At 38.5% G+C, this 144179-nt stretch overlaps 2 protein-coding genes, 2 long non-coding RNA genes and 1 pseudogene across 5 annotated transcripts; 3 read left to right on the top strand and 2 right to left on the bottom strand.

Moving 5' to 3' along the window:
• Positions 1-65396: 65396 nt before the first annotated feature.
• Positions 65397-66075, bottom strand: LOC149228482 (mitochondrial import receptor subunit TOM7-1 pseudogene; annotated as a pseudogene).
• Positions 66076-81860: 15785 nt separating this feature from the next.
• Positions 81861-84550, top strand: LOC149228481 (uncharacterized). Of its 2 annotated transcripts, none has more exons than XM_089375690.1 (3): positions 81861-82325; positions 84304-84354; positions 84485-84550. In XM_089375690.1, exons 1-3 carry the CDS (start codon positions 81976-81978, stop codon positions 84504-84506), a joined length of 423 nt encoding a protein of 140 aa, XP_089231816.1. In that variant the 5' UTR covers positions 81861-81975; the 3' UTR covers positions 84507-84550. The 2 variants fall into 2 exon arrangements, with proteins under 2 accessions (XP_089231816.1, XP_089231815.1); XM_089375689.1 differs by having other exon boundaries at positions 84304-84372.
• Positions 84551-86187: 1637 nt separating this feature from the next.
• Positions 86188-87004, top strand: LOC149228480 (uncharacterized). The gene is made up of 2 exons (XR_016247210.1): positions 86188-86786; positions 86966-87004. It is a non-coding gene; the product is annotated as an uncharacterized LOC149228480 (long non-coding RNA).
• A 2667-nt stretch (positions 87005-89671) lies between these two features.
• On the top strand, positions 89672-90390 carry LOC149228479 (uncharacterized). The gene is made up of 2 exons (XR_016247209.1): positions 89672-89756; positions 89936-90390. It is a non-coding gene; the product is annotated as an uncharacterized LOC149228479 (long non-coding RNA).
• A 4629-nt stretch (positions 90391-95019) lies between these two features.
• On the bottom strand, positions 95020-95373 carry LOC149228478 (uncharacterized). Its single transcript, XM_089380791.1, has one exon. It carries the CDS (start codon positions 95371-95373, stop codon positions 95020-95022), a length of 354 nt encoding a protein of 117 aa, XP_089236917.1.
• Positions 95374-144179: the final 48806 nt, after the last annotated feature.

Genomic DNA, 144179 nt, shown 5'->3' with positions numbered 1-144179 from the left:
TTGTGTATTTATGACTAGAAGAATTCACACTTACTAAGCTTTGCATAAAGCTTGTGTTCTCTCATTAACTGTAGCACTATAGCTAAGTGTTTTTCATGCACTTATTTAGTCCTTGAATATACTAATATGTCATCAATGAAGACAATCACAATTTTTTCCAAGTAAGGACGCAACACATTGTTCATTAAACACATGAAAGTGGCAGGGGCATTAATAAGCCCAAAGGGTACCACCACAAATTCATAATGCCTGTATCTGGTCTGGAATGCAGTCTTATGAATATCTTCTTCCTTGATGCACACTTGATATCCCAACCTCAAACCAATCTTGGAGAATAATCTTGCTCCCCTAAACTAGTCAAATAAATCATCAATCTATGGCAATGAATATCGGTTCAGTGATGGTCACTTTATTTAATTTTTTGTAATCAATGCAAAGTCTGAGTGTACCATCATTTTTTTTCACAAAAAATACTGGAGCTCCCCGTGATGATACACTTAGCCTTATATAGCCCTTATCCAACATCTCTTTAAGCTTTAATTCTAACTCAACCAACTTAGGAGTACTCATCCTATATGGTGCCTTGGATGTTGGTTCTACTCCAGACATCAATTTGATATAGAAGTCCACCTCTATGTGAGAAGGTAATCCCATAACAACTACTGGAAACACATCTTCGTACTGCAGTAAGATAGGATATTTCTTCAACACCTAAATTTCCTCTTCTCCAATGTTGCCATTAGCTTTTTCATCACTGGAAATTTGCATAACAAACAACTGACAACCTTGTCTACAACCTTGTTTGGCTTGCATGGTTGTGATTAGCTTCACTGAGGTAGGATTTCACTTACCCTATAGTATTCTCTTTTCTCCATTCTCATCCAGGCACTCAATTGCCTTTTCAAAATTATTAACTTTGATGTGGTTCTTATACAACCAATCCATGCCCAACAACATGTTGTACACACCCAATGGTAGTAGATTCAATTATGTTGTAGTTAACATATCCTAGAGATCAAACACATGCTTTCACCCACTAGGTGATTCTTCTCTTTGTCCAAGTTTCCAATTGAACTAACCATGGCTCTGTGTGCAATTCTTTGGCTAATTGAAATTTTTCCATGAGCTCTGAGCTGAGGTAGCTATAGTTAGAACCAAGCTCAATAAAAATAGAAATAATTTGATTACACAACTTACCTTCGATATTAATTATGGATGCTTGGTGATCTTCCTATCAATTATCCACAACTACATAATTTGAGCCTTCTGTGCATTGTAATTTTGTGATCCTGCATTTTTTGCATGTGGGTAGTCCCTCTTTTAATGATTTTCCCCGCATGTCCAACAAAGCAACGACTCTTTAGTTTCAAGCTTGTGTTTCTCTCCTACAGGCTGGTGTGCATGACCTTTGTTAATTTGGTTGAACTCGACTTGCATTAGCTGCACCCACACTTTATTTCTTATATGCACTTTTCTTATGCCATTGAATTTTATCTTTCATGCCACTCTTTGTATTCCATTCACCTCTAAATTTTGGCATGTGTTTTGATTGTTCATAGCAGTGTTTTAATTTTTAATGGAATCATTCAATGTCTGAGGTTCCAAAATTTCAATTTGATCTCTGAATGCTATGGGTAGCCCACTGATAAATCTTTGGAGTTTTTTCCCTCTCCTATTTAATATATGGCACATATCTTAGCAATTCCATTAACATAGTGACATATTCTTCATTTGACCATTAGAGAAATTTTGACGTCTAAAATGGGCCTCCTAAGGAATATTATAAAATAATAGCGGAAATAATAAAATAAGAGTAGCTTACCTCATCAAGTTTTGGAGGGGAAAAAAACTACTTTTTCAACTCGCATTTTCAACTTATCTCCTTATGATTTTACTCAAATTTCAAGATACTATAGTAAGCTAGTTGTGACAAACAATCAATGTTAGCACATCAATATTAGTCAATCATCAAACCACTAGGTATCATTACACATATGTGAAGTGCACACTATACATGCATATTTTTTTTTTTGACTTTAACGGTTACTTGTTTTGAAAGGCGGCAAAATAGCTGCCGCGTACTTGTTACACTGAGTTCATTTGTTCCCCAATATTACTTATCACTCAGACTTTCTTATTACACAGGGAGAGTTTGCTCTTTGTTACAGCAGGTCCATAGAAAAAACTGGATCGCCCTTTGGGGAAGATATTTCGCAGAATCCCTGCTTGAAGGTTCTATGAACTGGCCTTTTGTCTGGACTGCCTTTTAATGATAAAGATACCATCAATTTGCTAGGGAAGAGATTGCTCTGTCCCTTTTGCTATTCTGTCAAGCGATTAGGTCCAATGCTTGCTCCTCGTCCTTCCATTAATCCACCGTCAAGCGATTAGGTCCAATGCTTGCTCCTCGTCCTTCCATTAATCCACCGTCAAGCGAAAAACCAACCGCCCTCTGGATGATCTAAAGCAGGAGTGTGCTTAAAAAATCTGCGCCTCTGTTTGGAGTTACGATATTGGGTTACTGCTACTGCAAATCCTTGGAGCTCAACCCCGCAGCATTGATCTCAGCTATCGAATACCTCCTACAGATTCTGAACGATACCTCCTATAGATTTGTTGTTTGTATTTACACCAGATTAGAGCACAGCCGCTCGTCGTCAGGGTAGAACCGAGAATTAGTTCATCAAACTCCACTGCTATAACTGGGAAATGCTGATACTTCCTTTCCTTCAAGCTCACAATATCCAAGTCGTTGTAGGAGAGAACATCTTTCTGTTTGGAGGTTCATGGTGAACCCTTCCTGTAAATAGACCAGCTTGGTTTGTTGTCTACTTATCTTCAGTAATTCATCCTCTGGCGTATGATTCTGTTGAGGACAGAGCTTACAGTGCTAATGCTGTGGACTGAGATTCCAGAGCATTAATCTTTTCTGAGCTGATTGCCTACCCATGGAGCCTGGTGCTAGTTAGGTCAAATGAGTCAGTAACAGTCGATCAGGGAACCAGTTCACGAATAACCTGTTTCAGAGCCAATGTTACTAGTTCATGAGCAGATCCCCATTGCATCAGAGTGAGCAGATTTCCTGATAGAGAAGTTGTTAAGAAGTTTAAGGGATGATGCAAAGAGATTCTTCAGAGTTGACTGAAAGGATTCTTTGGCTGCGGGCTGAGCCAAGATTGGCTTCCAAATCGGCTTGTGAATTCAGATGCCTCAGTATATGATAGAAGGAAATTTTCCGGAACTTGGCCAGCATGGATCTAATTTTCTTGAGAATGAGGACTAAATGGATCTGCAAAGGATTCGAGTGAGAGTTCATCGCTTGAATGATAAGCCTAGAGTCTCCGAAGACCGCCAGAGACTGAATGTTCCGTTTAAGAGCTAGAGACAACCCCTGCCACAAAGCCAGAGCCTCAGCTCTATTGTTTGATTCGAATCCCAGACCCCAATGATACCTGAACAATGTAGTGCCATCAGGATTTATCAGAATTCCACCCCCTCCCGCAGCTCCAGGGTTGCCTTTAGAGGCCCCGTCGAAGAATAGACAGTGGTCATCCAGAGCAGAACGCCACTTTAGAAACTCCTGTTCTTCCAGGCGAATTTCCCACATAGCATGGCAATGGGCCGGAGGAATTGGATTGGTTTGATTTTTTGGAACAATATCTTTCAGCCAAAGCTCCTCCTCACTGTCCAGATTCGCTTCATTCCTTAAGGCCGACATAGCATCCAAAGTCTCTCCCAGAATAGCTTTAATTTTGGATATAACGTTGTTTGTAGTGCAGGTTTCTCCTCTGAATAATCTGTTATTCCTTTCCAACCATAACTTCCAGCAGATGAATTTAGGGATCCACATCCATGTGGTCTTAAGCAGGTTTTTTTTTTGAGACAGAACGATGATAGCTTGGCCCACTCGTGAAATAGGTTTGGTATATTTCTTGGCAGCTCTACCTTGTCAGCCCTTGATCTCAGAACCCCCTTCCAAACTGCTTTGGCAAAAGGGCACAACAACAACAGGTGATCAGCTGTTTCTTCCTCTGACATACATAAAGGGCATCTGGATGGCCCTTCCATTCCTCGTTTTCTCAGGGTATCTCCTATGAGAATACTGTTGTGAGCTAGCGTCCAGTAGAAGAAGTCTATTTTTGGGAGCGAAGGGAAGCCCCAAATGAATTTCCATTGTGTTGGGTCAGGAGGGACATTAGGAACTGCAGTCAAATTTTTGTAACCTTCAGCAACCGAGAAAGAACCAGTATGGGAGCCCCACCCTCTTTTGTCCTTGGCTGTTGCTGACATGGGAGATTTTCCTTGGAGCTTGTCTAATAGTAATGAAGCTTCAGCTTGCAGACGATGTGGAACCTCTCCCAGATTCCAGCTGTCCCACCGTCTACCAGCGTCCTCCGTCCAGGTGGAAATGTCCCAAAGGGTTTCCATATTGTTGGATTGTAGCCATAATTTAATATTTGCAAGGCCTTCTATATGGTGCAGAGGCTGGTCTCCTAGAATCTGATCTTCCCAAATTCTGATTTTTTTCCCATTACCTGGGATCCAGTAGAGATTGGGACTGAAATGCTCCAGAGCAGCGTTACAAAGCTTGAAAATTGGGGAACCTTTGGTGGTTTTTGGCGGGTGGTCCAAACATCTCAGACGCTGGCCTTGAAAATATTTCTTCCACAGGACTTTCTTGCTCCAGCTTATTTTCCCAGCCACAATATTCCACAGGATTTTAGATCCTAGAGCAAGATTTTGTGCAGCCAAATCTCTCATTTGCAGACCTCCTTCCAGAATTGGCCTCTTAATGGTATCCCAATTGACTAAATGAAGTCTTCTTTCATTATTTTTCCCCCCTTCCCAAAGAAATCTTCTCAACATACCATCCATTTTACTGAGAAAGGTTTTGGGGGCAAGGAGAATGGAATGCTGAAAAAGTGGCATGCTTATTAGGACAGATTTTATAAGAATTATTTTCCCAGCAGTGTTCAGCCAGGAGGTTCCCCAGGCTTGAATTCTTAGCTTAAGCTTGTCTAAGAGGGGCATCCAGTGGGTAACTTTAGGAGTGGATTTGAAGATTGGGATCCCAAGGTATTTGAATGACTCCCAGGTCTGACAGACTTTCATCTCAAGGAGCCTAGCTATGTCAGCCAGATCTTTGACCGAGCAGTTCCAGCCATAGATTGTGCTTTTTGAATAGTTTATCTTGCTGCCGGAGGCCTCCTTATAAATGTCCAGTTCCTTTTTAAAAGATCTGGCCGAATTAATGCTCGCTCCACCTAGGAGCAGAGTATCGTCGGCAAATTGGGCATGGTTTATGTCTTTGACATTGTGCACCATTCTGAGGCCTGGCAGAGTTTGGACTTGCTGACAAAAGTCCAACTGGAAACTGAACACTGAGGCTTGTATAGAATAGAGAAGAGGGGACAACGGACAACCTTGTCTTAATCCCCTGGATGCTTTAAAAAATTCAGTAGAACGACCATTTACCAACGGTGCAATCCAAGGAGAGGCAATGCAGGCTTTCACCCAATTTATGAAGGTTATTGAGAAGCCCATTTTCGTCATAACAACAAACAGGAAGTCATGCCTCACCCTGTCAAAGGCATTTTCCAAATCGAGTTTTATTACCATTCCTTTCTCTTTTCTCTGGCCACTTGAATGAACTGCCTCTTGAACCAGCACAATATTATCTAGAATCTTTCTCCCTTTGATGAAGCCTCCTTGATTCTCCGGTATGATGTCCGACAGAATATTATTGAGACGTATGGATATTATTTTGGTAATCAACTTATAGCTAGTATTACACAGCGAAATGGGATGAAATCTACTGAAATCTGAAGCTCCTTTCTCTTTCGGTAGCAATGCAAGGAAGGCTGAATTGGTACTGCCTCCTAGCTTTGCGCAATATTGGGACTTCCTAACCATTCTCAGGAGGTCTTTATTGATAGTTGACCAGCAAGTCTGAAGGAACCTAGCAGTGAACCCATCAGGCCCTGGCGCCTTATCCGGTTCCATGAAATCCAAGGCTTTCTTGAGCTCATCCATGCTGATCGGAGCAGTCAACATATTATTGACAGAGTCTTGCACACAGGAGGGGATTAGATTATATGGATAGGCTTGATGATCTATAGGAGGGTCATCGGGCGCTGAATAAAGATCTTTGAAAAAAGAGAAGGCTGCTCTCTTGATGCCTTCAAAATCTTTAACCATTGCATCTTGGGAGCAGATTTCTGAAACATTTTTGAATTGCTTGCGAGCTTCGGCATGCTTGTGGAAAAAACTAGTATTTTTGTCCCCGGCCTGTAACCATAGGTTTCTGGATTTTTGTCTCCAATACTCCTCTTCGTCCCTACTAGCTTTATGGAGGGCTTTTTGCAACTCAACTTCTTTTTGGAGCAGACTTTGGGTAATAGCAGAAACCTCCATTGATGATTGGAGGGCAGCAAGGTTTTCTAAAGACTCTTTTCTCTTGGCAGCTGGCGTTTTCAGGGCTTTAGCCCACTCCTTGAGCCTTCTCTTAAGAGCCCGCAACTTTTCTTCCCACACAAAGAAAGGGGATCCCAGGATTTTCCGGTTCCAGACTTCAGAAACCACCTCATTGAAACCCTCTTGCTGAATCCACAAAGGGCTAAATCTAAAGGGAATGGGGCCAAGAAAACCATCCATGGAGAGCTCGAGACTAATGGGTTTGTGATCGGAGGTGCAGTTAGGAAGGATTTTGGATGAGGCCATTAGACCACTAGTAAGAAAGGAGGCTTGGACGAGGAATCTGTCCAAACGAGCAGCTATATGGCTGGGACCTAATCTTTTGTTAGACCAAGTGTATTTCCCAGCTGATGGTTTGATGTCCTCCAGATCCCAACCAACCATTATATCTTCTACCCATTCTCTAGCTGGATCTCTTACAGGAGAACCACCTTTTTTCTCTTCAGCTGCCAGAGTAACGTTCAGATCCCCTGCAATAATGATGTTTTCTGGATTGTGCAATATAAGAAAAGACTGGAGCGAGTCCCAACAAATTTTTTTCTCCGCTGGAGAGACCGGAGCATAAAGGTTGAATATACTTACTTGTTGACCAGAGTCTTTGTGGAGGAGCTGAGTGAAAATCCAGTGCTGGCAACTTTCTTCTTGAATCAAGTCATATTTGGAGCTGTCCCAGAAGGAGGCAATCCCACCAGAGGCGCCTCTAGCACTGACAGCTCTACCAGGGCCTTTGCGCCAGAATGTTTTGCTAGAATGGAGGAGGAGAGTGTCCTCCAGCTTTGTCTCCTGGATGAGAAGGATTTCAGGCACATGCAACCTCACAATGTCTTTCAAGGCATCTTCTTTCAGCCTGCTACCTAATCCTCTGCAATTCCAGGAGACGTATTTCATTATTTACTGGGTTGGGAGGGAGTGGCTCCTTTTGAAGCCTTGTTGTGCTTGCGCCCAGATCTGGTGTTCATCATTCCTTTGAGAGTTTTCTGGGAGCCTTGGAGAACATCCAAATAAGTTTTCTCCTCTCTCTGTTTCTTCTTGGATTTCCGGCCCCTGGTCGATTTGATTGGAGAAATTTGTGAGCTGTCTGATTCAGAGTCTCTTTCTTCTGATTCTTCCCCTGAGTCAGATGCAAGACTAATGTGCTCGTCGTTGCCTGCGTTTCCCCCTTGATCTACCTCTGTTAGGGGGACATTTGTTTCTTCTTCGGTTTCTTTCCCTTTCTTCGACTGTCCTTCAGTTTCTTCATGGTTCTCTGAGGCATCCACCTTCTCTCCTGAGGAGGGGCCTTCATTTGAGACTGGTTTGGACTTGTCATTGGTCTGGGGATTCCCCTTTGGTCCTGTTTTCTTCTGCTCGTTTGGCTTTGAGACTACCTTACCCTTTTTTATTTCCTTCCATCCTTCTTCTTCGACTTTGTCCCCTGATGGTGCTTTGGGGCAGTTTCGTTGAAAGTGACCGTGCTCATGGCAGATTCTGCACTTAAAAGGCAGTTGCTCGTAGTCCAGCTTCTGGAAGTGGTGCCAATCTCCAACTGTAAGTTTGATGGCTTCCGGCAGCCCAGCCTCCAAGTCTACTTCCACGCAGATTCTGGCGCAGGTGTATTGGCCCTTGTTATCAGCTTTGTCGATGAATCTGCCCAGTCCGTTTCCTATCTTTTGCAGGGATTGATAGCTCCAGCAGTGTATTGGCAAGTTGGGTAGCCGAACCCAAACAGGGACCTCCTTTGGGACATCGACTGAAGGGTCGAAGTCGGGGGTCCATTTATTCAAAAAGAGACCTTGATTTCCCATGAATTATGGGCCGTTTCTGAACACCAGATCTCGATCTTCCTTAGTAGTGAATTCGAAGATGAAAAACCCTCTTCCGACCGCGTAGCAGATCACATTGTTGGGCAGCAGCGGCCTCCAGTTTCGTTGGACCCATTCATCAGTCGATTTTGTTGTTGGACAACAGCCCATAAATTTCCCCACTAAACCTTTATCCGCCAAGGCAAGGGCGATTTTGATCGGTTGATCTTCCGGCAAAGCGATTTCTGGGATTTCATCAAGCTTTTTGATAAACTTCGGTACTTCGGGATGAGGTCGTTTTTTCCCCTTCTGCGATAGCAGGCTTCGAAAGGCTTCTGCTGATGATGATGGAGGGGTGGGAGAGGGCTCCGCACCCCCTGGTGCAGCCATGGTGGCGGGCAGTCTTGGCAGCGGACGCTGACCTAGCCGGACGCAGATCAGAGCGCGCACGCAGTCAGAGATAATTCCCAACGATACAACCTTGTTTATACATGCATATTTAATCAAGCTATATCAGTCAATATAAATTGTTAGCTCACACAATGACCAATCATAAACCAAAGTTTAATGCCTAAAATTTTGTTTTAACAAATTTCTAAAAATAATAATGAAACCACCTTGTAGGAACCTGACTAATACTTGTCCATGATAGAGCCCATCCATTGAACTTAGATGCTTTGATACCATCAGTAAACACACCCCTTTAACCTCGAGGATGCGTTCACTATACTTACCCAACTTCCCTAGTACAGTTAGAGAAATGGGATAATTAATTTTTTTTGGACTTCCTTTCGAATTCCCAAAACTCACTTTGGATGTTTTCATCGTGTTTTCCTAAACGAGACAATTCCAATGATATATTTTTTGTCCAATTTGGACTCTAAAAACTTAAATTATGATTTCTTAAAGTTTCATTAATTTAAAAGTGACATTTTCCTCTTTTTGGCCACGTGGCACCCATGTGTACATCACTCCATTGTTACTTGGTAGAGGCTCTCGGGATTCCAAGGACACACACCCTTGTGGATTGTTCCATATGATACTCCTACTTATAAATGTGCAAATATGGGTCTATTCATATATATTTGTATATATACATGATAATTAACTTCGACATGGTGTAACCAACCAACCATCTAACCCACAAATTACTCCATGAGCCAGCCCTTCATGCATATAGTATATCATATAATACATACATACAAATAAATAAATAAATAAATAAATATATATATATATATATATATATATATATATAGATAGAGAGAGAGAGAGAGAGAGAGAGAGAGACACACACACACACACACACACACCTAACATCACATCTTATGTGTATTATATTACATATATAATACATTACACCTTAGCCACAACATGTACATGGTTAACAGGGAACCACTTATTGTCCACAACCCATCTGATGGTCCTCATCACACAGTGAGATCAACGATCATCAACATTTGCAACACCCCCCCTCCGCTAACGTCACAGGGGGGTGAGGGGGGTGTCACAATCCATCACAACCATTGATTTCCTCGATCGATCCATGCCATCCGACAAACATATACCTCCACCCTCGGTTATGGTGCATGGTCACATGGGTATTACGACCCGCCCTTTAGGGCTTAGACCCCAACTTGACACATTCTCCACCTCCACCCTAATTGTTAATGTTATGCATTGTGTGCTATGGGTATAAGAGGAATACATGGTGTGAAAAGTATCTATGACATACTCCATGTGGTGCCCTCCAGTGATAACATATGTGATTTTCGAGTGAGACAACGTGAAACAACAACATAATCCGCCATTAAAATATTCAATTTTCCATATAATTTATATTTATGTAATGGCAAAGTCACTAAGTTCTCGCATGATGTAGAATGCATCATACCAACACTCTATCACAATTAGGGTGCGAAGAGACTAATTGTCTATGTTCATTTAGGATATAATGATACTTTATCATTTCAAATACATTTGAGCCACACACCTCAACGCCCTTCATATACAAGAGATATTAGCTTAATGCAGCAGGTCGATGGGTTATTCGTTGCTTTAGATTTCCTTGAGGGGGTTTCAAAATCATGAATGAAAAAACACTACTTGGTTCGTTATTCTTTGACAACCAGTGGTTATTAGTTGCACGGATATTTGCATCCTGCATATTAAGACTCATGATGACCAGAACATGACTAGTCTCCGTAGCATTGACCAACGAGGAGAGGAACAACAATGAATATTAAGAAATGAGGTCTAGTATTGGAATTCATTTCAAAGTAACATTACTGTGTCATGAAGCAACTGCATATTCACCTACACAATTTTTTTCATTAAACATAACACATACAATTACAGACTCAATGTTGTTATTTGGATCCAGTATGAAGATGGAACTTCCTTTAAGGACTTAGCTAAAATTAATGTGACTAATATATTATAGATACCAATAGTTGTCTCTAACTAGAATGACAATATGCACTTCATACCCACCTTTCTAAAATATAGAATCTATCAGGGTTAACAAACCCAAATTCTATAAAGACTAGAACACTAAGAACATGCATTATAGAGCACTAATTCATGGGGAAACATATCTCAACATGCATATAGAATAAATGCAATATCATGTCACATCTAGGGTTTTTTAAGGCATAAGATTAAGATATCAATGAATATGTAACAACCTCCTTAGAAATCATAGAGAAGCAAGGTGTTGTTTGGGCTTGAGCCTTGAGAAGGTGGAATGCAAACCCAAGAACTTGGGCATGCTTCACTGGATGACCTGGGAAGTCATCCATACAAAGTGAACAAACCAATATGGAAAGAGAGTGAGGAATCTCCATTATTCCTACTAAAAAATGTGCATAGTGATTGTAAAAGCTTGCAATCAAAACAAGATTACGTTACCGCAATTATAAAGCGATTTCCATGCATGTCACTATCAAAGGTAACCATTAAGCACACATTGTTAGAATATGATTTAAGTTGAGCACCATAATTGTAATGAACTCTTCAGGCATGAATTTATAACATCCTCCCAACACCTTTTAAGAACGAGGTCAACAACATAGTAGTTAATTGTGTAAGTAAACACATTACATATCATGTCTCATACAAAAATGGCACCATTTTAGATTAGAAATGTAAACATATTTCATTGTGAGTAAATAACATAAGAAACACTTATCTCAAAAGCTATTGGGAAATTGACTCTAGGATTACAACTCTCCACCCAACCATAGACAAGCTGCAACCAATTCTCACTTGTAGTTGTCACCCCCGAGTTAGATTCCAGAAACAGAGCAGTCCTTTGCTCAAGGATTAGACCCAATTTCTGATCAAAATAGGGATTCTATAGGTTCTCCCACCCCCATCTACCAACTAATATGTCATCAAGAAAATGCATAAGTAATCTAGAGACATGTTGTCTCCAACCTTTAAATTACAACATTGTGGTTCCACCCAACCTAGGGACTCCAAAACCCACAATAAAACCAAATTAAAACAAGGAAGTCTCTAGAGATCCTCTAGAAATTTCCAAGAACAATTCCTCCTCCCCATTGTTAGGGAACTCATAGAAAACCCATCTCCTCCCTCTGCCCAATAGTGAATCGAGAGACAATTTAATTCCTCACATGGGATTGATTTTCCTCTTAACTTCTTTCCAACCAAGAGTTATCTCTTTGCTACTCTATGTTTTTCCTTTCCATATCTACCTTTCTTTCAACCTTATACTTTTTTCTTTACTTCCCCCCTGTTCAAATTATCCTCTTCTTTTCTTCTTCCAACCATTTAAATGGTATATCCTCTATTTTCTGTTGCGCTATCCTCAACTGTTTGGATTGTCTCCCTTTAGACAATGACCTCTGCCACCAAAATCTTGTCAATCAATGAGAAAAGTGCCACTTGTCTGCATGTTCCCCAAGTTGTTAATTGCTGGTTAGTTTGTTGCAGAGGGTGGCCAACACACCTTACTAGATGACATCTTACCCATTCTCCTTTTTAATTTTTTTTCTCTGTTTCCTTGTCCACTGTTGCAAAGAACTACAACTAATAAGAAAATACAATGTTTCCCTTTTTTCACAACTATCAGCTTCATGTACCAACTCATATTTATGTTGTAAGGAAACCTTAAAAATGTACCTAGCAAGTAGTTCCTCCTCAGCCTCTGGAATCTGTGTCCCATTGCTCAGCCCATTTTTTTTTCTCAAAATATTTACAATGCATACATGAGTGTAAAATAATTGGGTTGTCATAGATATTACCTCCCATTTCCATTAAGGAATGGGTAAAAGATGTAATAATTCAGCTGAATGTTGATGGGAAGCTTTAACTTTTTTAAATTCCAAACATTTTGCTACACATTTTGTTATTTCTGATTTCATGTTAGGCCAATAGAAATCCTTTCTCAACATGGTTATTTTGATAGCTAGGATGTCCAATTGTATGCTTTTTACGCAGTTCATTGAGGACAAAGAATTTTATATTTGGGTCATTGGGTATACAAATTCTATCCCTATACACCAACAAATCCTCATCATTCACTGAAAAATCATTCTCTTCCTCATCATGTGAATTTGATTTATGATTTTTCTCTTTAATTTTAACAAATCCTTGATGAAAAACTACAATTGTTCTCACATTTTCATTTAAATTTGTTTGCCAACTACTTGCAAAAATAACACAAATATGGTTTAGTTTTCTATTAAGAGCATCTTTTGCTTCTTCTTTTTTTTCCCTTTAAAGTGTATTAGTTCAAAATCATACTCACTAAGGAATGCCAACCATCGAGCTTGTCTAGGATTTAAATTTGGTTGATAAAACATATTTGATATTGAAATTATTAGTTTTTAGCTAAAATTTCTTCCCTATAAGATAATGCCTTCACATTTTTAGGCATGGATAACAGCTACTAGATCTAGATCATGGGTACCATAATTCCCCTCATGATCTTTAAGCTTTTGAGACTCATAACTTACCACATGACCTTCTTGCATTAGAAATCCCCTCAAACCTTCTTTACAAGCATCAGTATAAACTATAAAGTCTTTGTTGGGATCAACTAGTTTCAAAATTGGAGTAGTAGTTAACAATTGTTTCAATTTTTCAAAGATGTCCTAACATTTCTCATTCCAATCAAATTTAGATCCCTTATTATGTAAAGAAGTGTTTGGGTAGGATAATTTGGAAAATCCCTCTATGAACCTTCTGTAATAACCCATGTTTCCAATTAAAGACCTGATATCAGATACATACTTAGGCACGGGTCATTCCACAATGGGATTTATATTTTCCGGATCCACATTAATCCATTGTCCAGACATAACACACCATAAATAATGAATATGTTTTTGATAAAAAGCACATTTTCTAAACTTAGCATACAATTCATTTTCTCTAAGTGTTTGGAGAGCCCTCTGCAAATTATGGTCATGTTTGTCCTTATTCTTTGAATAGACTAAGATGTCACTAATAAATACAATGACAAGTTTGTCAAAAAAGGGGCTAGCACACTATTCATCAGACACATAAATGTGGTTGGTGCAGTAGTGAGTTTGAATGGAAGTAAGATGAACTCATAATTCCCATACCATGTTTTAAAATCTATTTTATGAACATCTTCATCCTTAATCCTAATCTGATGATATCTAAATATTAAGTCAGTTTCTGAGAAGATGGTAGCTTCTTTGCCCTGATTAAACATGTCATCATTCATGGGCAAAGGATACTTGTTCTCGATTGTCATTTTATTGATTTTTGGTAATCTATACAAAGTCTAAGGGTTCCATCTTTCTTTTTAACAAATAAGATTGTTGCAACCCAAGGTGACACACTGAGTCTTACATATTTCTTATCTAATAACTCTTGTAGATGTATTTTTATTCCATTAATTCTATAATAGTCATTATGTATGTGTTGTGCTCTACAACAACCCCCCATTTCATACAAATTTTATTTTTTAAAACTATAATATGAAATGGGTCCCTTTTCATTTAAATTGGTATCAACTTATCATTATTCAAAAAGGTCCGAAACGAAATAAAACATTATAAAACCTTTTTTAAATCACTTAATCGGTCTTATAATAAAGAATGAGTAATCTTTTACTATTGCGATAAAGCGATCACAAGATCGCATATCGCAATGACAAAGGATGCATGACTTAAAAGACCCATTGATTTTCCCCAACGCGACAATGCACAAATGGCTATCGGATATCGGGAAGGCAAGTGATCATAACAAAAGGCCCCTCTTCGCTCCGATGCGATATCGCTATCGGCGATTGGGGATGTACCATGCATGCATCTAAATTCCTCATTCAAAACTCCAAATGCGAATTGGCGATATCGCTATCGGCGATCGGGGATTCCTAAAGGACACCAATATAACAACTTAAGCTTTCCCCCGATCACCGATTGCGATAAAGCTAAAGCGCATATTTCAAAAAAGGTTGATAAAGCCGAGATATATTATGGTTATTTAGTATTAAAGGCCTTTCTCTTTCCGATAGCGATTCACTTACGTTCAATCGCCAAAACATCAAAGCCACGCTTAAATGAATCATTCGGCCAATAAATGATATGATGAGCATTTAAAGGATTGACAGGTTTAAACGGCCATTTAATGAAACAGTAAGGCTAAAATCTCTTCAGAGATTGTATCCGCGGCCACCTTAAGTTAAATCCTCCATTATTCATTGATTAATATATCTCGTTCATCTTTGGTTTGCGCTACCAATTCTCCACATTATGTTCATTTTCTCTCCTATGCAGAGCTCTTTCGAAGCAGCAAATTCAAGCCAAATGGGGAAGAAATCTAAGAAAACCGCAACAGGTTCCGCTTCAGTAGCTACAGGACAACACATTGCCGATCCAGGAGCAAGCAAAAAGGGACTGATATCCGACACCACTTGTCTAGGACTCGGTAAAACTACTTGGCTAAGCATCTACAATCTGATTGAGGCCGAAGAGCCTGAGGTAACAACGGTGCAAGCCACAGCAGACACGACTCGGAAGTTTGATGCTACTCTAAAGGATTTAGCCAACTCTTACCTTCATCAGATAGCAGCCCGAGAACAAATTCTCCCATATACAGATGTGGTGAGATGGGAAATTGAAGAAATCCCAATCACAAATAGGACATTTTGCACCATGGACGGGAGAGTCTTCGGCTCGTTTCAACCTAATGATTTGAGGCAAATGTACCATTTGCCTGCACCGGAGAAGAAATACAACAAGGAATTCTTGGAGAAATTCAGAAATGAAAATGACATTGAATCAGAACCCATTCGGGATTGGAGGCAAAACCCAGCAAAACACAAGCATGAATCTTCGGGTAAGTACTCTGTCGATTCCTTGTGTTCTCCTTATTGTTATGCTGGGGTAATGATGTGTAGATTGTGGGGGTTACATGATTCCGCAAACTTCACTACAGAGATGGTGCCTTTGATGGAGGCAACATGCAATAGTGAAATAATGGATTGGGGAAATATACTGTTTGATAAGTTAGCAACCACAGTTCTTGAATTTAGAAACAAATCTCGCATTACTGAAAGATTCATTCCCCCATTTTACTATAGTGCCTACATCTTGGACACCTTGTGTTTTAATTCTGAATTTCCTGTGCTTGGGTGGAGATGGACTCCACAAGACCCCATGCCCATTCATATATACCACCAAAAGTTATGGAAAGCCCACTATAAACACCATTTATATCAAGTTTGAAATGGTTTTATGTTACCCATTCACTATGCCATTTTTGACAAACCTGCTCCTAAGATTTCCTACCAAGCGGAGATTGACTTGACATCCATAGGGAGATGGTTCGGAGAAGAAAAATTCACCTATGTAAGAGTTTTCGGTAGCCAGGCCAAGCCTCATGTCCTCCCTTTGTACATACCCGATAAACTGTTAGCCCGAGAGGTAGCATATCAGATTACATCCGAAGGAGTTACACAGACTCTAAGGAATAAAAAGAAGTAGGCATGGCCTTCTTTTCCTCTAAGATGTGGTGTTTACGCTCTGCATGACTATAAACATGCAGAGAAATAAGCAGATAAGATTAAGGAACTGAATCTCGCCACTCTTCCTAATAGGCGATTTGATCCAAACAAAGTCGCCTATAATGCACTTTAACAGGCAAAATTAACTAAATTTGACCATAAAGATGATGATTTTAACGACCTGTTCTCCTCAGCCGAGTCGCTATTCCAGGTTAAATCACTAGCCAGAATGAGATATAATGATGACGGGTTAGTTGAATTTAACAGACTTAGAGAACAGAGGTTGCAAACTCTGCCTCTAGATTTGTTAGTAACGACCCCGATGACACAATCAAGCGAGCCTGCGCAGCGACTCACAAATGAACCTCCTGCTACATCAAAAATTGCTGGAGAAATCCAAACAAAAGAGCAGGAGGAAGTGTAGAGAAGAGAGCAAGAGGAAACACAGAGGAAAGAGCAGGAGCAGAGCAGCACGGACGTGAATGTAGATGCCCAGATTGACCCGAAATTGCTCCAGGAATGGCAACAATTCGACTCAATCATAAGCAATCTTGAGAGCTCAAAGGAAGCCGATACATCAAAAGCGGCTGACACACAGGATACAACATCTAAAGAGGTTCCAAGTGGAACCAGCGGCCTACCCATTTCTACAGGAATAGAGATAATTCCTAAGGATCCTTCCGATCAGATTGTTTTGCAAGTGGAGGAGATACCTCCATTGGATGTCTTTTACAGCCCAAAGCACAGGGCTGTAGTAAAACGACAGCGGAAAAGGAGAAGGACTGATCAACCTTCCCTATTCCTTGAACAAACAGTGACAACCAATGTGGTCTGGAAAGAGGAGTTTGATCCTTCTGATGACCTTACTAAATTGTCCCAATATGTTGGAGCCTATTCGGCGGCCACCATGGACAAAGCATCAGAAGTGACTAATCTGTTAAGAGAAAAGGACCAAGCAATCACCTCGCTACAAGTACAGTTATCGGAGGCACAGCAGAAGGCAGAGCAACTTGAACAGCAGTTGTCTACACAGCAACAAATAAACAATCAATTGAATAAACAATTGTAGGAAGAAAAACAAAGAATTGATTCAACTGCCATTCAAAAGTAGAAGGAGATGTCGGAAGCACTCGCAAAATTGAAAGCAGTGCATGAACAGATGGGGAAATCTAAAGATGAGAAAATTGCTCAATTATCAGCCCAAATATAAAAGTCTAAGAATCTTCCACAGCCTGCTGAGTTCAGAGCCGAAGCATTACAGATTAACAAAGCATTAGTAACACAAATAAGGTTGTTATGTCAACAAATCGCTCAAGCAGAACCCTTATGTGACTTAACAGCATCAATAAGTGATAAATTGGTTGATGCTAGAATAGACTTGGAGCAGGCTGATGAGACCTTGACCAATTTTCTTGAGTGGCAAGACACTGATGAGGGACAGGCAGCTAATTTGCCAAAAATCTTAGAATCACATAAAGAGATCCTATTTATGGAATGGCAGTCCCAGTTAATGAAGACAGAGAGAGCAGTTTCGAGATGCAAGTTAACCAAAAGTAATTTTGTTGAATTGATTAATGATACTCTCTACTTATCTAACATAATCTCTCAATGTAGCCCAGGTAAATTGCTATCGGCTAAAACATTGGAGCAGTCATGTTATCAAGAGCTGGAGAAGAATGGGAGATTGATCGCAGGTATTAACAATTTGACTTGGGACACCTATTGGTTGTTCCTAGTCAAACCATACAGCCAGAGAGCCGCCCTCAAGTTCCTGACAGATGCAATCGGGTGTATCATTCCCGATATACAAGATGCCACCTATGCTGCCCAACTCAATTCTCATCTCAACCAACCTCCAGAAGTGGAACCTGTTAGCGCTTGAAATTTCACCTCAGGCTGAGAAAGGTAAACCTCAAGGCAACATCAAACCACTTAGCCTCGTAGCTAGCCCTACGGGGCTGGAGAGGGCTCTCTCCGGTCTATCTCGGTGAAATCTTCAATGGATGAGATGACCAATAGGGTAACACTGATTTTAGGCTAGTAAACTGATCAAAAAGGTAGATTTGGGGTTTTTAGGGTTTTTGGTGGCCAATTGAGGGGATGGCAATTTTGGGTGCGGGGATTGGACACAGTTTCTGCAGGGGGTTCTTTGGGGCGAGGTAGGAGACATTATTGATGCCTTTGATTGAGGTGGATGGTCAGGAATGACAGGTGAGGAGCTAAGGAGAGCAAACAATAACTTTGAATTCTCCTTAAATAGTAGAAAACATTGAAATTAAACAAACTTAAAAGCAGAGCATGACAGCCATGAATTCTTACTTTAACACTTCGTTTGCTTAATGTGCAGAAGGAAAAGAAAGGAAATGATTCACATAACACACTTACAAGTACATAGAGAAACACACCATCAATACATGTAACCACAAGAATCCCAAAAAGGACTGCAAAACCCTGGTCTTCCTTAGCCAAAAATTGCAGAGATACAGTGAATAATACAATGATAGCTTCTCCCTCAAGAGTCCAACCATGAAAATGAGCAAGAAAGTACATAATATAGATCATCTAACCTCTTTCCCTGCTTCCATGGGTCGAGCTCACTATCCTAGGAGCTGTTTCAACCACTTCTAAACTAAGCACTACAAACTAGGCAGTCAAAACAACTTGCCTCTATAAACTTGGAAACCAATTCATTCATTTAATATTTACCCTTTTCATGAATGAATCTTCTAGAAGTGTTACATAAGAGTAAAAGTGTCTTAAAAGTACAATAATTACATCAAAGAGAATCATAATTCCCCCCAAAAAGTCAAACTGGGTCAAACTGCGTTTTTCTGAGCTGTATAGTGCATTTTGGAAAAATCTGCCTGACGGGTCGCGCGCCTTTGGAGCCACTTTTGGGGCACTTGTAGGTGTCCAAATTGGGCAAGAGTAGGCTTGTTGGAAAGGTCTGTGAGTCTAATTTCCAACCCAACTGGAATTTTTGAATTTGGAGTTCATTTCCCTTGTCAAAAATCAAATCTCCCAAGACTGCTTTCTATAACTCAAAAAAGTGGCAGAAAGTCATTTTTTGCTAGTCTTTTGACTTTCTGGAGGCCCAAAACTTCACCAAATCTCAAGTCCATCCATGAGCATGTGTAACTTTGCATGAAAAATCTGGAAATGCTGAGTTTTTCCCAAATGGAGTTGCCATGATGAAGGGTCGCGCGGGGGGTGAGACCCGTTAATGAGCAAAAACTTGTAAATTGCCTGAAAAATCAAAATTGAACCAAAATTTTCAAAATTTCTTGGGATTTGTGCTGTGGCTGGGCTATTTAGTGCCTTGGTCCTTCAGTGAGGCCTCAACCAAGATATGGAGGGGATCAGGCCTCTTTCTCCCTTTTTGTGCCTTGGCCAACCGCCTTTGAAACATTTTCATCTTTGCCTTGCACACATGCATTCTTGCCCAGTAATGGTTCTTCATGTTCCTCAACAATTTCTTCTCTTGGTTGGCCTTAGCCAATAGCCTCTCCAAGTGTGCATTTACTCGGATGAGCATAGACTCTCGGTCAGCGGGCAATGGATCACCGGGTCTTCTCCGGTTCAAAATGCGGTCACTACGAATCCTCCACAGCTCATCAAGTGCTTGCTCATCTTCCAACTGTTTGTTGCACTACTCGAGGTATGTGAGGGTCCATTGTGCCCCCTCTAATCTCCTCTGCAAGGCATCATTTTCATCTCTGAGATGATGAATGATCTCCTTTGCCTCTTGGCTAGGAGAACTGACATCAAGATCAATAAGCTCTATAACCAGAACACCTGATGGTCCCTCATCAATCTTGGGTTGTTTGCCCCTCCTTGGTACCTGTGCTGGTGAAGAAAGCGAGGCCCCTTCCACCTGATGTGGAGATAACACTCGCTGAGCCGATGAAGAAGGCGAGACCCCTTCCACCTGGTGTGGAGATAATACTTGCCTGGCTACTGCAAATAAGGCCCTCTGGCCTCTCTGATAAGTAACCAAAGGTGAGGAGCTGACATGTCTAGTGACAGGGATGTCATGCTGCTGTGATGGTCCTCCCTCCTCATGAATAACCTCAGGGTGTGGCGGTGATGGTGCTGTGAAAATCTCAGGAGAGATGAAATCCTCCCATGAGATGCCCTGCTGAGCCAACTGATGTAATACCACTAGCTGAATCAAACCATAATGATAAAGGCTCCTGTACTGCTGTGCCGGGCTCTTCCTCTGCATCATGGACACCATCTTCTCAATGTTCTGATAGAAGAAAACAAGGATGTTCATCATCCTCACTCGGGTGAAGTGCATCAAGAGGCGAATATGGTATAAATATACCTGTGAAAATCTGCCCTCACAGGTAAAATAGTGCATGATGAGCCTCATCATGGGAGCATACTCGCTCCTGAGAAACCTGAATGGAAACACACCTGCCAAATGTCTCATGAATGGTGGCCGGACAAAAGGCTCAAAGTGAACACTATCCAGCACCTTGCGCTTATTCCATATCTCCCTGACATTTGGTATCCCTGTAGCCTGTGCAATCACCTCGGGTGTCAAAGTGAAGTCCACCTGGCAAGGTTGACATGTCCATCATGCAAGTGTAAAACAAAAAGGCGAGCCAACTCTCTGTGGTGTTGAATCCAAGAGATCCTCTCACAAAACTCATAGCAAGACATGTACTGGAAACATGAGACTGCCATAGGACAAGCTTGTAACTCTGTCAAAGAGGTGGGCTCCTCTTGCCTATGATGACTACCCTTACCACCCTTATGGGGCCTCCTCTGTACCTCAGTCTTGGAAACGGACGCTTGGTCATCACTCTGCTCATATGTTTCGGTTTCTGACATTGTTTAAGAAGCAGAGTGGACAAAATGTACTGCTGTTTCTGCCTTTAAAAGTGCTGATTTCTTTGTTGTTTCAAGGGGACAAGGAACATGACGGGAAAGTTAGGGAAGGGACATTTTTGAAAGGAAAATGGGAATACATGTATATAACAGGGAATTTAGGGAAAACATTGCAAAAAAAAAATCATTGCATATGCATCATCAAATTCATGTGTTTACATGGGCATATGGAGAGGTAGGGTTAGGGTTTGAGTTTTAGTGTTTAGGGAGAGGGGTAGGGTTTGTATTTCTTTTACAAATTAGTAGGGGAAATTACATGGAAATACAAGGAAAGTGAAAAGGGGAAAGAGGAAAATAATTACAAGGGAAAAACCATGAAACAGCAATAAACCCTAGCACACTTTTACAATGTAACATACAGCCATATGGAGGTCTTGCTCTTGCACAATTTGATCTTCAACAACAAATGCATAATGTCCCTCTAATATAATCAACAACCATTTCAAAGTTTGGAGGATCTACCTCAAGCAATTTGATGATTTGGAGGGTGCTTGAACGAATTTGCAGTTAGTTTGAAAGGGAGGTCGCTGACGGGTCGCGCACCTCACCCAACGGGTCGCGCGCGCCTGACGGGTCGCGCCCGTTATGAAATTACACTGCGGGATGAGCTCTGACAGGTCGCGCACCGTTGACGGGTCGCGCGCCTGTCTTGCTCCCCAATTTCGACCAATTTCACTCAAAACCGCTTGGATGCTCGCCCAATCTCTCTTGCAAGTGTCTTGGATGCATAATGAGGGTAAAAGGAGGGAGATTGGGCTTATATAAGCTTTATTTGAATAAATTTCATGCTCAAACCCACTTTCTAATGTTTCTTTTTGACACTTTATAAAACTGACTTTTTTGGTTTCCTTTGTCCTGAAATTGACTCATTTAGTGCTTTTGCTTGATTCTTTTGCAGGGAGATCATCTGAGGGATCTTGGCAAGGGAGCCAGGGTTACATGCTGTCCTTTGAAAACTTTTGAATTTTTACATTTTTTGCAAAATCATTTAAAAATGACCTTGGCTTTAAAAACAAATTTTTTAAATCCAAGGTGAAGATTAACTGTACAAAAGAGAAATTTGTGAAGAAACACCATTAAAACCATCCGTTTGGCTTGCTGAGCACTTACTGACCTTCAGAGACATGACCTTGTAAACCATTTTGACCAAAACCCTAGACCTAGGAATTTGACCTCAAGACAAGACAAGACAAGCTTGAAAGTGACTAAGGACTGAAATGACCTGATCCAACAATGCCAAGAGGGGGACAAAGACACCAGCTCCTCCATCAGGGTTATGGCATGCCTAATGGGATGCAAAAATTGACACTGATGAGACACCTATTTATGCAAATGCAAAGAGCTTTGATCGCTGATGGAGGGCGACAAGACTGACTCTAACATTGGCTCCAATGGGGATGGTAGCTCCCTGGAGGTACCAAGAACTTTAGACCTCTAGGAGAGCAGACCAGTGCTTTATCATCATTGGGCAATGGAGTCAACTTTTACACATGTGGACCAAATTTGGATAACTTTATTGACTTTGACAATTGACTGAAATTTAAACTAACTTTGACACAAACCGACTCACTTTATGCAGAAAATAAACTGACTGAAACAACTTGAAAAACTCACACCAACTAATCATCATCTTCAGAATTATAGCCTTCACCGCGGGCCCCAGACTAAAGATGGGAGATCAGTTCACACTTGCTGCAGAATAAAAGTAAAATGGTAATTACAATGAGAGTGATTAGAGCAGAAAATGCTCAAGCATGATACCTTTTGAGCAGTCGGCCATTCACCGACCCACCAAGACATTCATCACCGTTCATTTCTTTGAGAAGAAAAGCATTTGGACCACGGTATGCTGCAATTTTGTAGGGACCTTTCCACAAGTTGTCGAATTTTCCATGTTTCCCTTTGTCTTCATTTCGGGCATCCCATCTCAAAACAACATCATCTATCTGAAAATCATCTGATTTGGCCTTTTTGTCATAGATTTTCTTTATGCGCTCTTGCAACTTAAGGGAATTTTGATGAACCTCCTCTCGTGTCTGCTGTAAATGAATCATTTGACTAATCCACCGTTGCATAGGATCCTACTCACCACCAGCTTCTTGAAACAACTTGGCTACTGGAACACTAAGTGAAGTAGGAAACACTACATCTACTCCATAAACCAGTTCAAAAGGTGACATACCAATTGACTTCTTTTGACTTACCCGATCAGCCCATAATGCATTTACTAACTTTTTGTGCCAGCTCTTCTTATTTATTTCCAGCAATTTCTTTATGATGTTCACTAGAGATTTGTTTGAAGATTCAGCCAGCCCATTACCTTGCGGATGGTAGGCGGTCGAATGCCCCAAGCTGATGTTATATTTATAGCAAAAATCAACCATTTTCTTCGATTTGAATGCTGCTGCATTATCTGTAATCAACTTATGTGGACAGCCGAAACGTGACAATATGTTATTCTCAAGAAAAGAAATAATTACCGAATCTGTGGCCTGCCGGGTGGGAATGGCTTCAATCCACTTCGTGAAGTAATTTGTGGCGGTCAAGATCCATCGATGCTGCCCGGAAGATGCTGGGTGGATTTCACCAATAAAATCTAAGCCCCATTGTTGAAATGGTGCGCTGATTTCAATGGGCTTGAGAGGCAACGGCTGTAATTTCTGCTTTCCTTGAAAAATTTGACATTCGTGACAACTCTTAACTGCTTTATATACATCAGAAAATAAAGAAGGCCAATAAAAACCAGCTCTCAATATCTTATTAGCCGTGGTCTTCCAAAACAAGTGACCCCCACAGTCACCTTTATGGAAATCTTCTACTGTTGTCTTAGCTTCTTCTTCGACCAAACAGTTCAGCAATATGCCACCGGGGTCTTTCCAATAAAGTGCAGATTTGATAATACAAAATTTGGCAGCCTTTAGTTTCAATGTTCTAGCTTTGTTTCTAGGCATCCCAGGGGGTGAAGACAAATTTTGAAGCACATATACTATATCAGCATACCAAGGAGAGGACACAAAGATATCGGATACCTGTAGAGCTGAATTTTCTTCGTCTTCATCGGACAAGGCAGCAATCAAATTGATGTCTAGGACATGGAGATTCGTTTCAGCCATCAACTTAGCAAGACCTTGACCCTTGATCAACTTGGTAGGCTTAATTTCCACATCATATTCTAATAGTGCAGCAATCCACTTACCCCTTCTTCCTTCCGGTTCCGTTTGTACTAAAACATCCTTAACAGCTGCATTGGGAACATATGCCAAAATATGAGAATTTAGTATGTACACCCGGAAATCTTTCAAAGCTTTTATCAGCGCCAATGCTTGCTTCTCAATGATATTATAATTCAGCGCTCCATCCCTTATGATACGGCTGAAAAAGGCTATGGGCTTCTCGACTCCATCTCTCTTTTGCATCAACACGGCTGCCAACGTATGCTCAGAAGCAAATGAAAACAAAATAAAATCTTGGGTATAATCTGGGCTGATCAAAGTTGGAGCTGAAGACAAGATTACCTTTACCAAGTTAAAAGACTTCACCGCCTCTTCGGTCCATTTGAGCTCGCTGTCCTTTTTGAGCATGTTGGTTATCTCTCTAAGATGTTCGGCAAGATTGGGAATAAAGCGGCGCAGAAAATTCAATTTACCATTAAAAGACTGAATTTCTTTCTTGCTACGGGGCTGCTCTAATTGCTGAATTGCTTCCACCCGTGCAGGATCTATACGAATGCCATCTTTAGAAATAATATGACCCAACAGCTTGCCTTCGCTCATAGCAAAAAGACTCTTCTTCGGATTCAATGAGATACCATACTTTCTGCACTTTTGAAACACCTTAGTCAAATGAAACAAATGCTCATCATCAGATTTAGAAAACACGGTCAGATCATCAAGATAAACAACCAAAAAGACATCCTTCTCATTTGCAAAGGCCATGTCCATTGCCCACTGAAATGTGGCACCCGCGTTCTTCAATCCAAACGACATCTTGGCATAATGAAATGTACCCCACGGAGTAGTAAATGCTGTCTTGTCACGGTCATCTTCATGTACCAAAATCTGATTATACCCGGAATAACCATCAAGCAATGACATCCTAGACGCCCCCACTACCCGCTGCAATATATGGTCCATTTTGGGCAGCGGATAGTTGTCCTTTAGTGACACTTTGTTTAGATTTCTGAAGTCTATACACAAGCGAATTTCGCCGGTCTTCTTTCTCACGGGTACCAAGTTGGAAATCCAATTAGAAAACCGGATTGGCACTATGATTCCAGACTTATATAACCTATTGACTTCCTTCTCGATCAATGGCAACAACTTAGGATTAATTCTTCTCAACTTTTGTCGGAAAGGCTTTTGATTTGGCTTTATGGGAATGGTATGCTGAATGATACTTGTGTCATAAGTTTTCAAATCTGAATAGTCCCATGCAAAAACATTAGAAAACGAAGACAATAATCTGATATACTCTTTCTTTACCTTTGGCGGCAATGCTTTCGAGAGCTTCACCATCTTTGGATTTTCGGCTGTCCCAAGATTCACATCTTCAACACCTTCTTCCGTTGGCCTCAAAGTTGGTTTGCGGGCCACATCATCTTGATCGAACAATTCTTCCAAAGGAATTAATCCTTTAGGAATGTAATTGTCCTTGAGCTGCAACACATCCATCTGATTTACTCCTTCAGCTTCCGTGTCTATTGAGATGTCTTCGAATTTACCCTCAATTTGCAGAAAATCTTTGATTTCTTCGTCATCTTGGAAAACTTGCCAACACCTTTGATTATCTGGAACTGTAGGACGATGCTTCACATATATCTCAAATTTATTGCTGGAATTCATGGGTATTTTCAGATTACTTGCTGCCTTAGCCAATGCATCCGCAACACCATTTTGAATCCGGGGCACACATGTCAAAGTATGTTCTGAAAACAGTTTTAAGATATCTAGGACAACATTCTAACATGCTCGCATACGAGGATGTTTGGCCTGAAATTCACCTTTCACTTGCTTGATAACCAACTCGGAGTCGCCATATACCACTATCTTCTTTGCCTTTAACTTCCGAAGGATTTTCAGACCAGCAATAAGAGCCTCATATTCCGCCTCATTATTTGAACAATCAAATGCCAATTTATATGAACATACCCGTACCTTGCTTGGAACTTGGTTTTGAACTGAAAATGGGCTTCGAATCCACACACCTATACCAGCACCATCGCTGCCCACCGCACCATCAAAATCCATGGTCCAAAGACCATCTTCATCATCTTCTAAGTGCTGAAAATGTGATGTCGATGCATTCTCTGTTTGCTGCCCATTTATTTCAGCTGATGGCTTTATGACAACAGACCTTTCTTCACTTTCCTTTCTCAAAACTTCTCTGAAATTTTCTGAAATGTCTGGTATATCTTCTGCTTGAACTAACTGACTATCTATCTCATTAAAATTATCCGCAAACAAAACAAAAGATTCTAAATCTGTTTGTACATAATTTACAGGATGATTGACGGGCTTTTCCTTACTAGTGATCATGTATTTCATCTTTTGCTCCCTATATAACTTCCGCATCTGACCAAAAACTGGAATTGTAGCATAGGAAAAATCGAGCTGAAGTGTACCTTTGAGCTTGGCTCCCCATGACCTTGAAAGCAACATGCCAAATCGCGGAGGAATATCCGCCACCACCACGTCCATCAAAACATTCTTTGCTGGAATTTGATCTAGACTCACCACCAAGTCCTTGATCAAACCAATACATTTCACCCGGCTGGAATCAAACAAATATAAATCATGATACTTCCTTGTGATGTCAAGTCCCAGCTTCTCCATAATTGCTTTGGGCATCAAGTTATGTGACGCTCTCGAATCAAACATGGCATTATGTAGCACGTACTCATGTAGTCGCAAACTGATATAGAACGGAGTAACATCACTCTCGGGAGACTCACCATCTAAAGCAAGCCCAAAAATCAGCTCAGGCCGATCATCTTCTACATTCACCGTGTCTAGCATTGGATCGAAATTCAGCATCTTGGAAATCTGACCTCGGTAAGTGCTGTTCTTCATGATTTCCGTCAAGGGAATAGACAACTTTAACTTTGCAATCTCATTCTCCAAACTGAAAGCTGAAACCTTCTCACCTTCTTTGGCCGGATTATCTCGCTTTTCACCTCTATCTCTTGGTGCATTTGATGGCTGGTCTATTTTGCTTGCTGATAATGATTGGCCTGCTGGAGGATCGATTATTTCTTTCCCTTTTTTCTGCGGGACAACAGAACCATTCTTTGCCGAAGCTTCTGTTCTCTTCTGGATGGGATTTATGGGAACAACTCAGTTTCTCAATTGACTTTGCTGACCTTGCTGGGCTGATAAAGCATGCAAATACCCTCTTTGATACTCTTCAGATTCTTCTTCAAGTATTGCATCGTTTGACAAAATATAATGCTCATCTTGGGGAATGATGGAATTACTCACCAACTCATCTTCTTCTGTAATATAAGTGGGCATATCATCAGGAGTGAAGAAGTGATTTTCCTCTCCAACATTATCACCTTCATCCTCTGATTCTTGGCTAACAAAATTCTGCTGAAAAGGAGGTTTCATTTGCTGCTGAACTGCTGCCTCTTGTGCCTTTGTTTCACGCTGCTTGATCCTATATTGTTGCTGTTGTTGACCTCTGAAATTTGGATTACGAATCTGAGGCTCCGGCTTGTCAATATGAACATTTTCAAATGCCCTTTTAAGCTGTTCAAGTTCACGGAGAACCTGATTTGATGTGGATGCTTCCTCCTTGATTGTGACTCGCTTTTCAGCCTTCATTCTTGCTCTTTTGTCATTTAAGTTTGCCTCAACGCTGACAGCAATCTTCTGCATATCCTCCAAGGTAGGAGGATCTCTATCTCTCAATGAATAAGCCATCTCCGGATCAAAACCATCCGGGAACTTAAGAAGTGCTGATTTTCTAGATGGCCTCAAATCATCAGGAATAGCATTATAAACTGTATTGAATCTGATTATGTAATCTTGAACGGACTCACCCGGATTACGCTTGAGATTGTTGTATTCGGCATTAATCTGAAGCGGATCTTTTCTGATTTCCCATCGATCTAAAAACTGATTCTGAAGTGCTTCCAAGGTGGCAATGCTATTAGCTGTCAACCCTCTGAACCATTTTCTAACTTCTCCTGCAAATGTTTGCACGAACAACCGCATGGTAACATCTTCTTCATCTAACTCATATAGATCAAAGAAAGTGGTCATTTTGTCAATATGTTGTTGAGCAGTAATACTTTGTGGAGTGCCATCAAACATGGGAATTTTACTTTGATAATCAGCTGGCATATCATGAAGATTTGCAGGCAAAGCAAGTGGGGCAAACCGGGCAGCCATTGCTTTAGGAGGAGGAGTAGGATGAGTATGAGGAGGAGGAGCTGTGATAGCAGGGACTATAATAAGAGGAGCTGTAGTTTGTGGAGTTGGGGGAGTCGGAGGGGTAGGAGAAGTAGGAGGGGTATGGGGTGTAGAAGGAGAACCGACTGTGGATTCGGGATAGGTGATTATAGGCGAAACTGAAACATAAGGAGGATAAGATTCTTCGTGAGCTGTGATAGTGGATCCAATATGATCAGAGATATTCTCAACAAAATCAGCAAGGGTAGTAGCTTGAATATGCGTCTGGAGATGTCTCAAGATGAAATTTTCGACCAATTTGTTATGTTTCTCAAATTCAATAGCAGCTGCAAAATCAGGGTCAAGGACTAGAGAATCGAGCGCACTTTCAGACTTGGCTTTAAACAGAGACAACTCAAAACTTTCGTCAAAATCTAGATCTTCGAGATAATAAAAAATAGCTGGGCATGAATGAGATTTGAAAATGGGTCTAGGATCTGTAGCCAGCGTGTTTTTCTCAAAAAGACTAGGAAAGAAAAACCATTCAGCCTGTGAAAACTCTCAACCTATCATCAACGGCTCAGAGTTAACAATTATACTGGGATAAAGTGTCAATGAAGCGCTACGTTCACAAGCTCACAGAGATTGACTGAAGCAGCGTTTATCTACTAACGCTGATGTAAAACAAGAGCGTTTTCGAAGGCTACCTGGCATAACTTCAGGCTCCGTCTAAGACTTATGAAATAACACGACAATGAGCAAACGATTAATATGTTCTCCCCAGTATGGTCGCCAGTATGTTAGCGCTTGAAATTTCACCTCAGGCTGAGAAAGGTAAACCTCAAGGCAACATCAAACCACTTAGCCTCGTAGCTAGCCCTACGGGGCTGGAGAGGGCTCTCTCCGGTCTATCTCAGTGAAATCTTCAATGGATGAGATGACCAATAGGGTAACACTGATTTTAGGCTAGTAAACTGATCAAAAAGGTTGATTTGGGGTTTTTGGTGGCAAATTGAGGGGATGGCAATTTTGGGTGCGGGGATTGGACACAGTTTCTGCAGGGGGTTCTTTGGGGCGAGGTAGGAGACAGTATTGATGCCTTTGATTGAGGTGGATGGTCAGGAATGACAGGTGAGGAGCTAAGGAGAGCAAACAATAACTTTGAATTCTCCTTAAACAGTAGAAAACATTGAAATTAAACAAACTTAAAAGTAGAGCATGACAACCATGAATTCTTACTTTAACACTTCGTTTGCTTAATGTGCAGAAGGAAAAGAAAGGAAATGATTCACATAACACACTTACAAGTACATAGAGAAACACACCATCAATACATGTAACCACAAGAATCCCAAAAAGGACTGCAAAACCCTGGTCTTCCTTAACCAAAAATTGCAGAGATACAGTGAATAATACAATGATAGCTTCTCCCTCAAGAGTCCAACCATGAAAATGAGCAAGAAAGTACATAATATAGATCATCTAACCTCTTTCCCTGCCTCCATGGGTCGAGCTCACTATCCTAGGAGCTGTTTCAACCACTTCTAAACTAAGCACTACAAACTAGGCAGTCAAAACAACTTGCCTCTATAAACTTGGAAACCAATTCATTCATTTAATATTTACCCTTTTCATGAATGAATCTTCTAGAAGTGATACATAAGAGTAAAAGTGTCTTAAAAGTACAATAATTACATCAAAGAGAATCATAATTCCCCCCAAAAAGTCAAACTGGGTCAAACTGCGTTTTTCTGAGCTGTACAGTGCATTTTGGAAAAATCTGCTTGACGGGTCGCGCGCCCCTGCCTAACGGGTCGCGCGCCTTTGGAGCCACTTTTGGGGCACTTGCAGGTGTCGAAATTGGACAAGAGTAGGCTTGTTGGAAAGGTCTATGAGTCTACTTTCCAACCCAGCTGGAATTTTTGAATTTGGAGTTCATTTGCCCTGTCAAAATTCAAATCTCCCAAGACTGCTTTCTGTAACTCAAAAAAGTGGCAGAAAGTCATTTTTTGCTAGTTTTTTGACTTTCTGGAGGCCCAAAACTTCACCAAATATCAAGTCCATCCATGAGCATGTCTAACTTTGCATGAAAAATTTGGAAATGCTGAGTTTTTGCCAAATGGAGTTGCCATGATGAAGGGTCGCGCGGGGGGTGAGACCCGTTAATGAGCAAAAACCTGTAAATTGCCTGAAAAATCAAAATTGACCCAAAAATTTCAAAATTTCTTAGGATTTGTGCTGTGGCTGGGCTATTTAGTGCCTTGGTCCTTCAGTGAGGCCTCAGCCAAGATATGGAGGGGATCAGGCCTCTTTCTCCCTTTTTGTGCCTTGGCCAACCACCTTTGAAACATTTTCATCTTTGCCTTGCACACATGCATTCTTGCCCAGTAATGGTTCTTCATGTTCCTCAGCAATTTCTTCTCTTGGTTGGCCTTAGCCAACAGCCTCTCCAAGTGTGCATTTACCCGGATGAGCATAGACTCTTGGTTAGCGGGCAATGGATCACCGGGTCTTCTCCGGTTCAAAATGCGGTCACTACGAATCCTCCACAGCTCATAAAGTGCTTGCTCATCTTCCAACTGTTTGTTGCGCTGCTCGAGGTATGTGATGGTCCATTGTGCCCCCTCTAATCTCCTCTGCAAGGTATCATTTTCAGCTCTGAGATGCTGAATGATCTCCTTTGCCTCTTGGCTAGGAGAACTGACATCAAGATCAATAAGCTCTATATCCGGAACACCTGATGGTCCCTCATCAATCTTGGGCTGTTTGCCCCTCCCTGGTACCTGTGCTGGTGAAGAAAGCGAGGCCCCTTCCACCTGATGTGGAGATAACACTTGCTGAGCCGATGAAGAAGGCGAGACCCCTTCCACCTGATGTGGAGATAATACTCGCTTGGCTGCTGCAAATAAGGCCCTCTGGCCTCTCTGATAAGTAACCAAATGTGAGGAGCTGACATGTCTAGTGACAGGGATGTCATGCTGCTGTGATGGTCCTCCCTCCTCATGAATAACTTCAGGATGTGGTGGTGATGGTGCTGTGAAAAGCTCACGAGAGATGAAATCCTCCCATGAGATGCCCTGTTGAGCCAACTGATGTAATACCACTAGCTGAATCAAACCATAATGATAAAGGCTCCTGTACTGCTGTGCCGGGCTCTTCCTCTGCATCATGGACACCATCTTCTCAATGTTCTGATAGAAGAAAACAGGGATGTTCATCATCCTCACTCGGGTGAAGTGCATCAAGAGGCGAATATGGTATGAATATACCTGTGAAAATCTGCCCTCACAGGTAAAATAGTGTATGATGAGCCTCATCATGGGAGCATACTCGCTCCTGAGAAACCTGAATGGAAACACACCTGCCAAATGTCTCATGAATGGTGGCCGGACAAAAGGCTCAAAGTGAACACTATCCAGCACCTTGCGCTTATTCCATATCTCCCCGACATTTGGTATCCCTGTAGCCTGTGAAATCACCTCGGGTGTCAAAGTGAAGTCCACCTCGACAAGGTTGACATGTCCATCATGCAAGTGTAAAACAAAAAGGCGAGCCAACTCTCTGTGGTGCTGAATCCGAGAGATCCTCTCACAAAACTCATAGCAAGACATGTACTGGAAACATGAGACTGCCATAGGACAAGCTTGTAACTCTGTCAAAGAGGTGGGCTCCTCTCGCCTATGATGACCACCCTTACCACCCTTATGGGGCCTCCTCTATACCTCAATCTCGGAAACGGATGCTTGGTCATCACTCTGCTCATATGTTTCGGTTTCTGACATTGTTTAAGAAGCAGAGTGGACAAAATGTACTGCTGTTTCTGCCTTTAAAAGTGCTGATTTCTTTGTTGTTTCAAGGGGACAAGGAACATGAGGGGAAAGTTAGGGAAGGGACATTTTTGAAAGGAAAATGGGAATACATGTATATAACAGGGAATTTAGGGAAAACATTGCAAAAAAAAAAATCATTGCATATGCATCATCAAATTCATGTATTTACATGGGCATATGGAGAGGTAGGGTTAGGGTTTGAGTTTTAGTGTTTAGGGAGAGGGGTAGGGTTTGTATTTCTTTTACAAATTAGCAGGGGAAATTACATGGAAATACAAGGAAAGTGAAAAGGGGAAAGAGGAAAATAATTACAAGGGAAAAACCATGAAACAACAATAAACCCTAGCACACTTTTACAATGTAACATACAGCCATATGGAGGTCTTGTTCTTGCACAATTTGATCTTCAACAACAAATGCATAATGTCCCTCTAATATAATCAGCAACCATTTCAAAGTTTGGAGAACCTACCTCAAGCAATTTGATTATTTGGAGGGTGCTTGAATGAATTTGTAGTTAGTTTGAAAGGGAGGTCGCTGACAGGTCGCGCGCCTCACCCAACGGGTCGCGCGTGCCTGACGGGTCGCGCCCGTTATGAAATTACACTGCGGGATGAGCTCTGATGGGTCGCGCGCTGTTGACGGGTCACGCGCCGTTGACGGGTCACGCGCCTTGCCTGACGGGTCGCGCGCCTGTCCTGCTCCCCAATTTCGACCAGTTTCACTCAAAACCGCTTGGATGCTCGCCCAATCTCTCTTGCAAGTGTCTTGGATGCATAATGAGGGTAAAAGGAGGGAGATTGGGCTTATATAAGCTTTATTTGAATAAATTTCATGCTCAAACCCACTTTCTAATGTTTCTTTTTGACACTTTATAAAACTGACTTTTTTGGTTTCCTTTGTCCTGAAATTGACTCATTTAGTGCTTTTGCTTGATTCTTTTGCAGGGAGATCATCTGAGTGATCTTGGCAAGGGAGCCAGGGTTACATGCTATCCTTTGAAAACTTTTGAATTTTTACATTTTTTGCAAAATCATTTAAAAATGACCTTGGCTTTAAAAACAGAGTTTTTAAATCCAAGGTGAAGATTAACTGTACAAAAGAGAAATTTGCGAAGAAACACCATTAAAACCATCCCTTTGGCTTACTGAGCACTTACTGACCTTCAGAGACATGACCTTGTAAACCATTTTGACCAAAACCCTAGACCTAGGAATTTGACCTCAAGACAAGACAAGACAAGCTTGAAAGTGACTAAGGACTGAAATGACCTGATCCAGCAATGCCAAGAGGGGGACAAAGACACCAGCTCCTCCATCAGGGTTATGGCATGCCTAATGGGATGCAAAAATTGACACTGATGAGACACCTATTTATGCAAATGCAAAGAGCTTTGATCGCTGATGGAGGGCGACAAGACCGACTCTAACAGAACCAATGCTTGCAATATGCCAACTCAGGGCGAAAGGCAAACAGCCTAAGTGATGAATCATGCTGCCAACTGCCAGATTGCTATGAGGAAGATACTCCCGAATCAAGTTGTACCAATTAAGTAGGATTTTAATTTCATAGTTAGTTAGCTTTAGTCAAGTATTTATAGACCCTTTCAATGCATTGGAAAGGGTCGTAAGTTTTTGTATATGACTTAAACCTGAAGTTGCACTACTGTACTTCAGGCATATTCTTTTATAAAGACTGGACCAATTATTCCAATTTTGATAACGAAGCTTTTATGTGGATGTGCAATATTTCCTTTATTTAAAAGTATTTCTGCGTCGGAAGAAGGAATTCAAATAGCGATTGATATTGGGAATGATTTGCAGCTCATATGGTACTACTATCTATGTCTGAGTTCATTCTGTTTATGTGAATTTTTGTTTGATCGCTCTTGCTGTTATCGGATATATGCGTGTGTTTTTAACAACATTCTTTACAATTCCTATTGGATGTTTACAACATGCTTTTCTTTTATCATACATGTATTGGTAATATAAAAGGATAAGTGTAACAATGTTTTGTGAGTCACTTTGTTCAACTACTTGAACAAAGCAATCATTAAGTAAATGAATGTCTATGTTTATTGTGTAGAGTCATCTATATGCCTATCAATGTGCAGAGATCATCAAGCATTGCACTTAAAAGAATAGAAGCCTCCCGGGATAGAATAGTCATTTATGTTTTTATTGTTAGATTAAGTCATCCATTCATTATCATTTATTAGAAACCAATCACTCATCCATCCTCTTTTATTCATTATTGGGAAACTGGTCCCATTATATCCAGGCGGAGCGACCATCCTAAACGGAAAAGGAGCTGTATTAAGATCCGGACCGGGTGGTTATCCCCCAATGTTGATACAACGATTTTCTGGGCATCAACATTTTTGGCGCTGGAAGGAGGGCCTAACTATGAATGGCGTGCAAATCTAAATTTACAGACCATTCTGAGAGTAAATCTCCCTCCACATCACCTCGTACTTCCCAATTGCATGCTGGTTCTCCAGTATCCAAGCAAGAAGAAGAGGAATCAACTACCACTGCTCAAATCCATAACACTCCACAACGGTTAAGTCCTGAGTCCCCTGAAGTTCAGTTACTCATCCATAAACTTCAAGGCTTCTCGATATCACCACAGAAATCTGAAGTATCTCAAAGCAGTGAGACTTCACAATTCAATCTACCTCATGCCCTCACTAGACTTCAGAGCGGAAAGCTCGGTATTGAACCCACTGAGCTGCCCTTACCTAAAAGGAAAAGGGCAAAGAAGAACACTGGAGGATCTAACAGTGAGGCACTTTCATCCACATCGTCCATCTCATCTTCCCTTTGCAAAGTCAACCATCCACTCCCTCATTACACATTTTTGTTCATCAGGGATTAGGAACTTCAACATCCCAACCTGCTCAATCCTCAATATCAAGTCCTTCCCAAACATCTGCAATTTCATCAGCCATCTCATCCCCTACTGGTGTTTCAATGGCAAATCCATGGAATAGACCTGGTGCGGTCAATATGCCTGCACCATTACATGCATTACCCAATGCTCCTGAAAAATGGCTACCCAAGTTTAACCCAGATGATGGAATACAGGCTGAGGAACATATTAATAACTTCATGTTATCAGTTAACTTGAAAGGAGTGACAGAGGAAGATGTTGTCGTTAGACTTTTCCCTTACACTTTGCAAGGATCAGCAGGATCCTGGTATTTTTCCTTGCCTTCTGGATCCATTACCAGTTGGACCATTTTCCAAGAGCAGTTTCTCACTAAGTATGGTGATGATAGATCTTTAGCCACATTAATAAATGATCTCTCCAATCTTAGAATAGAGCATAGGGAGCCGATTAAAGAATTCAATGCGCGATTCAATAAACTCTTGAATAAAATCCCAACGGCCTCCAAACCAAGTGAGCAAATCAGAAGTGAGTGGTATATAATTGCCCTACCTGCCAATATAGCTATTTTCGTAGACAGGGCCGGAAAACTAACTTTAGCTGAAAACATGAAAGAAGCACTTGCTGTGGAGAAACGTATTAATGCTCTAGAGAAGAAAGCTGCTCTTGAAGATAGAAAATCCAAAAAAGTTTCTTTTAAAGATGATTCAAAGAAGAAAACCCCTAAAGATCCCTATGATATGGAAGGTCTGCAAAAAGTCCTTAAGACTTTGTCAAATGAAATGGTTGAAATCAAAAAACAAGTAGGAGAGACCTCAACTAAAAGGCCCTTTAGAAATTTCAAGAAAACTGAATCAAAACCACCAAATGTTATATCTAATGAAGATTCAGATCCTGAGGAGGAAGAAGAAGAGGAAATAATTTCACCAACTGATGAAGAAGAGGAAGTTGTTGAATGCCATGGAATATGGGATTTCATACTGCCTAACTCTGATACAGAAAATGAACAAGAAGCCTTTCCTGTCACTACTAGGAGTAAAGGTGCCCCTGAACCCGTCCAGGCAACTTCAAAGAAAAGAAGTGCAGGTGCTACTACTACAAAGGAAAAGGTATCTATAAAGAAGCCAGCTGCAACAGTTCCACAAAACCAACCTTCAACCTCAAATATACCTTCAACATCTAAAGCGTTGGTAGTATTTGATTCAATGGATTACAATATTGTTGATGATATGAAGAAAACTAAGGCAAACATTACTATGTTTGAACTTAGTAAACTAAAACATCAACATAAATTTCTTCTCAAAGAATTGAATGTTGTTCCTTCTCCACCTCTTCCCAGTGCTAAAGCTGCAAATGATTAAGGACAACCACCTTCTAGCAGGATTGAAGCTATTGATACGATTATGATTGGAGACAGATCAATTCCCATACTCCTCCTTTCCTCTTAACCTATGAGATTTATAATCGAAATCTGCACAATTGTTTGATTGACTCAGGGGCATCCTCAAATATAATGCCAGCTTCGGTTTGTTCCAAACTGAACATTGAGCCCCAAAAATCTGCAATTCACATTGTGCAGTTAGATAGAACCAAGGTACAGGTTGTAGGAGAAATTAACTCTGTAACTATCAGGTTATCGGCCGATCCACGAGTAGTTCAAAGAATTGATATCTTAATCGCCGATATACCTGAATTTTATGGTTTAATCTTGAGTAGGGATTGGTCTGAGAAGCTCCATGGGTATATTTCTACCGATTGGTCCCACATGTGGCTACCCTACAAGGGAAAGCCAAATCAAATAAAAATCAATCGGGAAAAACACATGACCCATACTGTTACAGAATTTGAACAGGAGAATCAACCAATAGCATTTAATAACAATATCTTGGGGAATTATTCATCTGAATAATTCTTTGGCAGTTTCACAGCCCAACCATCTCCTTTCTCAGCAAACAATTTTACATCTCAGATCAAAAATTATTCACAAACAGATAGGTCAAGATGTTTTAATGATATTGAGAAAACTATAAATAAATTTTTTGATAATTCTTTATTTTGGTCACTATATTTTGATGGCTCTAAGTCTAGTGAAGGCTCGGGAGCAGGATGTATCTTGGTTAGCCCTCAGGGAGAAAAAACAATGCTATCCTGTAGATTGGAGTTTGAATGCACAAACAATACAGCTGAGTATGAAGCCTTAGTCCAAGGACTATACAAAGCGATTGGCCTTAAGGTTCAATATTTGAAAGTGTTCGGCGATTCAGAAATTATTATCAAACATGTGAGAAATACGATTCATTGTCTTTCAAAACACCTCCAACATTATCAGTCGTTGGTACAAGAGATCACCTCTCACTTTTCAGCATTCAATATTTCTTCTATCCCTAGGTCTCAAAATTCAGCAGCCGACTTGCTAGCCAATGTTGCTTCCAAACTCCTACCTTCCGAAGATTATAGCCCAGATAGATTTTCAGTAGAATTGCTTTTTAGACCATCAATTCCTGACAATGTCACTAATTGGAGAGTATTCAATCACGATGAATACATTTTACAATTTTTGACTTCCGAAAAGTCCTACGATGATCAGATCATAGAAGAAGGCGAGCATGATCTTCAAATGAGAGAAAAGCACGAGGAAAACTCAATACCGAAGCCTGTGGTGAAGCTTGAGGATCTTTATGATATTAAAGACAGGTTTAAACTTGTGACCAATACTAAGCTCCAAAGTTCCACCTTAAGGTTTGAATTGATAAATCTTGGCACTGAGCAAAATCCTCAAAACATTAATCTAGGATTAGGACTTTCTGTGGAAGAAAAAACAGCATTCATTAGACTGTTAAGGAAAAATAAACATGTCTTCGCTTGGAAATATGATGATTTAAAGACATATGATACATCTATCATCCAGCATACCATTCCAATGCTTGCAGAACAAAAACCAGTTCAACAAAAGCTCAGGAAAATACATCCGAACTTAGAGAGTCAAATAAAATCAGAACTCAATAAACTCTTGAAGGCTAAGATTATTTTTCCCATTCAGCACTCAAACTGGGTCTCCAATATGGTGTCTGTTAGGAAGAAAAATGGCGATATCAGGATTTGTATAGATTTCAGAAATCTGAATAAGGCAAGCCTAAAAGATAATTTCCCATTACCTACTATGGAGCAGATACTCCATTCAGTAGCAGGCTCTGAGTTGATGTCCTTTTTAGATGGTTTTTCAGGATATAACCAAGTTTTGGTCCATCCTGATGACAGACTCAAAAATACATTTAGAACAAAATGGGGAACTTATGCTTATCAGAAAATGCCTTTCGGACTTATTAATGCAGGAGCCACATTCCAAAGAGCGATGGATATAGCTTTCAAATGATTGATCAATAAAACAATAGTTTTCTACTTAGATGATATTACTGTATTTTCTAAGAAGAGATCCAATCATTTGCATGATTTAAACCAAATCTTTCAACGCTGCAGAAGATATGGTATTTCACTCAATCCCAAAAAATCCTTCTTTGCTCTTAATCAAGGAAAGCTCTTGGGCTTTATTGTTTCCAAAGATGGCATTTATATTGATTCGGATAGGATTAAAGAAATCTTTGAAATCCCTTTTCCTCATAATAAAAAATCCATGCAGTCATTTTTAGGCCAAATCAATTTTGTCAAAAGATTTGTTCCAGACTTTTCTCACATTATTTTACCACTACAAACTATGATTAAGAAAAATTAAGTGTTTAGATGGGGATCAACAGAAAAGGAAGCATTTGATTCAATCAAACAATCAATAATCAATGCCCCCGCTTTAAATACTCCTAATTTTTCTAATCATTTCACATTATATACTATCGCATTCGATTCATCTTATGCAGCAGTACTCACTCAAATTAATGATCACAACTTGGAAGCACCGATTTCATTTTATAGTTCAAACCTTCAGGGTGCTGAACTGAATTATTCCGAAGTAGAAAAACAAGCCTTTGCTGTGTATAAAGCTGTCAAACATTACAGACCCTTCCTTTTAAAAGCCCATACAAAAGTTATAGTTCCTTTTCCTGCAGTAAGGCAACTATTAATCCAAAGGGAATTAGGTGAAAAAAGGGCAAACTGGGTTACAACACTTCAAGAATATGACTTGGAAATAAAGCCAGCAAAGATTGTTAGAGGCCAAGGTTTTTGCAGGTTATTGGCAGGAGCATCCAACATTCAACAACCAGGTGATACAGAACATATCGAAGAAATCAACCAGATAAGTATTACTGATTCTGAATCACAATATGCAGACTTGATCTTTTATTTGAAAAATGGATATGCACCTCCTAACCTGTCTTATAAAAACAAAAGGGCCATTAGATTAAAAGCAAGAAACTTCACAATTATTGATGATGTACTTTTTAGGCAAAATTATGATTCAATTTTATTAAGATGCCTAGAAAAACCTGAAGCACAAAAGGTTTTGCAGGAATTACATGATGGACCAGCAGGAGGACATTTTGGAGCTGACACAACAACCCACAAAATCATTCATGCTGGATACTATTGGCCCACCCTGTTTAGAGATGCTCATGAATATGTAAGGAAATGCCGAAGTTGTCAAACTTCTAGTGGAAGACAAAGAAAGCCAACTTTCCCTTTGCAACCAGTCAACATTGAACAACCATTTGAGCAATGGGGATTGGACATCATTGGAGAAATCACTCCACATTCTTCCAAACAACATAAGTATATCCTTACTGCCACTGATTATTTTACTAAGTGGGTTGAAGCGATTCCTTTAAAGACAACAAATTCTGAGGCAATTATGGAATTCATAGATCAATTCATCATTACCAGGTTTGGTGTCCCAAATGCTCTTGTTTTTGATAATGCATCTTATTTCTCTGGAAATGCTATGTTTGATTTCGCTATTAAAAGAGGGTTCAAATTGAAATACTCTGCTAATTACTATCCCCAGGGTAACAATTTAGCATAATCTACCAATAAAAATCTAGTTAAAATTATTAAGCGAACTATCGAATAGAATCATAAAAACTGGCACAAATCTTTAATATTCGCACTATGGGCTGATAGGATAACACAGAAGGCTTCCATAGGTTCTTCTCCATTCAATCTTGTATATGGGAAAGAAGCAGTGCTACCAACAAATCTTGTCCTTCCTTCTCTAGCCCTAGTTCAGTTTATTGAAGAAAGCCCTTCTTCTTCTATTCAACTTAGACATGATCAAATCTTAAAATTAGAAGAGGAAAGAGAGAGGGCCAAAATTACTCATGCAAAACATCAGAAAATTATCAAGTCATCCTTTGATTCAACTTCATCCAGTTCAAAACAGTTGCAAGTCGGTGATCTAGTTCTGAAATGGGACAAAGCCCATGAGGATAAAGGAAAACACACCAAGTTCCAGAAAATGTGGCTTGGACCATTTCAGATCTGCGAGAAGATAGGCCATTCAACATTCATATTACAAGATTTATCAGGTAAGAGAGATTCTCTTCCTGTTAATGGCCTCATCTTAAAGAAATTCTTCAATTGAGGAGGTATCCCCTTCTCCTTTTTTTAGTTTAGTGGAATTTGTAGTTTGTAGGACCATTAGGAAATAAAGTTGTAAGGTATCTTCCATTGACCTTTGCTGTATTTAAAAGTTGCTCAAAGAAGTAGTGTTGATATTTACTTTTAAATAATAGAAGCCTTAAACAAAAGGGACAATTTCTAGGAAACTAGGTATAATTGCATTCTGAAACCACATTTCAATTTTTGTGAACTCTTCTCAAGGTTTAGAAGTATTGTAAATCATTTTATGTTTTCAAATTGGTCACAAAAAAGGTTATCAATATCAAAACAGAAACTAATCCAACTTCAGCATCTTCAACTCTTACCCTGTCATCCATTCTCTCTTAAGGAGAAAATTGTCCATCCCATTCATCAAAGTTTGTGATTACTCAGAGTGTAATTCTAAAATATTTGATATAAAAGATAAGGGGTCTTATTACAAGCCTGCTTACCATGATCATCGGGAAATGGTTTAACCGACATTACCAACTCTGCATACCAAAATAGGGTAATGGCTTAGAATAATAAGACAAGGGGTCTCACTACGAGCCAGCTTGTTCGGTTAGATTACTACCAGTGAATGGCATTGTTAAAAAGCTGGTCACCAAACCAGGACAATGGCTTTTTATCTTACAAAATAGTAGAAAAGCAAAAAGAGATACAAAATATGAAAGCATGTTTTGAATTCATTCTTTTAATCATACTCTGAAATGGATGGGATAATGGACAATAACATGGTTAAAAGGTATCCTTGTCGAAACTATGAACGTTTGCTGGCAACAGAGGCCCTACCTATGACAAATGAGTCAATTAAAAAGGCTGATTTGGAAAGGTTTTCTGTTTTATCATTATCAACCAATAGAGGCCAATTTAAAACTTAGAATGTTTCTAATTTTAACAAGAGAAGAAATTAGCAAAGATAGTTTATTTTATTTGGAATGCATATATACCTAGTTATATTAGGATTTTCCTCTTTGATGAGATTCCTATTTAAAGAAAGTTTAAGTATTTCAGTACTTCGCAGAGATAACTGTTTCTCCCAGCGAATCGCCAATTGTTGTGCTCTACAACAACCCCCCATTTCATACAAATTTTATTTTTCAAAACTATAATATGAAATGGGTCCCTTTTCATTTAAATTGGTATCAACTTATCATTATTCAAAAAGGTCCGAAACGAAATAAAACATTATAAAACATTTTTTAAATCACTTAATCGGTCTTATAATAAAGAATGAGTAATCTTTTCTTATTGCGATAAAGCGATCACAAGATCGCATATCACAATGACAAAGGATGCATGTCTTAAAAGACCCATTGATTTTCCCCGACGCGACAATGCACAAATGGCTATCGGATATCGGGAAGGCAAGTGATCATAACAAAAGGCCCCTCTTCGCTCCGATGTGATATCGCTATTGGCAATCGGGGATGTACCATGCATGCATCTAAAGTCGTCATTCAAAACTCCCGATGCGAATTTGCGATATCGCTATCGGCGATCGAGGATTCCTAAAGGACACCAATATAACAACTTAAGCTTTCCCCCGATCGCCGATTGCGATAAAGCTAAAGTACAGATTTCAAAAAAGATTGATAAAGCCGGGATATATTATGGTTATTTAGTATTAAAGGCCTTTCTCTTCCCGATAGCGATTCACTTACGCTCAACCGCCAAAACATCAAAGCCACGCTTAAATGAATCATTCGGCCAATAAACGATATGATGAGCATTTAAAGGATTGACAGGTTTAAACGACCATTTAATGAAACAGTAAGGCTAAAATCTCTTCAGAGATTGTATCCGCGACCACCTTAAGTTAAATCCTCCATTATTCATTGATTAATATATCTCGTTCATCTTTGGTTTGCGCTACCAATTCTCCGCATTACGTTCATTTTCTCTCCTGTGCAGAGCTCTTCCGAAGCAGCAAATTCAAGCCAAATGGGGAAGAAATCTAAGAAAACTGCAACAGCTTCTGCTTCGGCAGCTACAGGACAACACATTGCCGATCCAGGAGCAAGAAAAAAGGGACTGATATCCGACACCACATGTCTAGGACTCGGTAAAACTACTTGGCTAAGCATCTACAATCTGATTGAGGCCGAAGAGCCTGAGGTAACAACGGTGCAAGCCACAACAGACACGACTCGGAAGTCTGATGCTACTCTAAAGGATTTAGCCGACTCTTACCTTCATCGGATAGTAGCCCGAGAACAAATTCTCCCATATACAGATGTGGTGAGATGGGAAATTGAAGAAATCCCAATCACAAACAGGACATTTTGCACCATGGACGGGAGAGTCTTCGGCTCGTTTCAACCTGATGATTTGAGGCAAATGTACCATTTGCCTGCACCGGAGAAGAAATACAACAAGGCATTCTTGGAGAAATTCAGAAATGAAAATGACATTGAATCAGAACCCATTCGGGATTGGAGGCAAAACCCAGCAAAACACAAGCATGAATCTTCGGGTAAGTACTCTGTCGATTCCTTGTGTTCTCCTTATTGTTATGCCGGGGTAATGATGTGTAGATTGTGGGGGTTACATGATTCCGCAAACTTCACTATAGAGATGGTGCCTTTGATGGAGGCAGCATGCAATAGTGAAATAATGGATTGGGGAAATATATTGTCTGATAAGTTAGCAACCGCAGTTCTTGAATTTAGAAACAAATCCCGCATTACTGAAAGATTCATTCCCCCATTTTACTATAGTGCCTACATCTTGGACACCCTGTGTTTTAATTCTGAATTTCCTGTGCTGGGGTGGACATGGACTCCACAAGACCCCATGCCCTTTCATATATACCACCAGAAGTTATGGGAAGCCCACTATAAACACCATTTATATCAAGTTTGCAATGGTTTTATGTTACCCATTCACTATGCCATTTTTGACAAACCTGCTCCTAAGATTTCCTACCAAGCGGAGATTGACTTGACAGCCATAGGGAGATGGTTCGGAGAAGAAAAATTCACCTATGTAAGAGTTTTCGGCAGCCAGGCCAAGCCTCATGTCCTCCCTTTGTACATACCCGATAAACTGTTAGCCTGAGAGGTAGCATATCAGATTACATCCGAAGGAGTTACACAGACTCTAAGGAATAAAAAGAAGCAGGTTTGGCCTTCTTTTCCTCTAAGATGTGGTGTTTACGCTCTGCATGACTATAAACATGCAGAGAAAGAAGCAGATAAGATTAAGGCACTGAATCTCGCCACTCTTCCTAATAGGCGATTTGATCCAAACAAAGTCGCCTATAATGCACTTGAACAGGCAAAATTAACTAAATTTGACCATAAAGATGATGATTTTGACGACCTGTTCTCCTCAGCCGAGTCGCTATTCCAGGTTAAATCACTAGCCAGAATGAGATATAATGATGACAGGTTAGTTGAATTTAACAGACTTAGAGAACAGAGGTTGCAAACTCTGCCTCTAGATCTGTTAGCAACGACCCAGATGACACAATCAAGCGAGCCTGAGTAGCGACTCACAAATGAACCTCCTGCTACATCAAAAATTGCTGGAGAAATCCAAACAAAAGAGCAGGAGGAAGTGCGGAGAAGAGAGCAAGAGGAAACACAGAGGAAAGAGCAGGAGCAGAGTAGCACGGACGTGAATGTAGATGCCCAAATTGACCCGAAATTGCTCCAGGAATGGCAGCAATTCGACTCAATCATAAGCAATATTGAGAGATCAAAGGAAGCCGATACATCAAAAGCGGCTGACACACAGGATACAACATCTAAAGAGGTTACAAGCGGAACCAACGGCCTACCCATTTCTACAGGAATAGAGATAATTCCTAAGGATCCTTCCAATCAGATTGTTTTGCAAGTGGAGGAGATACCTCCATTGGATGTCTTTTACAGCCCAAAGCACAGGGTTGTAGTAAAACGACAACGGAAAAGAAGAAGGACTGATCAACCTTCCCTATTCCCTGAACAAACAGTGACAGCCAATGTGGTCTGGAAACATGAGTTTGATCCTTCTGATGACCTTACTAAATTGTCCCAATATGCTGGAGCCTATTCGGAGGCCACCATGGACAAAGCATCAGAGGTGACTAATCTGTTAAGAGAAAAGGACCAAGCAATCACCTCGCTACAAGTACAATTATCGGAGGCACAACAGAAGGCAGAGCAACTTGAACAGCAGTGGTCTACACAACTACAAATAAACAATCAACTGAATCAACAATTGCAGGAAGAAAAACAAAGAATTGATTCAAGTGCCATTCAAAAGCAGAAGGAGCTGTCGGAAGCACTGGCAAAATTGAAAGCAATGCATGAACAGATGGGGAAATCTAAAGATGAGCAAATTGCTCAATTATCAGCCCAAATAGAAAAGTCCAAGAATCTTCCACAGCCTGCTGAGTTTAGAGCCGAAGCATTACAGATTAACAAAGCATTTCTAACACAAATAAGGTTGTTATGTCAACAAATCGCTCAAGCAGAATCCTTATGTGACTTAACAACATCAATAAGTGATAAATCGGTTGATGCTAGAACAGACTTGGAGCAGGCCGATGAGACCTTGACCAATTTTCTTGAGTGGCAAGACACTGATGAGGGACAGGCAGCTAATTTTCCAAAAATCCTAGAATCACATAAAGAGATCCTATTTATGGAATGGCAGTCCCAGTTAATGAAGGCAGAGAGAGCAGTTTCCAGATGCAAGTTAACCACAAGTAATTTGGTTGAATTGATTAATGATACTCTCTACTTATCTAACATGATCTCTCAATGTACCCCAGGTAAATTGCTATCGGCTAAAATATTGGAGTAGTCATGTTATCAAGAGCTAGAGAAGAATGGGAGATTGATCGCAGGGATTAACAGTTTGACTTGGGACACCTATTGGTTGTTCCTAGTCAAACCATACAGCTAGAGAGCCGCCCTCAAGTACCTGACAGATGCAATCGGGTGTATCATTCCCGATATACAGGATGCCACCTATGCTGCCCAACTCAATTCTCGTCTCAATCGACCTCCAGAAGTGGAACCAATGCTTGCAATATGCCAACTCAGGTCGAAAGGAAAACAACCTAAGTGATGAATCATGCTGCCGACTGCCATATTGCTATGAGGAAGATACTCCCAAATCAAGTTGTACCAATTAAGTAGGATTTTAATTTCATAGTTAGTTAGCTTTAGTCAAGTATTTATAGAACCTTTCAATGCATTGGAAAGGGTCGTAAATTTTTGTATATGACTTAAACCTGAAGTTGCACTACTGTACTTTAGACATATTCTTTTATAAAGACTGGGCCAATTATTCCAATTTTGATAACGAAGCTTTTATGTGGATGTGCACTATTGCCTTTGTTTAAAAGTATTTCTGCGTCGGAAGAAGGAATTCAAATAGCGATTGATATTGGGAATGATTTGCAGCTCATATGGTACTACTATCTATGTCTGAGTTCATTTTGTTTATGTGAATTGTTGTTTGATCGCTCTTGCTATTATCGGATATATGCGTGTGTTTTTAACATCATTCTTTACAATTTCCACTATTGGATGTTTACAACATGCTTTTCTTTTATCATACATGTATCGGTAATATAAAAGGATAAGTGTAACAATGTTTTGTTAGTCACTTTGTTCAACTACTTGAACAAAGCAATCATTAAGTAAATGAATGTCTATGTTTATTGTGTAGAGTCATCTATATGCCTATCAATGAACATAGATCATCAAGCGTTGCACTTAAAAGAATAGAAGCCTCTCGGGATAGAATAGTCATTTATGTTGTTACTGTTAGATTAATTCATCCATTCATTATCATTTATTAGAAACCAATCACTCATCCATACCCTTTTATTCATTATTGGGAAACTGGTCCCATTATATCCAGTCGGAACCACCATCCTAAACGGAAAAGGAGCTGTATTAAGGTCCGGACCGGGTGGTTATCCCCCAATGTTGATACAACGATTTTCGGGGCATCAACAGTATGGAGATTTAAATGTTTGGATTTCTCTAGTGATAAGATCTATTGTAAAATTTATGTCCCTTCTTGGAGGTAGTCTTGGAATTTCCTCAACAAAGGCATCTTTATACTTTTCTAGAATTGGATAATCTTCCATTAAATATTTCTAAGTGCTGTTAGAAATATCTTCAATATAAACTGCAAACAATCTGCATCCCTTTCAGCCACATTCTTTCACTGTAAGGCAGATATTTTCCTCACTGAAATGACTCTCCCTTTACTATACAAGTTTCCCCTCATCATTGATACATGTGAAAAAATTTTGTATAGTTCAAGACTACCATGTGTTGTTCTAACCAATCCATGCCAATAAGGACATCACATGACCCCAAAGTTATAATATTCAAATTTAAGTTAGTGTGCTATCCATTCAAATATATTGAACAATCTTTACTGATTTCAGTAACTCTTCTTTTGGTTCCCACAACTAATTGCACTAACTACGGTTTAATATGTTTTTCCTTTTTAAGTCCATTTTTTTCAATCATATCAGGAGAAATATAAATTAAAGTAGAACCAAGACTAGTTAACACAAACACAATCTTTCCAAGGATTTTACGTTGGATCTCAGTCATGGTGTATTGATGATTGTCATGTCTATCATCCAACGTTGCACTTGTCCTTGGAATATTACAAGAAACATCACTAACTGTAGATGCTTCTTGAATATTATGTACTATTTCTTCTATATTTAAAGGATTTTGTGGATAGTCCCTCCTCAAATGGTTTTCTCTACGGCCCCAACACTTGATTAGTGGCCTAGTTGATACACCAAAGTTTTGCTTTCCTACTCCTGTTGCTTGCCCACTTCTCTAACTCATTCTTTTTCTGTGGATTTACATTTCTTCTACAATCCCCCCATCGAACACTTTTAAAAGAATTGGGAAAAGCATGTTTCTTAAATCCTTTCTTTTAAGTATTGAATTTTTTATTTTTCTTGCCATCCATTTTGGAATTATAACTTTTCTCCTTGTTCTAGTTGTGGCACAAATTTTCTTTTCTTATTATTTCATCCATTATTTTCGGATTGTCAAATTCAATCCTATCCTTGTAGGAAAAAGGTAGACAATTAATAAAGCACTGAATTTTTTCCTTTTATTCTTTCATATATGGCACATACTGCAATAGGCTCATAAATTTGTTCACAAATTCATCTATGGTTAATTTTCCCAGTCTTAATTCGTGGAACTCCCTAGATTTCTCATCGAAGTTTCTCTTTGTTAAATACTTCTTTTTGAATAATTTCCAGGAAAATTTTTTGCCTCTTATTTCCTTTATTTTCCTCCCACCTCAAGGTTGGTTTTCCAGTTAGTTGATATTCTAGCCTTCAGGTTACTAGGGTAATTGTAAACCTCAAAGTATTTTGAAATATTTAGAATCCAAGCTTCTACCCCCTCTTTAGATCCCTTGTCAAAATTTGGAGGTCTGATCTTCTTATATTCACCTTGTAAGTAAGACACAACCTTTTTATTCTTATATACAGAAACACTACTCCAAAAATTTTGTTCTTCCATGTCATCATCAAACTTACCTGTTTGACTCTCACTGAAAGTTATAGATTCATTTTTGTATGGAGACTTACTTCTGTATATTTTCCTATGATTTCTTTCAGCTTTCCTAGTGCCTTTGTTTACTTGTAACATGTTGACTATGTAACCATTTATATCCTTTTGTTCATCCCTTATTTTAGACAATTTTTATTGATTAGATTTAATGTTGTCTAAACATCTTTTAGACTAAATACTACTTGTAAAATCTCAAATTCATGGTTATCTAGATTTCTAGTTTCTCCTCCCATCGTTCCTAGCTCAATATCATGCTCTTCACCTGCTCTAGGTGATCATATAGAACTCTGTCTATGATTATCATCAACCATTCTTCAATTTTTGGATTGTAGTAGTTTTTTTTATTTGTATGTCACACATAAAATAATATTTCATTCAGAACCCATAAAGGCCCAATGTTGCAGCCTATAGCTCTGATACCACTTGTAATGAACCCCATAAAGCACACTTAAAAAAAAACTAATATCACACTTATTATGTTAAAATTGGAAACTAGGGCCAAACTCCATGTGGGTCATCTTATTTATGGCAGCTGATATTTTTCTTGGATTCCTCTCGTCGAGAGGTGTAGGATTGATCTAATGATCATCTGATTCTGACAAGTATTTATGGAGATATGAATTTATTTGTAATTACTTGACAAATTGTCAAGGTCGGCCAACATCTAAATGTGTGGCACACATGCACAACGTTTCATATAAATACAAGATAGGTGGAGGCATTATTCCATCATCTCATCTCATCTTATATTCTTCTCTCTCTCTCTCCTTACTTGATTGGGTTAACAAGGAGCAACTCTCACGTGGGAGAAGAAGGACGCAACAAGGAAGATAGACACATCAAGGAGGAGGACGCAGGTCTGTTCTAACATTGACTGTGGTTGACCTAGGTGCAACAAGAAAGGGATGATTGCATTGACCAACGAGGGAGGTATTTTGACTACGACCTAGTGTGGGGAGTCTCCCTCAAGCAAGCCACAATTTTGATCTGCCATCCGTGGACCTAATTTGACTCACGAAGTGGCTGGTTAGGGCTGACCGCAGGGCTGCCAATACGTTGACCTATTTTGACCATTTCTTGTGGGCTATTTTGGGCTGACCTTCATTGTTGTTGAAGTCCGAGTTGACCAAGGTTGACTCAAGGTCATTTGTGGACCATTTGATCTACTTTGCATGTATTGGTTAGGGTTTCTATTACTGCTATCATAAAATTACAGATCTGTACAATTGTACTATTTCTCTGCTGAACTATTGAATATTATAGAAGAATTGATCAAAGGGTTTCCCTACATTGGGGTTTGTCCCTGGCTAGTTGCCACATTTGGTGTCTCTTGTCTTGGTTTGTTTTCTGTCGATCTATTAATGTTCTATCTACATTTTACTGTATGTTAATGTGATTGCTAATGAGTGGCTAATAAGAATAAATTGAAGTAAACTGCACTAAGCATAGAACATACCATAAATTAACATGGTATCAAAGCTGAGGAAAATACAAAGACCAAGCAAGAGCAAGAGCAAGAGCAATCACCGAAGACTGTTGAAGCAATCTTAAAGACTTCATGGGGTCCTCATCACACTTCCCCGCTGAAGACAAGCTCCATGAGAATTCTGACTATCACGAATGGAAGATCTCTCTAGATCTAACACTGGAAGAGTAGGAAGTGTTAGACCATATGAGAGGCAGAATCATTGAGCCTCTGGGACTTTATTGACAAGCGCCTGGTGGCCTACATTTACGAGCTGACCACCTCCAAGGAAATCTATGATAGATTGGTAAGCTCATTTAAAGTTAGTGATGAAAATCAAGTTTTGTTCCTTATGAATAAGCTGAAGGAAATTAAGAAGGGAAAAGATGAGAGTATGCAAGCCTACTTCTTAAGGATCATCGAGATCAAGAATGATCTCCTATCAATTGGGGAAGTCATTCCTGACAGGGAACTGACCATCACAACTCTTGGAGGGCTCCCATCTGAATGGTATGTATTCAAAACCACTCTTCTCAACAATAATGTAATTCCAGGATTTGAGGAATTGATGGCGAGATGCATTCAAGAAGAGACAAGGATGGAAGAGCAAGAAATGCCTGCATTTAGAGGCAATCCCGCTGCTTTCTCCTCCCATGCTAAAAGGAGAAATAATTCTGAGGCAAAATCTAAGGGAAAGGCCGGATTGAAAGGTGGAAGGAAAGGAAGATGTTTCATTTGCAACAAAATTGGCCACTATGCGAGGGAATCCCTGATAGAAAGGGCACATCTCATGACGATGATCAAAATCACTCCAAGGGAAATTCCAACAACAATCAAAGGAAGGGCAGGTTCAATGTCAATGGAAAGAGAAATGTCGGAAATCAAGGAAGTGGTCAACCCTCCTAGAAGGAAAGAAACTCCAGGTGTGAATCTAACGTTGTTAACAATAAGCAAGATGAATATTATCTGATATCGACCCTACCTACTAATTCTCCTCCGAACTCGTTGGGAAATTGGCTTATTGATAGTGGTGCCTCAAGGCACTTCATTTGGTTACAAAGAAGTTCTCTCTAATTTGATAGAGAAGGATACCAACCTGGAAATTATTCTTGGGGACTACTCCAAATATCCCATGAAAGGCATAGGGAATGTCTCTCTTCAATTGAATCAAGGTAATACAATTGATTTGGAAGAAGTCCTATATGTACCTGATCTAAAAAAGAACCTGGTGTCCATTTCGAAATGGAAGACAAAGGCTACAAGGTGGCCTTCATCAATGGTAAGGTACGTGTATGGAAAAAGAATTTTAAAAATGCTTTCACTCTTGGGTTTCGGGTTGACTCTCTATATCAAGTCAGAGGAATTCCATTGGGTGTCATGTCTTGTGACACATCTCTTCAGTCTGAACTATGGCTCCGGAGGTTTTCCCACCTTAATTATAAAGCTCTACCCGATGTGAGACAAATGGTGAAAGGGATGCCCGAGTTTAAAGTAGAGCAATAAGGTGTATGTCCGGGATGTGCCGAAGGAAAGCTCAAAAGGGGACCTTTCCCCTCAAGCCATAGCAATACCTCCGGTATATTACAATTGGTTCACTCCGACATATCTGGTATGATGAGGATATTTATATTACTTCACTTTTACAAATGATCATTCTCGCAAGACTTGGATATAATTCTTGAAAAAGAAGGATGAAGTGTTGTCTTGGTTTCGTCACTTCAAAGCCTTGATCGAGAATCAAAGTAAGAAGAAGATCAAGATCTTAAGGACTGATAATGGGATTGAGTATGAATCCAATGAGTTCCATGAATTTTGTAAGGAAGCTAGCATTAAGAGGGAGACCACAACACCATACACTCTTGAGCAAAAAGGTGTGGCGGAAAGGAAGTATCGTATGATTATGGAAGTTGTTCGTTCCATACTCCATGATAAATGGCTTCCAAAGTTTTTATGGGCCGAAGATGCAAATATCGCCGTATATGTTCAAAACCGATGCCCTCATCAAGAATTGGATTCCAAGACTACAGAAGAGATGTTCACTGGTAAGAAACCTGATGTATCTCATTTTAGAATTTTTGGAAGTCCTGTCTATTTTCATGTGCCAAAAGAGAAAAGGAATAAATTGGGTGCATCTGGAAAGAAGGGAATCTTCATGGGCTATAGAGAAAATACTAAGGGATATAGAATCTATGTGGCTATTCAAAGGGAAGTTGATATTAGCGATGATGTCACCTTTGATGAAGATATGGCTCTTAGCAAAGTTGACAATCTTCCTATACTAAGGAAATATGGAGAAGCTGACACTAGCAAACCGGAGGAAAAGCAAGATGAAACGATGCCCGAAGTGGAAGAACCAATGGACCCTATTGATCCCCATCCACAAGAGCCTTCCTCTTCGAGAAAGAGGCCCTCATGGCTTAGGGGGACACTTGATGATGCTGAAGGACACGTTGCACCCAGAGGGACTTTCCGGGAAAGCAAGAAGCTGACCAGGTATCATGGATACTTGACCATTATGAGCACGATCATTCAAAATTAGCCCTCATAGTTTGCTGAAGATGCGAAGCATCAAGTATGGAAGGATTCTATGACTAAGGAATATGAGTCCATCATGAAGAACGATGTCTGGGATGTGGTCCCTAGACCCTAGGACAAAACTGTTGTCACTTCGAAATGGCTTTACAAGATAAAGCATGGAGTCGATGGAAGTGTTGAAAAGTATAAAGCTTGTTTTGTCGCTTGTGGCTTCTCTCAAAAGGAAGGTATAGTATGACGAGATATTTGCACCTGTTGCCCAATATACCACCATCCACTCGATCATAGCCCTTGCTGCTTTGCAAGGATGGAACCTACATCAGATGGATGTCAAGACTACATTCTTGCATGGTTCGATCAAAGAGGAAATCTATGTGGAACAACCTGAAGGATTTGAGATTTTTGATATAGAATCTCACATATGTAGGTTGAAGAAAGCCCTCTATGGGCTGAAGCAAGCACCCTGAGCTTGGTATGAGAGAATCGATAGCTACTTGATGAAGCTGGGATTCACTAGGAGTGAAGCCAACCCTAACCTTTACTTTAAGGTTGAAGATGATAAACCTCTCATATTGGTGTTGTACGTTGATGACCTCTTTCTGACAGGTGCAGACCCTCTAATTCACAAATGTAAGAGGGAGTTGGCTTCCGAGTTTGAGATGAGGGACCTAGGATTAATGCACTATTTCCTAGGACTGGAAGTTTGGCAGAAGCCAGGGGATATTTTCCTATCTCAAGGGAAATATGTGGTGAAGATATTGGAGAGATTCAGTATGGTGGACTGCAAGCCCTGACTACCTCGATGGAGCTTGACTTCAAGAAGTTAAGCGGTAGTGCTGTTGGACTTGTTTTGCAAAATGCTACCGAGTATCGTCAACTCATTGGAGCATTGATGTTCTCGTGAACTCTCGTCTGGATATATGTTTTTCAGTTGACACGTTGAGTCAACATATGGTTGAGCCTCACCACACACATTGGATTGGTGCCAAGAATCTGTTGAGATACCTTCGTGGCACAATCACTCATGGGTTGAGATACACTTCCGGAGATGTGAGACTACATGGATATACCGGTGCTGATTAGGTAGGCAGTGTGGTGGACTGAAAGAGCACTTTTGGGTGTTGTTTCTCTTTGGGATCTACCTCGATATACTGGATGAGAAGGAAGTATAAGTTGGTGTCTTTGAGCACCGTTGAGGCAGAGTACATTGCTGTGAGTATGGCCTCTTGTGAGGCTTTCTGGTTGCGGAAGCTCTTCAGTGAGATGTTTGGAATTACATTGGATATTATCGTGATCCGGTGTGACAACCAGAGGGGGATTCGCTTATTAGAGAATCCCGTATTTCATGATCGCTCTAAGCATATCGATATCAGGTACCATTTTATTCGGGATATGGTACAATAGGGAGCAATAAGGCTCTAACATATCGGTACAGATGAGCAGGTTGCCGACATTCTGATGAAGCCCTTGGGAAAGGTCAAATTCTTGACTTTCCGAGAACGACTTGGAGTCATTGAGAGACCCTCTTAGGAGGGTCCTGCATGATGGATGCACTAAGCTCTGGGAGCTCTTGGGGGGGTGGTATACTTCTTGGAGTGACATGCGACCACAGGGTGACTCACCCTCCCCTAGTGGTGCGCTATGTACAGGGTGAAAGGTTCAACCTTCCCCTGTGATACCCTGTAGTGACTTAAGGACATGATGAAAGGTTCTCCTGTCGAGGTATCCTACCCATGCAGCCTGGGACTCATGGGAAGTACATCTCATCTGATCAATGAGTAGGGAAATGGCCTTAGGGACCATAGTAGTACTATCGATGGACGCATTGTTGTATCTACCGTACTCCCTATGCTAGGATGACCTCCATTGATCTGGGATCAATGAAACTGATATGGGATCAGTAAGAGTGGTATGACACACTCTCTGAGATCGACTTCAGGTCAGTGGAGGATGGTATGATACATCCTCGATAATTTCTTCTTCTTCATAGTTCAACAGAGTAGAGCAAGAGCAGTGCATTTGATGGCAGAGATAGTACCGATGGTCAGATGGATTAGCAGATGGAGTTCTCCCTGGTTGAGAGGGAGTGTTAAAATTGGCAACTAGGGCCAAACTCCATGTGGGTCATCTTATTTATGGCAGCTGATATTTTTCTTGGATTCCTCTTGTCGAGAGGTGTAGGATTGATCTAACGATCATCCGATTCCGACAAGTATTTAAGGATATATGAATTTATTTGTAATTACTTGACAAATTGTCAAGGTTGGCCATTAGCTAAATGTGTGGCACACATGCACAACGTTTCATATAAATACAAGATAGGTAGAGGCATTATTCCATCATCTCATCTCATCTTATATTCTTCTCTCTCTCTCTCCTTACTTGATTGGGTTAACAAGGAGCAACTCTCACATGGGAGAAGGATGCAACAAGGAAGATAGACACAACAAGGAGGAGGATGCAGGTCTGTTCTAGTGTTGACTGTGGTTGACCAAGGTGCAGCAAGCAAGGGATGACTGCGTTGACCAGCAAGGGAGGTATTTTGACTACGGCCTAGTGTGGGGAGTCTCCCTCAAGCAAGCCACAATTTTGATCTGCCATCTGTGGACCTGATTTGACTCACGAAGTGACTAGCACTGATTGGTTAGGGTTGGCCAATATGTTGACCTATTTTGACCATTTATTTTGGGCTGACCTTCATTGCTGTTGAAGGCAGAGTTGACCAAGGTTGACTCAAGGTCATTTGTGGACCATTTGATCTACTTTGCAAGTGCTAGTTAGGGTTTCTATTACTGTTGTCATAAAATTATAGATATGTACAACTGTACTATTTCTCTCTCTGTTGAACTATTGAAGATTATAGAAGAATTGATCAAAGGGTTTCCCTGCATTGGGGTTTGTCCCTGGCTAGCCACCACATCTGGTGTCTCTTGTCTTGGCATGTTTTCTGTCGATCTATTAATGTTGTATTTGCATTTTACTCTATGTTAATGTGATTGCTGATCAGTGGCCAATAAGAAGAAATTGAAGTAAACTGCACTAAGCATAGAACATACCATAAATTAAAATATTGTTAATCACTAAATAGTTTATTTCTTTGAATAAGGGATTGAATCTTCCTTTGATTGTTACATTTAATCAGAAAGAAAATCCTTCAGAAAGCCCAATATTTTGTCTAGACTTATTCTCATGGAAAAACACTCTTCTCACTTCTTGTTTATATTAATGCCTTTACACAATTATAATGCCTTTAAATTTCCAAGGAAGAGATATTTACACTATGGATATTCCATAAGTTGACTACTACTTTTTATACCTATTGCCAAAATTATGTTTACCATGTATAACCTATAGCTTTGTGTCGCACCACTACTTTAGAGAAATATCATAAGATTCACTTGTTTCCCCTTGGTTATTTTAACAAGGCAATATAGCCCTTTAACAATTATTTATATACCTTTACATATATAAAATATGTAAAACAAGGTTTAACCCTTTCTCAATCTAAGTCTCATTAGTATAAACATGTTATTCCTTACTTGGTGAGTATAGAATTGTTCCTATTTAAGACATATGTTTTATATGTCTTAAGTTCCTATGTTAACATGGTGAATGTAGTATTGATGTTGCAACGATGATTCAAACTAGGTTTATCGAACTTTATATCATTATATGGTGTCATTAAACCTTATGAATTATTTGATAGTTACCTCGAATTGTTTGTTTATTGCATATGCCATGCCTCCATAAAAGATTATCCAGTCCATATAGTTGTTATGCCAGCCAATTGTTTGCAAACAACCCAGTTTTCAATGTGTAATTATGGATATTGTGTTGTATTGTGTGAATTTTTTTTTCAATAAATGAAATGCAATGATTATGAAACATACCTTTGACAATCAATTTTCTAACCAAATGGTGTGAGTTTATAAGAAATCGGAAATATGATGGGGCTTAATGTCACATGAAATTTTACTTGCGCATGTACTTGGGGTAATGCATGATTGTAGTATGGACGAGTTTGTTGCATAGAGCTCTATGTCATGAATCACCATGATATAATGTGGCACCTCACAGGTGGTGCACTCAGAGTAGCACCATTTATGTGCATGATTTACATTTATAAGGAATTTTCTTAACGATTTTCTTTATTTGATGAATGATATGTATCTTCTTCTTTTTTGTTTAAAGCTCGACATTTCATTAATCAACATAGGCATTACACAGGAGAGTTCCATGTGCTACTGGTCTTCTTGACTGGAAACCATACCAATAACACAAGTTTATGATCTTGAGGCTAGAAAAACCTCGCCTAACCAGTTTTTCAGACAAAAAATAGAAATTCCCAAAAAGAACAAACTGCACAGTGGATACATATGCTTACAAAGCCCACAAGCTAATACCGAGAGAAGTCATAGACTACGAGAAAGGGGGGAGTCGCTATGAAACTGTAATTAGATGAGAGTTTTGTCACCTAACAACCTAAGAGAGAACAAAAATCTCACCCATCAGTGAATTGTCATGAAGCAGGGCACCTAATGTTGGACACAAAAGGCACACTTCCCCAGTCCACAAGTGCATACCATGTGAGTTTTGAAAATGCAACAAGATAATGGAGCTTAGTGAAAAGAAGTCGCCTTCACTAAGTGGGTCGCAGGCTATTTTTGGCGCAAAGTCTATTTTTAGACATATGGATCATGGTCTATGAGTTGCAGGATTCTATTTGTGGATGATTGGTCATGTTGGTAAAAATGGATGGACTTCTATTTTTAGACATATGGGCGGTTTCTATTTTTAGACTGCCAGGCTAAAAATAGAACAGTCGAATATTATTAGCTCTTAATAATATTTGGACTATAAACATTATCTTATCCTCTTGGAGCACTTCAGTTCGAGCTACGGATGTGGCACATGCAACTGCCAGAAGGAAATACGCTTTTCTTATGGGTCAGTTGAGCTATTGCATGATGGACTTCAGTTAGAACTCAAGTGATTGAGTTTGGTGGAGTTGATTGAGGAGTTGATGGAGTTGTGTTCAGTTTGACTTGGTTGAACTAGTTGTATTTAGTCTAACTGCAGAATATACTAGTGATGAGTGATGTGAATTAGTTATTAATTAATTCACTAATTATTAACTCATAAAGCAACTAAAGAATACATCAGTTAACTCAGTGCATGGACAGTTCAGTGGAGACAAGTGTTAGCGGTGAGTGAAAGGGCAAGACAGCTGTCAGTTGTGACTATAGTTGTGCATGAGATTTGCACAATCAATAGATTGAGTATTGCCAATGAGGATTGTGTGGTTAAGACAAGGGAAATACGAGTTTGGATCAGCCATTCTCATCTATCCTGATGCAGGATTGCGCAGTGGAGGCAGGCAAGCAGCGGAGGAGATTTAAACCTGTGATTGATTTAGATCTGAGCTAGTTTCTGTGTAACAGGTGGAGATAGTGCTGAGTACTTGCGAGGAGTATTGTACTATGTATTGTTACATGTTCTCAATTAATATAATATACAGATAGTTGGGGGTTTTCAAATGTATGCTTTCCCCGTGATATACTATGTTGATATGTGTGATTGATGCTTCAATGTGCGCAAGCGATTGTTTCTGAATACTGCAAATTGATGATCAATGGTAGAGGAGGTTATGTATTATGCATGCATTCTGCAAATAGTGTATAATAAGGATAATCTCTGTGAATAAGTGTTATATTATTCAAAATTTCTACAGTGAGCACCTTTACTCTAGAACCTACATATGAAACCACGGAAGATCGAGCGTTTGTATTTATGCTTGAAATAAAATACATTAGGGGGCATGCCTCTACAAATTGAATTTGCTTGCCTAAGGGAACCCATATTGCCAAATTTGTAAATTGCCACCCACTAACAGTAGAATACCTTCGTGAAACCGATAAATAGAATTGGTCCTGATGGCATGCATTGGGTTACATTGTTCTATAAAGTGAGAGAAGACATAGAACACCTAGATAGAAATGAACCATAAGGGAGAGCCTAACCGACCTACTTGAACCCCATAGAAACCAAGTTAAATAGGGAGGATGAAGAGGTCGTAATAGGAGATGGAATGTTGCACTGCACTGCCACCTTCGAAAAGACCATATTACACCCAGTGATGGTCCTGCCAAGTTGTACACGACGATGATGGAGATGGAAAATAAGGTGATACAAAGAAAACATTGTCAGAGACTTAGGAAGGAAAGAAATACTGCTCCAGGGAGACTTGAACATAACTAAATATGGGAGTTGCCTTACAACAACCTTGTCCTTTTCCATTGATTACAGGAGCCTTCCAGTGCAATAATTTAAAGCCATCCTTTGCCTATAGGGTGAGGTATAACAAGCATACCTTCGCATTGAATTCATTAATTTCGTTCTCGCGTGAGAATTTATCAAGTAGTACCTGCTCACAGGAGGGAACACTCGAGAGGTCAGATTACTGCCTGAACCATGCCATCACATAATTGTCATGACATTTGGCTGGCATGAGCACCCACCATGTGGGAAATATATTTATCTTCACGCAATGTTTATGATAAGTATTTTTATTTAAGGGGTGGCAGGAGTGGGAGGGGTTATCTATGGCCCTAGTAAAAAAATAGTCTTAGAGTACTTATGGGGTTTGGGAAAGATGACAAATAATTAGGTAGAAGCCTATGGCTTACTATAAGGCATACTCCTTGCCAAAGAAAATTAGGTTCCTCTCTCATTGTGTTGGGGGACTCTTTTATTATCATTCAGCACATGGTTAAAGATTCATCTCCAAGAGATAAGTTTTTGGATAATCTCTTAAAATGTGTCAAGAAGGCAACAAAATATATCCCTATTATGAGTTATAAGCACATACTACGAGATAATAATAAGGAAGTGGATGGATGTGCCAATTTGGGATGTAATTTGAAATTTGGTGAATTGATGGTTAATGGCCAATTAAGGCCATCCTTCATTCCTTAGTAATAGTTCTAATGATAAGTCATGCAACATCAAGTTACATCATAAACTAGGAGTGTATGTACTGTAAATTTTGCTTTATTGGAAGGTATTCCCTTAAACCACCCCCCCTAGCCCCCTTATTTGCGTGAATAATGTACGTCTCAAGAGGATAATTTTGATTTTGGATAGGAAATATCAGACTTATGATGATGTATTTCCTGATGTATTTGCATTGAACTAGGCCCAGATTTTGATCGAACACAAAAATTCTCATTATTGTTAATTAAGAAAAAAAAATATTTTGACTTGATTGATGGTATTTGTTAATGTGGTTATTTGGAGTCATTTTAATCTCATAACATACTTTCCCTCCACTTCTTGGAACTTAATGAAATAAAAATTTAAATTTCCAATTGATCCAAAACTCTAATATAGTTTTTGATGATGTGTGTTGATTTAAAATTAAGCAAAACTTGATAAGCCATTGTTCAACCATGCCACAACCTTGAATCATGGTAGAACTCTGCTCATACATAAATTTCTACTAGATTCTTAATGGATTTGTCATCCAAAAGATGGTCTATTGCTAAAAACTTGGCTTACTCTTTGTTAATTATGCAATTTCGATGGAAACGATCTATAGTAGATGAAGTTGATACACACTATAGATGCCTTGCACCTACTCAATTGGTGGATGCATTGTTTCCCATTTGAACTCTACGTTCTAAATTTTTTTATGTCTCTTCAACACAACTAAGAGTTGGTCAATTGGAACTACCTACATAAATTACATAAAGATGTCAAATCCATATGAAATTCAAAAACTTTATAAATATGTTGGGTCCCTGAGATAGATAATATGGGAGGTTATGATCACTTTGTATTTGTTTTTGAAACTACAATTGGAAAATTTTCTCCATTACTCAACATTCTCTAGGTTTATGTTGTGTAATGTTTTCTCCTTTTAGGGTTCAACGTTATTGGACAAGATTCCTTCAAATAAACCCTTTCTTAATAAGTTATATAATTAATGTTGTCTTCTCATAATATAATAAACAAAAGCACAAGTGGTCTCCTCATTTTATGATGATATGATTAGATACAACTTCACTAAGTTAGCCTCCACACACATTTTGTGAGAGGTGATAATACCTTTTTTGACATCACTATAATCAATTATAAAAATTTGTTGGAAAAATTACCCACTTCCTTCATAAGGGTAGTTTCCACAAGTGGATTGGGAGATTTTTGCATTCACACTTGGAGTAAGCCTATAGAAATAAAGATGCTTGTTGGGTTGAATTTCATGAACCATGGTGCAAGGAAAAGAGAAGTGCCACCCTAAAACCATGGTTGTGTTTCCATAATTGACCCCCTTTGCCCCACACTGTCAAAATGAGAATGAAGCAACCTTGTTTTTTTACAAAGAAAAAAATTGTTGATAATGAAGCAAACTTTATAGAGAAAGTTTACCTCCAATAATTTCTATTAGTTACTATTAAGCCATTGACATGTAGAATAATTCACCCATGGAGACAACTAGACATTCATGAAACACGATTTGGAAATGAAGCAAAGTTATGTAAAGAAGGGCTTAATGGGGGGAGAGAAGGAAGGAATTAAAAATATCCACTAAATCTACATATGAGATTTTCATAAAAGCAATGTTGGCCATCAATGATGATTAGAAGACACTAAACTCAAGGATATTTATTAGAGCTCTCCATGACTAATGTCACTGATTTTAAGCCACAATCAATTACGGGATTTCTCTTAAGCTTTATTTACGTAGCCATTATCATCTCCCTCTAATCCACTATCAACTTGGGGACAATTTTTGAGATCTCCACAACGAAGGCCCTTAAGGGTTTATGGGTTAAAGAGAAGAGTCTATAACATTGATCTTTTGGTAAGCCTCAAGAAGAACATGAAGATGGATTTTGGTCCACATGTGTAGGTGGTGTTATATTTATTACCCACATTCAACCACTACTTGTGAATACCCTTTTAACTACTTTAAAACCAACCTAGATCCATCTTAACTTCAAGCCCTGAGAGGGATCAAATCTCTTTTCAATTTAGAATAGATTTAAATCTCAAGATATTTTGATCCCTCTCAGCTCTTGGTAAATTCAGAGTTTTTTGCACCCTGAAAGAGGCATTTGATGTTTCCATATTAAACAACTTAAAAATATGATTTTTAAAATTTTGTACTTGATTTTGGATAAAATTGACCAAAAAAAAAACTTAAAATAAAACCATTTCACCTATTAATTAGACTACTATAGTGTTTAATGGTTTCTCATATACACATATATTTGCGCTTATCAAATCATATCTACCTCTATATATATATATATATATATATATATATATATATATATATATATATATATATATATTTTTAATGGACCACACACATAATTTGTATAATAAATTATTACTATGTTAAATTTTGATGGTCAAATTTAACTACGCTACATTAATATTAGTTATGTTTTATTAGCCTTTATTGTTTTTAAAAATACAAATTAAAAATAGTTTTTATCTTCTATTAAATTAAATATTATATATGAATATCACTTGAGTACTAAATCATTCATTTTTAGTCATTGGATTTGATTGTGTTATAATAGCTTTTGAAAGAGCTTTACTACCCATGGTTTGGTTATAATTAATGATTTTGTATTTTATATTTTTTCCCATGGTTTTGTTAGAGCCCATTGTTTTGTATTTTATATGTATCCAATTTATTAATTTATGTTTGTTAAATTTTCTTTTAAACATTAAGATAGTTGAAATAAATCATTGTTAGGTGAAATTATTTGAGGTTTTTTAACATTTTACAATTTTTTTTTAATCTACGTTTTAATTTAAATATTAATTAAGAAATTGAAGTCAATTTTTCTTTAGATATGGAGGCATTAGGTTGTTAGATGTTAAATTTAAATGCGTTACATGTAAATATTTTTTAAAGTCATTTTCTTTTATATTGTAATTTTGTTTTTATTAATAAAATTACAATGGAATATATAGATAAAAGAAAATCATAATATACATATAACATCCAAATATATAACATATAAATACTAGTTATAAATTATGGTCCATTTTACTATATAAATTAAAATAATGATTCCATCAAAATATTCAAATTTAATTAATAAACACACAAAAATTTAATATTTACAATATAACAAAATTCTTAACCATAAATATTCACTCCCATTATGCTATCAATATCATTAATTTCTAAATAGACTTTTTTACAATACCATTGTTTACCAATACTACATGCCCAAAAATCATAATTCATTTTGAATTTTTTTTTTTTAATAATTTTTTTTTTTTTTTTTTTTTTTTTTTTTTTTTTTTTATAATTAAAACTTAATACTTAAAATAAACATATACAATAAACATACTTACAATATAACAAGGTTCTTAACCATGGATATTATTATTTTGTAAATATGTTTTGTTACAATACCATGGCTTATCAATACCACTTGCCTAAAGCCCAGAACTCATTTCAAAATCAAAATATTTTATAGATATTTTATTTTAATTTTTTTCTAACATTTTAAAAATTAATTTTAAAAACAAAATGCTATGTTGTTGTAGTGGGTGTAAATGTTTGTGAACATTTACATGTGGGGTCACATAAAAAAATAAAAGGTTAAAATTTATTTCCTAGAAAGTGCTCTCTAGAGATGTTGTAATGTTGTGTAAACATTAACTTAGTCAAAATAAAATAAATATAAATATAAAATTAATAAATAATAATAATGATTTCAATAAAACATTTTGACTTAGTCAAATTATATAAAACTAAAAACAAAAAATAAACTAAAATATAAAATTAATAATTATAATTAATAATAAAACGGCCCTAGATCCCCCAAAAACAAAAATTTTCATGTGGTACCTAATAAACAACAAGGCTCCTACGGAGACAATCTTCAAAGTAGATCCATTCACAAACAACATGGCTCCCACTGAGACAATCTTCAAAGCAATTCCATTCACATCCATTCACGCTACTATCTTTGTAAGGACAACATGGCTCCTACTGAGACAATTCCATTCACATCCATTCACGCTATTGTCTTTGTAAGGAAAATGCAGAATCAATTGATCATCTTTTTGTATTTTGTCCTATGGCTCACTGCATATGGCATCACCTATATCAGTCTCTTGGAATCAATCTTAGATAGCAATGGGCAAGTATGATGTCCCCCTGGCACTCATGGTGGCACAACGCAAATGAACACAAACCGCGCAACCTTCCTCGATTAGTTTGTTGGGGCATTTGGATAGCAAGAAACAAGCAAATATTCAAGACACTTCAAACGATTGGAACTCCACATGTTCTAACATTGAGGCTCTGTATCAATTAATTCCAAATGAGGAACAATCACACCAGATCCACCACATATCCCCTCAAGCCATTGACAAATCCTTTCCCTAGGCATATTTTGATGGATCTGCTCAAGAAACTCGCTGCGAAGGTGTTGCCATTATATATATATCTGAGAACCATTTTTACAAACTAAAGATGGGATTTGGCAATCATCTTCGCACTTGAAAAGCACTACAATCAGATTTAGATATTTGGAGACTCCAAAATTGTCATCAAGTGGTGGTTTAACTCTCTATCTCATTGTCACGTGCACATACTCAGAGGACTACTCGACGAAATTACAATGTTAAAATCTCATTTTGATTTTATTGTTGACGAAATTACAATGTTAAAATCTCATTTTGATTTTATTGTTTGTAACCATGTTTACAGGGAAAGGAACCAAATTTTTTACCGTCTTTCCAAGGAAGCTGCACATCAGCCCATTGGTCAATAATGGATAATACAGGAACAACAAGGACAAGAAAGCTATCAGTACTACCACAGGGCATTCATAGAGCATTCAGCGGTTGCGGACTCGACAAATTCGACATCATGATCCTCGACAATTTTTTGCTATTTATTTTTATTTTAACATTCTATATACTACTTAACACTGCTACAAATTTTTGTAAATATACTATGAACTTACACTTTGTGGATAGATGGCAAGGTCCATCTTGGTTACAAGCATATACTTTAAGCAAGTGATACAACATGTAATTTTCAATATTAATATAATGGAAATTATGATTTTCCATCTTAATTTCTAATCTATCAAGTGCTAAAAGAGATCAAATCTCAAAAAAAAGTTTGTACCTCAAAATATTTTCTCTCTCCCAACACTTAGTAAATCCCGAATTAAAATAGATCAACACTAATATATAATTTGAATCTTAATCAACAATTAAAAAATAATTAAAAATCACCCATCTTCCATCTAATATACAAAATAATTAAAACTAATCCCAACTAACACAAAACAACACAAATAAATTAAAAAAAAAAATCATCCAAGTACAACCCACGGAGAGTTTAAATATTTATTTACTATTCTCATATTGTCATCTATGCCACAACAGAGAAATAAAACCATTCTACCATGTGTTCTTCTCATATGCTACCATGTGTTCTTCTCATATGCCACAACAGAGAAATACAACCATCTTACGATGTGCTGTGATTAAGTCTCTTTAAATTATAAGTTTTTTATTTATTTTTATAATTGAGGCTGTGCAATGTCACGTATTTATGTTTCCACCGCCACTTTTTAAACTGATAAAAAATAAAATTAATATGATTAAAGAAATCTCTATTATATAAATATTCTGTTTAATATGTTATTTTCTATAAAACCGTGAAAACCAAAGACCCTGTTCATAAACTAATCAAGAGACCATGCACTTTGACTGCTAAAGTGGCTCCATGATTTGCTAGTGAGCTCTACTCTGCAAAATATTAACAGTTTGATTCGCTATATTAACAACTAGATTCACCATAGCTAATAGTTCAATTTTGAAATTTAACAGACTGAAGAGAGCATTAAATAAACATATTTGTGCTTAACAGGTCACTGTAAACCACAACAATTGGATCAAACAGAAAGCTCTATGCAGTAAAAATGTAATTCATGTCAAACAAAAATTCCATCCATTTTATAAGAATGAATAACTAAATAAATAAACTTAAAAAGTTATATATCTAATAAACTCAATATTCCATGTGTGTTCATGGATTCCACTACCCTTTGTCACAATTTCTTTGCTACCCATGATTGTGTATTCAGGGCATCCAAAGGGCGATAACAAAAAATGAAGTTTGAATTGAATAACTGGCCAAAAAAAACCCTAACCCTAATTAGACCATACACAACAATCGTGCATGAATAAACCCTAATGGCCTACATGGCTTCAAACACCTGAAAGTCATATATATCAAATACAACCAAGATAACTCTGGGGGTTTATATAACAGGTAATTCAAATAAAAATCGGAGGAGATCAGAGAGGACTGAGAAGCTGCGCAAGCTGAGGTTTGGGCTCCGAATTCATGCCCATGATGATAATGACGGGAATAAAGCCATAGTGGGTGATTGTCTTGGTCTTCTTCATTACCCATGTACTCCATTCTTTGACTACTCTGGTCGCGGATTCAGAGTCTCGAGCCTTCGATCCCTTCCCCATTTTGCTTTTGCTCTTCAAACTCACCCGCGACGCCATCAAAGCTTCTCTGCCTCCGAATATGGAACTTAGGTAGAGACTGTCTTTTATAAACCACTCATCCCTTAAACCCTACTGCGCCTTCTGCTCTGTGCGCTACAACCCTTTAAACACTTCCCAAGCTCTTGTCAGGCCACGGTCACATGAAGGTGCTTGAAGGCAGACCCATGTGCCCTAACACGTCCTTTTATCGATTTTGAAGGCTACGTTTACTTTTAGTCAATGCAAATGTATGACAACCTCTAACGCAAATTGAGAATGAGACTAATTAGCGCGCAATAGATTATGCTAAGTACAATATGTTGATTGATATGTTATTCGCATACTCTAAACAGGTCACAATTTCATTTAGAAACTGATAGAAATTCTGTTTTGATTTTGATAAATTTGGGCAAAAGTGTTTGAAAATCCAAGTTACAACGGTTAAGCTCCAAGGTTTTGGGCACCCTAGGGGTTTTTTATTTGATCAATTTTGGAGGAATTTTTTGAAATTCTAAGTTACAATAGTCAAGCTCCAGGATTTTGGGCGCCCAAGGGGTTCTTCATGGCGCTGAATCCATTTTTGCCATAAAAAATGATTTAAACAGTGCAACAATTGGATTTCTTGAAAAAAAATCGTCGGATTCAAGCAAGAAATTCACTACCCAAGTGAAATTATGGCCTTGATAAACAACACCTTTGTTATTTATTTAAATATGTCAAATGATGTATTATTAAATGATTAGTATCCATATCTCCACAGTGGGGCAAATGAAATGCCAAAGTGAATATCAAATGACACTTGTTGGTTCGAAACTCGTTGGCCAAACATTTCTCTTATGTGATTTCTACCGAAAAACTTTGCTTAATTCATTATGGATCACACAAGCCTGAATACAGAAAATATGAGATTTGTTTATTTGATTTTTATTTTTATTTTTTTAGGTTTGTTTTTATTTATTTTTAGATAAAAATAAATATTTAAAATGTGATTTTCAGAGAGGATAAATGTGAATGCATATATAATGTAAGAATGTGATGCAATATGCCTTAAAATTGCTTGTGCTTGGCTAAGAGCTCGTCTTACTCATATGTAAGGAAACATGTTAACAACCCAAGGCCCAAAGGCATCTCGCATGAAGGAAAACCTGCCCCCTTATAGACCACCAGTGGGTCATTCTAGGTCGTGTGGTTTTCCTTGAATAATGATGATGAGTCAACTTGCATTCACATATAACAATTAGAGAAGGTTGTCCTCACTGTTGGTTTTACAACTGAGTTATGATAATTTTTTCCATTGTAGAAAAAAAAAAAAGAATGTGATTTAGGAGGTCTTCAAAAATTTGTTATTGTTAATTCAACTAAAATTACTGTTTCTTGTTAGAATATTCTGACACATAGGAAATAGTTAAGTATAACTTGGTCTAGTGTAGAGTTAAGTAAAGTGTGTTTCTTTACTATGTACTTTTGTAACTTACAATCCAACGGTTACGGTATGTTCTAGACACTAAGTGATCCGACGGTTCATTCTCTCCTCGGTATTACTGACACTTGATCCAACACTAAGTGATCCGACGGTTCTTTCTCTCCTCGGTATTACTGACACTTGATCTGTGGCTTAACACCTGATTGGTCCATGATCTCTATTTAAAGAGCATAGAGGGTCATTTGTAGGGTGACCATTCATGAGAGAAGTTTATGTAAATTTTCTTTCTTTTATTAATAAATTGTCTGACGTGGCCGCGTTGGCTTAGGCCGTGGACTGTTTCCCTCTTTGAGGGTTTTAACCACATTAATAATATTGGTGTATTGATCTGTACATGGTATCAGAGCTATTTGAAGGTCGCATCCGTTGGTGATCCAAATCTGAAGCCGGTACAACTGCATCTGACTGTCATTTCCTATATCTACTGTTCCTGTTTGTTTTTGGGCTGAGAAGACTGCTCTATTGCATTAGGAGCACTTGTTTCAGTGAGGAACCCCTTTTGTTTCATGCGAAAAGGTTTCCGGTAGCCTTAGCTATGTCATTTTTAAGATATGGAGTTATACAATGTTTATTTCTAGTTTTAGTTATTTTCTCTCTATTTATTTCGATTTATTTATCTCTCTGTATTTTATTACGGATCTATACCTTTCATTTCTACATATGCTCTTTGCCCCGCGACTCTGTGCGATCTGGAAAAATTAGAAATAGAAAGGAAGGATTTTTCTCATGCCTTAGTGTGATCTCGGAAAATCAGAAACATTGGGGAAAAGAGTTAGTTTTCGGCAAAATCTAACTTCAAGCCATAAGGTTTGGTTTTTTTTTGCATGTTCGTGTTAGGTTGTGTGTTTTTTGTTTCGTAGGCAAAAAGAGTTTTTTCAAGTAAGCATGCACCCCAAAGCTTTAGTGACTAAAAAAAGAAAACAAAAAAAACAACCTCCTTCATCTTTTCCAAAAATTACTAACCTTTTTAACTAGTTCACTTGGTTCAAAGTTACTTTATGAGAATAGAGGTTTTGAGTTCGAGTCTTTTTTTTTTGAGTTACTTTTTCAAAAAACACATGTAACTTATGTTTTAAAGTTATTTTATGTAAAAGTGTTCTCACCCATTATAAAAAGTGAGTCACTTATAATTCTAAAGTCTCTTTATCTTTTATTTAAGTTACAATTTAGTGGGTAGTTCATAAAGTGCCATTGTAAAAATGACTTTCACTTATTTAAAGTGGGTCACTTTTTTTTTAAAGCGAGCTAATTAAATTAAGTTTGGAAAGGGGAGGGAATTTGTTTTAAATATAACATTATCATTCATTTCCGCACATTCACACATTTTGTCGGCATCTTCAACAACTTTTCTTCAAAAAACCATTACTTCTTCATCCGGAAGCCGTTTTTAGAGCCGTTTTTTTTAATCAGCCTAATTTTTCGAGATCTTTCCTTTGAAACACTTAGTTTCAGCATCTACAGTTTCAGTTTTTGTTAAAATGGAAAGTCCATGCAAAGTTATTATTGACAACACCAACTACTTCCAATGGTGGTCCTACATTGTGGATTTACTTAGAAGTAAAGATCTTTACAAAATAGCCTCAGGCCGAGAAACTAAACCTAAAGATGAAGATAAGGCAGCGAAATGGGAAAATAGGCAAGATCAAGCACGTGGGTTGATAGAGATTTCTATTTCTCCAAACCTTAGATTCCATATCGCAGAACTTGATACCCCTAATGACGCAATGAAACAACTCACTAAAGTTTTTGGAATTAAAAATGAAATTAGAGCCCATCAACTCGAAAAAGAGTTTCTTACATTGGACCCCAATAGTTTTTCTTCTGTTGAAGATTTTTTATCCAAGTTCAGGACCCTTATACTTCTCTTGGAAGGCATTAACGTTAAGAAAGAAGATGATAGCCTTATATATTCCATTCTTACTAAGTTGGGACCAGTCTACTCTATGTTTGTTTCCACCTTCCATTCTACTAGAGGAGCCTCTATTTCTCAAGGACAAGACTACAAGTCCCCCTCTTTTGAAGCCTTTTGTGACTCTTTAATAAGAGAACAAGAAAAACTCTTACATCTTGGTCTTTTTAATCTTGGAAACTCTTACAAGAAATCCTTAGCCACCTAACAACAACCAAATTCAAAGAATCCTAAGAAGCAGTATCCTAAAAAGGATGGTCCTAAACCAAACAAGGGTCCCAAGAAATTTTAGTCTCAAAATGAAAAATCATTTCAACAAAATGATAAGACAAATAAAAACAAAGGGAAGAAGACTAATAGACATTGTCACTTTTGTAATCAAGATGGCCACTTAGAATCTAAATGCTTTAAGAAGATGGAAGCCTTGGAAGCAACAATGAAGAATCATAATATCCATTTAGAGTACCCTTCAACTTCAACTTCATCTTTAGGAATAACACTTTCTGCATGTGGTTGTCAAGCATCTCGGTCTGGTTATGCACTAAATGTGTCTTCTTCTTCTCATTCTCATGAGTGGCTCATTGATTCTAGAGCTTCTTATCACATGGAAAAAAACAAAGCCATGTTTTATTCTTTAAATGATTGTAACACCAAAAATATATAGGTTGGTGATGATATATCTCTTAGTGTTGTAGGGACTGGAACTGTTCATCTAGACAATGGTCAATTTAATGATGTATTATGTGTTCCAACCTTATCCTGCAACCTTCTATCTGTATATTAGATAACTCATTCAGGTGAAGGTAAAACCATTGAATTTTCACCTCACGATGTTGTAATTAAGGACCTAAGAGATCCTAAATAGATTTTAGCTACTGACATTGTTGATGATTCTACAAGGTTGTATAAATTTAACAACGTTGGGTCATCAACTCTTCCCTTGATATTTGTTGCTCATAATGATGAAGTGAACAAACGTTGGCATGAGCGATTTGGTCACTTAAACTATCGCTCCCTTCAAAATCTATGTAAAGAAAATATGGTGACAAGTCTTCCTATGGTATCTTGCAGAGGTGTTTTTTTCGGATGTGTACTCGGAAAACATCATCGAGATAGTTTTGAAAAACATGCCTCTTGGCACGCCTCAGCCCCTTTACAGCTTGTGCATAGTGCTTTATGTGGTCCACTTTCAGTTGTTTCATTCTCTGGCTACAAGTATTTCTTAACTTTCATTGATGATTTCTCTAGGCGCAGTTGGGTATACTTCTTAAAACTCAAGAGTGAAGTATTTAACATGTTCTTGGCATTTAAGGCCTTTGTTGAAAAAAATCTGGACATCAAATTCTTAAGCTAAGATCTGAAAATGGCGGAGAATATGTTAACAACAAATTCATCAACTTTTTCATTGAGCATGGAACTTCAAATGCAACATATTGTTCCATATACTCCACAACAAAATGGTGTAGCTGAAAGGAAGAATCACACTTTAAAGGAAATGGATAATTGTATGCTTCAATCTAAAGGACTTAGTCTTAATTTTTGGCAGAAGCAATTAACTGTGCAAATTACATAGTAAATCACACTCCTACTAAGGTTTTAAAGTATATCACTCTAGAAGAAGCATGGAGCTCAATCAAACCGGATGTAAGTCACTTTCGTGTTTTTGGAAGTGAAGCATGGGCCCATATTCCAGGTGAGAAACATAAAGCTTTAGAACCTAAGAGTGAAAAACGTATCTTTGTTGGATATTCTGAAGATGTCAAATGATATAGACTTATTCCAGTTAAGTCCAAAAATGTTATCATTAGAAGAGATGTAAAGTTTGCTAAAAATATATCGGCCTACGAGCCTAGTTCGGCAGATGTTCCACCTCTCTCTATCCCTTATACTTCTGAAAATATTTCTTCTTCAGATGATGACAATGAGGATGAAAATCCTCCCCCATCTTCTCAGGATCCTCCTTCAGCTCCTCAGCTTCCAAAATGGGTCTGTGCTACTTGGGATGTAGCAGGTTCTCTTGCAGGTGTACCTACCAATCAACGACATACACGTTCTCAGTTCGATAAAGCCTCTTCTTTACTAGCTCAAGCTTCAACGAATTATGATCCTGACACCTTTGCAGAAGCTTCATGCCATCCAGATTGGAACACAACTATGAATGAAGAACATCGTTCATTATTTGTAAATGATACATGGGATCTTGTTCCTCTTCCAAAGGGACAAAAACTTGTTAGATGCAAATGGGTTTACAGAACCAAGTTTGGACCAGATGGAAAAGTTGATAAACATAAAGCTCGTCTTGTTGCTAAGGGTTTTTCATAAGTTGAAGGCATTGACTATACTGAAACCTTCTCTCATGTTGCCAAAATGAACTCTATCCGCCTTGTTCTTTCCCTTGCTGCCTCTTTCAAATGGGAAGTCCATCAGATGGATAAAAACATAAATGCAGTGGAAATAATACTTCTCTTCATTAATGTAAAACACTAAAATATGCTTACAAACAGAAATGGAAATAAACCAGCTAGGGCGATGGTAACTTATCTCCGAGAAGAGATGTAGCAACTACATGTCTCTGAATTTTGTTACAATGAGGCTCGAAGGCCTATTTATTATTGAGAAACAATGGAAAATCATAAACATCCAAAAACCTAACTGTTATAGACATTTTTGTGCCTCGCGACATGGAGCATGAAATGTCAATAATTACAAGGATCCTCAGTCCCTAAACATGTTGTTCTTACCCCTAAAAGAACAAGGTCATCAAACAACAGCACTTCCAATCAGTTCTCCACCTGAAAACACTTCAAAACAGGCTAATTTTGGATCATGTCAGCTGCTCCACTGAGCATCTGCGCTGGAATGCAACTGCTCCTCCTTGTACCTGCGCTGGAAGTCAAATCTAATGAAGGCTACCTGCGCTGGGCGAGATTGGCCAAGTGGCACAGTCATTCTGCAAGGTGTCAACTGCCCAGGAAGCTTCCAAACTGACACTTGGTTCATGAGATTCGCCCTGTGATGAGTAAGAGGTACTTGATCACCATGTGTAAGCAAGGATCTCCAAGTGGACTCAAGAACTGAAGATTAACTGAAGAGGGAGAGGACACAAGGCAGCTTCATGTCAGTCTCAAGCTGACTCATCCTCTCTTCTTCTCTCCTATATATAGAGCTCTTCTATGAGGTCTAAGGAGGCTGGAATTTTGTGTAAAGCAAGGAGGTGCTGTTGGTTTACAGTTAGAGCTATTGGGTGATTGTTTTACTAGAGGTGAAGAGGAGAGTTCTTGCTGCTGGGGAGGTGCTGCTGGATTGGAGCCATCATTGGTTGTAACCTTCTCAGAACCCTGTTACTTCTATCAATAAAGTTTTGCATGTTCTCCTATATACTTGTATTGCATTGATGTATTGTATTTACATGTATATTTGATTCACTCTAATCCATGCATCAGTTATGAGTACTTGTATCTTGTAGTTTCCTCTCTTGTTTGTGCAGGATCTGTGTGTAGCTGGACCGGCAAAGAGAGCAAGGAGCTGGGAACAAGAGACAAAGAGAGAGGATAAGGATCGACTAAGCGAAAGACACCAGGTTGGTTAATCTTTTCTTCCTTCTCTCTGTACTTTCATAAAGGAAAATATCAAAGCTTTACTTTCAGTTGTTGCTAAAGACTGTCACCTTTAGAGTAGGGATAGGGTCATCCGAGTTGGATACTTTTCCCCACAACACTAACCCTAGAAGATGAAATGCCAAACTGTGGCCTTGTTTGGGTAAATTGGTACATCAACTTCCCAGGGTCGTAACTTTGGCATACGATCTCCATTTGACGCGCACAATATCTCGTTAGAAAGATCTATCCAAGAACTACAACTTTGGAAAGAACAACATTGGTCAATGGACCCATGTTGCTCCCAGTTTTCCCAAAAAATGTCGTTTAGGGACTCAAAACAGCTTCGGAAGTTCAGGACCCGAAAAACTGCTAAAAATAGTAAACTATGCTACAATTAAGGAAGCTGAAAAGCTGAAAGAAAAAATGGTGGGGGTCCAAGTGGACTTGGAGAGTGGCCACCAAAATCCACTTGGATCATTCCTCCCCCTTAGGAAGCAATGGTCCCCATTGCGTTGAGTTTCTCCATGAGATGAGGAAACTTCTGCTAAACTTGGTCCCTGGTGAGCCACTTGCCCTGGTGAAGGAGTTGGCCTGCTTTGACAACTCAATACAGTTGGATATTCTGCTGGAAAGTGTGCTTGATCTGCATGTCCATGATCTGATCAGTTGCATCTTGTTCCATGCAATCTGGATTTAACTCTATGGGCGTGAGCTATTCTGCAATGTCGGATGTGTCTAGTAATGGTGGAAAGTATGGTTGAAGGCGGTCCACATTGAACACTGGGTGTAGACCAAGGAATGGGGGAATGCTGAGCTCAAATGAATTGTCTCCCATAGCCTTGGTAATGGTGTAAGGACCATATCGGAGTGGTCTGAGTTTCCGATAGGCTTCGGTAAGGCGTTCCTTTTGCAAATGCAACCAGACTTTGTCGCCCACCTAAAACTTGTGTGGCACCCGATGTTGATCATGTTGCTACTTGTACTTGGCATTTGATTTCTCCAGAATGTCATGGACCTGCCGGTGAATATGTTGGATGTGCTCAATGAAACAGTTTGCCTTATCTGTTTCAGACTAGACATGAGCCAAATCTGCGTGAGTAGCTGCAAATGGCATGGCCACATCAATGGGACATAGTGGCTGGAATCCCAAGCCCACCTGAAAAGGGTTGTGGCTAGTCGAGCTGTGGAGAGCCCAGTTGTAGCTATGCTAAACATAGGGGAGGCTCTCGTCCCATGTGCGTGGATGCTTTGAGTTGTACATGTGCAAAATGTGTACGATCATCCTGTTGACAACCTCTGTCTGGCCATCAGTTTGAGGATGGAAGGCTGTGGACTTAGTGAGTTTGGCGTCCAGCATCGAATAGATACTGGACCAAAATGTATTGAGGAAATTGTTGTCCCGATTTGAGATGATAGACTGTGAGATCCCAAAGTGTACCCACACTCGTTCAAAGAAGAGTTTAGCAGTGGCTTTTGCTGTGATATTCTTCTTGCAGGCTGCCATAATGGCCATCTTCGAGAACTTGTCAACGACCAAAAAAACACAGTCGTTTCCATGCTTAGTGGAAGGAATGCCTGACATGTAATCCATGGAGATGGATTCCCAAGGTCGACTAGGGGTAGGCAACAGGGTATAGAGGCCTTTCTTCTTGATGGTTGGTTTGGAAATGGTGCACGAAGTGCATGATCTGATATACTTCCTGACATCATGTCGAAGATTTGGCCAATAGAAATACTTCTACAGTACTGCCACCATTTTCTTGACCCCTAAATTCCAAGCAGCCTGACTGTAGTGTGCTTCCCAAATCAGCTTGGCACGCTTGCTTGAAGGAACACAAAGGTGACACAGGTGGCATAACAGGGCATCCTGGAGATGAAAATCTGGAACATGCTGACCCTCCAAGAGTGTCTGACATGTGTGGCGAAATTTTGGGTCACTTTGGTAGAGAAGTGGCCAATCAGAAGTCTCATGCCCACAAGAGTTAAGCACGATGGTTAACACCATGATCGGTGGTCAACTGAGGCAATCTGCAACATTATTGGTGTTGCCCTTCTTATACTTGATATTCAAATGAAATTGTTACACGTAAGTGGACCACTTTTGATGTGATCATTCTGCAATTTCCCTTGGGTCTGTATGAACTGCAGGGGTCGGTGGTCTGTGTGGATGACCGTTTCCTTCCCCGAAATGTAATGCTTCCATTGTCGGCAGGCCTGCACAATGGAATATATCTCTTTGTCATAAGTGGGATACTTCTGGACTGTGTCTGAAAGTGTCTCACTGTGATATGCCACTGGATGCCCGTGTTGAGTAAGGACTGCCCCAATAGCATAGTCAGAGGCATCTGTCTCGAACTCAAATGGTTGTGGCAAGTTTAGTAATGCGAGCACTGGTGCTGAGTAGAGGCGATCTTTCAACTCTGTGAATGCCTTCTGTTGAGATTCAGACCAAAAGAATTTTGCTTTTGCTCCTCCCTTGGTGACTTGACTCAAGGGCCAAGTGATATGAGAAAATCCCAACACAAACCTGCGGTAGAAGTTTGCAAGACCTAGAAAGCTGCGGAGCTTTGTCAGAGTGGTTGGAGGTGGCCAATCCCAAATGACTTGGATCTTGGCTGGATCCACATGCACCCCCTGTTCATCAATAATGTATCTCAGTTACTGAACTTGGGTCATGCCAAAAGTGCATTTCTCTAAATTGGCACATAACTTGTGTTGTCGTAGTGTTTGGAGAACCTGTCAGATGTGGTGGAGGTGCTCTTCCCAACTTTGGCTGAAGATCAGGATGTCATCCAAGTACACCACTACAAATGAGTTGGTGAATGGCCGCAAGATGTCATCCATTAGCCTCATGAAGGTTGCAGGAGCATTCGTCAATTCGAAAGGCATAACCAACCATTCAAAAAGGCCCTCCTTGGATTTGAAGGTAGTCTTCCACACATCAGAGGGTTCGATTGGTACCTGGTGATATCCTGACTTCAAATAGATCTTGCTGAAATATTTCCCCCCCTTTAGTTGGTCCAGGAGGTCATCAATATGTGGGATTGGGTACCTATTACGGATAGTGATCTTGTTCAGCTCCTAATAGTCAATATAGAGTCTCCAAGTCCCATCCTTCTTCTGTACCAACATGATCGAGCTCCCACAGGGCGATGAACTCGGATAGATGTGACATTTCTGTAGCAGCTCTTGAATCTGCCTCTTGATTTCATCGTTCTCCAAAATGGAGTGCCGATAGATTGGTCCATTGGGTAGCGGCGCACCTCGGGTCAGATCGATGGAGTGCTTGATCTCAAAGTGTAGAGGAACCCCTGCGAGGGAGGTGAAGATGTCCTTGTACTCCTCCACGACCTTGTCCATCTGTAGTTGTCATGCAGAGGGGCCCTGTTTGGAGGTCATGGCCATCGTCTTCTTCTTTCCTTGAGGGCGTATCATCAGGAAAACAAATTTCCTGATTTTGGAAATGAGCTTACTACATTGTTTTGCAGTAACCAAAGAGATGGCGGTAGGCGGTGCTACCTCCGGTATCCTATACAACTTATTTCCCAAAGTAACAATACAGCACGGGGCCTTGATTCATACACGACATGTCTCTTCCACAAGTATGGTTGTCCTAATAATACATCACAAACTTCAAGGGGAGCAATGTCACACAATACCTCATCCGTGAAGGGCTTGATGTTGTATGGAAGGCGACACTGCTGGCTCACGCGAAGATTCCGTCCTTGGTGAAGCCACCCGATGGTGTATGGTTGTGGATGTACTGTGGTCGGTAAGCCCAACCACTTCACGACCTTTGCTGAAATGAGGTTCTTTTGGCTCCCACTGTCGACAATGAACTGTAGTGGGGAGCCCTTTAGCCACATCTGGGAGTGGAAGAGACGCTCCTCCTCCTCTGGATCTTCGGGTTCCTCCTTCTGAATCTTTGTGGTGGCAACGGTGGTGTTGGGCTCCACATCTATAATCTGCTTCCCTTTGTCATTCCCCTTTTCGGGTTCTGACTCAGAGTTGGAACATGCATTTGATTATGAAACCTTTAGCTCGGCCACCAGTGACTGCTTGGCTCGACACTCACTTGTGTTGTGAGTGGAGCTCTTATGGAACTCACACCACTTTCCTGTGTCCTTTTTCGGCTTCATGACGCTGTTCTTTGCTTGTAGCTTTGGCAGGTTGTCTTGGGCCGCCCCGCCTTGGCTTTATCCATTGTTCTGCGGTTTGGGGGAAACTTTCCCTTGCTTTAGATTTGCAGATCCAAAGTCTCGCTTCTTTTGTTGAAACTTTTGCTCAACCTTGACGGCATATCGGTATGCCGTGCGGAGCGAGGAGATGTTCAGGAATTCTATTTCTCCCTGGATGTACTTGTGTAGGTAACTGCAGTATTTGAGTACTAAATGCTGCTCTGAATCCATGATACCCTAATTTGTGCGAAGGGTATGGAAAATATTGGTAAACTCCGACACGTCTTGGTCCCTTCCTTGCCGTAGCATAGTCTATTTTATGTATTGATCCTCATAGCTTCCGACAGGGTATTACTGCTCCTTGATGGCATCTCGGAATGAATTCCAAGTGGGTGCGACTAAAAATAGTGAGCTTGTACTTTCATCCTTTTGCTCGCAGTAGGTTTCCCACTACTCCTTGGCATGTGGGGATGCTTTGAGAAGAGCGAAAATAATCTTTTCCAGATTGGAAAAATCATGAACGGAAAAATAACCCTCTAGCAGATTTAACCATTTATCAATGGCATCTGCGTCTATCTGACCTTTCAATAAGGGGATTTCAAAATTAATTTGTACCTTAAACGGTGTGGCATTTCCAGAGTAGCTGTTGGAAGCTGATGCGTTGCCCCTGGGTAACGGCTGAAGGATCTGGGAAAAGTTTTCCATCATCGTGTTCCTTTGTCGCTCGAGGGCTTCTTCGAGTAAGATTTTGATAGGATCTCCTGCCCCCTCACCTTTCTTTTCGTCCGCCATGGGAGGCCGTCGGGATTTGCGAGGCTGGTCTTACAAAGGTTCGACCAGTTCAAGCCCTAACTCCTTATATCCCGACCTCATTGGGGACATGCAAAGGAAAAAACATAGAAAAATTAGAGCGCTCTGATACCACTGATCTGAATTTAAACAGGAACACAACAAATTACAGAGATAACCATAAACACAGAAATGCAATGGAACTAATACTTCTTTTCATTAATATAAAATACTGAAATATGCTTACAAACGAAAATGAAAATAAACCAGCTAGGGCGATGATAACTTATCTCTGAGAAGAGATGTGGTGGCTACATGCCTCTGAATTATGTTACAATGAGGCTCGAAGGCCTATTTATTGTTGAGAAACAATGGAAAACCCTAAACATCCAAAAACCTAACCCTAGAAGATGAAACGCCAAACTGTGGGCCCTGTTTGGGTAAATTGGTACATCAACTTCCCAGGGTCGTAATTTTGGCATACGATCTCCATTTGACGCGCACAATATCTTGTTAGAAAGATCTATCCAAGAACTACAACTTTGGGAAGAGAAACATTATTCCATGGACCCATGTTGCTCCCAGTTTTCCCAAAAAATATTGTTTAGGGCCTAAAAATAGCTCCAGAAGTTCAGGGCCTGAAAAGCTGCTAAAAATAGTAAATTGTGCTACAATTAAGGAAGCTGAAAAGCTGAAAGAAATAATGGTGGGGGTCCAAGTGGACTTGGTGGGTGGCCACCAATATACACCTGGATCACATGGGGACTTGCATGAAGAAATCTATATGGAACAACCTCCCGGCTTTATACAAACAGACTCTAGCCTTGTATGTCACTTAAGAAATCCCTTTATGGTCTCAAGCAAACCCCTCAGGCTTGGTATGCCAAAATGGATAGCTTTCTTTTAGATACTAGATTTTCTGGGTGTCATTCTGACAATATTGTCTACACCAAGAAAGTGGGTAAGTATCTTATCATTCTTGTTTTTTATGTTGATGATCTTATTCTTACAGGTAGTGATACCAACCTTATAAACCATGTGAAGTCCAGCCTTAAAAAGAAGTTTGAAATGACAGACTTAGGACACTTACATTATTTTCTTGGTCTTCAAGTCTTGCAATCCAAGGAAGGTATTTCCCTTTCCCAGTCCAAGTATGCTTGTGATCTTCTACGTCACTTTCACATGGAAGACTGTAAGCCAACCCCTTCTCCCTTTTAGTCTGGAGCCAAACTTTTAGTCACTTGTACTTCCCTTGAAGTTGATGCTACCTTATACCGTCAGCTTGTAGGAAAACTTTTGTATCTGACCCATACCCATCCAGACCTTTCTTTGCTCTTGGGATTATTGCTCGATTTATGCAAAACCCACATGACAGTCATTGGAAAGCAGTTAAAAGAATAATTCGTTATGTTCGAGGTACAATTCAGTTTGGGATTCATTACAGTGCAGAAGCATCTCCTCTATTGGTTGGTTTCACTGATTTCGATTGGGCTGCTGACCCTGATGATCGGAAGTCTACTGCAGTTTATGTCTTCACTCTGGGTTCTGGACCTATTACATGGGCTTGCAAGAAATGAAGTTCCATTTCTCTTTCTTCAACAGAAGCAGTGTATCGTGGCACCCTAGAAGCTAGTAAGCATGCCCTGTGGCTTCATCAAATGCTATTAGAGTTTGGCTTTCAGCAGCAGCATATGACTACACTTTGGTGTGATAATCAAAGTGTCATTCAACTATGAAAAGTTCTAGTCCAACATCAGCGCGCAACAAACACATTGAACTACACATGCACTTCATCACAAAGCTCATTCATGACCATGTTCTTGAAGTGCAATATTGTTCAACAAATGATCAAGTTGTGGACATCTTTACAAAGGCTCTCACAGTGGTGAAGTTTACTGAACTTCGATTTATGGTTGGAGTTCAGGAAGTTGTCACTAAGGGGGAATAGGCTCTAATGCCTCCTTCCTTCTCCTATTGTGTCATATTTGTACATCCTTCAATCCAATCCCAAGTTGTTCTTAAGGGGGGATGTTAGGATATTCGTGGGATATTCTAACACATAGGAACTAGTTAAGTATAACTTGGTCTAGTGTAGAGTTAGGTAAAAGTGTGTTTCTTTACTATGTACTTTTGTAACTTACAATCCGATGACCATGATATGTTCTAGATACTAAGCGATTTGACGGTTCATTCTCTCCTCGGTATTACCGACACTTGATCTGTGGCTTAACACCCGATTGGTCCATGATATCTATTTAAAGAGCATGGAGGGTCATTTGTAGGGTGACCATTCATGAGAGAAGCTTATGTAAATTTTCTTTCTTTTATTAATAAATTGCCTGAAGTGGTCGCGTTGGCTCAGGCCGTGGACTGTTTCCCTCTTTGAAGGTTTTAACCACGTCAAGAATACTGGTGTATTGATCTGTGATCTATTTGTGAGCGGTGTCCTTTGGTGTTCTATCTTAGGAACTTACCTTGTAAATTCATACATTTCTAATACAACTTTCAAGAGCAATAGAATGGTGATATATATGAGAATTTTCCAAAGGACTATAGGAGAAGAAGGAAATAGAAGGTCATTATATTTCATGACATTTTCATAGGTCATTGGTACAATTTAATAAGAGTTTGGAAATTGATCTGAAATTAAATGCTTAAATTGCCTTTATATTTTTGTAACTTTATTAATTAAATGGATTTAATAAAGTTTAATGAAAATTTAAAAGATGGAAATAATAGACATCAAATAAGAAGACAAGAACAACGAGTTGTTAATGGAGTTCACCTCTTGAGGGCTACATTTCTAGGTTTGCTTCAAAGGTGCAACCAATCCATTATAATGATAAGAAATACATACAATTGCCTTCATACATTGAAAATAATTTTAATACTTGCAAAATCTGCCTTCAAAATTCTTCTAGAAATATATGAGCACTACTAAAAACTTTCTTTGGTTTCTTTCCGTAAATAAAAAGGCTACATGGCCTTTTGTTCTCCAAAATTACTATAGCATACACTTTATAAGCAATTCTAGTCGATTGTCATGACATGACAAACTTGTGGTACAATGATAAGGCTTTGAATTTATAATGGCAAGGTTGTGAGTTTGACTCTTGTTGTTGCCCTCTGTTTGGGATTTGATTTCCAGAAAATAAAATCTAAATAACAAAGGTTCATATGATATTACATGTTTACATATGATGGTGCAATGGTAAGGCGGATGGCTTATTTCACACGTTGGGGGTTCAGATCTTGTCAATCCCATATTATGTGGGATATTGTAAAATAAAATAAAAACTAACTATTGGCATATTTTATTATTAATTAATGAGTAATTTATTTCTCTGAATAGGGGATTAGATATTCCTTTCATCGCTACATTTAATAATAAAAAACAATCTTTCGGAAATCTCTATATTTTGTCTAGACTTATTCTCATGGAAAAACACTCTTATGACTTGTTGTTTATATTAATGTCTGTACACAATTATAACTACTTTAAATTTCTAAGAAAGATCTTTTTACACTATGGATATTCCATAAGTTAACTATTACTACTACGTTCTATACCTATTGTCAAACTTATGTTTACCATGTGTAACCTATAGTTTTGTGTCGCACCACTACTTTAGAGAAATATCAAACTATCATAAGATCTACTTTTCTCCCCCATAGTTATTAGTCCCTGCCATCTGGCATTCAACAGGGACTATAGTAATCAAACAGGGTGGAGTTAGCATTAGTTCTTGTTAGCTGCGCGGTGTTATTCGCCGTTTATCATAAGGTTTCCAAATTCCCTCTGCGACGATGTGCCGAGATAACCTAAGTTCCATTTCCACCTGACGCTTCGCCATCTTATTTGGCCTCTTCCCGAGGCGGAAGAGGCTTGATCATAGCTTAAATTGCCTTTATGCCGAGTGCATTCTCCCTAACCGTCAACGGTCTGGTTTTAATGTTAACATTAATTCCATTAATTCGTATTATCTGCAGGGGTATGCTAAGGGTTCGTAAGGTTTGGTGTTAAGCTGCAGGTGTCCGTGGATGCGGGCAGGTGTCATGAACCTGCTCTGCCTCTGTACCGGCTCGTTATGCTCTGCACCGACTCGTTACGCTCAGCAGAGTCCAGTAGTAAGGTAGGCGGGAGGGGGGCTCTCAAACAAGCAGGGTTTAACTGCTCCGCAACTAATCAGGAGGGCAGTTCAGGGAGGACGAAGGCAAGAGCTCGATATTCGGCCTCAGCACTGGAACGAGAAAGAGTCGGCTGTTTGCTGAGAGCACCAAGAGATAGGATTGGGGCCAAGGAATATGCAGCCACCAGAAGTGGAGCGGCGATCATCAGGGCACAATGTTCCGACCCAGGCTTTGTGGAGCAGGCGCCGAAAACGTCGGTTGCGGGGCTTCGAACCTGCGACCTGTTGTATCCAATCCATGACAAACTGTAAGTTCTCCTTATCTAGATAGCAGATTCTAGAAATATCTTTTGATCCCTCCTTATCCCTCTCTTCACGTCCCGTCCCTGAACACCAACTGCTCAAATCCCCATTCCCTGCACAACAGAATTATCACATTGAATTTCAAATCCAAAAACCATAATCGAATCTTTACTACTAATTAATTGAAAATATAATGGGTTTTACCTGGAATAAGTACTGTTGGCCGAGCTGCTGTCTAGTTTATTCTGCAAGCAAAGCTTATTGGACATGGAATATTGCTCAATAGTGAACTGAGTATAACCAGAGAGCTCCTTCAAAACATATTTCAGTGTTTTCCTATGAGGAATATACAAATACTCATCTACATCGAAGAAGAAAGTCCAATTCGCCATGAATTTGTACCTGTGCAAACAATTGTTCACAATAAGGAACTGATTATGGTAATACACATCATATTGTTCCTACTCTGTTACATCCTGCAATGTCACTCGACCTGCCCTGATCCATGGCTCCAACACCTTTCTAACCTGGGGATGCACTCCACCTGCATCGTGAAAAACAAAATGTGACCTAGGCCCAAATAATTTGGCATGATAAGCCATCCACTCCCTCATTCTCTGAGCACTCAGGTCACCATACAGGGAGGAACCACAGTAGAGATAATCATAGGGAGGAGCCTGGCTATAAACAGAGCCATTGTAGCTACCTTTTTCTTCCTCGAGAGCAACGATCCTCTCTGGTTTTCCAAACTTGTCGCCATGGATTGCGTGAAGAATGAGCTCTCCACCATTGTCATCGGTGCCCACGCTCTGAGAAAATGTGCAATTGACAACCACGACTGTGTAAACTCGGCCATAGCCCCAATCTGGGAGCATTTTGTAGGCCTTGCCCTTTATTAATCTTCCAGAAGACGAATTCTTGGGGATCCATTCACATTCAAATCGTGGCTTTCCATAAACATGGAGAGGCTTGGAAGCGAGCCCAACTACAGCAAACGTGGCTGGACCTCCTCTGTAAGCGCCCATTTGGATAAACAAGTATGCAGCGCTCCCATAAGGATGAAACACCCTCTTGTTCGGATCTTCTTTCACATGAATTAACTCAGTGATTCTGCTGGTGCTGTTCATGACAATACCAGTATTATGCATTTTACTTTCCATGATCATATCCTTCAACTCTGTTTTTCTGATTTCGACACTGTATGCACAAGGGTTCGAATCTCCCTGGAGAAATGCTTGTGCCAGAGATTTACAGGAGGAGAAATATTGTCTTCCAAATAGAAAATAGTGGCCTACTATAAGCAAAAAACCCATAATTATAATCGTCTTCATGAAAAATTTAGCTCCCTTGCAGCTTGAAATAAATCCAGGGCCTGGATATTCCTTCTCTGTCTCTTTCTGTTTCTCCATTGCCATCGCAAAATCGAACACAGGGCACCCCTAAAATCTAGAATTCTCTGTCACATCTAAGCCCAGAAGAAGACGATTAAATTAAACAGGGCAAGGCCTTTTTGAGCGGGAGCCGGCAGTCTGAGATACCAATTATCTCTGGAAAATGAAGGCAGAAAGACGCGCAGGAAAGTTCTCTAGCTTTTCTGTACCGTCAGGATCAACACACAGGCTGAAACATCCCATGTATTCCTATATGGCATATACTGGATGGTTCTTTGATTTCTTATCTTTACTTACAACGTATTCCAGCTTCGTCGCTCGATCATGGCGATCTTAGGGTGCAGGTAACGTGACACTTGGTATCCATGCGGTAGCATGAAGTCCAGCGGTCCAGCTGTGGTGACTTTTATATATTTATATATTCTAATTGTCATATTATTTTATTTAATAATTTTTTATATAACTTTTAATTATTCGTTTTTTCTTTTTATTACTAGCCTGTTTATTACTACGTCCAGTCTCTTTTCTAATCTAATTGAAATTCATAGGCTTCATTCAGGCCTACTGACTTCTTGCATGGCTAGTTTTTCAGGGTTATCTGGTTGGAAATGGAATTACAGATGAAGCATTTGACAGCACACAGGTGCCTTGCCCTGCTGTGGTAAATTGCAATACTTAAATTCTTAATGCGTTTCGACGATTTCTTTCGTATTTATGGTTGAACTGGCTATAATTTGTATTGAATCGTGAATCTTTGACATCATCTGATCCAGGACTCCTGTGCTAAAAGTTTGACTTTGGCGGCAATTGTATGAAGACTGCCTTTTGACAGCAGAATGGTGCGAACTCCGGCCTCCTTTCCCGTTTCTCTAGATGCCAATTCAAGTTTTACCGTTTTTTTGTTTTGTGGAGCTCAAACCATTGCTGGCTCCTAATGCCTTTTTTGTTTACAGAGTTGAAATGCAAACCGACAAGAAAACGGGCTTAGGCTCGTTGGCAGGGGAAAGTTTGGAGTGCTCCTCTGCGTTGGCAGGGGAAAGTTTGGAGTGCTCCTCTGCGTTGCGAGTTTCTGCATCGGTATGTTCTTTACTAACAGAATGTGGAGCAATCCTGAGACGTACGATGACGTTGATCCCACGCACAAACAGGAATTGCAAGTTCTTTCTCAAGATTGTGAAGACAAGCATGCAAGTATTAAAGCAGGAATATCTGTAAGTATTTAAGCAGGAATATTTGTAGGTTAAGATGTTGAAAGTGTTAAGAATTTAAGGTATACTTCATACGACTTATTATAATAAGTTATATTGTGTGCATTTCATTAGAAAGTCAAAAATGGCGAAAGCAGAGATATAATGGGGGAAGTTGCCAAGTCACATCAAGCCATTCAGTAAGTAGTAGCAATTACTTTTTTCGACCTGTTTATATTTTTGTCATATCACCTTCAATCTGAACAAAGTCCTTGCAGTTAGAAACTTGACTTTCTCTTGTGTTCCACCTGTGCTTCTAAAATTCTGTATATTCTTATGTAAAATGGCTTTGCTGGCCCTCTTCCATGTTAGGATCCACAGTTCTTCCAATGGCTGTCATCGCAAGTGCCGTGTTCGCTCCCTATCTTATCTATGCCATTGAGTGAGCAGTTTTAAAGACCTTGTTCTACCTGTTTATGTGACTATTCTAGCACCCTTAATTTGAACGAAGTCATTCATGGATGCCTATGATGATTGTGTTGTTTCGAGGTAACAGGCAGCGGCTTTCATTGTTCTCTTTCGATTTATGGCTTAACTTATGTCGGCTGTCATTCATGATCACTACCCTGAATATTGCCTATTTCAGCTACATTGCCTAGTATTTTGCTAATTCATCATACATATTTAGCAGTTCATAGGGTAGTCAGTTGTAGTTATCAAATGCCCTTGACACTGAGGTGGCTTTATCTTTCTATGGTTTAGGCATCGATGGCACAAGATTTCTTGTTATTGTATAAAATTTGGATTTGGTCTTTGTTTCTGTGCACTTTTTTGACAACAAAATTGAAACCCTTCATTTGAGCTTGCAAATTCTTGTCTCCAGATCGTTAGACAAAACAATTTCTTCTCTTGAAATGGAATTAGCAGTTGCTCGGACTGAAGCCTGATGGACAAGGCCCTGAGGTACGCCAGAAGGCATTTGTTGTGATTGGAATCAATACAACTTTTAGCAGTAGAAAGCGGCGGGACTCTGTTCGAGAAACCTGGATGCCACAAGGTCCATATCAGTTATTGCTAATAAATTTTTAGGTTTTGAAATCTGGTTAATAAACAATAAATGCTTTTAATTGCAAAAATAGTTCTCATGAGCGTGTATGAACCTAGGGCAGGGATATTCTGCCATCTGTAGCTTTTCTAGATATCCGTTGATTTTGATATTGGACACAGTGTTACACCTGGTGGTATTTTGGATCGTGCCATTGATTCAGAAGACGCACAGCACGAAGAGCTTTAGGGCTAGACACAGTTGCAGTGACAAGGAACAGAAAGAAGTTTGGGTCTCTCTGATTTGGATCACAGTTACAGTGACTAGTAAAGAAATATTCGTGTTCACGTTTTTCCTGGTGTGAATCTTTAAATTTTAAGCCAGTATTTATGTTCGTTTCTTTTACCTGGCGTAATTTTCTGAGAGAGACTCTGATCTTAATGTCGGTGCATTGTGCAATTCAGTTAAAGATTTCATAGGAATGATCGAAACGCCAAATTCGAGCCTACTATTTGCATGCAGTAATGCCATGGTCCAGGTTTATTTTAACCGGCTCTCCGAGGCCCTCTTATAATAACAGAAAATACTTAGTGTGACCTTTTCATAGCCAAGGTCAAATAGATATTATAGTTGATGGAGATTTAAAAAGGGGAATCTATACTTTCGTAGTGGGATTTCTTGATTTTGATGAATTTAAATAATTACAAGAATCTCATGCTTCAATTTTTTGCAGCAATTCAGTCAATCCAATCCCGCTCTTATGCATTTGACAATTTATATCCATTGCTTCGACCAGAAAACATAAGTCAATATCAACCCGGTGCATTTTGGTTGAATGTACAGGTATATATTTCTAATGCCCACATCTAATGTTCCATTTCGCAGTTGTGGACTTTTAGTGATTCTTTTTCTACAAAGTACCAAGATTCTTTTGTGTGTGTAGTTTTGAATGATTTCTCTTATGCTCTGTTTTGTTTCTTTTCATCATCTTTGATACTTAAATTTTTCTTGATATGTGGCAGTACTCCATGTTTTATGAAAAACATAACTTAAGCATGTCATCATCTGTGATATCTCTATCAAAATCAATGACTTTGAACTACATTTCTTCCACCGAGGTTGGGTTTTTGCAAGCCATTGCACCACAATTTAGAAAAACCAAGACAAAGCTAATATTGATGTTTCTTATACGTATCATTTGCGTAACCCCCCCTCAGAGCCCTTTGAAAAGCCTTCGAGCCCTTATTCAAAGCCTTCTGAGACCTATTCATAGGCTTTCGATCCTGAGACCTAATGCATGTATTATTTACGTATCTAAGATCAATGTCTTGTTGGCAATATGGACCACTTTTCTCCATTGTTAAGGTCTAAACCCATCTATTTCATCATGCTTGCCTATAATGTCATCATGGCGATCCTACTGACCTGATGGGTCCTTGGCAAAGTTACAATACTCATTTTTGAAAAAGAACTTGGTGAGTTTAGAGAGTGATGGGTCCGATTGAATTCTCAAAGATTTGGGCAAAAATGCCATTGCACTTGCGGGTCAAACTTGCTGACGCGTGTAAAAATTTGCGACTACTCACATGTCATAGTTTGACATAGCAGTACTTGCGAGTTAACTTGTTGCTCCCAAGTTCAACTTACTGAAGCTAGTTTTAAATTTTTAATTGCCAATGAGTAGTGGCAAGTCAAACTTGTTGGGTATTCAAACTCACTGACTGGTAGGAGTTTCACGTGTGAATGAATCAGTTCAGGTTGCTTTCTGTGTTGAGCTGAATTTGACACAGTTGCTTGACAAACTTTTGTAAGAAGGGTCATTAGATCGATGCCTCTTCTCATGACACACTTCTTTTCCCAATTGTAAGGCCCATCTCCATCTTCAGGTGCTCTTGCAATGTGTAGTTGCAGCTTTCTCAATCCTGTTAAGGGCATGCCATACTCATACCTTCAACTTGCATGATCAAAACCTGATCTGAAGGTGCTCTCTGTATTGCTACAAGATCTGCTCTATTTGTTTGGCTTTAATGTTTAATCTCAGCATTTCCAGTCACATCCAGGGTCCGGTTTCCTTCCCTTCAACTTGGCATTGGATTTCAATGCCCTCTCCTTCAGAAATCTTCGTTTAACACTTTATCATAGAATTTTTGTAAGCTCTGTTGTACAGGGATTGTTGTAATCCTTTGAAATTGAAATCAAAACTTTATTAATCTCCTCACATGAACAAAAACAGTCAATTGGACGAAGAGACAAATTAGGATGCAAGTACAACAATATGGGAGTTCTTGATTCATTGTTCATGATAAGGAGAAATAGCTGCACCATTCTATCTGTACTGAATGAGGATTTTCTCCATGTTGCTGTTGTGATGATGAATATCAGAGGCAACAACATACTTGCATTTTTCGCTTGAGAATGATCCTTCAACAAGTTAGATTGTGGAAGAGTTTCCATGGCCTTACATGCATGGGGGTTGACACAAAGCACATGCCTGTAGGCAGATTGGATCCATGGTTCCAATTGTAAGGCCCATCTCCATCTTCAGGTGCTCTTGCAATGTGTAGTTGCAGCTTTCCCAATCCTGTTAAGGGCATGCCATACTCATACTTTCAACTTGCATGATCAAAACCTGATCTGAAGGTGCTCTCTATATTGCTACAAGATCTGCTCTATTTGTTTGGCTTTAATGTTTAATCTCAGCATTTCCAGTCACATCCAGGGTCCGGTTTCCTTCCCTTCAACTTGTCATTGGAGTTCAATGCCCTCTCCTTCAGAAATATTCTTTTAACACTTTATCATAGAATTTTTGTAAGCTCTGTTGTACAGGGATTGTTGTAATCCTTTGAAATTGAAATCAAAACTTTATTAATCTCCTCACATGAACAAAAACAGTCAATTGGACGAAGAGACAAATTAGGATGCAAGTACAACAATATGGGAGTTCTTGATTCATTGTTCATGATAAGGAGAAATAGCTGCACCATTCTATCTGTACTGAATGAGGATTTTCTCCATGTTGCTGTTGTGATGATGAATATCAGAGGCAACAACATACTTGCATTTTTCGCTTGAGAATGATCCTTCAACAAGTTAGATTGTGGAAGAGTTTCCATGGCCTTACATGCATGGGGGTTGACACAAAGCACATGCCTGTAGGCAGATTGGATCCATGGTGGGAAGCTTGAGAAGGCACACCTCCCACCATATTGAACCACTACCCCAGTGGTTATATAATTAAATTTTCATTTAATTCTCAATATAAACTGATTTTAAGTCACCCTATAAAATCGTTTAGGCTGTTGAACTGTAAACATTAACATTATCCTTTATCCATATTGTGAATCTCTATTACATGTGTTGCACTGCCAATGAGTAGTGGCAAGTCAAACTTGTTGGGTATTCAAACTCACTGACTGGTAGGAGTTTCACGTGTGAATGAATCAGTTCAGGTTGCTTTCTGTGTTGAGTTGAATTTGACACAGTGGCTTGACAAACTTTTGTAAGAAGGGTCATTAGATCGATGCCTCTTCTCATGAGACACTTCTTTTCCCAATTGTAAGGCCCATCTCCATCTTCAGGTGCTCTTGCAATGTGTAGTTGCAGCTTTCCCAATCCTGTTAAGGGCATGCCATACTCATACTTCAACATGCATGATCAAAACCTGATCTGAAGGTGCTCTCTGTATTGCTACAAGATCTGCTCTATTCTTAAAACTATAAACTAACTGGATTTCTGTGGATTAATGACAATACAGCTTGCTATGAGGAAAACATAAGTCAATATCAACCCGGTGCATTTTGGTTGAATGTACAGGTATATATTTCTAATGCCCACATCTAATGTTCCATTTCGCAGTTGTGGACTTTTAGTGATTCTTTTTCTATAAAGTACCAAGATTCTTTTGTGGGTGTAGTTTTGAATGATTTCTCTTATGCTCTGTTTTGTTTCTTTTCATCATCTTTGATACTTAAATTTTTCTTGATATGTGGCAGTACTCCATGTTTTATGAAAAACATAACTTAAGCATGTCATCATCTGTGATATCTCTATCAAAATCAATGACTTTGAACTACATTTCTTCCACCGAGGTTGGGTTTTTGCAAGCCATTGCACCACAATTTAGAAAAACCAAGACCCCTCGCAGCTGCCCTACTGTCTTCTATAACAGCAGCATATTTAATCTACCGCAACAGGCTCAAAGGGGCTATCTTCAAGAAATTTGGCTGGTTAAGATGCTCTTCTTGTGGGCACACTGGCCACAGCCACCTAATTTCGCATTTACTACTGCCGCCACATCCATCATTCCATATGCCATTTGCTCCCCATGTCAGATCGATCACCTAATTGCACCGATCGCTCACTTAACGTAAGGTTTTCGTTTTATGCCCATCATTAAATACTGGCCTGCTCCAATCTGATCTTCAAGATTTCTGCACCTAGATATTGACATAGATCTCCTGTCTAGCCAATTGTTTATTAGAATAGCTTGGACCCAATCTACCACCAAGATTGCCCGATGTCAGATACATCACCTAATTTCGCATTTACTTCTGCCGCCACATACATCATTCCATATGCCATTTGCTCCCCATGTCATATCGACCACTTAATTGCACCGATTGCTCACTTAACGTAAGCTTTTCGTTTTATGCCGACCATTAAATACTGCCCTACTCCATCCGAGCTTCAAGTATTTTAGCTCCATTCACACTTAAAACCAGCTTACAAACACGTTGAACTTTTTTATAAATTGGCCTCTTCTGCACCTGGATATTCACATACATCTCCCCGCTTCACATAACATGGAATCCATTAGCATAAGCCAACTTACTCAACTTGTGGCATTGTTTCTCTTAGCACTTGTTCTCATGACTCTTTTGATTATTGACATCGTAAAAGTCGAAAGACAAAGAAAAAAGAAACCAAAAAAACAATAACATCTCTTTTGCATTATCTTACGCATTGTCTTATTTCCCCGCTTCCTTCTCTGTTACAGGTGTACGACGGATGCTTCAAATATGCATTTAGGTCCGCCATGGTGGTGCAACTCGCATTTTTTATGCTTCTATCGTCTCTGCTCGGATGTCGAACTAATGTCCTAATTGTTAGCATTCGTGCTTGTCTTGTCTTCTTCACATGTTACAGTCTGTCATAAGAAATGCTTATTTTCAAGGTCAAATGTAAGCTTCATGGCGGTTTTCATGTTACTCGTGTCTTGAATTGATGATGATTCTCTGCAAGTTAGTTATTCAATAATGTTCAGATCTTTGGTATATAGTGCTCATGTGACTATTTCTATTGCAGTTGTGTGATTTTGGGCTAGCAACATAAACTGGTGTATCTTGAATTGATGATGATTCTCTGCAAGTTAGTTATTCAATAATGTTCAGATCTTTGGTATATAGTGCTCATGTGACTATTTCTATTGCAGTTGTGTGATTTTGGGCTAGCAACATAAACTGGTGCATTGTTTTGAAATAACTGGTGCATATTATATTATTCGACAGCCCTCGATTTATGTATTACTGAAACTTGCTCATGTGACTATTTCTATTGCAATTGTGTGATTTATGTATTACTGAAACTGGTGCAGTTGTTGTCTGAGTTTCAGAAGAAGTGATGCCCAATGTACGTTATGTTTGTCGTTCCTAGATACAGGAGGAGGAGCTGTTGTAGGTCCGTTTCTATTGCTCACTGCAGGAGATTCTATAGAAATTCACTCGACCCAACTAATTCCTCTGCCTTCCGTAACTGCTACTGCTGGATCTCGGTAAACTAGATGATCTGCATGATGGGGGATATTTGCAACTACAATTGAAGCATATATATATGGCCTTGAATGTTGCTCCTGATGCCCTGTAACCGGAGAATCTGAAATTGGATCTACCTCTGATGCCCTTTATTTCTATGCAATTGGTGTTGATGATGCCCCTGCTTTTGTCTCTATGGCCTCTGTTCCTAGTGCTGCTTGCTTGAATGCTAACTAGAATCCTTCGGAGTAAACAAGCTAAACTGCTGCTACTTAAATGGTTACTGATGCTATCTATTTTCATAAGCGCTTTGTCGCTGATTCATCGACTGGTATTCGAACTGGCTTAGACCTTAAATGTTAACTTCATGCAGGGACTCACTGCCTCGCAGCTTCCCTTGTTTTAATAAGTCATTATAGCCTTTTTACCAATTCTATATATATATAGAACATGGTTTAACCCTTTCTCAATCTAAGTCTCATTAGTATAAATATGTTATTCCTTACTTAGGGTGTATATAGCAGTGTTCCTCTTCACACTATATTTTATATGTCTTGAGTTCCTATGCTAACATGGTGAATGTAGTATTGATGTTGCAACGATGATTCAAATTGGCCTTGTCAAACTTTATATCATTATATGATGTCGTTACACCTTATGAATTATTTGATAGTTACCTCAAATTGTTTGTTTATTACATATGCCATAGCACAAGACTGCGTGTGGAATGACTCATGTTATGTGGATTTCATTTATTGGTTCAACCTACGTTAGCCCACATGGCTTCACATGCATTCGTTTGTTAATTTTTCCTTCCTAGCGTTTTAACCCTACATGAAATACATATGCTTACTTATTTCTTATCATATGCTTATCTTTTATTCCCTTCTTTTTAAATCAGGCTTAGGGCTTTACAAAGTTAAAACCCTAATGGGTTATGGCTTGATTGGGCATTAGTAATAGTTGATTTCTGATTCTAAGTTTCAATCGTAAATATAAAACTTATATTTAATTTGTTTTTTTACATAGGGTTTATATTTTCCAACCAAGTTTTATTAATGTAATAGCCTTTTTATTGTAACTTGTTTTAATCACAAATTGTAATTTGTTTGCAGAGATATGACATGGTATCTCGATTATAAGCTTTCCTTCAAGTAACTTGGACTTTAAACATTTTCTTATTTATTCATTTAACACTTATTTTCCTATTTTATCACTAGACCTTGGTTAAATTTTTGTTTCCTTCAACATTCACAAGTATAATGAAGTCCCAACGAATTTTGAAAGTTTTTCCTTTGTAAATATGGTATGGATATTTCCCATGCTTAATGAATTTTTTAGCTTCTTCTCTTTAGGTTAGGTGACCCTAAACTCCTAGTTGCTACTTTGATTATGCTTGACCCTTCGTTAAAGACAAGACACCAGGGTTCCAGTTCTTTGAATTTTAGTTATTTGTACACTTTCTCTTAACACTTTGTGAGAGGAAGTTTATATTTTTAAAGGCTTTTATGCCTAGCATGTAATTGGAGGTTAACCGTGACTGATAACCTGTGGTCAGGTGAATTTAATTGTTAAACACCATGGCCCAATTCGTCTAATATTGTAATTTCAATTATATATTTTATAAAAATATAATGGATGTTATTCTTCTATATTGTAGTTTGTATAAAGTTGTTCCCATAATTTTGTGCTTTTTGTCTTAATTTATTATTCTAATAAAAAATCTTGTGTTTATTTGAAAAATATTCCTTGTATACTCATTAACATTTTGGGATAATAGTTATATGATTAACCATACCCACTATAGCAAATTCCTTACCCTCTTAATTATGTTTAAAGGTTATATACCTTTCTTCTTTGTTTTACTTGTTAGTCTCACTCTCATATGTTGGAAACAACTCTAAGTCCAAAATAATTAAATTAATTAAAATCATGAAAGTTATGATTTATTCCTATATTTCTAGATTGAGTTTGTTCCTCATAGTTAGGAGTCAGTTTAGGCCTAGTTGGTTAAGAGATTTTCTCGAACTAATTAGGCTCCTAGATTAGTGTATGGTTGAGATATTTGTTCAACCAAAGTGTCCAAATAGAGACAGTATCTTGAGACAAATTTCTTCATGTATTTATATTTGTATTATTTTCGTGATTTTGTACAATAACATTATGAGAGCAATACATTGAGGTTGAGGCCTTTTCAGCCAATATTTTGTCTCTGATATATTTATGTGTGTTTATTTAATATCCTTCCTGTGGTAGCAAAAACCACTCTTCTGAAAACACAAGACCACCTAGATTCTACTAAATGTACACATTTTCAGAACCATGATGCAGGAGCTCCTGCATCAGGTTGTGAGCTATCTAATGTAGTTGAAACTGAACCGCAAGCTACTCAGTATGGACGTTGCAGAATGAGATCCACGAGACTGCTATTGTTGTTTAAATACACTACTAGAAAGGACTTGAATCCATGACACAACTACCAACGATGGAGAAATGAACCACTGTCTATCAATTACGCTACCTGAGAAGAGCAGTAAATTGGCAGCGCTGATTGATGAGGGAGAAGAAATGAATTTTTCGTGCAATAAGCCCATACATATTTCCCATGGGCCTTCATGAAAGTTCCCTCACTACCTTCACCTTCGAGCACATACTCATGTAAATAGTGCCATGGGGCCATTAATTTCTTGTGGGTTTGCATCAGAAGGAAAGGCACCATACTGCGAGGTTTATTCTCATTCTGATCACTGAGAAAGTAACATTTGGCAGTGTCTGTGAGTACATAATGAAAATCAGAGACACACAACTATTTGGTGAAGTGAAAGACAAGAATCAGTATCCATCCAAAGGATTCTGTGTGCAATGGAGTCTGTTGTGCGCAGCGGTGTTCACTGTGTTTATAGAAAAGGATGTTGCGTGGTTGTTTGACATTTGTCAATTTTCTACTCTCTCGAGCACTGATAATTATTTGGGTTTTGGATTCTGTGGAATGTTGATTGTTATGGAAATTTTTAATTGGTCATTTGATTGTGATATTGTGATTGTTAACTGCTGTCAACGTGGAAAATCTTATCGTGGAGTGAAATTATAATGAAAACAAAGCGTTGAAGAGACTCATGGAGCGTTTGGATGAAGAAGCAGTGTGAAGAGCCTACGAGGAATCCATTGAGTGTGGATCAGATCAATGTGAAATATCCATGAATGATTGGCAACCTGAACTATTGTCATTTGAATCTATTTGCCACGATATTTTATACGCTTGCTCAACGTACTGCATCAGCGTAATTCCTGCCTGAACATGAACAATAACTTTGCTACTTCTGCTGTCATAAATTTTGTTGATACTGGATTTTTTCTAAGTAGGCATCTCGTCCTAACTCTGCTTCATCACAAGCCATCTCTTCTTTTTTTACAAAGTCATAAAATTGGACCATGAGCTCTTGATCATTTTCATAAACAGTGTTAACCTTTCCCAAGCAAGCAATGCCAATGTGTGAATCAATGCCCATCTTCAAGAGAAGCTCCTCTTGTATCTCGGTGGTGACAACAACAACTTCTTGCTTGTCCCTGACAACATCCTCAATCAACTTTTTGACCATTTCGTGCTTAAAGAGGAGAAAGCGATGAAAACGTTGCTGCCTGGAGAACATTCCTGAGTTCTGCAAACTTGTGGAGCCCATGCTGGTGTCTTCGAGGCTGAATTCGAGGTCTACGATCGATTGCAAAGCTAACAACGTGTGGAGCAAACGACGTTAAAAAAAAAGGAGCCAACGTTAGAACCTGCATAGAAAATTGTGTGTAGACAGAGAGTATGTTAGTTTCTCCGACAAAATCACTTTATAAGGTGTGTGTTATTTAAAAAAAAAAAAGAAACCGTGCACAAAATTTTAATTTTTGAAATCATTTCACTTTTATAAAGTTGCTTCATAAACGTTATTTCACTTTTTAAAGTTACATCGTAAAGTGATTTTTTAAATAAAGTGATATTAAGCGTTTGGAGGAATAAGGAAAAAGAGGGACTTACAATTTGTATTAATGGTTTTAAAATGAATTAAAAAATTTAATGTGATTTTTTTTTAATGTTGAGAGTATGGAAGTGATTGTGTGAAGTGATAAGAGAATTTTTTTTTTGTAATTTTGGAGCGATAAGTGTTTTCTAAATTTGGAGAGATAAGTGAATATTTTTATTTGTAGAAGGTTGAGTTATTTTTTATTCAGTTTTTGAAGATAAATTCTCCTCATGTATTTATATGTGTATCATAAACATTATTTGAATAATGAGAATGAGAGGAATGAAGTGAGGCTCTCACGCCTTTTCAATATTGGATTCTCATTTGCTTGAGAAATTTCAATGATAATGTTGAGAAGGTGAAGGTTGATGTACTCAATACTTAATAAAAACATATTTTTTTGTGGTGATTGTGTTCTAGATCTGCCTGAAATTGAATAAGAGGATCTTAGGTATACCATGAGTACATTTGTGATGGTGCATGCATTTTTTGATTCTTGATGTTGCTTAATTTTTTGTGTCTAATTTTGACACTATCTTTGTAAAATGGTACACATGGAGTATACAACAAATTAAACAAATGCATGCACATAATAAATTCTCTTGAAGCTCGCATAATCAAGCATTCATAAGCAAAGTACACACAATCAAGAAGCTGCAACACAGAATCAAGTTTTCAACATCAACATTCAAAAAACTATTCTACATCAACTTGCAATTCAACATCATTCACTCAAGACAATAAAGTTAATGAATCTTTCATCTACTTCAACAATCAACTACATCAACTTTTGGGCAATGCACTTGCAATTGTTTTGTAAGAGTAAACTCAAAAAAAATTGTAACTTGCAAATAATCTTGTTTTTTTGTAAGTTAAATTGTAACCAAATTCAAATAAAATTGAGTTGAATTGTAAGAGTGCATTCTCGGTTGAAACCGACAGCCAAGCTTTGAATTGTTAAAATAGTCAATTAAGTCAAGTGAGACAATTGTTTTCAACTAAGTCATCAAATTCATTTGAACTTGTCATCAAATCATTGTAAGAATTTTCTTGGGTGCATTTTCGATAGTATTTGACACGCTTCTTTTGCAAATAAGATCAATCAAGTGAGCGAGTTCAACTCTAAATCAAGCGAGCATGAAAACAAGCAAGTGTGAGTACAAACATTCAATTGTTAACATAAGTTCAAGTGAGCGTGAAAATCAAGTGCAATCAAGCCCGTTCATATCTACAACAGGCGAGCATGAGTTCAAGCAAGCAAGATCAAGAATTCAAGCGAGCGAGTTCTAAAAATCCAGCAAGTACTAAAAGAAAGAGAGCTTGAGTTCCAGCGATTTCACATGGCAAAAATCATTTAGTTGTTACAGATTATTAACAATTTGATCCTCTCAACTGTTGAAGACATGGTGCAAATCAACAAAGAAACTCTTGCTGATATTCAATGAATTTACATCAAGCACATGAAACAATTGAGTTCCTTCAACCAGAGTCATAACTACAAAGAGATGAGTTGCAACATAAGAGTGATGCTTCCAAGTCCTTCAACCATACATATGAAGATAAATATGTTGATTCCAAGTCATTCATCCAAACAACTTCAAGTAGAAGTTGTCCATGATCAAATTGAACTTGCTTCTTCCAAACCAATCATCAAGTCATGGGAAGAACTCCAAAGTAACAAAAATCGACAAGGATTAGGATATGACCAAGATGACAACAACTTGCATATCCTAGATTATTCTAAGTTGATCAAGTTCATCAGTGCAAGATTTCTTGATCAAATAACATCAGCAATTCATGAGAAAGTTGAAAACAAACCCACATGCAAACATTGTCAAAGAAAAGGTCACTTGGAAGATCACTGTTTTGATCTCCATCCCTGTCACCATTGTGGCAAGCAGAATCACTCATCAGAGAAATGCTGCAAACAACACCAACCTGCCAGATTAAAGATCAATTATGCATGGATTGATCCTTCGGATTGGTTGTCAACAATAAAATGATTGTATAAGTTTTACAACAACTTTCAATCACCTATTGCAACCAACAGTCAAATGAATATGGTACTCTCATGCACCTGAAATCGGGAATACAATAGTGAAACTCTCCTACACCTGACAAGGGGGGAGTTCAGAAATCAAGTGTAGATGATTGCCTCTCCTTTCAGCTGACAAAGAGGGGAAATGATAATGGAATTGAAGGTGGTTGTCAGACTGAAAGTCTTGAAGACATCAGCAAAAGCATCTAGTGGGCAGTCTTCATCAAATCAACTAGTGCGCATCAACAAATTCACTAGTGGGCGGTCAACAACAAAAGCAACAGTGAAAAGTTTTCGACAACAACAATGAGCAGGTTTCGACAACAACAGTGAGAATTTTCAACAGAATCAACATCAAAAACTTAGCCAGTGGGAAATCATCCTCAGTAGCCAGTGGATGTTCATCAACATCAAAGAAACCAGTGGGCAGTAAACATCAAAGTAGCCATTAGGTGTTCTCAACATTTTGTTAGTGGACAAAGGATGCTAACTGAAGGATAGATGGATCCTTTTGCAACATGTCACCTGATAGAGTTGTCAAGCAACTTTCAGAGATGAATTAGACTTGCAGCTGCTTCATGTTCTCTTCATATTGGAGTTTTTTCAACATCTAGGTTTGGCGATTTTTCAGGCAGTTTTTCATTCAGGATCAACAGTTTCAGCATGAAAACTTGGAAGATGGTTCCTGGTTCTTATTTTGGACTTATGATTGAGGGGGGGAATGTTAGCCTCACTCTCATGTGATGAAAACAATTCTAAGTCCAAAATAATTAAATTAATTAAAATCATGAAAGTTAGGATTTATTCCTACCTTTCTAGATTGGGTTTGTTCCTCATAGTTAGGAGTCAGTTTAGGCCTAGTTGGTTGAGAGATTCTCTCCAACTAGTTAGGCTCCTAGATTAGTGTATGGTTGAGATATTTTCTCAACCAAAGTGTCCAAGATAGACACACTATCTTGAAACAAATTTCCTCATGTATTTATATTTATATTATTATCATGATTTTGTACAATAACATTATGAGAGCAATACATTGAGGCTGAGACCTTCCAGTATTTTGTCTCTAATATATTTATGTGTGTTTATTTAGTATCCTTCATTACTTACATACTAATCTAGCCACTTCAAACGTTTCCTGTAAATAGATCAATTAACTACTCAAGGATAACTTGGGCAATTATATTGTCCAAATCCCTTTGATTGGATATTATTTCTGATACGCTTGTGGGTTTGCCTTTGTTCATTTTTAATACTTCATGACTTTTCGATGTTTTAACAATTATGTTCGTCATTTATTTTATGAAATATTTCCGTAAGCATATCTCCATACTTTATATAGAGATCCCAAGAAAATATCAACCTGAGCTTAATGTATTTAATCTAGTTTGCTATCTTGTTAGATTATTCGAAGTCCTATTTTTAGTTTTCTATTTTTGTTATAGTTATATACTTATATAACCAAACTTACACATAAAGGAAAAAGCCAACCAATCCTAATTTAACTATGTTTTACTCTACTTTCATTACATCAACTTCTATTTAACATGCTTACACTTAGATTTTGGAAAATACTTGTTTCATAAAATATGACAGACAATAGGTCTATAAAAATCCAAATTACTTCTTTTATTCAGACACAAGTCTTATAATTTCATTTTGGTATTTGTATAAGTAATCTAAATTATATCAGCTATTCCAAAAAAGGAATTATGTCTTCTTTGTTTTTACAAGCATGCATACTTAGAGTCTTTTATCCACACAACACTTCAAATATTGAACAATTTTAACAAATAACGACTCTTTTAAAAAAAGGTAAAATATTCAAAGTACCGAATTGTAATTGATGTTCTAGAAAATAAATTTGGAGCTACCAGGCTCCACCCAACCATGACTTATTTTTCTCAAAGATTCCCCCCAAGCTCCCAGGCTCGCAAGTCAATTCTCTAATATTTCTTGCTTTCTATTCCTATGCCACTCTCACAGTTCTACACTGTGTGATTCATTCACTAGCAAAGGACAAAACACATCCCCCTTTTCCAAAACAGTTGGTAGTTAGTAACTACCTCCACCTCATCCACTAGGTGGTAGGTGGTTACTTGCTCATTAATGAGCTCCACTTCCCCAACTCCCAAAGACAATGTCCCGTCTTTTTGGGGAAGTTATTGATCAATAACTTCCCATCATTATTAATGATTTAATCGTCATATTAGATGCCTACATATTATTCATTAGGGGTATTTAATTCCCATCATTAACTTGCAACCGTAATTCTATTTAGCCAAGTGTAGCTTTAGAAATATTCTCCAGATTATTATTATTATTATTAACAACATAATAAAACAATTTTACATTCAACTATTATCAGTGACATAATATTTAGAAATTAGTCCCAAATAAGTCTTAAAGTCAGTAAAATCATCAACGTAACATATACAAATTTACAAATAAACTCCAAGTTAAGGGCTATCACATCCTCCCCCACTTGAGTATGACACCATTCCGATGTTTGGTATGGAATTATGGAATTCAACCCAGTTTTAAAATAAGGATGGAATGCTTCTTTAAAAGCATCTTACAGTTACTAAGTTGCCTATTTTTGGCTGAAGTGTTTCCAATGAACTTTAACTTGGTCTGTAACTCTATTCTAGAGCGCGAATTTCCTCCGATCTAATATGCATAGAAGTTATGCTATGAACTCTCTCTCCAGTTCTTCATGTACAACATTCTAATCAATTATGTGAGTTGGGTCATGTACATATTTATTTCACAAAGACACATGAAACACATCATGAACTTTTATGATTGTAGGCAAAGCAAGTTGATAAGAAATTGGGCTGATCCTTGCCAATAGTTCAAAAGGTCCACAATATCTAGGTGACAACTTGGCGCAACTACCAATTCTAAGAGTACTTTTCTTAGGTTTCACTTTCAGCTAAACATGATCACCCACATTAAATTCTTTGTGAACTCTCTTCAAATATTCCTAGCTCTTTTGTCGATCCTGAGCCATTTTCAAATCATGTTTCACCTGTTTAACTATTTCTTCCATTTCTTTCAGCATATTTGGTCCTATAACAGACCTATCTTCAAGATGATCCCAACTCAAAGGCACTTTACATTGTCTCCCATACATTACCTCAAAAGGATTTGTCATTAATGAAGTTTAGTAACCATTATTGTAGGAAAATTGGCTAAGTGTAGATAGCCTTCCCACTTAGTGGGCCTATCCATGACATACATTCTTAGCATGTCATGCATGATTTGTTTGGTCCTTTCTATTTGGCCATCATTTTGAGGATGATAAGTTGTGCTAAAATTCAGTTTTGTACCCATGCCCTCAAATAAACCCTTCCAAAAATTAGAAGTAAAATTTGCATCACGATATAATATTATAGTCTTAAGTGTACCATGAAATCTAAAGATTTCTTTCATGAATATTTCTGCTATGTTAATGGATTTTGAAGTAGACTTTACAGGTATAATATGTGCTTCCTTACTAATTTTTTCTGCCATAACCATTATAAAGCCATGTTGTCTTCTTGTTGTTGGAAAACCAGTGATGAAATCTGTGGATATTGTAAACATGCCCCTTTAACCTTGAGGATGCATTCATTATACTTGCCCAATTTCCATGGTACAATTAGAGAAACAGGATAATTACTTTTTTTTTTGACTTCCTTTCTAATTCCCAAAAATCACTTTGGGTGGTTTCATTTTGTTTGCATCAATGAAACAATTCCAGTGATATAAATTTTGTCCAAATTTGACTCAAAAATATTAAATCATGCTTTCTTAAATTTTCATTAATTTAAAAGAGAGATTTTCCTCTTTTATGCCACGTGGTGCCCACATGGTATAGCACTTCACTTCTACTTGGTAGAGGCTCTCAAGGTTCTAATGACACATGCCCTTATGACTTTTTCTATATGACACTTCTACTTATAAATGTGAAACTATGGGTCTATTCTATACATATGTATATATATAAGGTAAGTAACTTCGACACGGTGTAACCAACCAACCATCTAACCCACAACTTACTCCATGGGTCAACCCTTCATGCATATGGTATATCAGATAATACATATATACACACATAATATTACATCTTATATGTATTATATTACGTACATAATGCATTACACCTTAGCCATGACGCTTACATGGTTAACAGGGACACTTACTATCCATCGCCCATATGATGGTCCTTGTCACATTGTGAGATCAATAGTCATCAACAATTACGACACCCCCCGACTGAGTCATGGGGAGGGGGGGTGTCACAATCCCAATTCCAATTCAAATTTCCACGATGCTCATTTGACGACTCTCCACCCATTTGGTGATCCAACAAGAAATATTCAATTGCGACAACCACCCTCGTTGATGTCACAGGGGGGTGTCATAATCCACCACAGACATTTATTTCCTTGTTCTATCCACACTTTACGATGAACATATACATCCACCCTCGATTATGGTGTGTGGGTGCATGGGTGTTACTATTTGGCCTTTGGGACTTAAAACTCTATTATACACATTCTCCACCTCTACCCCTATTAGTTCCAGTCTTCGCAGTCTGTCACCAGGGATCAACATGAGATCTTACTATGTTTGGTTTTGTTAGATGTTTTGCACATGATGTTCAGTACAAAACATGTCACAAGTGTGTCCATCAGAAGAAGCTCGGAAAAATATTTCCAATGGTATATCACACTCCCGTAACCAGCTCCCAGATTAGAAGATATGATTGAAATGAATGAGTGATTCTTGCTTATGCATGATTTGAGGTCAGCTGCTACACACAATGACAAGTTTAGTACAAAATCAGTTTCTGAAATAATGGTAAGGAATTTTTCAAAAGTGAAGAGGTTTTTGTTCATCACATACCAAATAACAAAAACCTCCTTCAGTTTATGCACAGGTGTTACTATGTGGGAGATATACAGTGATATTTGGAGCCTACATTAAAACAAAGCAATTTTTTCATATTTTTTACTGTTTTAGTCATTTTAGTGTGGTGCCATTTTACAATAGATGGAAAGTAATTTTGAAAAACCCAAGGAGTTTTTTGTTAATAATGAGCCATATAACAAAAACCTCTTTCAATTTATTCACAGGTGTCATGAATTGGGATATGTGACTAGATCTTTACAACTCATTTTCACAGATTTAAAATTTTAATGATTTTCTATTTTAGAGATGATTTTGTGGAACATATTACGAGAAACTGGAAACAAATTTCCAAAATTTGAGAGATTTTTGTCTTCAACATGACCTTATCTACAAAAACCTCTTTCAGTTTTGTAACAGGTGCTATGGTTTAGGAGATACGAGTTCATCTTCAACACCTATTTTCAGAAATTCTGTCCAAGTTTAATGTAACTGATTCTATTTTGAAGAAAATGGTTGAGCTCAATTCCCTTAGTACAAGGATGATAAAATGTATATATTTTATGAATTTCATAGTGTAGGGGTTGGAATTTGGTAGAAGGTTGGACTCTTGTGAATGCTTTGAGCATTATTGTACATTCATCTCTATAGTTTGGTAAGGAAATAGACCAGGGTTTGCAGCATTTTGTTGGATTCTTGTGGCAAGGTGATTTAGTATTGTTTTTCCTTCTGTGATTCAAATTTATATGTGTTTATGTGTGCCATTACCTCTCTCTTTTCAGCTTAACTAAATGAATCAAGGATAAATGTAGAAATCATTGATGTTGCAGTGCTCTACCTTAGGGTTTATTTGGTTTTATATGTTTTCAACTGTTTGAAGAGGATTCCTTATGCTTTCATGCCCTCTTCAACTCCTCACCAGTCTTAAGACTCTCCATTTCACTTAATTCAAAGTACTAAAGCATTTTCCTACCTCGCCCCACAGAAACCTCTGCAAGACTAAGTCCATTCCTCAGACCCAAAACTGCCTTTCACATTTGATCCAGCAAACCAACATAAAATTCAATCAAACTCCTCTGAGCATATACCTAGCCTAAAATTAGTCTTTACATCAGTCATCTCAAGCCTCTTTTGATATATTTTCCTGAGATTGACAAGGATAGATCCCTCTCCCAACCTAGTAGGGTTAGAAACCAGGTTAAGCATGGTTTGATGTTACCCTAGACCTGCCTTTCTCAGTCTGAGGTAGATTTAGGCCCTAACAACCCCAATTATCAATGTTATGCATTGTGCGTTATGGGTATAAGGGGAACACATGGTGTGAAATGTATCTATGACATACTCCTTGTGGTGCCTGTTCGGGATAACATATGTGATTGTCAAATGAGACAACGTGATACAAATACATAATCTGCCATTAAAACATTCAATTATCCATATAATTTATATTTATACAATGGTGAAGTTGCTCGGTTCTGGCACAAGGTAGAATATGTCATATCAAAACTCTATCACGAATGGGGTGATGAGAGACAGGATGTATATGCTTAATTCAAATCTAATGATGCTGTATCATTTTAGATACATTTGAGCAACATGCCTCAATGTGATCCTTCAGATACAAGAGATATTAGCTTAATGGAGCTAGTTAATGGGTTATTCCTTACTTCATATTGCCTTGAGGGGGTTTCAAAATTATGAACGAAAAAAAAAAAACTTGCTTCACTATTCTTTGACAACTAATGGTTATTAGTTGCACGAATATTCACATCTTAGACCTTAAGACTCTAGATGACCAGAACATGACTAGTCATCACAATATTGATCAAAGAGGAGAGGAACAACAATGAATATTAAGAAATTAGGGTTAGTATTAGATTTCATTTCAAAGATAAGCTTACTGTGACATGAAGCAATTGAACAATCACCTACACAAGTTTTTCCATTAAGCATAACACATATTGTTATAAGCTTAATGTTGTAAATAGGATCTAGTATGAATACAAAACTTCCTTTCAGGACTTAGCTAAAATTAATGTGACTAATATATTACAGAGACCAATAGTTGTGTTTAACCAGAGTCACAATATGCATTTCAAAACCACCTTCCTAAAACATAGAATTTGGCAAGGTTGACAAACCCAAATTCTATAATTACCACAAGACTAAGAACATGCATTATAGAGCACTTATTCATGGGGAAACATATCTCATCATGCATATAACACAAATGCAATATCATGTCACATCTAGGGTCACTGAAGCCATAATATTTTGATATCAATGAATATGTCGTAGCCTTCACAAAAACCACAGAGAAGCAAGGTGTTATTTAGGCTTGAGCATGGAGAAGGTGAAATGCAGGCCCAATAACTTAGACTTGCTTCACTAGAAGACTTGGAAGCCATCCATACAAAGTGGACAGAGTGAGGAATCTCCATTATTCCTACACAGAAATGTGCACAGTGCTAGTAAAAGCTTACAATCAAAACAAGATTATGTTACTACAATTATAAAGGAATTTCCATGCAAGTCACTATAAGAGGTAACCATTACATGCACATACTGTTAGAATATGATTTAAGTTGAGCACCATAACTATAAACAAATCTTCAATCATGAATTTATCACATTGTCCCAACACCTTTTAAGAACAAGTTCAACAACATATCAATCATCTGTGTAAACAAACACATTACATATCATGCCCCATACAAAAATGGCACCATTTTAGATAAAAATTGTAAATATATTTTCATTGTGATTAAATTACATAGGAAACACTTATCTGAAAAGCTATTGGGAAACTAAGTCTGGGGCTACAACTCTCCACCCAACCTTAGATAAGTTGCAACCAGTCATCACTTACAACTGTCACCCTCGAGACAGATTCTAGAGATTAGGGGGTATTTTAATCAGGGATTAAACCAAACTGCTAATTAACCCGGGATCTTATAGGTTCTCCCACCTCCACCCACTAATTGATCTGTAGTTGATAAAATGCACAGTGAATCTAGAGACCTACTGTCTCCACCCTTCAAATTAAAACATTGTGGTTCCACCCAACCTAGGGACTCTAGAACCCACAATAAAACCAAAACACAACAAAAAGTCTCCAAAAATCCTCCAGAAATTTCTAGGAACAATTCCTCCACCACAACCCTCAGGGAACTCAGAGAAAACCCATCTCCTCCCTCTGGCTAATAGGGAATCAAGAGGAAATTTAATTCCTCTCCTAGAAGTGATTGTCCTCCTGACTTCTTTCGAACCAAGGGTTATCTCTCTGCTACTCCGTGTTTCTCCTTTCCAAATTTTCCTTTCTTTCTACCTTCTGCATTTTTATCTTCTCCCCCCCCCCCCCATGTTTGAATTAGTCCTCTTCTTTTCTTCCAACCGTTCGAATGGTCTCTTATGTATTTTCTGTTGTGTTGTCCTCAATTATTCATATTATCTTCCTTCAGATAACGACATATGCCACTAGAATCTTCTCAACCAATGAGAAAAGTACCACCTACCTACATGTTCCCTAGGTTGTTAATTACTATTTAGTTTGTTGCAGTGGGTGGCGAACACACCTTACAAGCTGGAATCTTACCCATTATCCTTTTAATTTTTTTTTCCTTGTTTCCTTGTCCACTATTGCAAAGAAACATGAAAAATAAGAAAATATAATTTTTCTCTTTTTGCATAGCTATCAATTTCATGTACTGTCTCATATTCCTATTGTAAGGAAACCTTAAAATGTCCCCAGTAAGTAACCTCCTCAATCTTTGGCATGTGTGTCACATTACTCAACCCGTTTTTTTCTCAAAATATTTACATTTCATACGTGAGTGTAAAATATTTGGGGCTATCACAAAACCCTCCCCCTTGCGGGAACACCGTCCTCAGTGTTCTTTGTCCATATGCAACACAAAAGACATGTTTAAAAACAAACAACATACAATTTATGGATCTTTATATACACAACTCTATATAGTAATTACAATTTTATATACATTTGCTTCAACTAGCAAACAAAAAAGGATATGCAACCTCCATTGAATCCACCATTTCCCAAGTGGCTTCCTTGGGCTAAAATTGACTTCACTACACTTTTACTTGCTCTATTGCTTGATTCCAAAGCATGAGGCTCCTTCAATTTAGAATGCATAGTGGCTTTGGTTGGAACTCTCCCTCTAGTTTCACCTGTAGCACAAACCAATCAATCACATGACTACAATCTTGTTCCTATATTTTAAGCAAAGAAACATGGAAAACATCGTGGATTTTAACTAATGGAGGTAAGGCTAGCCTATAGGCCATTGGTCCTATCCTTTCAAGTATCTCAAAAGGCCCACAAAATTGTGGTGCCAACTTGGCACATGACCCAATCTTCAAGGAACTTTTCTTAGGTTTAATTCTCAAGTAAACATGTTCCCCAACTTGGAACACTTTATGCAATCTATGCTGATCTGCATAGATTTTCTGCTTGTCCCGTGCCACCTTCAAATTCTACCTAATGATCTACATTTGCTGCTCTATCTATTTTAGAATATCTGCCCCAATAAGGACCATGTTAACTGGATGACTCTAAATGATGGGAGTATTACAAATCCTTCCATAAAGTGCCTCAAACATGCTCATCTTTAGAGATTCTTTGTACCCATTGTTGTACAGGTGGAAGATACTCTTCCAACTTCTTGGGCTACTGCATCACATATATCCTTAACATGTCTTCTAGGATTCTATTTGTCCTCTCAGTTTTCCCATCTGCTCGTGGATAATAAGCTGTATTGAAGGCCAATTTTATCCCCAAGCTTGCAAATAGTTCCTTCCAAAACCTTCAAGTGACACTACAAGGAAAATACCTTTTAGTAGAGGTTATAACAGAGGTTTTTTAGTGTTATAATAATTTCAAAATTTTTCAAAAAAACCCCCACTACAACATCTGTTTGCGGTAGTGGATGTTTTAGCGGAGCTGATAACGAAACTTCATCACAACTAAAAAAAATTGTATGTTCGAAGGTTTTAGCAAATGTTTTTTAGCGGTGCACTACAACTATAAAAACATTGGTGGTGTAAATTTAAATAAAAGCACCAAGAATGGAAACAAACCTTTGAATCACCCGTGCGTTACCCTTATAAAAGCATTAGTGCTTTAATAATAAAAATGCATCACCTTAGACAATCTATGATACCATGCATTGGGGCATTGAATGCAAACGACACCGGTGCCTGAAAAGTATACTACCCAAGTTCTTATGCCTTCGAAAAACACCCTTAGCAGTACTTTTTAGGAATGACATCGGGGAAGACAAAAATATCTTGCAAACTTCGTGCTTATGAGTTGTACAAAATCCTCGGTGCACTACTAATATAAAAGAACCGATGATGTTAATTTGAATAATGAATTGGGGTTGGAAACACTATTTTGGAGCATAGGGGTGTTGGTTCTATGAAATCATCGATGCTTTAAGAATTACAATGCACTAGGATGTACAATTTATAATACCATGCACTAGGGTGTTAAATGCAAACACTATTGGTGCTTGGAAATTATAACGCCCCGCTGCTAATTTTTTTTCCGAATGCCTCGATGATGTACATTTCAGTAAAGACATTGGTCCATGCAAATTTATTTATTTATTTTTTTCCCGTACTGGTGCTTTTAAGTACTATAATGCATTAGTGCGTATTTATTTTACAAATGCACCAGGATTTTATATGGGATACCATTTTTTAATATTATAAATATTGTTGTTGGAAAACTCGTATTCGGAGCAATGCGCATTAATATACAATGTCTTAGTATCCATTTTCTCTTTTTGAGAAACATTGACCTATGATAGTGCAATTATTGTGATTTTTAAATCCGTTATTTATTGAAAAACCAACATATATATTATAACATTATTTATATAAATTAGATTTTGATTAGTGCATTTGTATATGATTGGATTAATTTTTTATATTATCATATTTCACATCTCTTCATTATAATATTTAATCATCCATATATTTATCAGTGGTGTAACATTTCACAACGAGATTGAACAACACAATACAAAAAATTAAAATGTCTTTTATTATATATGAATAAGAGATTCTTTGTCATACAAAATGGGATAATTATTGGTAACATCTTATCTTTCCATTGAGACACTATGTCCATTACATTAAACAAAATGTATGATTTTCACAAACAATTATTTCAAAAAATACAACAACTTGCATTGATATCCAAATAGATTGTCATTCTTCATTGGAACTCTTCTCAATGCTTGATCTACTTACATCACTTGGGTTATTTGGACGAATGTTTGTTGATTGCATCAACTATTTCCATCTTCTTCAAGTTCCATCTGCAAACAAAAAAATAAAGTGTAATGAGTGTATCTACATTTGTAAGAATAATGAAAATTGAAATAAATAACATACATCAATGTAAATCAAATAGTAATGTACCATAGCCATAACTAGGTCCTAATTGTACACGTTCATTCAAAACCAAATCTCATACTTTGTTTCAACAACTCTTCTGTTGGCGCAATTCCATATTTTGTTTCTTGCAAGTTTTATACCACATAATAAATTGTAGATTTAATATTAAGTTTTTTTTCGGTTCTACTAATTACAAACTCAGGAAGTAAAACAACATAGATACTTACAAATTCCACAGTTAACTTTTTATATGCCAACATATACGCACAACCCATAATTAAACCAACGTTAATCAGTTCTTTCGATAGCTTTTCTTTGTAAGTTAACACCTATTTGAAGACACTCAAAGATGGTTGTTGTAAAAAAACTAAAAATATACAAAAATGAAATCTTAAGTTGTTAGACGGAAATATTAAAAATTACTCACAAACTTTGATATCAACCCTTTTCTCCCTTGCCGTCCTGTTTTATGTGTTGAATGGGTTCCATTTTATTTTATTTTCTACAAGAAAATACTTGAAAATTAATATTTAATGCTAAATTGTTTTTTTATATGTACCTAATAGAAAAATTCAATGATTACATACAATTGAAGGCTTACGTTGTTGTTGAGATGACTCCTTTTGTGATGCAATTATGTCCATTTCTTTGACCATCTCCTTGTACACTTTTTTGGACATTCATACTAGCATGTTTTAGATATCATCTTGTTGATCTTTTGGGATTTTCATAATCTTCCCGAAAAAGTAATAAACTATATTTATATTGATATATGAAAACTAAATACAACAAAATTGATATTAATAAATGAATGCTTTGTGGTAATATATACATATAATTCTAGAAAATCATTTTAATTAAGAATACTACTTTTTGAATGAATTCTTTTTTGTTGTTGTATGTTTTTGCTATTGCAACTCTCACATGTCTCATTGATCATTGCTCTGGAAATGCTTCCTATAGTTTTAATAGAACTTGGTTCTTGGAACCATTGGATTCATTTATGTATTGTAAGTGGAAAGTACATCTATACATTTGTTCCGCTATATCCCTCATAGTTTATAATTCTAGAAAATCATTTTAATTAAGAATACTACTTTTTGAATGATTCTTTTTTGTTGTTGTATGTTTTTGATATTCCAAGTCTCACATGTCTCATTAATCATTGCTTTGGAAATGCTTCTTATAGTTTTAATAGAACTTGGTTCTTGGAACCATTGGATTCATTTATGTATTGTAAGTGGAAAGTACATCTATACATTTGTTCCACTATATCCCTCATAGTTTTGTAACCTCCCCCGCCACCCCTTCCATTAACCTCCAACACCACTCCAAATGAGCTAAGGACTAATTCATTGCCATTTACATGTTGTATAATTTTTTTTTCTTAGAACAACATTCATTTCCTTCATTGTTGGTCCTTGTAGAACATTAAACATATGTGAATCAATAAATTGTTTGAAATATGTCATCTAATATTCTTAAGTATATTATTAATGAAATTTTGAAAGAAAAAAATGCATATTGAATAATATTTTTTCATTCACCTAATTCATCCTTCTGCAATTTTTCCATTAAGCTTCTACAATATTCTGCACTTAGATCAGAAAAAATCTTAACAAGCTTTCTCATTTTGCGGCTCTACATAATATGCACTAACCAATACATATTAGTTAAACTTACATATGGTTCAAACATATTAATTTTGTAAAGAATTTACAAAGAGCTTGTCCTTTTTTCTTTTTGGATGTGTTATTATTGTGCCGATCAATATTTTTTCTACTTGACCACTTCTTCGACATTTTTAAATCAATATGAAACTTAAACCATTCAATACGTAAGCCATTAAATATATTTTATAAATAAATCACATAATTTTAAGCCAAAAAGAGGTCTGGTAACCGGTGCACTTATGTGCATTAACGCACTGGTGCATTTAATTTAGTAAACACATTAGGCGTTTAATTCTTGAGCACCGACAACGAAAAAATATTATTTTTTAAATAACTTTATATTATGGCGGTGCAATATGTAACAATAAAAGCACCACCATCACAATAAAAAAATGAAAACATAAAAAATTAAATTACAAAAGTTTCTTTTTACTTAATGGTGCTATTTGTCACAAGGACACCGGTGCGTTATGTTAAACATGGTGTACCGATAAACATAAGCCCCCCCTTTTTTAAAACGGACATGGCCGATAGAGTTTGGATCCGATTCAACAATTGGTCCCCATGCTTTACATGTTAAACACATTTTTTTTTTGTCAAGTAAGAATGGAACCTTCTATTAACCGTACAAGTACATTACATATGTTACACGTCTTTACAAGTGCAAAGACCCAAACAAGAACCTGCCTATTGTGGGAATGCCATCAATAGGAAAAACAAAACCCAGGATCAAACCAATTCTCATGGATTTCCAAAAACTTTTAAACAAGAAGGAGCGTTAAACTCCCAAGGGCTCTCTGTCATCCACTGACAACTTTAGAGCTTCTGCTAAGCTAACAGACCCCTCCAAAAGTCGCAGAGTTCCGCTCAACTTCCACTATTGTAGACCTGATGGTAACACAAACCATAGTTTAAAATTTTTTTAGATCCACCCTTCAAAAAATTCGTTGGCACTTCTACACCATTGATCTATTGAAGATCCAACGGTCACAACACTTCTTGACTTCGAAACATTCTCCTCGTCTATCAACCATCAATCTCTCTCCACTAGATCTAACAACTTACATGTATTTCGACCTGTTAACTTACGCACTTCAAATCCACCAAAAAAGTGGTTTCCCTCTCTCACCTCGTTGTTACGTGTCACTGAGTGAGTGGAATCAGAGCCAACTGGGAAATACCATTTACGACTTTTCCTCTGCCCGAAATCCACTTGTGGGTTTCTCCAGCCCACTTCTTCTCGTTAACTGTCGGGCAAATTCATTGCCCAAACACCATAGATCTATCTCAACCAAGATCTATCGGTCCAAAACCAATCTTCACACCACTGCATCCTTGGTCTTCCTCCGCTGATCTTGACCACCCGCTCAAATCCGTTGGAATACTGATGCCAATACAATTTGCGGATTGCTGCCAATCAACAAGCAAACAATTTAAGCATCCATGTACTCCCACCTGTCTCCTGAGCCTCATCGATCCATCCTGTCGATCCAACGATCCCTATCTTTGGCAGCCTGACAGAGACAATCCTCTAATAGTTTGCCTGGGGGTGTCAACTCCCAAATGTGCCGAGTGTCCCTTTCCTTACTAATCACTCCTTGATTCACTAGATGATCAGCTAACATATTAGATTTTATTTTCACATGGACAAAGTTTACAGTTTTTAATGTTTGCAGGTGGGTATAAATATGGAGAAAGACCTGCGATAGCCTCCAATGTTTCGACAATTTATCCGGTGCTGTACCATTGCATATTTTCTTGGCCTCTCTAATAATCAATTCCAAATCTGCTTCAATGATGACATTGTGTGAATTTGAGTCCACCAAGATTTCCAGGCATTGCTCTAAGTCCATGAGTTCTGCCATGTTATTGGTGGCCTTCCCCAAGTTGCCATGAAAGATCTCCTTTATTCATCCATGTTCATATCTTATAATACCCCCAAAACCAGCTAACCCTGGGTTGTCCTTAGATGCTCTGTCTGTATTGGCTTTTAAGAAACCATGTGGAGGAGGCTTCCAAATATTATATCTACATTTATTTGGCTCACACCCTTTATTATGCCTTGTGGGCCTACAGACTGGAGACCCAAATGCAGTAGTATACACGCATCTTGGGGCAGAGGAGGGTCCTTTGGAAGTTTCCACAATAAGCTTCTGATTGTGTCTTTGAGCTGCCTTAAAATTTGATCAATTATGTCTTGGGGATTGCTTACTTTTTTCTTGAATATCATACTATTACGTTATTTTCAAACATCCCATATGGCAAAGCTTGGAACCAGAGTCCAGGCTTTATTGATGATTTCATTCCCTGAGAAGTTTTTCCTCCAATTCTTTAAAGTGTTGGAGGTGCTGAGTCTATCCCTATCAGTGTGCCTAAAGATTGAAGCCACCCATTGCCACACGGTAGAGGTGAAAGGGCAGAGGTTGAGAAGGTGATCCATCATCTCCTCTTGTAAGCAACATAGGTAACATTTGGATGGGCTAGTGAAGCCTTTTTCAGGAGATTCTCCCAAGTTAAAATTTTCCTTTGATGAACTAGCGAAATGAATAAATTTATTTTCATCTAGTGGGGGCTCTACCAAAGGCTCTACCAAAGATTCTTCCATACTTGATCAAGGTTTTGGTAGTTAAACCCTGTTACTACCTGTTTAGCTTCTTTGAGGTTGAAGTTTCCTTCGGTGTTCCTTCCCCATCTTAGTTGGTTAGGCAAGGAGGATACCAAAATCCTCCTATGCTCTAGATCCTAAGCAAGAGAGTCTTCCTGGGCCTTCAGAGGGCTCTCTTCACTGTGGCCTAGATCCTTCCAAATTCTCCATTTTCCATTGTTCCTTACCTGGTCCCAGAAGTCATTTACCATGAGTAGACCTTTGTTATCGGTATCATTCTTGAGAGCTGCTAATTCATCCTTATACACGTTGGGTTCCCGTTGCTAGTTATCCTCCCAAAACCGAGCCAGGTTTCCAAATCTCCTAGAAACTATGTTGCTGAACAATACCTTTAGCTTCCCAGGCAAGGTTACAAATGTGGGAGCCCTTAATATGCCCTGACATTCGAATGTGATCCTTCTCCTACCAATTCTTGGCATATTTTTGTTTCCAAAGCTTGGCCCAGGGGGTTACCGATTCCTTGATCCACCTCCACCAGAGTTTAGCTCCCGAAACTCTGCTAAGGGTTTCCGGGTCATGAAGCCCAAAACCACCATGGATCTTGGGTTTGCAGATCTTGTCCCAGGCCACTAGAGACCATTTCTTTTTCTCTTCTCCTATGCCCCATATAAAATCCCTTTGTATGCTCCTGATCTGTTGCTGAAATCCTATAGGAGAAGGAAGAGCTGAGAACATGAAAATGGGAATTGCCTACAAGATATCCTGTGTGAGCAGAAGGTGCCCTACCAAATTTAAAGAGCTGCATGTCCATTTTCTGATCTTGTCCTGAAGTTGATTTATTATTGGCTCCCATACTCCCTTGCTTAGAGGTTTATCTGTAAGAGGTATGCCCAGATACTTGGAAGGTAATTGGTCCCTTTGAAACCCAATAATCCTAGTGATGTTTCTCTAAATAGCAATGTCAGTGTTAAAGAATTTTTTTTTTGATTTGTTGAGGCTTACCTATGTGCCAGCTGCCATAGAAAAGTCATTTAAGATTTTTTTGATCGCTCTGGCTTCCCTGGCTATGGGTATGCTCTGCAACATTGTGTCATCCACAAATTGTTGATGAGTATTTGTCGCTCCATCCAAGGTGAGTTTGATACCCTGGATTCTTCCTTTAGCATTTTCCATTTTAATTGCTCTGCCTAGCCCTTCCATCATGAGAACAAAGAGGAAGGGTGAGAGCGGATATCCTTGCCTGAGACCTCTGGAGGGTGTGAAGGTTCTTGAAGGAGTGCCATTGAGCAGGATGGAAAAACTGGTCGTGGTAACTAGTGCCATAACCCATCTTATCCAGTTTTGGTCGAAGCCATAGGCTCTTAGAACTACCCTTATATAAACCCAACTTAGCTTGTTGTAAGCTTTCAATAGGTCTAGCTGAATGATCATATTAGCTTGTTTGCTGCTTTTGAGAGAGTGTACCACCTCATGAGCTTGGATGATGTTATTGAGGATTTGTCTTCCTTACACATAGCCCGTTTTCTCATCTGAGATGAGCGCTGGTAAAAGGGGCTTGAGTCTATTGGCAATCACCTTGGAAATAATTTTGTACACCACATTACATAAAGCTGTGGGTCTGAAGCCATTCGGAGTCATGGCTTTTCCTGTTTTGGGATCAAAGCTATGAAGGAAGCATTAAGAGCCTTCAAAACCTTTTTGGATCTTCTTGAGTCTTCCACCACCTCAAGGATATCCTGTTTGAATGTTTTCCAGTAGGATTTGAAGAAGTCTACATTGAACCCATCCGAGCCTAGAGCTTTTCCATTTTGCATTTCATTAATCACTTCACTGACTTCCTCTTCCAACATTGGCCTGTTAAGATTGTGGTTGTCCTCTCTAGTAACCAGCTGAGGGGTGTACTGAGTGAAATTGTTGATGAACCTGGATCTATCCACCAGAGGCTCCTTTGTTATACTAAGGAAGTGTTGAACAAGGACAGATTCCATATCTTTGTTAGAGACGAGTTCTATCCCTTGAGAATATTTGAGGTTTGTGATTTTGTTGTGTGCCCTGTGATCCATGGTGGATTTATGAAAGAACTTCGTGTTTCTTTCTCCCTCTATAATCCACTGCACCCTCAATTTTTATCTCCAGAAAATTTCCTCTTGCATACACCGATCTTCTCATTCTTCCTCCAGAGTGTCAGCTAGCTTTTTCCACTCCTTGGTAAAGCCATCTGTGATGCTGATCTGATTGATCTTCTAGAGTTTCTGCTCAGCTTCTCTTTTGGCTTTGAAGATATTTCCAAATTCCTTTTTGTTCCAATCTTTAAGCCTGGATTTGATATTTTTAAGTTTCTTTTGGAGCAGGAACATTCTAGTGCCTTGAATGTTTAGATCCTCTCTCCACCATTTGTCAATATTGCTGGTGAATTCAAGGTGAGAGAGCTAGGCATTTTCAAACCTGAAGGGTCTGTTTCTTGGTGTACCCATAAAAGTGGCTTCCATTTGTACAGGCCAATGGTCCAAACCTCCAAAGGGAAGAATAGAAATTGACATGGCAGGGCCTGAAAGAAAGAGGTCCTTTGAAATAATAAATCTATTGAGTTCAGAGGCGACTTATGAAGCCCCTCCCCTTTTGTTGTTCCAGGTGAAGGTCCCATTTATTGTTTCAACGTCCACTAACCCCATGTTCCTTATGAAGTTCTAGAAGGCCATGGAGTCTCTGCCTAGCTGTCTGATTCCACCTTTTTCCTCTGTAAGAGATCTTATCATATTGAAATCTCGTGCAACGATCAAGGGCATATTAGGGTGTCTTTCTCTTAGTTCCTCAAGGGAGGTGAGAAGCTTGAGTTTATCTTCTTGCTTTTGAGGTCCATAGACATTTGTGATCATGTATATCTTTTGATCACCTAAAGGTTGACATACCAAAGAAAGATAGTTCCTGGATGCTTCAACATCCAAGATTCCAAATTTCTAGGGATCCCAGAGTGTAAGAATCCCCCTCGCCGAGTTATTTTCTTTAACCTCTAGATACTCATACTTGATTAGCCATTTATTATGAATTTATCTAATCTTATCCATCAAACATTTTGTCTCCTGAATAAAAACCATATCTGGTTTTTCTTCTTTTATTCTATTACTGAGATTTCTTTGTTTCCTTCTATTTCCTATGCCTCTAATATTCCAGGTTGTGAGCTTCATTAAGAAAGGTTTGTAAAGGAATAACTGGTGAGATATTTCATCTTACCTGAGTTGATCAAGAGTTTCCCACATTCGTTCAACAACTCATTCTGTCTTTTTCTTCCTCTTTTCCTGCGTGGGTTCTTTGGAGATTGTGCCTGTGTCTCCTCCATAATTTTGACCCCCTTATGCTCATGGATTTCATGGTTTCTTTTGAATCTAGAGCCCTTCAGTTGTGATCTCCATAGGAAGATCTATTGAACCATATCGTATTCCTCTTTTGGCAGGGAGTCCACTCCTTTGGTCGTCCCCTGTTCCAGAAATTTCTCTAGATCTAGATTTTCTCTCTCTAGAATCTCCTGCAGTTCATGGTCCTCCATTCCCACCTCACTTGGAGTCATCTCATGGTCCCTACTTATCTCCATAATTCTTGGAAGATCATCCTTTTGCTCGCCGTTTTATACGATATCTTCCATGCTAACATACCTTTCCTTTTTAGCGTTAATGTTCTCCGTTTCCTGGTTTGTTGCTTTATTTTCATCTTCTTCTTCTAGGATCTTAAAGCTATTGTGGCTTGGTTGTCTTTCCTCATTGATATTTTTTTGTGGCTGCTTCCCGCCTTTCCCTTTGCCCCCAACCTTGGTGAAACCCTCAGGATTTTTATCCGCAGTGGTTTTCACATTTCTCTCCATATTGTTTGTTGGGCAGTCTCTGTATAGATGCCCATGTTCATGGAATTTGCGGCACCTAAATGGGATGTGCTCATAGTCCACCACCTGCACCCATTCTTCATCATATACTTCTAAAATTATCGCGTTCGGAAGTGCTCCAGATAAGTCCATTTCCACACATATCTGGGCGAAGGAGGTTTTTTTTCCTTTCAAAGTCTCATCTAAGATCTTTAGAAAATGCCCCAGTTTGTTGCCTATTGTTTTCAGAGATTCTGGTAGCCAATAATCCAGAGGAAGGGAGTATAGTCTAATCCATACCGGTACCGATGTGAATGTTTCACGTTCTAGGACAAAGTTCATCATCCATGGCTACATGTAGAGGCCTGCAACAACGTAGAAATATGGTCCTCCTTCAAACACTCTATCTTTATCCTCTAGGCTTGTGAAAACTACTGTGAAGAAGCCCCTAGATCCTAGATGAAGGTTTATTCCCCCCTTTGGTTTCCAATGGCTCCTTATCCATACATGTAGCACCCTCTCCGTCGGCCATATTCCCATGAATTTGCATATAACCGCATATTCTGCCATATGATCCCTATGCGCTTGTAGTGTTGGGTCGCTTAAGATGACCCAGGGAATGATATTCGACTTGGGTTTGCATACCCCAATTGTCCTTATAGAAGTATTTTTTTGACTGCTACCCCCTTTCTCCTTCTCCTTACTAGCTTCTTGCTGATCCCCTTCCTGTTCATGAGGTCTTTTTCTTCCCAATATTTTCGTGTTACTTGCCTGTGTTGTCTTCTCCAGAGGTTTCTTGAAACACTACTTTCCATCGTTTGCTTCTATCCATAACTACTTGATTGTAGGAGGGAGCAACACTCTCCCCTGTGCCTCCCGCCATGGTACCCAACGTCAAACCCTAACGCCAACCCTAGATCAAGTTGCAGATCCTTCGCCATTTTTCCACCACCCACAAGATATGATCATATTCAAATTACATGTTAAACACCTTATTATAGTAACACAAACCCATTAAATCTTAAATGCCTAAAACGAAAATCCCTAATTGTGAAGTGCTAGAGAGAGTTAAACCTTAAGGTGAAATTTTGTATTGATTTTGTTTTTGTTTTTGCTTTTTGTTTTGTTTGTTTGTTTGTTTTTTTTTTGTTTTAAAAAAAAAATCTACATAGGAACAGAGATTGTAAATTTTTTTATTAGTAAAATCAATAGTAGAATTTTTACTATGGAGGGGTTTTATTTTTTATTTTTCTAAATTTTAAATAAATCTAACAGAAATTGTAAATCTTTTTATTAGTAAAATCAACAGTAATTTTTTTTTTTTTACCATCTAGGGTTTTGAGTGAATCACCATACCTTTCAAATTTTGATCTTTTGAATAGTTATGTTATTCCAAATTATTATGCTGCTCCACATTGGTCTAAGTTTGTCTCTATTTTAATTAAATCTAATAGAAATTGCAAAAAAAATTATTGGTAAAATCCACAGTGATTTTTTTTTTAATTAATTAATTAATTAATTTATTATGTAGGGTTTTGAGTGAATCACCATACCTTTCAAATTATGATTTGAATAGTTATATTATTCCAAAGTACTTTGCTATTCCATAGTGCTCCCAATATATCTCAATTGGAAGTCTCTCCCTTAAAATTTTGGGAAAATTAATGAAACAATGAATAACTTCTTACTATTTAAAAAATTTATGAAATTAGATTTCGGAAAATCAATTACTACTCATTTTTCAATTTAAAACAACAAATGCGCGTTTTGTTTTTTCACTTTTTTAGAACTTGGTGCAGTTAATAGTAAAAGCACACGAGGGAATTTATGAGTAACATGCAACGATTAAGATAACTTATCGATGCATTTTTTTTTTTTAATGCAACAATATTATATAATTCCTTTTTTTTGAAATCCTGGCAACTAGTGTGGTTATTATTTTAATGCATCGATGCAATTAGTTTTAGAAGAGCACCAATATGATATAATTTCTTTTTTATTTTTGAAATCCCCGAAATTGGTGCGGTTATTACGTTAACACATTGGTGTTGTTATTTTTTAATCGCATCGGTGCAATTATTTTTACAAGAGCAATAATATGCTTTAAAATTTATCTGAATTTTATTTTCACATAAAATGACATATTCATCTCAAATTATCCTTTAGGATACATCCACACGAGTTACAATAGTTCATAGTATACATTTTTTTGCTTAAAGTCACCTTATTCTTGAAAATGGTTTGAAACTATATTGAAATTCAGATTGTAGTTATATGGTCCTCGAAATTAATTTTAGGTATGTACACAAAAAATTATTGTTGATTTTTCTCAAATGCAAGGAAAAATTATTGTTGATTTTTCTCAAATGGAAGGCTCTTCAAATTCCAACTCGTTCCATATTGCTCAAAATCCTTTGCAGATTTCTCCCTTTCCATCTTTAGTAAGTTCATATTTTATTATATTTCGGTTATCTAATTGATTTCTTTTTTATCCATGTCAATTTGAATAAAAATGTATCCAAGTTTGCAGGATCTTGATTCATAATAGAGTTCATATGCATAAAATATTCCACCATTTCAAAAACGTCGAAAGCTCTTATCAAGAGCAACATACTGCAAGTAGTTGGTAGATGAAAATGGACAAGCGTTTCACACTGTCAATTGGAACATGGAATCTTCCAGAAACAATCCTGGGTCAGCGATGGTAATAATTGTTTGGTATAATATAATTTCAACAAACCAATTGCATTGTGTTTACTAATATCATTGATGTACTAATGTTCAATATTTTTTGAAATTAGGATTCTAGTGATGATGAACAACCCACCTAACATCTTCTAGAGCACCCCACTACAATGTCAAATCAAGAGAAGGCTACATTAAGAGCAAAACTTAGAGAGGAATCATACAAAGAATGGTTGAATCAACCACCTATTCAATTCCCACTATGTCCAGATTCACCAATTAGGAATGAATACAACAATAGTAGTTCTTCATCACAAGTTGACATTCAAATAGAGGTTGGTATGAATGATTACTTATGGGATACCACTACCAGTCAAAGCAGGCCTAGGACTCTGAACCTGGATGCATTCCAACACTGCTCTCTTTGAACTTGGAAGTCAGACAATGTCTACCTAGTTGGGGACAATGATGTAACTATACAAATTGAAAGCAAAGTTTGGCATGTTTAATGCATGTTTCTCAGAAATATTGACATAATTGACCATGATTAAGTCTGTTATATTTTGAGAAATCTTGTCACATAATCAACATTAAAAATGGTCGATTTTATGAACATTAAATATTGACATTGTACATTTATATTGCCTACCAACTGCATGTTATTCAAATTTAAAGTTCTTTTGAGTGATCATGTATTTTCCGGTAGCTACAAAGACACAAAGTAGTTGTTGAAAATGTTTTGTGTTGAGTACATATCATACCATGCATGTTTGAATGTTTGTATTATTTATAGAGGAGAATATGAAAACAAAAATATATATTCGAAATGTGGGCATGACAGGTACCATAAATAAAAAAAGGGTAAATCACTAGTCCTCATCATAAGATATTGAGGCACATGCTTATAATCCCAAGATTTAAAGGTTCTTTGATTACAAATAATCAACTATGTTGCATGGATGGCATGCCTCATATAGAAGTGACTCAGGAGTTATGAGAATCTATTGTTGTTGCTACAACGCCCTCCAAAATATTGCTATATTTGAATTTTGGAGCCTACCTTACTATCATATCAAGCGCCACTTTGGTCACCACGTGTAATTTCATGTTACTCCACATGTTAAGGTGTCCTTATTATTTCTCAAGTGTCATCATGTTGTCAATAACAGCTATAGTCCATTTCAAAGTCATAACATACTTTCCAGTCATAAAATGACAGTTTTGGTCGCAATCACACATACTTTGTCTATTATACTTAGAGAGTGTTTCTAAACTGGTGTTTTGATATATACTTCTCAGAATTGGGTCTTGTCTAAATGTTACTAATGAGTTGGTATGTGTCACACTTAGTTTTTTTCTTCTAAATCATTGTGTTTCCTCAGGTTTCATCCTCCATAATTTGACAAATTTACAACCTTGCAAGCTGACCTATTGGGTAAGGGAAAGCACACAATGCACCCCTAAGGCTTAGTGAGACCCTCTTCCTTGTTCAATTTTCACCTTGCACCCCTCTTTAGCACACAACACACTCTTAAGAAACAAGCATCCCTTGTTTCCCCGAACTTCGCCCTTCACCAAACCTCTCTCCTAGTTGAGCACATGGTGCACCAACAACATGAATTAGGCCTTCCTTAATATTTGACACTACGCCCTGCACCCTTAGTTGAGCACATTGTGTACTAATAGTGAAGATCAATATTCCCTCGAGCTCTAACATTGCACCCTCTTTGTGAATCAAGCCTCCCCAGTTGAGAACATAACACATCAACAAGCATCATTGAGCATTCTTTTCCCTTGATAATGTTCCCTACACCCTCCATAGGGATTCATCTTTCAAGTGGAGTTCACAACACATCTTCAATCCTCAACACCCAACCCTTGTCCCTTGACAGTGGACCTGTGCTCAAAAGATTTCTTTTCTCTTGCCAAGTGCATTGTTGGCTCACAATAATTGGGATCTGTCTTCCACCCCATTGAAATAATAAGTGCCTAAGAAAATTTATACTTAATAAATAAATAAAGGGTGAAAGAAGAGAAAGGCTTCCTGCGTAGGGAGGTGAAGTAAGTAACTTCATCAGGGTAATGAACATGCCTACTAGCAGGAAGTAATTTTTGTGTTATTGTAGTGACTCCGCTAGGGTAATGAACATGTTTTCTGGCAATGGAGCAACATCGAAGATGAATACTCAGACTCTAAATATCTTAAACTCACAATTCTATATTACCCTTTCCTAGATTGAAACAATTGTGATATGGCATAGTCTTTTTTGTGTTGGACCAAGAAAGTGAATGGTGGGTGTTATACACATAACCAGGTCAAGTGGGAAAGTCAAGGAAATCTAAGTAATGAATCAATACTTCCTGAAGGTCTAAACCTTTACTAAAAGCTATTCCTTGGTAGAGAAGTTGAAGTTCGCCCAGTGTGTCACCAAATGTTGTCGCTGCTACAACACCCTCCAAAATCTTGCTATATTTGAGTTTTGGAGCCTACTTTACTATCATATCAAGCATCACTTTGGTCACCAAGTGTTGTTTCATATTAATCCATATGTTTCAAGTTTCCTTATTCTTTCTCAAGTATCGTCGTGCTGTCAATAACATCTATAGTGCATTCCAAAGTCATAACATACTTTCTAGTCATAAAACAACACTTTTGGTCATAGTTGCACATACTTTTTCTGTTATACTTGGAGAGTGTTTGTAAACTAAGGTTATGATATATACTTCTTAGTATTGGGTATTATCTAAGTGTTACTAATGAGTTGGTATGTGTCGCACTTAGTTTTTCTTCTAACTCATTGTGTTTCCTCAAGTTTCATCCTCCAAACTTAGAAAATTTTCCAACCTTGCAAGTCAGAATATTGGGCAAGGGAAAGTGCACAATGCACTCCCAAGGCTCAGTTAGACCCTCTTCCTTGTTAAATTTTCACCTTTCTTCCATCTTTGTCACACAATTTACTCTTAAGCAACAAGTCCCCCCGTTTCCCCGAACTTCTCCCTTCACCAAACCTCTCTCCTAGTTGAGCACATGACGCACCAACAATAGGAATTAGTCCTTCCTTAAGCTTTAACATTGTTCCCTTCTCCCTCAGCTGAGTGCATGACGCACTAACAATGAACATCAAGCCTCCCTTGATCTCTGATACTGTGCCCTCTTTGTGACTCAGGCCTCCCTAGTTTAGCGCATGGCGCACTAACAAGCATCATCGAGCCTTATTATCCCTTGAAACTGTACCCTGCATCCCCCATCAAGCTTCCTCTTCCCATTGGAGTGCACACCACATCTTTAGTCCTCAACACCCAACCCTTGTCCCTTAATAGTGAATCCCGTGCTCAAAATATTTCTTTTCTCTTCCTAATTGCATTGTTGACTCACAATCGAAAAAATTGTGTGAAACAAGTTAGAATAGGAGATTTTCGGGCTAATCTTTGCTTGCCATGAGTGATATTACTTGTAGGAGTTTTTATAACAACATGGCAAGGCTGCATGAGGAAATATATTGAAGGAAGCAACACAAGGAAATATCCAAAGACAAAGAACATATGGTTGCGACAAGTTGAAGAACACCAGATTTAGTCGATCAATGTGATACATAAAGACTCCATATGATATGAGACCCTTTGGAGGGTAAAACACAACAACAACGAGACATCTGTACCAAGTATCAAGGACATAGGTGGCAACATTGTCACCTCTCAAGAAATTCCATGTCACAAGTCATTTTGGATCCAATTCATCAATGTCAGTGACTTGTCTTGATATCATCACATGATGATGTTGAAATAATGATGCAATTTTATAAATATAATATGTGGAAGTCCAAGAGTCACATAAGGATAAAATATCCACACGGAGAAGTCTAAAGGTCACATGTAGAAGTCTAAAAGTCATGTTGATGTTCAAAAGTCATTTGGAAGTCCAAAGGTTACATATATAAGTCTAACGGTCATTAGAAATTGAAAATTCATGTGGGAATCTCACGAGTCATGAGGATATGAAGATTCATGCCTCTAATTATAAGAGAAGCCTCATTACTAAAAGAAAGAATGTTTTCAACCTAGATTCTTCCACAAGGCATTAGATAGATAAAAATAGTTATTTTGGAGAGCAAGAAGTGGCTCTAATGCTCCACTTTTGGAGCTAGTGGTGTTCATTGTACTCATGTATCTTGGAAATTTTGCTTAATACTTGAAGCCTATTGGGCCAACACATTTTCATGCATGGGTCATCAATGTTTCTAGAATGTTCTTTAAATTTTTGAGGTTTATGTTGGCTTCCACATGTACTAAAAAAATATAACTATTTCGGTGGCTTTGGTGCTTATCTTATTGAAAGTGTGTTGTGATTGTTATAATGATAATTTCATCTATGTGAACTATTTTGATTGATGATTAATGATTCTTTTCTTGTTAGTGTGTGTCTTTACTAGAATAATTCTATTAATTTTCTTTTAGTGACTCACTTTTATTCCTTGAAGTGAAAAAACCTTGATACATTTTCAATTGAACAATCCATAAGGCATACTCCCTTGCTCATTCAAAAGCACACACACACACTACTCTCTTATGCTAATTGCTTAAGCCAAGGAAAATCCTTAAGTAAATAGCGGTCGGGCCATAATTTTGGATGGACTCTTATACCAAACAATGTGAAGTCTAATTAAGATTTCATATTAGGGAGATACCTTGTATGTTGGTGGGATCCATCACCATCAACAAAATCCAAAAAAATTCAATAGCCATGAAGCATATAGAGGATACATGGCCCAAAAAATTCAACGATGAAGTACGAAGTCTACGACTCAACATAGCCATGGATGGTGTCAACCCATATTCCCTCCAAAACACAAACTATTTTGTTTGTCTGGTAGCAGTGATCAATAACAATATCTCCGCATGGTTGTTTGTGGAGAATGAACATCTTATGTTGGCTCTCATAGTCCCTGGTAGAAGACAAGTGAAGAATATGGATGTCTACTTACAACCGTTGGTAGATGAATTGAAGGGATTATAGGAAAGGATACATGTATATGATGTATCAAGATCCATCACAATAGAGAGGAGTTTTACGTTGTATGGAATATGTGCTTACACCATACATGATTATCTAAGCGTAGGAGTTTTCTCTGGTAAATTGCATGATTTTTGATTTGTTTATTTATGTAACAATATTGTTTCACATATTAACTTAATTTGCTACAATTTTTATGATGATCATGATCGCTAACATGCCCTATACTAGACAATAATTTCATAGGTCTTGTAACAAAAGATATCATGGATGTAAATTTTATAGACCTTCTCTAACAACTAGGTGGTCCAACCACCTACAAAATCCAATGTATGGCTGCTCTAGGGTATTCCTCCCAGACTAACACCCTTATAGAAGAGAAACATCTCCTTTAAATGGTAACCAAAGAGAACCCAAAGGCCTACAATAATGACACCAGCCAAAAGGCTTAGAGCATATGAGAGAGAAGGAGAAGGGGATTACATAAATGTTCGATTCATATGGGGAGCCTATGTTTGATGATCTAGAATTCTTTGACACCTATGTTGATATATTTCCCTTGGGATGAAAAGGAAATGTGCCTTTTATGAGCTCCCATATTGAGAGCATCTTAAAATTTCCAACTTATTAGATCCCACACAAATATTTAAAAATGTTTCATCTTCTTTATGGAGGCACATATCATCGAAATAAAATGACACATTGCCTATTAGGTGATCCAGGTGGATCTTTTCTATTGAACTGTAATTGAGTCTAGTCATATAGTATCTCAAGATGGTTATGTCTAGTCATGTTCTAAGACTAGGATGGTCATGTCCAGGCAAATTCTAATGCTAGATGGATAACAGTTGATCTCAAAAATCATAAAAATGAAGTATCTTAGATCCTTATGAAACCAACATTAGTTTGTAGAGCTCATCAAGATGAATCCAACAATGGAAATGGCACACAAAACAAAGTCCGTATGAAGAAGATATGAGCAGTCAAAGTTTTTGGGACTGAGTGCAAAGGAGGTCAAAGTGGGTCCCACAAAGGTGACATGGTACTATATGAATGGGACACATGGAAAATTCTCGTGAAGACATGTGGCAGCCATATGATGACTTAGTAGATTGATACAATGACGTTTCAGACAATGATGTCAGTAGGGGCCGATGTGGACTAGTTGGTATATGACATGTGGCATGATGATGTTAGCATGACATTAGCAGGTGCCTAGTTGGTAGGTGATGTGGCAGATGATGTTAGCATGACATTAGCAGGTGCCTAGTTGGTAGGTGATGTGGCAGATGATGATGTCAACATGTCACATGGAAGTATTACTGATGATGTCAACAAGGTGATGAGGCAGCATGAGTGGCTGACACGTGTCACTCATTTTTGGACTTTTGGCATCGAGTTGGACTAGTCACATGTTTCCACGTAGCAGTCCGTACGACATTGTGTTAGCTGATGTGGTGTTGATGTGGCATGTATAACTGGTAGTATAACTGATGACATGGGCTCACGTGGTGTTGATGTGACAAGTATAGTTGGTAGTCATGTTAGCTAGATGACTGGACTGTACGATAACACGTGAACCAATCAGATGAGGACACGTGGTAGTATGGAAGGTACAATAAACAATGACGTCAACATGGTGATTGGACTGTATGGATGGAAAGTGGGCCAATCTGATGAGGACACTTGGCACATATGGATGTTGAAATTTGGTAGTTTTTGGTTTGTTGAAAATGGGCCAATCGCATATTGCCATGTGGCGCCACGTGGTCCAATCGGGAAAGGTCATGCAACTTTGTTCTATTCAGTAAAATTTTGTTAACCAAAAGAGCTTGGAGGGATTCAAACTTCTAAGCCACCACCAACAATACATACACCTCACCACTAGGCCACCAATGATTCTTATTATGTATAGCGGAGAAGTTCTATTTAAAGTTTATTGTGTCAATGGTTTGGGGAAAAGGTTAGTGGAGCCGCTAGATAAGCATATAGATAAACATTTTATAACAGGTCAACCATTTTAGTGGCGACTGCAACATTATATAGCGACAATATTTTGGGACACAGTTATGATAACCTTTATCACTGACGGGGGTATGGTCACATACAACGTTCGATCTGCTGGCTATGCAGGAGCGACTGGCCACATATTAAAAGAAAATATATTTTATATATCGTACCATATCACATTGTAACAAACCAATGATATATAACAACAAAAAACACCATATGTGGATCGAACCTGCGACCTAGGGCTATATAACCAACGTACCTAACCATTGGGCTAAAACACATTTTGTTGAATGGCTTGTAGAGTCAAGCCCTTTTATATTTGCAACAAAGATTGTTTTTGGCCTTTTGAGGCCATACAAAGGTCTTTTTGAGCGCTTCAAGAGCCTAGACAAGGGTTTTGAGGCATTCCAAACGCAATGGCAGCATCAGTTTCTTGATTGTAGTAACTTATTTTTCAGTCTATTCTTAGTGTGGTTTTGAGAAAGATGATGACAGTTCTTTCCGAAGCAGTCAAATTTATGCTTTTGATCTCGGAATGAGTACCAAGACTTGTTGTCACATTCAGTGAGAGAGCCCTTTTTGTTTTGGCACCATATTTTCTTTGTAAAAAGGAGTTAGACTATGAGCGAGAGTTATCTGAAGGAGAACGTTTCTTGAAAGGAAACAATGCCACTCTAGCACAAGATTTACTCTATGAGACAAAGAATTTTATGTACTCATTTTGCAGCTGGGATCAATAAAACGACCTAGTCTTTGGAGCAGGGCTTGAAGACGTAGCCCAAGAGGGGTGAAATCCGTTATCAAGTGGTTTTTCATTTTGAGTTTCAGATGTTTTTTTTCATCATTAAGTTCCTTTCAAACTTATTTATGCACATTTGAAGAGCCAACTTTTATACTCGCAAAATACCTAACGATAAATCGATCCATTTTTAGATCAAATTTTGGTATTAGAGCCTGCGTTGCTAAAGTATTGTAGGTTTATTTTGCAATGGGAAAAAGCATGAAGCAAGTTCAGTTGTAAGAGCTAGAAGAGTTTAACCAACAATATCAGTAGGAGAATGTTGAATTGCAAAGAATGGTGCGGGTGTTGCGAGAAGATAAACAAAGATTGCAAGCGAGGATCCAAGCCATGCAGAAAAGTCGAAATAGGGGAAGTCCCTTAGATAAAAGTCCATTTATTGTTGAAGATAATGAAGTTTACCCATTTCATCAACAATTGGATGAAGAAAGTTCATATCCATCTGCTACTCCGAAAGAATGTCATTAGTGGAAGAAGAAATTGGCACTTTTTCCTCACCATCTGAGGATCTCTCTTATGTACCGACATCCCAGGATATTGAAGAAGATAGTTCAAGTGATCGTGAGATTGGAGCATTCGAAAAACATACAAAGGAATTGGCATTAAGTTAATGAGTAAAATGGAGCATCAACAAGGTCAAGGCCTCGACAATCATGGCGTAGGTAGACTTCATCTAGTATGAGTCCAGCAGAGACCCCAATATGAAGGATTGGGATTTGATCAACCAGTATGTGACTATTGTGGAAAGAAAAGTCACATAGAAGATTGTTGTTGGTCATTACATCTTGAACAAATGCCAAAGAAGATGTAAGATCGTAAAGGCAAGCAAACAAGTCATTCTAGTAGCGACTCAGTAGGTGAGTCATCTTTGTATCAACATTTGGTTATGGAGGTCATTAAAAGGATGCATCCATGCACTTTTTGTGGAAGTAATACCCATTGTGTAGCTGAATGTTGGAAGAAAAAATTCTACAGTAAAAAGGTCCATGCAACAAGGAGTATTCTGTGAAAGGATGATGCAACATTGTGAGTGAAGAAAAGTTCAGGAAAGACTTTAGTGCAGTCGGTGCTTTTAGAAGAAGACTCAACACAATCAATATGGAGCTTGGGGAGATCAAGCAAGAAGGCGACCAAGATAGAATTGGGACATAGAGTTTGTTCATAGTGTAGATTGAGGGGACATTCAAATATTACATGTCTGATGTTACCAGGAGAATCAACAACAACATAGTCAGGATAAAATGAAGCAACAGAAGCTGAGAAGGAAGAATGAAAGTCTTCATTAGCAAAACATGGATTGCTTGCTTGGAACTTGGCAGATTTCATGCCTTATGTTTGATTTCCATCGTGTCTATAATAAAGTGATTTGTCAAATGGAAATCACATTAATAAGTCTAGTTGAGTCTATAATAGAGTCTAGACTGTTAAAGTATTTGATGATTGATGTAATAAGTCCATTGATGTAATAAATTTGTTTTTTAGTAGGGAGGCCTAATCCAGGTGGATATTGTTAGTTGAATTGCAATCAAGTATAGTCATTTTGTAAACCAATATGGTTATGTATAGTCATGTTTTGAGACTAGGATGGTCATGTCTAGGAAAATTCCAATACCATATGGATATCAGTTGATCTTGAAAAGGCTAAAAATGAAGTATCAACCAAAATCACATTGTAGAGCTTGTCGAGATGAATCTAATGATGTAAACGACACACAAAACAAAGTCTGTATGAAGAAGATATGAGTAGTCAAAGTTTTTGGGACCGAGTGCAAAGGAGGTCAAAGTAGGTTCCACAAAGGTGACATGACACTGTATAGACGAGACATGTGGCAACTTCTAGTGAAGACATGTGGTAGTTGTATGATGACTTGGCAGATCCATACAATGACATGTTAGACAATGATGTCAGCATAACATCGTCAGGGGCCAATGTGGACCAGATGGCAGATGACATGTGGCCTAATGATGTGAACATGATGTCAACAGGTGCCTAGTTGGCAAGTGACGTGGCAGATGATGACATCAACATGTCGACATGGCAGTACGATTGATGTTAGCAAGGTGACATGGCAGTGCGAGAGTGTTAGGTCCCTATAATACCAGTGATTCCCCCATTACTGTTGTCATTGTATCCCTTATTGTTATTGTTGTGCCCCTATTGTCCCCATATTGTTATTATTGTACCCCATAGAATCCCACTATTGTTATTTTTGTGCCTTTATATTATTATTGTTAGGTCGACTTGGTTATATTGTGTCCCCTTAGACTCCTATATATAGAAAGGAGGTTTTGTCATTTGAATCATCTAAGAATTATTCATTTGTGTAATGTAAAGGAGGTTTCCCCCTTGAAGAGGCTAAATTCTAGGGTGTTGATCTATATTTTTATCATTTTGTGAGCTGGTTTCCTAACATTTGGTATCATAGCTTTGGATTCAAGGGTTTCACTACTCCAAATAGGCCATCATGGCATTTGAGCTATAACTTTTTTTTTTGCAACGTTTCAGAAGCGAAAACAAAAACCAATTTGATATGAAAGCATGCTGAACCTTGGGTCCAAATTTCAGAGCTTGTCTCGCTATATGTTTGGAGATATGATTTGAGGAAGTTAGGGTTTTTGCAAGCTCTAAAATTTAAGCTAAAATAGGCCATTGTGGGATGTTCGCTATAACTCTTTCGCTACGAAGTTTCAGAAGCTAAAACAAAAACCCATTTGAGAAGAAATCGGTCTAAACCTTATCTCCAAATTTCAAATCTTGTATCTCTATATTTACGGAGATATAGTCTGAGGAAGTTAGGGTTTTTGTAGACCCCCAAATTACATTCCAAACAGGTTACCGTCGGAAAATCGTTATAACTGTCTCTTTGAGCATCAGATTGAAATTTCATAAGGAGTTATAGAAAGAGGATGGACTATAGTTTCTTGTATATATTTTTCAGATCCAACAGTCAAAATAGGGACACATGGCACTTCATACAAGTTCGCTCTTCTGAAAAGGTATATAATCAGGCCATCTTGGATATTGTGCATAAATATTTCTTAGAGAATCCAATTTCGATCAGACTAGTGGCATTGGAAAGAGGACACAGAGGGCTACAACAGGTAGCGATTTCAGAATCAGAAGAGTTGAAATCACAGAAATACTTTAGATTAAATATCAGACTCCTACAAATTGAAAAAAAAATGTGTGTAGTTTTTTTTTTTTTCAATTTTTGCATAAGCTTGGTTTGAAAAATTAGTTTGAAGAAATTCAAAGGGCATAGTGAAGCATTATTATCGGTAATTGATGCCCCAAAGAAAGAAAATGGAAACACCTAGCATGAATCATGAAGAAGAGGAAGAAATGCAACATGATATATCAAAATTACAAGACCAAGTACAACAATGTCACTTGCACAAAAAGTAATAGAAGATAAGATGGATGATTTAAAGAAAGGCGTAGAAGCTAAGATGGATGGTTTAAATAAAGGCGTGGAAGCTAAGATGGATGGTTTAAAGAAAGGCGTAAAAGCTAGGATGAATGGCGTGGAAGCTAAGATGGATGGCGTGGAAACTAAGATGGATGATTTGCAGACAGATTTGAAGATAGGCATGGAAGATTTGAAGACAAATTTGACAAAGTTTCTACAAGAAATGCTTACTAATGGCGAAAGGGTAGTAAAGGAAACTCATGATGAGAACAAAATAAATGTTAATCATGGTTTCATAGACTCTAACATTGGATCGCAGAACCACCATGTTCCAAAGATCGATGTGAGGAAGTTTGATGGCAAGGATCCTAGAACATGGATACTACAGATGGAGCAATTTTTCGATCTCCATAATGTCAAAACACAGAAAAAGTACGCATTGCAACTTTATATTTGGAACCAAATCAGTTTGTATGGTATCGATGACTTTGCTCTCGTAAACAAATTGTCACTTGGGCTATTTTTACGGATGAAATGATAACACATTATGAGGATACAAAAAGCAACACTTTTTTTAGCCAATTGATGAATCTCAAACAAAAGGGTTCAATGATGGAGCACATTGAGGACTTCCAAAAATTGAATATAAGGGTAAAAGATATTCCAGAGGAGCATAGGATTGATATGTTCATATGGAATTTAAAACATAACATCCAACATGAGGTTTGCCTTTGGGAATGAGATTCATTGGAGAAAGCATTCAGGTTGGCAGGAAAAATAGAAAGCAAAATTATGGCAACAAGGAAGCCTACCACTCACAATCATAAAGATGGAAATGTTTTTTCCCCTAGCCATCCACAACCTACAAGGTTGACACCACAACAATTGGAAGAAAAAAGAGCAAAAGGGATTTGTTACAGTTGTGATAGAAAATACACTAAAGGTCATAAGTGTGCCGAGAAGAAATTATTTTACATAGATTGTGAAGAGGAGGAAGAAAAGGAACAAGAAACGTCAAAAAAAGAGGATATACACCAGGAAAAAACCATAGAAAAAGAAGAAATGAATCTGACCATATCTTGTAATGCATTGGCTGGAATTACCACGCCTCAAACTATCAAGATAGAAGGGCAGATCAAGAATAAAAAGGTAATAGTGTTGATTGATTCGGGAAGTACCCATAATTTTATTCATTATAAGATAGCCAAAAAATTGAATTACTTCCTATATCCAGCACCATAGTGTCAAGTGATGGTTGCAAGTGGAGGAACCATAAATTTCTCAAGAAAGTGCCATAATATCAAGCTATCCATGGGAGAATCTGTATTGAATAGCCCAATGCTTTCCATTCCACTGGGTGGTGCTAATGTTGTACTAGGAGTCCAATGGCTACAATCCTTGGGTACAATAGCTTTTAATTTTCAAGAACTTTTCATGAAATTCTCTTTAGAAGGAAAGGAAATTGAACTAAGGGGTATCACAGGGAAACCAAGAAAGATAATCAACTCTAATGGAATGACAAAGCTTCTAAAGAAATAACAACGAGGCATAATTGCACAATTATGTTCACTAAAGGTTCCCACATCGAAATCATCCACTTCTCCAGATCTCCAAAAAGCCTTGGACAATCAATCCAAGGTATTTGAGACTCCCAAAGGCCTCCAACCTATTCACGATCATGATCATGTATTAATTTGATTCCAGGAAGTGTTCCTATAAACATTAGGCCTTACAGATATCCCTATGTCCAAAAGAGTGAAATTGAACGTATGGTTGCAGAAAAGCTAGAGGTTGGTATAATTCAACCTAGTCAAAGTTCTTTCTCTTCTCCAGTAGTATTGGTTCACAAGAAGGATGGATCATGGTGCATGTGTCCAGATTATAGGGAGCTCAACAAGCTCACTATTAAAGATAAATTTCCCATTCCTTTCATTGATGATATATATATATATATATATATATATTTTTTTTTTTTTTCTAAATTATGCTAAATTCTATTACTGAAACATAATGTTACACTGAGGCTTTGGCCTTTGCATGTCTGTGCCTTAGTTTAAGGCATATATCAGCAAAAACATATTGTGACTGCCCATAACGGGAAACCAGTCCAGTTCAAAAATGAAATTGTAAATATTATCTTGCTGCCCCTGCAGGGGAAACCAACAATTAATCCCAGTATCTAACCCATTTTTCAGAAAGCGAGAAAAGACATCAAAGAAACCAAATGACAACAAGTTTTTCAAAAAAGCCCCGAAAAAACCAGAAAATATAATTCCTGGAACCTGAAAGTCGAAGACACGTGACATGTTGGGTAGCCGGTCGAGTGTTATGCTGGCAAGTAAAGTGTCATGTTGCAACAATGGGTGTTCCTAAAAAATGGGACACCCGTAAGCATACATGTTGTCTTATTCCTATGGCATTTCTCCCATGTCATCACCCCCATGATGGTCATGGTCCTTCTCCTCTTTGTCCGGAGGAGTGTCTTGCTTCGCCCCTGCGCATTGAGATCTTCTCTCGACCCGGTCTGGCTTCTCGCTGGTATGGCGTCCACCTTCGGTAGCTGGCTCCTCGCTAGTATGGCGTCCACCTCTGATAGCTGGCTCCTCATGGAAGGTAATGGAGATGGTGGCGGTTATGATGGGTTGAATCAGGGAGCAACGGTAAGTGAACTGGGTTGAGCGGCTGGGCTGAGCGGTGGGGCTGCTGGGGATTTCAGAGGGCGGAGAGTCAGAATGCGTCAGTTGGAGATAGAGAGCTCGTGATCCATCTCTATCACTGAGAGTATTTGGAGATCAGCTTGTGGTCGTATGAGCCAAGGGGGAAGAGGTGTTTGAGGTAGGAGACGGTGGAGAGCGAGGCAATCTGCCTCTGTTGCTCCCTCTTCTGCTTCACATTCTGTGGTGTGTTCTAGGCATTTTGACACCGAGGGGAGGAGAATGTCTGTTGGGAGAAGGCTCAGAGTGATGAAAAGGCTCAGCAGATTCAGAGGTCGGGTCAGAGAAAGGAATAACAGCCGACGTGGGGTGGAGAATGAAATTGTAGACCAAGCTCTGTGTAAAATGATCGCCCAAGCCAATTTCAATGCAGCATAGAATGCTACAGCGCCTGCCCGTGGCAGTGCGAGAGCTCAATTCTGTTGTGGCCAGTGGGCAATGGCATTGCAGAGGCGAGGGATTAGAGACAAGGGCGGTGGAGTGAAAATTACCAGAGGTCGCCATTAATCCGAGCCGAGGCAGGTAGACGCAGTCAGGTTGATTGCAGTGCCGACTTAATTGCCATTTATGGGCGCTGTTAATTCGGTTTATGATATGGTGTGCGGGATTACGGAGGGCCATGTGGCCAGGCCACTTGCCGTCCCAATCTGCCACCAACACATTAATTGTGATGTACACCCGCATCCGGGAGTTGTGCTTCCTTGTGCACTAGGTCAGTGCATTCTTGTAATTGAGTTTGGTCATTTAGAATGTTGATGGTTCCTGATTGGAGTACCTGTTCTTGTTCGACTCATGTGTTTGCCAAAAGATCAGAAACCTTGTTGCTCTCTCTCTTAACATGAATGAAAGTGGTGGCTCTTTTGTTCTTCATCCATTGCTCTATTAGTTCTAGCCGAGCCGCTAATCTCCAGCTTGTGGCTACTTTCGAAGCTGGGATTCCCATTTGTATTTGTTTAGCCATGTTGATGAGGATTTGAGAATCCCCTTCTATTATAATAGGATGAAAGTTATATTGATGAGCTAGATTCATACCTTGCCATAATCCTTCTAGTTCTGCTGAATTATTTGTGTCCCATCCAATTGAACCAAAATATAGTAGTAGAGGTTTGCCTTCATGATTTCTGAATATTCCTCCGTGTCCTGCTTTGCATGGGTTTCCTTTTGAGGCCCCATCAAAGTTGAGTTTGATCACATTTGCGGGAGGGGGATTCCATTGTGTGGATGGCTTAGTGATGATGGTGGATTCATTGTGATCATGCTGAGCCTGCGAGATACGTATTTTCCAGTTGTCCCAGATATTCTGTTCCTATGCCAGAGTAGGGAGGTCCTTTGCTTTCTAATTTTGGAGTGCCAGGGTTTCTTGAATGTTCTGGCATAGATTGTTCCAGATGTTTTCCAATGGAGTTCTTTGGTTTTTGAAGATTCTTTTGTTTCTTTCCTTCCAAATTTTCCAAAGAGGCCCGGGAGGATTGTCCAGAGAGAGTTTAGAAGCTTGTTGTTGTATGGAGTTGGGGGCCTTGAGAATGGTGCTTATGATATCCCCCGATATTATGCAAGGTTGTTGACACCTGAAGGTGAGTTTTTCCCATAATTGGTTGGCCATATGGCAAGAATCCATGAGATGCTGAATGGTTTCACCTTGTTTCTTGCAATTAGGATAGTATGAGGGTCCCTGGAATCCTCTTTTAATTAGATTGTCCCAAGTGAGAATTCTTTGATGATAGAGCAGCTAGGTGAAGGTAGAGACTTTGGGCCATACTCCGGTGGTCCATAAGCATGTCCAGATGGGGTCTGCTGTTTCCTGTGTTTGAAGCATCAGCTTGTATGCTTCTTTTGTTGTGTATATCCCCCTCGGAGTGTATCCCCATCTCAAGACGTCTTTTGCATTTGTGTATCTGATTTTCCTACTGTTGAGCTCCTTGTGCAAATATTTATGATAGTCTTCATTTCTTGATGTGTTATTTGTTCAGCTTGTTTCCATTGCCTGAATCCTTGATTGATGTCTTGAGTCTAGTGCAGATAAACTTGGTCATTTTGGTTGATGTCATTGCCTTCAAGATTTTGAGGGGGGAGGACTTCTAAAATTTTGGGGCGCTGTTGCCATGAGTCAGTCCAAAATCTTGCAGTTCTACCATCACGTATCTCCTAGAAGCTATGTTGTTGTATTAGCTCTTTATGCTGTTTTGCTGCATTCCAAATTAGAGAGCCTGTATCTGTATTGGTGATTCTGATTAGCTCTTCCGGCGGTCGATTATTCACATATTTTGCAGTCCACAGTTTGGCCCATGGCGTGGGCTTGACACCCAATGCCACCATAATCTTGCTCCCATCAATGTATTGCTGTGTTGGGGATCTCGCAGTCCCAGGCCTCGCTGCTTTTTTGGTGTGCAGACTATCACCCATTTTACTAGTGCCCATTTGCAATTTTTCTCAGAGGAGCCCTAGAGAAAGTTGTGTTGCATGTCTTTGATCTTTTTGAGCACCCATTTTGACGTTGCGAGTACTGAGAATAGATAAAGGGGCATAGATTGCAAAACCTCCTTAATCAAGGTAAGCTTGCTTTCCATGTTGAGAGATCTATAAGTCCATGATGATAGTCGACCTTCAATTTTCTCAAGTTGGTGCTTCCAGGAAGCATGATTTAAGGCTGAATCGATCAGTGGAGCACCCAAATATTTGGATGGAAGTTTGGCTCGTGAGAAGCCTATGATTCGGGAAATGACTCTTTGGGTTGCCGGGGGAGTATGGAAGAAGAAAATTTGAGATTTTTCAGTGTTTATAGTGGTTCCTGAAGCCATAGAGAATGTGTCTACCAGGGTTTTGAAAGAGTGAGCTTCGTGGACAAAGGGGTGTCCAAACAACATATTATCATCCACAAATTGTTGATGAGTGATGGCAGAGGTTCCATGTGTAGAGATTCCTCTGAGGTCTTGGGAGTGAACAACATGCTTTATAAGGCAACCTAAACCTTCTGCCATGAGGACAAAAAGGAAGGGAGATAAAGGATCTCCTTGACGGATTCCTCTAGAGGGGGAGAAGGGACTTGATGGGACACCATTAAATAAGATAGAGAATAAGGCAGAAGATATTAGATTCATAACCCATCTGACCCAGGTCGGGCTAAAACCGAAGGCAATAAGCATTTTTTTTATGTAATTCTAGCTTAATTTGTCAAAAGCTTTAGATAAATCAATTTTGAGAAGCATACTTGCCTGTTTGTTGCTCTTTAAGGAGTGTATGATCTCATGAGTCAGAATTATGCCATCCAGGATTTGACGTCCTTCTACATAGCCTGATTGTTCTAGTGAGATGAGGAGTGGGAGTAGCGGTTTGAGACGGTTGGTGATGACCTTCGAAATGATTTTGTATATGACATTGCAAAGAGCGATGGGCCTGAATTTCTCTGGAGTACTTGGCTGATCTTATTTGGGGGTGAGAGCTATGAATGTTGCATTGAGAAAAGGAAGAAGCCAATGCATGGTTCTAGATTCATCTACCACCTTCCATACCTCTTGCTTTATTAGTTCCCAGAAGTGATGGAAGAAGTTGGAGGTGAAGCCATCCGGTCTGGGGGCTTTCCCATCTTTCAGTTGAGCTGAAGCTGATTCTACTTCCAACATAGTAACTGGTCGCAGTAAGAGCTGATTGTGCTCTTCTGTTATGATTTTTAAAATATGTTGGAGTATTTTGTTTATAGTAGGCTGTCTATCTATTGGTGGCTCTTGATGTACCTTTTTGAAGTTGTTAATGAGCTCTCTCTCAATGTCTTCATGTTTTTCCAGTCGTTCTCCCTGTTGATTATGAAGATGTGCAATGGTATTATTCATTCTTCTCTAGATAATAGTGCGATGAAATAATTTAGTGTTTCTTTCCCGTTCTTTTAACCATATGATTCTTGACTTTTGTTTCTAGAGCATTTCTTCCTTCTTCCTTCTTTCTTCTAGCTGTGTGAGAAGATCTTGTCCTTGACTTACCAGTGCCTCAACTCTACCTCCTTCAAAGAGTTTCTGCTATAGCTCTATCATGCTTTGCTTGAGCCTTTTTTGACCTTGAAAGATATTGCCAAAGGTAGTGTGATTCCAGTGCTTGATTTGCTTTTTGAGATGCTTTAGCTGTTGTTGGAATTGGTACATAGTTGACCCTCCAGTAGGAGTGAAGTTTTCCCAAGCTAATTTGACTATATTTTTGAAATCTGGGTGAGTGAGCCAGAATGTTTCAAATCTGAAAGGTTTCCTGATTGAGTCTCCAGGTCTTGTCCATTGAAGTGAAATGGGCCAATGATCTGAGCCTGATAGGGGAAGTATTGAAGCAGTGATGTCGCCTCCCAAATGCATTGAGTTATCTGAGATTAGAAATTTGTCTAGCCTAGAGGTGATTTGTTGAGATCCTGATCTTTTGTTATTCCAAGTGTAAAGACCATTATTGAATGGTAAATCTATTAGCCAATTATTTTGTATGTATTCTTTGATGCCTTTTCTCCCATTGTCCAATTTCACTCTGCCTCCTTTTTTCTCTTCCAGTTTAGTAATCATATTGAAGTCCCCTTCGGTGATATAAAGTGGATGTTTTCTTGTGGAGTTGAGAGTTTCCAACCTTTTTAGCAGCACATTCTTTTGCACAAAATCCTGAGGGAAATATACATTTGTCAAATGACCATGTATATTGGTTCCTATGATGTGAAAAGTGGCCTGTATGTGATGATGGGAGGCATGAAAGTCTGTTAGTGAAATGTTTTGCGTATTCCAAGCGATAGCAAGCCCTCCCGAAGCTCCATATGCATCTACCGTGACAGTTTCGCGTCCCAGCCAAGCTTTGGTTAGAATAGAATCTAATGTGCTATTGATACATTTTGTTTCTTGCATGAAGAATATATGGGGTTTTTCATCCTGTATCATGTTTTTGATCATCCTATATTTCCCGGGACTGTTGAGTCTTCTTACATTCCATGAGATGAGCTTCATGGTTGACTAGTTGGTAATGATCCGTAGTATTTGGTCAACTTGGAGCACCTGCCGGACTCCACTAGCATTTCCCCAATGAGGATGGTACATTGTAAATCTGTCTTTCTACCCCTTTTCTTTCCATCTTTGGTAGTGTGTTTTCCATCCCATCTGCTTCCTTGTTGTATGCCCAAGGTTCTTTGCTAGTGTACTCTTGAGAGTACTACTTCCAAATTTTCGAGCTGCCTATTCGGTATTTTGTCGAACTCCTTCTTGTGGCAAGCTTGTTTGAGGCCATAGATGTCTAAGTATCTTAGATCAAAGCTCTCTGGCTCTTCTTCCATGTGACTTTGCTGACTACTCTCAGCCATGAGTTGGGGTGTTTTGAGTGGGTCTGTCAGAAAGTTGTCAATGTCCATTCCTTTTGCTGACCATTGGGCCTTGTCTCCTCCTTAGTAGGGGGTGGATTGAGAAGCTACTGGCTGTTGATCTAAGTTTTTTTCCTATGGGCTCTGACTGGAAGCATTGAGAATGGGTATGGCAGACGACTTGGTGGTTGGCATGGTGAATGATTTAACCGATTTGGATGCATTTGATTCTAGCATGTCTAGGTTGGATATAATATCGAAACTGTTGCTGGTGGATGGTATAGCAGAATTGGGCAGAGTGTTTTTTGGTCCAGGGGGGGTTTTCTGGTGTGCTTCTTCTTATTTGCAACTTTGGTGAACCCTTCAGAGTCAAATTTTGTCGCATGGTCTGAGGGTTTAGGGGATGCATTTAAGGGACAGTCACAGAATAAATGGCCATGAGCATGGCATTTCCTGCATCTAAAGGGCACATGTTCATAATCTATGGGTTGAATCCATTCAAAGTCATCATGAAGGAGGCTTACCGAGTCCGTGAGAGCGTTGCCGAGTCGCATGTAAACGCATATGCGAGCATATGACATGTACCAACAGAGCTTTATTTCCTCTGCAACCTTTATGAATTCTCCTAGCCCATTGCGAATAGCTTGGAGTGATTCTTCATCCCAATGTTCCAGAGGTAATGAGTACATTCGAATCTAGACTAGTGCCCAGCTGAAGTCTTCCTTGTCTGGGTTAAATATTTCTATCTAATCTCTTAGATATAGACCCGCGACATTGAAAAAATAGGGGCTTCTATCGAGGATGCGGTTTCTGCCTTAAATTCAGTTGAAGATCGCTGTGAAAAATCCTTTTGGGCCCAACTGAAGGGTAACATGCCCTTTTGGCTTCCATTTTGAGGTTATCCATCCTTGTAGGGCTTTCTTAGTTGGCTAGTAGCCTATGAATTTACCCATGAGTGCATGATCCTTCATATACTGTATTTGGGCATTGATTTTGTGGCTTGGTAGATCTATCTTGGGGCGTTCCGCTGCAATAGGCTTGCATGTGGAAGACGTTGCCTTCTTTGGTTCTTCAGGACCTGTGGTGGTGTGCTCCTTTCCTTTGTTCAAATCTTCCGCTTCTGGTTGCTGTGCAGGTTGGAGCGGCGGTTGTTCCATGCTCCCAGATAAGGGTTGTGCATTTTTGTTCCCAGTTGGCCTGCTTTCATTATTTGTGTCTGTTGGATCAGCTAAACCCGTGCTCAAAGTGTTGCAATTGTTTTTGAAGGTATACCACCTCTGTCTTTGTGCCGTGGAAGGGTTTGTCAGAAACCCTTGTCCACCATTTTCCTCTGCTCAGTGCTCCCACAACACACATCATTGATGAATTATTGGATGAATTGCATGGATAAATTTACTTCACCAAGTTGGATCTTCGTTCAGGATATCATCAAATCAGAATGAAGACTGAAGACATTCCAAAAACAACATTTAGAACTCATGAGGGTCATTATGAATTTTTGGTCATGCCTTTTGGCCTTACTAATGCACCTTCTACATTTCAAGATTTGATGAATTCCATTTTGAAACCCTTCCTTAGAAAATTTGTGTTAGTATTTTTTGATGATATACTAATCTACAACAAGTCTTCGAAGGATCATGTCCAACATGTTGACATGGTGCTCAAATTATTGGAGGAGAAACAATTATATGCAAAAATGTCCAAATGTTTCTTTGGAGTACAAGAGGTGGAATATCTGGGTCATATTGTATCTCATGAAGGTGTTAAGGTAGACCATAGCAAAATTAAAACCATTAAGGAATGGAAAATTCCCACATCCATAAAATATATACGAGGATTTCTCGGGTTGACAAGGTATTATCGCAAGTTTGTTAAGAATTACGGGAGAATAGCAACACCTCTAACAACATTATTGAAGAAAGATGCATTCTAATGGACTCCAGAAGCAATGAAGGCCTTTGAACATCTTAAAGAGGCAATGTGCCAAGCACTAGTCTTAGCTACACTGGACTTCACAAAAACCTTTATTGTGGAATGTGATGTCTCAAGAAATGGAATTGGTGCCGTTTTAATGCAACAACAAAGACCCATTGCTTTCGAAAGTCGTCCAATCAAAGGAAAGTATTTACACAAAGCTATTTATGAGAAGGAAATGCTCGCAATACTATTTGCACTTATGAAATGGCAACCCTACTTAATGGGGAGACACTTTAAGGTAAAAATAGATCATGATAGTCTTAAATACTTTTTGGAACAAAGATTATCTTCAAAAGAGCAGCAAAAATGGATCACAAAGATGTTGGGCTATGACTTTGAAATCATATACAAAAGGGGGAAGCAAAATGTTATGGCAGATGCACTCTCAAGAAAGGATGAGGATGTGAAAGCATTTCTGTGCACCATTTCTATTATCCAATCAGATTGGATAAATGAAGCAAGGGATGAATGGAAGAATGACGAGGAAGTGTGGGCACTCATTCAAAATATACAACAAGATCCCATTACATCTGATACATTTAGCTGGAAAAATGATTCGTTATGGTACAAGGATCGGTTATACCTATGTAAGAATTCCCAACTCAAACAAAATATTCTTAGGGAATTGCACACCTCTCCCTTAGGAGGGCACTCAGGATTTCTAAAAACCTACCACAGGGTTAAGAAGGATTTTTTTGGGATGCCTTAAATAAGATATTCAAAATTTTGTGGCGAAATGTTTGGTTTTCCAAAAAAATAAAGTTGAAACAATTAAGACCCCAGGACTATTACAACCCTTTTCCATTCCAAGCCAACGTCGGGAGGAGGTTTCAATGGATTTTATCATAGGTTTACCCAAGTCCTAAGGAAAGAGTGTTATCATGGTGGTAGTTGACAGACTTACCAAGTATGCACACTTTTGTGCATTATCTCATCCATTTAAAGCGAGTACAATTTCTACTGCATTTATGGAAACAATTCAAAAGCTACATGGAAACCCAAAGATTATTGTAAGCGATAGAGATCCCATTTTCACTGGAAATTTTTGGACAGAATTATTTTCTTGTCTTGGAACTCAATTAGCTCATAGCTCATATTATCATCCTCATTTTGATGGGAAAACTGAGATAGTAAATAAATGTTTGGAAGGATATCTTTGTTGCTTTGTATCTGATAAATAGACACATTGGGTCAAATGGTTGCCTCTGGCGGAATGGTGGTATAACACTTCCTTCCATACTACAACAAAAATGACCTCATTTATGGCACTTTATGGATATCATCCACCATCCATCACATCATATTTAAGAGAAAATTATAAGGTTCAAGCAGTGGAAGATCACATCGAGCATCAACAACAAGTTCTCCAACTCTTAAAGGATAACCTTACCTTGGCGCAGAATAGAATGAAATAGCAGGTAGATCAACATCGCAACGAAAAAAGTTTTGAAGTATGTGATTGGGTATTCCTACGGCTACAACACAATAAACAAATATCCCTCAAGCAAGCTAAGAAGGATAATAAATTATCACCAAAGTATTATGGTCTGTACAAGGTGTTGCAAAAGATAGGTATTATGGCATACAAATTGGAACTTCCTGCAACTTCCCAAGTGCACCTAGTTTTCCATGTTTCATGCTTAAACAAGGTTATAGGTGACAAGATTCCAGTTCAAACAATATTGCCAGAACTTGATGAGGAAGGAAAAATCATATTGAAACCTGCACTAGTCAAAGAAACAAGAACTCGACAACTACTAAATCGATCAATTTCAGAGTATCTAATCAAGTGGAAGAACTTACCCGTTGAAGATTCCACATGGGAGGATGATAAATTTATACAGAAGCACCTAGAAATACTTAAGCATTGAGGACAACACTTTTTTGAAGGAGAGGGGCATGTTAGGTCCCTATAATACTAGTGATTCCCCCATTACTATTGTCATTGTATCCCTTATTATTATTGTTGCGCTCCTATTGCCCCCATATTGTTATTATTGTGCCCCATAGAATCCCACTATTGTTATTTTTGTGCCTCTATATTATTATTGTTAGGTCGGCTTGGTTATATTGTGTCCCCTTAGACTCCTATATATAGAAAGGAGGTTTTTTCATTTGAATCATCCAAGAATTGTTCATTTGTGTAATGTAAAGGAGGTTCCCCCCTCGAAGAGGCTAAATTCTAAGGCGTTGATCTATATTTTTATCTTTTTGTGAGCTGGTTTCCTAATAGAGAGGCTGACACATGTCACTTAATTTTGGACTTTTGGCATCGAGTTGGACCAGTTAGATTTTTCCATGTGGCAGTCCATACAGTGATGTGGCAGTCTACATGGTTTTGTGTTAGTTGACATGGTGTTGACATGGCAGGTACGACTTGTGGTACGATGGATGATGTGCGCTGACATAGTGTTGATGTGGAAAGTGTATACAGTTGTTTGTGACGTCAGCAGGGTGACTGGACTGTATGACGACACATGAACCAATCAGATGAGGACATGTGACAGTATGACAGGTACAATAAGTAGTGACGTCATCGTGGTGATTGGATTGTATGAATGGCAAGTGGGCTAATATAGTGATGAAACTTGGCATGTATAGCTGTTGACATTTGGCGGTTTTTGGGTCATTAAAAATGGGCAAATCCTAATGGCCCAATCGGGAAAAGCCATACGACCTTGTTCTATTTGGTAAATTTTTATTTGTTAACCAACCAATTTGGAGGGACTCTAATTCTTGACCTATGACCAACAATACATATGCCTCACCACTATGCCACCAATGATTTTTATTATGTATTGCGCAAAAGTTGTATTTAAAGTTTATTGCACTGAAGGTTTGGGGGAAAGGTTATTGGAGCCACTAGATTTGGTAGTCTGCCAACCTAGGCATACAAATAAGCATTGTATAGAGGGTCAACCATTTTAGTGGCAGTGGAAATTTTACACAATGGCAATAATTCGAGACACATTTATGATAACGTTATTGCCGACGGGGTATGGTCACATATGGTGGTCGGTCCGTTGGCTATGCGGGACCGGCCTACCACATATTAAAATAAAATATATTTTATA

This window comes from Pinus tabuliformis, chromosome J, assembly GCF_031772625.1.
Source record: "Pinus tabuliformis cultivar Carrire ecotype Pingquan chromosome J, CPIR1, whole genome shotgun sequence".
Lineage (NCBI taxonomy): Eukaryota > Viridiplantae > Streptophyta > Pinopsida > Pinales > Pinaceae > Pinus > Pinus tabuliformis.
This window is presented reverse-complemented; position numbering and strand designations above follow the sequence as displayed.

Bases quoted from the DNA above. Each gene is read 5' to 3' on its own strand.
- LOC149228481 (XM_089375689.1), top strand. From the start codon at position 81,976: ATGCTCTGCACCGACTCGTTACGCTCAGCAGAGTCCAGTAGTAAGGTA. The intron at 82,326-84,303 runs GTAAGTTCTCCT...CTAGTTTTTCAG, and splicing joins TATCCAATCCATGACAAACT to GGTTATCTGGTTGGAAATGG. The intron at 84,373-84,484 runs GTAAATTGCAAT...CATCTGATCCAG, and splicing joins AGGTGCCTTGCCCTGCTGTG to GACTCCTGTGCTAAAAGTTT.
- LOC149228478 (XM_089380791.1), bottom strand. From the start codon at position 95,373: ATGGGCTCCACAAGTTTGCAGAACTCAGGAATGTTCTCCAGGCAGCAA.